Source organism: Moschus berezovskii, chromosome 7, assembly GCF_049115385.1.
Source record: "Moschus berezovskii isolate FMDL1 chromosome 7, NW_MosBer_1.0, whole genome shotgun sequence".
NCBI lineage: Eukaryota > Metazoa > Chordata > Mammalia > Artiodactyla > Moschidae > Moschus > Moschus berezovskii.
Window position 1 is genome coordinate 66,564,041 of NC_142466.1, and position 121,896 is coordinate 66,685,936.

At 43.8% G+C, this 121,896-nt stretch overlaps 3 protein-coding genes, 1 non-coding gene and 1 pseudogene across 5 annotated transcripts; 2 read left to right on the forward strand and 3 right to left on the reverse strand.

Moving 5' to 3' along the window:
* Nucleotides 1-15,173: 15,173 nt before the first annotated feature.
* On the reverse strand, nt 15,174-22,386 carry SPATA31F3 (SPATA31 subfamily F member 3). Its single transcript, XM_088837950.1, has 5 exons — nt 20,769-22,386; nt 20,229-20,274; nt 19,643-19,703; nt 18,211-18,722; nt 15,174-16,054 (listed from the first exon to the last, which is right to left on the reverse strand). Exons 1-5 carry the CDS (start codon nt 20,910-20,912, stop codon nt 15,594-15,596), a joined length of 1,224 nt encoding a protein of 407 aa, XP_088694076.1. The 5' UTR covers nt 20,913-22,386; the 3' UTR covers nt 15,174-15,593.
* A 54,207-nt stretch (nt 22,387-76,593) lies between these two features.
* On the reverse strand, nt 76,594-80,393 carry LOC148777343 (uncharacterized; annotated as a pseudogene).
* PHF24 (PHD finger protein 24) lies at nt 79,911-104,348 on the forward strand. 2 transcript variants are annotated; one of them, XM_055426948.2, is made up of 8 exons: nt 79,911-80,113; nt 93,250-93,631; nt 94,278-94,463; nt 97,924-98,002; nt 98,297-98,502; nt 98,850-99,010; nt 99,328-99,423; nt 99,726-104,348. In XM_055426948.2, exons 2-8 carry the CDS (start codon nt 93,254-93,256, stop codon nt 99,820-99,822), a joined length of 1,203 nt encoding a protein of 400 aa, XP_055282923.1. In that variant the 5' UTR covers nt 79,911-80,113; nt 93,250-93,253; the 3' UTR covers nt 99,823-104,348. The 2 variants fall into 2 exon arrangements, with proteins under 2 accessions (XP_055282923.1, XP_088694075.1); XM_088837949.1 differs by lacking the exon at nt 79,911-80,113 and having other exon boundaries at nt 93,377-93,631; nt 94,343-94,463.
* A 2,124-nt stretch (nt 104,349-106,472) lies between these two features.
* Nucleotides 106,473-106,579, reverse strand: LOC129557688 (U6 spliceosomal RNA). Its single transcript, XR_008686280.1, has one exon. It is a non-coding gene; the product is annotated as a U6 spliceosomal RNA (small nuclear RNA).
* A 6,728-nt stretch (nt 106,580-113,307) lies between these two features.
* On the forward strand, nt 113,308-121,569 carry DNAJB5 (DnaJ heat shock protein family (Hsp40) member B5). Its single transcript, XM_055426951.2, has 4 exons — nt 113,308-113,489; nt 115,814-116,058; nt 119,076-119,677; nt 119,813-121,569. The coding sequence occupies exons 1-4, from the start codon at nt 113,308-113,310 to the stop codon at nt 120,044-120,046; spliced, it is 1,263 nt and encodes a 420-aa protein (XP_055282926.1). The 3' UTR covers nt 120,047-121,569.
* Nucleotides 121,570-121,896: the final 327 nt, after the last annotated feature.

Below are 121,896 nucleotides of genomic sequence, written 5' to 3' on the forward strand. Positions count from 1 at the left end.
AACTGTGGTGCTGGAGAAGACTCTTGAGAGTCCCTTGGACTGCAAGGAAATCCAACCAGTCCATTCTAAAAGAGATCAATCCTGGGTGTTCGTTGGAAGGACTTATGCTAAAGCTGAAACTCCAATACTTTGGCCACCTCATGCGACGAGTTGACTCACTGGAAAAGAGGCTGATGCTAGGAGGGATTGGGGGTAGGAGGAGACGGGGACGGCAGAGAATGAGATGGTTGGATGGCATCACCGACTCGATGGACATGAGTTTGAGTAAACTCCAGGAGTTGGTGACGGACAGGGAGGCCTGGCGTGCTGTGGTTCATGGGGTCGCAAAGAGTCGGACACGACTAAACGACTGAACTGAACTGAACTGAAAAGTATGTTAAACTTTTAAAATATATTCTGAATGAAATTAGGAGAAAATTTGTGGGACACAGGGTGAGAGAAATATGTAGCACTAATCAGGTATATTTAAAAGAAGAAAACAAAAAAGCAAATAAAATTCAAAGTAAGGAGATAGAAAGAAATAACAAATATGAGAAGGGGAATCTATAAAATAGAAAACAGAAAAACAATAGAGAAAATTGAGAATTTCAAAGGCTGTTTCTTTGAGATTATCAATAAAATTGATAAATTCTAGCCAGACTGATCAGGAAAAGTGAAGTGAAAGTTGCTCAGTTGTGTCCAACTCTTTTTGACCAGTCCATGCAATTCTCTAGGCAAGAATACTGGAGTGGGTAGCCTTTCCCTTCTCCAGGGGATCTTCCCAACCCAGGGATTGAACCCAGGTCTCCTGCATTGCAGGCAGATTCTTTACCAGCTGAGCTACAAGGGAAGCCCAAGAATACTGGAGTGGGTAGCCTATCCCTTCTCCAGGGGATCTTCCCAATCCAGAAATTGAAGCAGAGTCTCCTGCATTGCAGGGATTCTTTACCTACTGAGCTATCAGGGAAATGATCAGGAAAAAGAGAGGATCAGAATTATCAATACAGAAAATGAGAGAGACGACATCACCAGCAACTCTGGAGATAATAAAAGAATAAGAGACTATGATGAGCAACTTTATGCCAATAAATCAACAACTTAGATGACAATGACAAATTCCTTGCAAAACACAAACTATCAAGGCTCACACAAAAAGAGACAACCTCAGTAGCCTTATATCTATAAAGGAAATTGAATTTTTAGTCAAAGACCTTCACACAAAGAAAAAACCAGGGTCAAGTGTCTTTACTGGTTATTTCTACCAAACATTTAAGGAAGAAACAATAACAATTCTCTACAAACTCTTTTATAAAATTGAAAAGGAGGGAATATTTCCCAACTTGTTCCATAAGGCCAGCAGTACCTTGATGCCAAAACCAGAAAAAGATATTATAAAAAAAAAAGTACAGTTAAGTATCACACATGTGCATAAATGCAAAACTTTTAAGAAAAGGTTTAGCAAATTGAAACAAAAATTTTATGAAAAGGATGATACATCATGATCAAGTGAGGTTATCACAGAAATACAAGGTTGATTTAACATCTGAAAAGCATCATATTGATGCAATTTATAACATTAACAAACTAAAAAAGAAAAATATCATTTCAACAGTGTAGAAAAAAAATATTTGACAAAATCTAACATGCATTCCTAATTTTTTAAAATCTCAGCAAACTAGGAAAGGAATTCCTTCACCTGAAAACTACGAAAACCCCATTGCTAAGGTCATACCTAATGGTGAGAGACTAGATGCCTCGCCTCTAAGATTAGTAACAATTCAAGGATATCTACTTTTGCAACTTCTATTAAACACTGCACTGAAGGTCCTAGCAAATGCTATGATATTAGAGGAAGAAATGAAAGGCAACCAGACTGGAAAGGAAAACTGACTTTATTCACAAATGATATAATTGTCTAAGCAGAAAATCTTATGGAATTTGGAAAAAAAAAAGTGCTCTTAGAGCTATAAGTGAATTTAGCAAGGTTATAAGATATAAAGCAGATATACAGATTCAGCTGTATTTTGGTATACTGGTAATGAACAAATGGAAATATAAATTTGAAAAAACCAATACCATTGAAAACAGTATAAAAACATGAAATAGGGATAAACTTAGCAAAAATGTAAAAATAATAATACACTGCATCTTTAAAACACTCCTAAGATAAATTTTTTAATTACTCAATAAACAGATATACTTTGGCCATGAATCAGAAGATTCAATATATCAACAAATGGTGCTGGAATAACTGGTTATCAGATACCCAAGAAAATGAATTTCAATCCCTACTTCACAGTACATACAAAAAAAGTATTTAAAATGGATCACAGATTGAATGCAAAGCCTAAATGTTAAAATTTATAGAAAATCCATAAACATGAGTAAGGCAAAGATTTCTTAGATATAACTCCAGAAGTATGATCCACATAAGACAAAACAAGTAAGCTATGCTTCATCAAACATTTAAGATATCTTACCTCTGAAAGACACTGTTAAGAAAATGAGAATGTAAATCATATAGTGGGTGAAAATATTTTCATATCATATATCTCAGAAAGGATTCATATCCAGAATATATAAAGAACTCTCAAGATTCAATAATAAGAAAGCAAACAGTGCAATTTTAAAAACAGGAAAGAATCTGAACACACACTTTACCACAAAACTGGTGAAGCACAGGAATGCTGTGCCCAAAGCCGCTATCATAACTGCAGTGAAGACATTGAGAGCCCCGGAATTTTCAGAGCTTCCCCACTTCCTGTCTCTACTGATATTGCTTAATAATGGACTGTGAAGAAAGCTGATCGCCGAAGAACTGATGCTTTTGAACTGTGGTGCTGGAGAAGACTCTTGAGAGTCCCTTGGACTGCAAGGAGATCCAACAAGTCCATTCTAAGGGAGATCAGTCCTGTGTGTTCATTGAAAGGACTTATGCTAAAGCTGAAACTGCAATACTTTGGCCACCTCATGCAACGAGTTGACTCACTGGAAAAGAGTCTGATGCTGGGAAAGGATGGGGGCGGGAGGAGAAGGGGACGACCGAGAATGAGATGGCTGGATGGCATCACCGACTCTGTGGACATGAGTTTGAGTGAACTCCGGGAGTTGGTGATGGACAGGGAGGCCTGGCGTGCTGTGATTCATGGGGTCGCAGAGAGTCGGACACGACTGAGCAACTAAACTGAACTGAACTCACCGCAATACTTAGCCAGCTACAATAGCACATATTTATTGTCTTATGGTATCTGTGGGTTAAGAATCCAGACATAGCTTACCTGGATCTTCTGCCTCATGGACAAAATCACGGTGTCAGCCCACCTTGATTTGGATGCAGTCTCATCCAAAGTTTCAACTGGAGATCTGCTTCCAAGTTCATTCAGTGGTTGTGGCATAGTTCAGTTCCTCAGGCTCTTCTGGAATGAGAGCTTCTTTTCCTCATTGCTTATGTGTCACAGGCCACCTTCAGTGCCTTGCCAGGTGGGTCTCTCCAACATGGCAGCTGATTTCATAAAAGTATACACACACCAAGAAGGCAATCGAGAGTTGGCTAACAAGACAGAAGTAACTGAATCATGGAAGGTGATATCCCTCAATGTTGCCATAATGTATTATCAAAAGCAAGCCACTGAAGAGGACGTGGTCATACAGTGCTATGAGTATCAGGAGGCAGGGCTCAATGGGAGTCATCTCAGAGACTGCCTACCACACTGGCCTCAGAAAATGCAATTCTCTGTGTCGACTTATTTTTAATTTCTGAAATCCAAGGACATTTCCTTCTAATCACTTTAAGCATACTATTTTCAGTCAATTCTTTGAGCTGATAATTCTATGTGAAACTAGATTTTCTTGCTTATTTCTACCAGCACCCAGTCTGGTTTCATCCTGAGTCACAGTAGGGTCCCTGTTGATCTATGTGCCCGCATTTGTGTGTGCTTCAACCTCCTTCTGGAATAACTATTGCTTTATCCCTTGTAGAAACTCTTGTCTTTTAAGATTTAGCCTATGCAAAAATACCTTAAAAAATTATCTAAAGAAGTTGTGGTATATATACACAAAGGAATATTACTCAGCCATAAAAAGGAAGGCATTTAAGTCAGTTCTAATGAGGTGGATGAATCTAGAAACTATTATACGGAGTGAAGTAAGCAGAAACAGAAAGATAAATATCATATTCCAACACATATACATGGAATCTAGAAAAATTCTAGATACAAGAATTTACAGGACAGCAATGAAAAAACAGACATAGAGAATAGGCTTATGGACATGGGGAGAGGGGAAGAGAGGGTGAGATGTATGGAAAAAGTAACATGGCAACTTACATTACCATAGGTAAAACAGACAGTCAATGGGAATTTGCTCTATAGCTCAGGAAACTCAAACAGGAGCTCTGTATCAGTCTAGAGGGGTGGGATGGGGTGAAAGATGGGAGGGAGGTTCAAAAGGCAGGGGCTGTATATGTATACCAATGGCTGGTTCATGTTGAAGTTTGACAGAAAAGAACACAATTCTGTAAAGCGATTAACCTTCAATAAAAAAATTTTTTTAATCTCCACCTCATGCGACAAGTTGACTCACTGGAAAAGAGTCTGATGCTGGGAAGGATTGGGGGTGGGAGGAGATGGGGACGACAGAGAATGAGATGGCTGGATGGCATCACTGACTCGATGGACGTGAGTTTGAGTGAACTCCGGGAGTTGGTGATGGACAGGGAGGCCTGGCGTGCTGTGATTCATGGGGTCGCAAAGAGTCGGACACGTCTGAGCGACTGAACTGAACTGAACTGAAAGCTCCCTACATACACATATTCATACTGCATTCTACAGGCTGGGTGAGGTTCCATTTACTCATTTGACCAACATTTATTGAGAGGCTAATCTGTGCTGTCACATACTACTCTGGACTCAACAATATCTGTAGAGCCAGCAAACTAATGAATGAATGGTGATAAAGATAAATGGAGTGCAGAGTGCATTAAATAGGGCTGAATCTGTGCTTCAGGGGACCAAAGCAGAGAACAAGGAGTGTCTCTCCATCTTGCTAAAAAGTCCTGCTTCCTAGGTACAATCATAGCCGTCAGTCACTGATAGTGTGATGTTCCTTAACTGCCGCTCTGCTTCTGTGGGAAGTCAGCACTCCTGCTTCTCAGGAAGACTCCTTCCAGGCCCCGAGGGGCTAAAGATCATGCCATAATTTTGTCCTCATGTTTATTGGTGCTTTGGGAAATTTCAGTTAGTATTAAACAACATCAGCACCTCCCTTGTACCTCATTCTCTTGAGCTGAGTCCAGGAAGACTCAGCTTCAATCCTTCAGTTCAGTTCAGTTGCTCAGCCGTGTCCGACTCTCCGTGACCCCATGAATCACAGCACACCAGGCCTCCCTGTCCATCACCAACTCCCGGAGTTCACTCAAACTCAAGTCCACACAGTCAGTGATGCCATCCAGCCATCTCATCCTCGGTCGTCCCCTTCTCCTCCCGCCCCCAACCTTTCCCAGCATCAGACTCTTTTCCAGTGAGTCAACTCGTCGCATGAGGTGGCCAAAGTATTGCAGTTTCAGCTTTAGCATCAGTCCTTCCAATGAACACCCAGGATCGATCTCCCTTAGAATGGACTGGTTGGATCTCCTTGCAGTACAAGGGACTCTCAAGAGTCTTCTCCAACACCACAGTTCAAAAGCATCAATTCTTCGGTGATCAGCTTTCTTCACAATCCAACCCTCACATCCATACATGACCACAGGAAAAACCATAGCCTTGACTAGACGGACCTTGGTTGGCAAAGTAATGTCTCTGCTTTTTAATATATTATCAAGGTTGGTCATAACTTTCCTTCCAAGGAGTAAGCGTCTTTTAATTTCATGGCTGCAATCAGCATCTGCAGTGATTTTGGAGCCCAAAAAAATAAAGTCTGACACTGTTTCCACTGTTTTTCCATCTATTTCCCATGAAGTGATGGGACCAGATGCCATGATCTTTGTTTTCTGAATGTTGAGCTTCAAGCCAACCTTTTCACTCTCCTCTTTCACTTTCATCAAGAGGCTTTTGAGTTCCTCTTCACTTTCTGCCATAAAGGTAGTGTCATCAGCATATCTGAGATATTGATATTTCTCCCAGCAATCTTGATTCCAGCTTGTGCTTCTTCCAGCCCAGCGTTCCTCATGATGTACTCTGCATATAAGTTAAATAAGCAAGGTGACAATATACGGCCTTGACGCACTCCTTTTCCTATTTGGAACCAGTCTGTTGTTCCATGTACAGTTCTGACTGTTGCTTCCTGTCCTGCATACAGGTTTCTCAAAAGGCAGGTCAGGTGGTCTGGTATTCCCATCTCTTTCAGAATTCGCCACAGTTTACTGTGATCCACACAGTCAAAGGCTTTGGCATAGTCAATGAAGCAGAAATAGCTTGGAAACCCCAAAATAATTTAGTTAATTTAGGATGGCCATGTTTTCCTAGGCTGGCGAAGCCAGTTTACTGTACTATACAAACAGGAGTGAACAGAGAGACACTGTATCTACAGAGGAGGAAACTAAAAGGCTAATGCTAGATGACTTTGGCTAGGAATAGGTTCTAAAAGCACTGCGGTAAGGCACTTGATTCCTAAAGCAACAGTCAGTCACTAGAAAAAAGGCAGATCACTTAGGGCTTGGATTTCCTCAAAGAGCCAGAGTCACAAGGAGGGGTTTATTAAAAAGACTTTTTCCTCTGGTTATGATTAGTCTCATCTGGGTCAACAACACCCATTTGTGTAGTAGTGGTGTTATGTGCATTCTGCATTTCTTATAGACCCTAAGTTCTGCTGGTTTTCCATTTTGTGTTAGGTATGTGGCTTTCCCTGAGGCTCTCACACCATCTTTCAGTCACATGCTTCCAAAAGCCAATTATCAATCAACTTGAAAATTTTCACCCTAATGTGCAGATGCTGCTCATGCTAAATTTCCATAGCTCAAACCCAGGACAGAGGAGATGCATTTTTAAGCTTCCTGCACTTGTCTACAGGGTAGCTACCATCTTGTAAGCCAGGCCACAGTGCCACAGAATTTAGGATAAATGCAGGAAGCTTTTGAATTTGGTCATTTTGGTCTTATCATTTTACTTTATGGAAACAGGCTAAACTCCAAAAGTCTGTAGCTCTCTCCTGTGGTCAGAGAAATCACCTGTAGTAAGTCTATATGTTGCCCTTTCTCCACTAGCCCTGACTCACAATTCAGGCTCCAACTCTGCAGAAGCCAAGTGGATGTGATGAGTTAGTGACTGTATTTTCTAGAAGTGAGTTATGAAGACTTTGTCTGATCAGTCTTTCTGGCCCATTTTTGAGGAAAGGAAAAGGTACTGTTACCATGATCTCAAACTTCACTGTTTCAGAGTCATTGACGCAGCATTCATTCAACGAAGACATACAGAACACGCACTCTGAGTAGGGCAGTGAGGGCCATCTAGCTTCATCTGCCTCCCTTCAAACCTCAATGAAAAGTTAGGGCTTCTTTTCCCTCCTCTGGAACCCTCTTTGGTTGTTCCACCTATCCTCACTTTCAGAGGTTTCAGTTCAGTTCAGTTGCTCAGTATTGTCCAACTCTTTGCAACCCCATGAACCACAGCATGCCAAGCCTCCCTGTCCATCACCAACTCCCGGAGTCCACCCAAACCCATGTCTATTGAGTCAGAGATGCCATCCATCCATCTCATCCTCTGTCATCACCGTCTCCTCCTGCCCCAATCTTTCCCAGCATCAGGGTCTTTTCAAATGAGTCAGCTCTTCGTATCAGGTGGCCAAAGTATTGGAGTTTCAGCTTCAACATCAGTCCTTCAAATGAACAACCAGGACTGATCTCCTTTAGGATGGACTGGTTGGATCTCCTTGAAGGCCAAGGGACTCTCAAGACTCTTCTCCAACACCATAGTTCAAAACCATCAATTCTTCGGCGCTCAGCTTTCTTTATAGTCCAATTCTCACATCCATACATGACTACTGGAAAAACCACAGCCTTGACTAGATGGACCTTTGTTGGCAAAGTAATGTCTCTGCTTTTTAATATGCTGTCTAGGTTGGTCAAAACTTTCCTTCCAAGGAGTGAGCATCTTTTAATTTCATGGCTGCAATCACCATCTGCAGAGATTTTGGAGATCAAAAAAATAACGTCAGCCATTGTTTCCCCATATATTTGCCCTAAAGTAATGGGACCGGATGCCATGATCTTAGTTTTCTGAATGTTGAGCTTTAAGCCAATTTTTTCACTCTCTTCTTTCCCTTTCATCAAGAGGCTCTTTAGTTCTTCACTTTCTGCCATAAGGGTGGTATCATTTACATATCTGAGGTTATTGATATTTCTCTGGCGATCTTGATTCCAGCTTGTGCTTCCTCCAGCCCAGCGTTTCTCATGATGTACTCTTCATATAAGTTAAATAAGCAGGGTAACAATATACAGCCTTGACGTACTCCTTTTCCTATTTGGAACCAGTCTGTTGTTCCATGTACAGTTCTGACTGTTGCTCCCTGGCCTGCATTCAGGTTTCTCAAGAGGCAGGTCAGGTGGTCTGGTATTCCCATCTCTTGAAGAATTTTCCAGTTTATTGTGATCCACACAGTCAAAGGCTTTGGCATAGTCAATGAAGCAGAAATAGATGTTTTTCTGGAACTCAGCAGATGTTGGCAACTTGATCTCTGGTTCCTCTGCCTTTTCTAAAACCAGTTTGAATATCTGGACGTCACGGTTCACGTATTGTTGAAGCCTGGTTTGGAGAATTTTGAGCATTATTCTACTAGCATGTGAGATGAGTGCAATGGTGCCGTAGTTTGAGCATTCTTTGGCATTGCCTTTCTTTGGGATTGGAATGAAAACTGAACTTTTCAAGTCCTGTGGCCACTGCTGAGTTTTCCAAATTTGCTGACATATTGGGTATAGCACTTTCATAGCATCACTTTTCAGGATTTGAAATAGTTCAATTGGAATTCCATCACCTCCACTAGCTTTGTTCGTAGTGATTCTTCCTAAGGCCCACTTGACTTCACATTCCAGGATGTCTGGCTCTAGGTGAGTGATCACACCATCATGATTATCTGGATTGTGAAGATCTTTTTTGTATAGTTCTTCTGTGTATTCCTGCCACCTCTTCTTAGTATCTTCTGCTTCTGTTAGATCCATACCATTTCTGTCCTTTACTGACCCCATCTTTGCATGAAATGTTCCCTTGGTATCTCTCATTTTCTTGAAGAGATCTCTGGTCTTTCCCATTCTATTGTTTTCCTCTATTTCTTTGCATTGATCGCTGAGGAAGGCTTTCTTATCTCTCCTTGCTATTCTTTGGAACTCTGCATTCAAATAGGTATTCTTTCCTTTTCTCTTTTGCTTTTCACTTCTCTTCTTTTCACAGCTATTTGTAAGACCTCTTCAGACAGCCATTTTGCTTTTTTGCATCTCTTTTTCTTAGGGATGGTCTTGATTCCTATCTCCTGTACAATGTCCCGAACCTCTATCCATAGTTCATCAGGCACTCTGTCCATCAGATCTAGTCCCTTAAATCTATTTCTCACTTCCACTGTATAGTCATAAGGGATTTGATTTAGGTCATACCTGAATGGTCTAGTGGTTTTCCCCACTTTCTTCATTTCAGTCTGAATTTGGCAATAAGGAGTTCATGATCTGAGCCACAGTCAGCTCCTGGTCTTGTTTTTGCTGACTGTATAGAGCTTCTCCATCTTTGACTGCAAAGAATATAATCAATCTGATTTCAGTGTTGACCACCTGGTGATGTCCATGTGTAGAGTCTTCTGTTGTGTTGTTGGAAGAGGGTGTTTGCTATGACCAGTGCGTTTTCTTGACAGAACTCTATATTTACTTTGCTTTGTTTTTGCCTAATGAAGTCTTCTCATTTTTCATGAGCTCAGTTACTTACTTTCGAGTCTTTTCCCCAACAGCTGTCATTCTCATGTCAAGAATCAAATGAAAGCAAAGGCTCATCTTTTATATTTGCATTTAACATAACATCCGGTTGCTACTGATTAGGAGGCTCCTCCTCAGACTTTCTCAGTAATTTTTCTTTACAGAGAGGTGTTCCTAAACCACATTCTGATTCTCTCTTTCCCTTCTCTTGTAACAGAGCAATACCCACCCCACAAACCTCGCCACTATAAATAAGCAAGTTCTCTGCAGAGAATATACATGTTTCTTTTAATATATACTGCCATACAACCCAAGTTGCCGTGTATATTTTACTACCTTTCAAACATACCTAGGCGGTTTTTTGGCTGAAACATTACCAAGGGAGGATTCATGTTGTCATCTTATTTCCTCTAGCTCATAACAGCCAGATAAGGTGGCCCTGCTATACCATTTTTCCCACTTTTTGCCTCTTTGGCTTTGTTCTTCTTCAAAATTGAGTTAGCTATTCTGGGTCTTCTGTTTCTCCATTTAAGCTTTAGAATCAGTTTGTTGATATTCACAAAACAACTTCCTGGAATTTTGACTGGGATTATATTGACTCTATAGAACAATTGACAAGAACTGATATCTTGATAACATTGAGTCTTCCTTTCCTTGAATATGGAATGTCTCTATATATTTGGCTTTCCTTGGTATTGTTCACCAGAGTTTTGTCATTTTCCTCATATATATCTTAGTATGTATTCTATTAGATTTATATCTAAGTAATTTTTGGAGGTGCTAATGGAATGAGTTTTTTATTTCAAATTCCATATGTATTTCGAATTTCCAATACTGGTATTTCCATATACCAGTATTCCATTACTGGTATACAGGAAAGCAATGAGCTTTTTATATTAACCTTATATCCTACAACCTTGCAACAATCACTTATTGGTTCCAGTTTGTCAGTTCTTTAGATCTTCTACATAGACAACCATGTCATCTATTGTCCCCTCACAATTTACTCTCAAAGTCTAAGCCACATCAATTTAAAATGACTTGAGATTATTTGGATTTGGATGTATTTGTTAAAGTTCTATTTTACATTTTCTGCCTTTAGAGGGAAAAAAATCGGCCAAGAAAATGGAGCCATCTCAGGTAAAAGGAACAGAAAGGTCCTTGGAGCCTGTGGTAAGGGCTGGGAAGTGTTGAGGGGTGTTGGGGTGTGTGTGTGTGTGTGTGAGGATAGTTTGCTTTATTGGTGGATGGTGGCTCTAGTTCACCAAAATTCCTCTAAAAACAGATTTCCTAAGCCACTGATTAACAACTGAGTATAGCTAAATAGTGATTCTTGTTATCCTTAGAGAATAATTGTTGCAGCAAGACTACAATGTATTAGGAAGTACCTGTGGTTAGTTTGCTGATACACTATTAATGAGTCAGTTTGCTTACACAATAACCCTCCTAATTGGTTGGCTGTTGTTCAATAACTCTTACTGTGTTGTATGAAAAAGTCAATAAGAACCAAATGCATATTTTATTGATTTTCTTCTAAGGAATCATTATCAAAAATTTTTTCAAGTATGTTTTCCCAGGTCTTTGAACAGTGTTTCTCAATGTGATGTGAGAGTTGGACTGTGAAGAAAGCTGATCGCCAAAGAATTGATGCTTTTGAACTGTGGTGCTGGAGAAGACTCTTGAGAGTCCCTTGGACTGCAAGGAAATTCAACCAGTCCATTCTAGAGCAGATCAATCCTGATGCTAAAGCTGAAACTCCAATACTTTGGCCACCTCATGCGACGAGTTGACTCACTGGCAAAGAGTCTGATGCTGGGAGGGATTGGGGGCGGGAGGAGAAGGGGACGACAGAGAATGAGATGGCTGGATGGCATCACCGACTCGATGGACATGAGTTTGAGTGTACTCCGGGAGTTGGCGATGGACAGGGAGGCCTGGCGTGCTGTGATTCATGGGGTCGCAGGGAGTCGGACACGACTGAGCGACTGAACTGAACTAAACTCATAGCATGGATATTTTTGTAACATGCTTTTTTCCACTACCATGTCCATACATTATTATCTTTGCAGGGATTAAGCCTGGATACAGTGGCGATGGGAAAGTTAGTCAAGGATAGAGATGAGGCCATGGAAGGAGGATGATTCAGAGGATGTAGGAATTTAGGGGCAGGGGATATTTACTCAAAGACTCACAGAGGAGAGGGACTAGAAATTGTGTGGATGAACAGACATAACCAAGCCCTTGAGTCTGAGCGTCCCCAACAGGCTGGGAATTTGAGCAGGGCAGGGAGTTTCAGTTCCTGTTCCGGGAGTCCTGATCCCCTGCTGGCAAGATGCTGGCATGACAGGATTGAGCAAGAACAAGATGAAGCCTCAAACATTCACTCTGGAGCTCAGCAATAACCTTCCTGCTAGGGTGAAGTGAGCAGGCACAAGAGACACTCAGGCATGATGGTCAGTTGTCCAAAACACCCATAACAGGAATCTGCTGAGGCACCTGGAAGCCTGCAGGGCACCAAGGGTAGGACCTGCTCCACCTCAGCCAGAATGTGTGCACATTAACCTCGGCTTCCCACCTGAACTTTCTGAGTTATATTCCTTCTCCTGGGCATCCTCCTACGTAACTCTCAGTTCAGCTCCCACCAAGAAGGGAGGATCTGTCTGTCACAAGACCTCCTATGACCTTTAGGGATGCTTTAGGAAAACTCTGGAAGATGTGGTTCAGCCGGCGTGGGCCTTGGGCCTCCTCACCCTGGGGGCCACAAGGGCTGGGCTGCTACCCCTTAGGCACAGAGTCACCATTCAGAGGAGAGACACATTCATGCTTCTCCCCATCCTGCCTTTTCTGCATCCAGCTGGCAGTGGACACATTGCTAAGTACTGGGTCCTATCAGAGGAGGAGACTCCCGCCCCCACTGCTGGTTGATGGTATGTGGAGCCATCCTGAATTTCCTTCAGAATCAGTGAGGCAGGGCACCCCACAGCCCCCATACCACACCATGAGGAGACCACAGCCCTTTCTGCCCTTACTCTTCCCTCTGGTGGGTCAGAAGGTGGGAATTGAGAGGTGCCACCTTCTGAGAGAAATGAAGTGTCCAGAACAGAGTCCCCTCCCATCCACTCAGGGCAGCCTTTGTCTTTCTGCTTCCTACTTCTCTCCTCCAGCCCCCCAAACTCCCTGGTCTCTGAACACTAGGATACCATACCTGCCCCCTTCCTGTGTCCCTAAGCCCATCCTTTTCCTCATGTTCTGGGCATCTAGAGTTTCTCTGTGATCTTTTCTTAGTGCTCGTGTTTCAAGAATATGTTCAACCACCACCACCTTTTCATACCCACCTGGCCCTCAGTTGACCACCAAATCCTTAGGCCCTGACAGAAACTTGCCATGGTAACTTCCAGAATCTCTCTCTACTCTACCTGCAGCTCTGGTTCTCCATACCACTCCTTCCACCCCCAGCCATGGTACCTTTCCAGCTCCTCACTTAGCCTGTTGAGTTGTTGCCCAAACTCCATTACATGTGACAGCAACCTTTCTTCTCTTAATACACAAAGTCTCACCTCAATGCTTCCTTCTCGCTACTAACCACCAGCAAAGTGTCTGTTTTCTCCAAGATCATCTCCTGGACTTGGACATCCGCTGCCATCTCCTCACCTCCACACCACCACACAGCTCCAGCAGTTCTCCCTGCATCATCAGTTTCTCTCTCCTTGATTTCACCCTTTTTCTCAACATCCAACATGTTATGTCTCTCATTTTAAAAAAATAAAAACACTCTCTAGGGTTTATCTACTGCTTTCTCCCCATTTGTCTGCACCTCCGTGGAACAAACCTCTTTGAAGGAACTCATTACACTTGCTATCACCAATTACTCTCGTTTCATTCGCTCTTGAATCCACTCCAGTCATGCCTTCACCTCCATCACAGGTATGTTTTTCTCAAGGCCATTCAGTTCAGTTCAGTTCAGTCCGACTCTTTGGGACCCCATGAATCACAGCACGCCAGGCCTCCCTGTTCATCACCAACTCCCGGAGTTCACTCAAACTCATGTCCATCAAGTCAGTGATGCCATCCAGCCATCTCATCCTCTGTCGTCCCCATCTCCTCCCGCCCCCAATCCCTCCCAGCATCAGAGTCTTTTCCAGTGAGTCAACTCGTCGCATGAGGTGGCCAAAGTTAGTGTTGCCAAATCTAATGGGAACTCTGCATCCTCATCTTACTTGGCCAATTCACAACTTTTATAGCTGTTGATCACTTTCTCCTTGTAATATGCCAGTATGCCACACTCTTCCAGATTTCCTCCTTCCTCCCTGGCTTCTGCTTTTCAGTTTCCTCTGCTTGCTTGTTCCTCTTTTTCTTCCCAATTGCCTGACACCGGAATATCCCAGAGCCCAGTCTTTAGACCTCTCCTTCATTTCTACTGTTCCTTTCATGACCTCATCTGGTCCCATCGTTACACATCGCTCTCCATCTCTCTCTTTCTCCAGCCAGGGCCCTCCATGTGCACTGCGTGCAGAATAGACTCTTGGAGGGACGGTTTCAGGAAGAAGCAGACGATTATGAAACTATTGTAGTATTGGCAGCAGCAGAGGAGACAAGAAGGAATCGTTTTTTGAATTTTGAAGGTAGAAACAACAGGATTTATTGATAGACCAGAAGCAGACTTTTTAGAAGCAAAAGTCAAGGATGACACCAATATTTTGGCCTGAACAACTGGCAAAAGAAAGGTGCCATTAACTGATGTGGGAGCAGGTCTGGTGTGTGTGATTGGGTGGTGGTTGTGGAACGAGGAAATCAGTTCATTTCTGAAATAAATACTGGATTTCCAAGTATATACAGTTCTGATTAGACAATTTGGGCATGTGAGACTGTCTACCACCTAAGACAATGATCTCCATGGAGGCGAGGCCTGTGTTTAGGTGACCGCTGTGTCTGACATAGTTTCTGGCACACAGTAAGTACTCAAATATTTTAATTGTTGAATGCAAGATGATTCTCGAAGTCATTTTTATTGTGACTCTTTGGGGACATTATCATCAACTGATTTTCATTCTAGGAGGCATTTATTCCATGCAACTGAAAGGCAATCATGGTCAAAGAGGCAACAGAGCTATAGCAAGTTCCCAGACAGGTTACCTCTTAAAATCCAATCGATAACAACAAGGTGCAGAGAGGGGAGATTCTATAATTTGCTTCTGACATCTGTCATATTAGCTATGTGCTTTTGATAAACACAAAGCACCTCCTCAAAGAAGAAGCACTGAAACACTCCTCTAGAAGTCTTCACTCCAGATTGTGGGAATATATAGTAGTTATCAATGAACTGTGCCAAAAATGCACTGGGTTCCTAGCTATCACTTCTTGTACTATCATTATGCACAATTTGCTCCTCTGGGGCCCAAAGACAGCAGGGAAGCCAGGACAGAAGTCAAGCATGATTTTTACCTTCAGTGTACCTTAAATAAGGGTCTTCCTTCTGTGCTCAGGTCCCTCTATCCACAGTCCAAGGTGGAGCTGAAACAGTCAGGTGGAATGCTTACCTACCTGTGAAATGGGTTTAAGCTCCTATACCATATGGGGTGTACAATCTAACTCCTCTACTCTCTCCACCACATACCACACTGAAAACAAGGAGGCACAAACAGGTGGTTTTTTGCTTAGAGGTATAGAGTTTATTTGGAGAGGGTCCTGCCTCACCAGAATATTAATGGAAATGATGATGACAGCCTTTTCAGGAGGATGCAGAAGTCTGGGAACCTCTGAGCTCCTTCTTCCTGGGCTGGGTACTCTCCTGGGGTAGACAAGTGCCTTCAGCTGAGGTGCAAATTGAGACATGGGATGGATTGTCTGGCTGAGTGGCACGAGTCAGTAGAGGACTGTGCTTGGAGCTGCCTCTGGAAAGGGGCAGGAAACAGGACTGGCCGGACTGCACGGACTGCATGGACTGTCGCTGGAATTCCCCGTCCAGGCACTGGAGCGCGTCATAGAAGCCCTCCTCCTTCTCCAACTTAGCTCCCTTCATGGGGCGTTTGGTGGGAGGTGAACTCTTCTCAGCCTTTTTTGTCTTGGTTTTGGCCACTTTCTCATCCTTACAGCGGAGAGTGCATTCCTTATGCCCTTGACCTTTCGTGTCAGGGTTAATCCAATGTGTAAAATGCTTCAGCTTATTTCCCAGGTCGGCTTCTACAGCTTCTGGAAGGATAGGGCTCTTGTGAGTATGAGCTGTCTTTACCAGACCCTGCAGCTCTTGCCCCTAGAAAGGGTGGCCCTATAAATTTTGGCCCTGCAAAGTTTGGATCTGAAAAATATGTGGGTCCTTTAAATGCAAACTGTGGAACAGCAAGTTGGTCCTGTAAAGTCTGGCCCTTTAAGCCCTGAACACTTCCAGACACGGCATTCACAGGAATCCTTGTTTGGGTAAGGTCATTCACCTTGCTCTAACAGCCTTACAGACCATTTTCATCTAGTCCTTTGGTCCCAAGGAATCTTGGAGGATGCTCTAGGAACTCAAGGTAAGGGAGATGCTGGTGAAGGTACGGACAGGGGGCACTAAGCTGAGAGTTTGAAGATGGTGGCTCTACAGATCCAGACAAAACCTTGCTAGTCCCTACTCACTCAAGGCAATCATCCTGGCCAAACTAAAATTTTACCTGAGAAAGATCCTGGAGATACATTTGAGAAGTCAGGGGCTCTTCAGGGTTCAACTTAAAAGTGTCCCTACTAGAACCCTGGCATAGCAAATGCTCCCTGGATGGATAGAGATTTGGCACTGCACCCCTTCTCTGTGGTTCTCTGAAGCTTTGAGTTTCCCTGTGTCCCTATTCTCCATCTAAACAAGGTGACTGGTAACAGCATCTGGTGAGGCTTACTAGTGCTGGTTCAGGGTATCACTTCCTGATCCATGTAGGGACTGACTGCTGCCTCTGTGTCTAGAGGCTTATTTTCTGGGGTGCAGGGAACTGAGCTGCTTCCAGAGCCCCTGGAATTCTGTGGACCCAGTGATTTAAGTTCCAACCGCTTCAGATGTTCCAACAGATGTGGGCAGGGACAATCCCCTAGCAGATTTTTTCACATCTTTAGTTAAGATGGCTCTACAGTATCACCGTGGCCTGGACAAGCAACTGTGGGCTGGCCCTGCTGGCCACAACAGATCAGAAGAGGTCACTATCCCCTCAGATCTCCAGGTCTTCAGGCTAGGGGACACACCCATACTGGTCAGTGTGCTGCCCTGGGACAGAGGCTGCTGGTCATCAGGGGAGAGTAGCAACTGGAGGGACTGCTGGATCTTCTGGGGCAGACCCCAGCAATGGTAAATTAAATTGCCAAATAAACCACTTCTAAAGGTGGAACTCCAGCAGCTCCGGGCATGCTCCATAAAAATACTACCTTGGCTCCTGAGGATTTTTAAATGGACTTCTCCAAACAGGTAGGCCCCTGAGTCTCAGGAGACGGGCTTCAACACATCTCAGGACTTAGGTTGTAGGGTTTGCTACATCTACAGAGATCTCTGGGCAACAGCTAGCAAGCCCCATGGAAGCTGGAGTTGCCACTGAAATGGAGGTGCCAATGCAAGGCTTCACAATTGACCAGAGTTAAAAATGGGACATTGATAGAGGCTCGCTGATAGAAAAATGAAGAAGCCCAAATTCAGGAGAGTGGGAAGAATGTGGGTCTAACTGAGGTAGAGGAAATTTTAGACAGTCTGGAAATAAATAAATCATTGCGGGAAAAAAAAGAGATCAGGATCGCCTTTTGAGGCAAGATGTTTAGGAGTAGACCAGGGACTCAATGTGCAGAAAGGAGGAACCAAGGAAAGACAGCTGTGTTCTGCTACAGCCAGCACACTGAGGCCTCGGTGCATCCCCAAGCAGTGGACAGAGACAACTTACAAACTGAAATGTGGAAGAGGGTAGAGCCAGGATCACAGGATTTGGGATTTGTTTGCAGTGATATTTGCACAGGGTCCATAGTGGAGCCTTCAAAAACAGAAAGTTTGGGTAGACTGGCTTACATCCCACGAACCCCAGGTCAGGGGAGATAAAAGCCCATCTTTTCAACAGAAGCCTTAGAGGTAGCATTCATGATGAAAGAAATGGTAGTGTTTCCACCCAGGATTGGAAAATTTGGGGGCGGTATGACATAAGCTGCCACAGGAATCTTCCAAAATCTTGGGAACCCTCAGGTATAGATAGAAATGCATGCATTTACACACAAATACGTAAAGATATATCAGCGACTGGGGGAGATGGGAACATTAGACAAAGGGAATCAAGGTAATAGGGTATTTTAGGTTTGTGAGCTTGGTATTCAGGTAAAGAAAGGGAATCAGATTTTCAAGGGCTACTGACCTTGTTTCTTCAGGATACCTTCAGAGTTGCTCCTCTTCTTCACATGCTGGTTCACAGGAATCCTAGGCTCTTCAAGGCTCGAAGAAGACAGAGCTCCTGCGTCCCAGGGCAACTCTGGCCCTTGACATTCCTGCCTTAGCTGCTGGTGACCAGCCCAGTATTGGCGGATACTGATTGCACTGGCAGACTTGGTGGCTGGCTTAGTGGCTGACTTGGCAACTGACTGGGTTATGGATTTCTGATTTGTTTGTGACACTGTGCGGGTTGCTGATGGAAGTGAAAGCTGTTTGAAAGGCAGGGAATCCTGACTCTGATCAAAAGAGAAACTAGACATGGACAAAACCTCTAGGCAAGAGGAGCCCTGCGATGGTCCTGATGAAGTAGGGGTGGTCAGCGTAGTCTCACCCGATATCAACTGCTGAATCTCCAGAGCCACAGAATTGCAGATTTGGCAGCAGGGGTCTGCACACAGGAGCCGCCGCACACTCCCTTCCTGAGGAAGCCAGCCCTGGCTGGGAAGGGAAGCATGTTAATCATTTGCTACTGACGCAGTAACATCTGCCTCTTTGCCAGTGTGTGGCCTGAGACAGACCTGTGAGCTCTTGCTTTCTACCCTCAGGCTGTTATAACCACTGCTTTTCCACAGAAACATTCAGCAGGTTCAGTTCAGTTCTAAACTGGACAAGGTCTCAGACAACTGGTGGGAACACAGGGCCTTGAGAAACTGGGAGGTGGGTAAGCTCTTTGCTGACCTGTGCTGAGAAGCTGAACTAGGAGAAGGGAACCAGGCAGGTGGGAGAGCCAATGGTTAGCTGATGGGGCAGCAGCAGAGACATCACCAGGTAGAACCTGGAGTCAGCCTCGCTTGGGGCCATGGAAGTCCTGTGGGAACGCTGCATTCTAGGGGTTAGGAGATGCACACAACATCTCTCGGGAGCCGATTCCTCATTCTGCAGAGCTCTTAAGAAGGGAATAATAAGACAAGCTCCTGCCTGAGGGTTGTCCCAGGAACTGGCCTCCCTGAAGACAGAACCAGAGGAGGTAATGTCAGCAGGGTCCAGGGGTCTACCCTTGAAAGGGTGTGGCTGTAAAGAGAATATGAAAATGAGGACTTATTTATGCACTTAACTATCCATTCTCCTGACTGGGTAACTTGTCTCGTGATTGGGAGAAAACCCACATGGTTAAATTCTGTCAAATCCTGACTTCCAACATCTTTGTGAGCCTAGCCCAGAGCACAGCTGAAGACCCCTCTCCACTGAGACGTCTGACCACCCCCTCTCTTCCAGCAACTCTCACCCAGGGCTCTAGGCTCCATGTGTCTGGCACCCTCTCAGCCATTCTCCTTCTTCCCAACCCTGCCCCAGGCCAAACACAGAAATCACCACAGGCCACGCTGGGAGGTGGGAGACTGCAAAAAGCAAGAGATCACCTTCGCATGATCGAAAGCAGCTCCCACGGCTTGTCAGCTTCTTTCCGGGAATGTCTCCTAGCTGAGAAACCAGGAGACAGTATTACACGGAACAGGAAGGAATTCAGGGACATCCTACAGGAATCTAAAAGCCTTGAATGACAGGAGACTGCAGACAACCCCCCTCCTCAGTCAGCACTCTGAGGGCACATCTGGGTACAACTTAACTAGGTATGATGTGCTCTCCTAGACCTACTCTCATTTATCTTCACAAGCACACTGAGTGAGAGCATCATCAGATGCACATTTTATGGATAACAAGACTGAGAGATGAAATGACCTTTACTGGACCATAAAACTAGTAAATGACACGTTTGAGGATGTCTCCCCTACTTCCACTTTACTCCCCAGGGTAAGGTGGAGAATTTGGGAACATTTCCAGGTTCTCACTTCCCACCCAAAAAGTCTTCTGGGAGGATCTGTCAACTTGGGGAATTGGAGCAATGGTTAGAGCACCCAGTGCCTGGCACCAGGGGTCACTGAGGGTCAGGGTCCATGGAAGTCTCACCCCAGGGGAGGGAAGTCAGAGCAGAGACTGGGACTTTACCTCTTGGTGTTTTCTCTTTAGCCCTTTGTTTGACTTTCTGGTGACGCTTAAAGACAAAAGAGAGTGTGAAGCTGGGGCTCTCTCTTCTTTTTATGTCTAAACTGAGAAAAAAAACCTGCAAATATTTCCCAAATTTCTTCTGCTTCAATTCTATACATTCTGCTACCTTCTTCCCTGTTCTACCTTTTTTACCCCATCATTTCCTTTCTCTTCTTATTTCTGAGTCATTTCAAAGCTCTTCACACTCCATACCTCCACCCCCATGCTCTGAACAAGTTCTGTGGGAAATCGGAATAAGACAAGAGATAGGGGGAAATGGAATACAGGACGGGTGGTCTAGTAGACAAAGGACTTTAGCCACCCAAGGCCCTAAAAGTCCACCAGCCGAAAGGATCACACAGATCTGAAGGTGTACTAGGATCCAGTCAGGAAACTTCCTCCATTTAAAACAAAGCAGGGGTAAGGGTAGTGAGAGACAGTGAAGGATAAAACCTTGTCTGAGGCGTAACTGGTTCAGTCACGGTAATAGTGTTTCCCTACCCGGCAGCAGTTCCTGTTAGGTCCCAACTTTGAATCTTGGTGGTTCTTTTTCACTTGCCAAATAATTAATGCAATGATAATGATGGAGCCATAAGTGTAAAAGGGATATCCAACATCCCACAAAATGAAAGTAGGGCTCAACATAATCTAAACCTTACTAGCCATCCCGCTTCCTAGGCTTCCTAGGCTTTAAGGGTCTTAGAACCTCACGCCTCCAAATTCTAGACCTATCGTCTCTGCCTCACAGAGCACAGAACCAAACCAGCAGACTGCATCACAAAGCCCTCCTGTTTCCTAAGTCATGCATGGCATCACAGACCTTTATTTGTCTAGGAGAAGCTCATGTGACACAGTGTTAAGGTGAGGGTGTCTGGTTGACTACATGGGTTGCAGAGCCTGAGCCTAAAGACGCCAAGTCACAGGAAGCAAATACTCCTTCATGCCCTCTCTGTTCTCTCTATCCTGATGGCTCAGCCTTCAACTCTCAGATAACAGTCTGGCATCTATCCCCAGATAACTGAGTCTTTATGTACACTGTGTGCCCTAAAAGAGAGATAGTGGACTGGTCAGACGAACTCTATGAACTATATATATTCACTGTTCCGAGAAGATAACTAGGAAACACACAAGAGGACAGTGTATACATTATCCTGTTAAGTCTTGGACAGTGAAGTTTGATGTCACAGGCAATAGGTGGGCAGTCATGAAAAGGACTGTGATTATTGTGGCAAGAAAAGGACATAGCTTCTGTTCTTTTAAATAACTTTCTGAGAGTTAAAGGAGTCCTCCCAGTCTGTGTGATCAAGATTTTGATGGACGAGAAGAAACTGTAAACAATGCCTTCCAAGGAGGAACATGAATGAGGCTCACTCTGGAGCCTGGTTTTCCAGAATGGCCTTTACAGATCTCAGTAGTATCCTGTGGAGTATCCACTCATGGAGGTGGGTTACAGCAAGACTAAGGACCACAAACTTGGGTTCTTGGGTTGAATCCACCATGGCTGAAGTGGTTGGCTGAAATGTTTATGAAAATCTGAATGTGAACACCTTTAGGCAGGTCAAGCTTTTTTCTGTTCAATCTTAGTACCCACAATTCCCATGTCCACTGATTTGCATATTAATGTTATCTTCATGATCCCTGTCAACATTGTGATATGCCTCCAAGACTCCAGGATTTCTGAATTTCCTAAGAAGTTCTTGCCCTGATGAGAATGGTCCAACAGCCCCCAAATTCTCAGGCTAAAAATCTCTGAAAAGGCTATTTGGTCCTTCCTCTAGCATTCAATCTACCAGTGAACAGGTGTGGTGAGCCAACAATCTGTGTTAATCCCTAAGCTGCCCAGTCTCAAACGTACAAAGACATTGAGTTACATTACCTGCCTGCTCTCAAGTCACTTAAAAATCTAGTTTCAAAGACAAAAACTAATTCACAATCAAAAATACACCTTATTAAGAGTTGAATCAGGACTTTCCTGGTGGTCCAGTGGTTGAGAATTTGCCTGCCAATGCAGGGACATGAGTTCAATCCCTGGTCCGGGAAGATTCCATATGTCAGGGGGCAACTAAGCCCATGTACCACAACTACTAAGCCCATGCTCTAGAGCCCAATAGCTGCAACTACTGAGTGCTCTAGAGCCCATGCTCCACAAGAGAAGCCACCACAGTGAGAAGCCTGCACACCACAACTGGAGAATAGCCCCTGCTCACCACAACTAGACAAAGACTGTGAACAGCAACGAGGACCCAACACAGCCAAAAACAAAAAAAGGGTTGAATCAAGAACCAGCATTACTAGGAGCTGGGAAAGAAGGGTGTAAGGTGTTATTTAATGGGTACGAAATTTCTGTATGAGATGATGAAAAGTTTCTGAAAATGGATAGTGGTGATGGCTACACAGCACTGTGAATGTACTTAATGTCACTGATGTACACTTAAAAGTGGTTAAAAGAGTAAAGTTCATGTTGCGTATATTTTACCACAATAAAAAAATCATTAGCATAAGGAATTTTTTTGCTTATCTGTAAGGAAGAATATTCTGAAAATAATTTGGCAAAGAAACAGATTACTGAATATTTTTCTTCAATATCCTTTTTTACAGAACAAAATTAAAACAAAATAGATCCTTAAATTTAAGATAATTTAAGAAGAGTTTCACCCTGAAAATGGGATGAATTTGAGCTATTTCAACATTTTTCCTAAACTTGTAAATTCCACAATACAGGAATGAGAAGACATTTTCAATTAAAGAGAATTGAATGACAGGTTGTGTATATGCGTTAGTCACTCAGTCGTGTCCAACTCTTTGCGACCCCATGGACTGTAGCCTGCCAGGCTCCTCTGCCCATGGAATTCTCCAGGAAAGAATACTGGAATGGGCTGCCATTCCCTCCTCCAGGGGAATCTTCCCCCCAGGGACTGAAAGCAGATCTCCTGCATTGCAGGTGGATTCTTTACCATCTGAGCCACCCAGGAAGCCCGAATGATAGGTTATTAATAATTAGTTAAAAAGCAGCTTGCACTGGCTTTTTAGCAGCAAGGCAAGATACTTAAAAAGTGACCTGAATTTTTTACAATTGCCATTATTCCTCCCAACCAAGCTCATGATTCCTGCTCCGTGCTGCTGCAAGCACGCTCAGTCTCCTGTTAACCTGACCCAGGGTAGCTCTGTGCAGTGCTCAGGGTCCTCCCCTGCCCCAGGCTATGAATGTAAGTAATTAATAAACTTCTGTCAGTCTTATAGGTCCAGTGTCAGGTGTCGTACTTTCAGACATCCCCAGAAGCCTAGGGTTACCAATGGGACAAAGAGGAGGTGCACACAACACTCCATCTCCTACCCAACCCACTCCTGCTTCCTGCAGATGCTGCTGCAACTTTGCTCAGGCTCCCATTACCCTCTTTGGCCCAGACAAAATCATCAAATTTGGCAAACCTGGTTCCAGCTCCAACCTGTATACTATTTACCTTAAAGATAATCCACGGCCACCGTCATCCCACTAGGCCATTAAAACCATCTGCTACAGACTCCTCTACTGCAACTTACCCAGGCCTTGCTGTTCCATCTCAGAGCTAAGGAGGTAGAGCCGAAGACAACATTTTACCTTTCTGCAGACCAGACCTTTAGTACAGGCTTATTTATTGATCTGGTACCTACTGGCAGAGGATGCTTGTGTGGATGGGACAGAGGAATCAGTGTCTTCCTAAACAAGGGCATATTTGCATAATGAACACACTGTCATTTTTGATGATGTGGACATGGATCGTCACATTTGCCCTTCCTGCCAAACAGTTTACCGTGAATGGCAAACAAGGGAGATGAAGTACATCAAAGGCCTCTGTGGACTCTACAGAGTCCTGTGTGGAGGGCTACACAACTGCAAAGGATTCAGATTTGTCTGTTTCGAGAAAATTTGCTAAAGCTGGACCCTGCTCTCATAATAACGCTATTGTGCCACAATTATAACAGTAGAATTTCTTCAGGAAACTGTTTGGGATTACTGATTCACATGCAACATGGGTCATATCATAGCCCAATAAAGAAAAATCCTCACAGGACACTAGTGTGATTTTGTCCCTCCACACAAGCCTTATGAAGGAGCTTTGCTGTGTCTCATTCTCAGAAAACACTAGTGAACATCTTTAGATGTCTCGGGTGATGGGGACAGAGATTCACAGTTGGTGTCATTCAGAAACAACATTTTTAGACACTTGCATTTTTATTAATGCCCAAGTGTTGGACAGGGAGTTAGACAGGAAGACTCAGCAGGCAGACCACCAGCGCTCCACAGCAGTCACCTTGCTGTGCAGAAGTGTAGTAAGCAGATAGAGGCACCAGAGGGCAGCACTTGCCTACCCAATGTGTCCCAAGGATTCTGTGACAGAAAATTTAAATGGCCATCTGTTGGTTCCACTGCCTCCCAATCCTGGCCTTACATCAGAATTACTGGGAGGCTTGTCAAAATATAGATTTCCTGGCCTCACCCCAGACTTAATGAATCAGAATCTCTACGAGCAGGGTCTTGCAACCTATGTATTCAATAAGTGTCAAAAATAATTCTCAAGCAACAGAACACCCGGCTTTGGGTGTGTATTTGGGAGCAACTGGACTCCAGAGAGCAACAGTTCTTCCTCCTACTCCAGTTTTATTGATATACAACTGCCACATAACATTGTATTAGTTTAAGGTGAGGTAAACAGTATAATAATTTGTTATATGCAGGCATTGTGAAATGGTTACCACAATAAGTTTAGTTAATGTTCATCACCTCTCTTAGATATTTTTTTCCTGTAATAAGAACTTTAAGATCTACTCTTTTGGCAACTTTCAAATATATAATATCATTAACTACAGTCACCACAGTATACATAACATCAGAACTTATTCTATACTTATCACTATACATACTCCATTCCGTTCCGTCGCTCAGTCATGTCCGACTCTTTGCGATCCCGTGGACTGTAGCCTACCAGGCTTCTCTGTCCATGGGATTCTCCAGGCAAGAATACCGGAGTGGGTTACCGTTTCCTTCTCCAGGGGATCTTCCCGACCCAGGGATTGAACCCAGGTCTCCCGCATTGGAGGCAGACGCTTTTACCTCTGAGCCACCAGGGAAGTACATACATACTCCAGAACTTATTAATCTTATAACGAATTCTGTACCTCTTTATCGTCTTCATCCATTTCCCCCACTCCCTCTCCCTGACCACCAATCTATTCTCTGAACAAGTTTGATCATTTATTTTTAGATTCCATACATAAGTAAGATCACATAGTATTTGTCATTCTTTGTCTTGAGATATAGTTCACTCAGCATAATGCTGTTAAGGGCCATCCATATTGCTGCAAATGGCAGGATTTCCTTCTTTTTTATGGCTGAGAAATACTCCATGATATCATATTCTATATCCATTCACCTGCCAACAGATGCTTACATCATTCCAAGTCTTGGTTATTAAAAATAATACTGCAATTGGCATGGGTGTTCAGATATCTCTGAGAGATAGTGATTTTGTTTCTTTCAGATATATAACCAAAAGTGGGATTGCTGGATCAAACTTAAAGCAACTCTTATTAAAAAATTCCTCCTATAATAGGTGAGTTTGACCATCTCTGGCCATGACCTAACTTAGACAGTGGTCTATAAACAGAAGTTAAGAATTCAGGAACACAAGGAAGAAAGGAGAATCGATCCTGACAGAGAAAAATTACTATGTGCCAGACCCTTTACACATCACCTCATTCAGTCATTATCATTTACCCAGACCCAGGTATTATTATCCCAAGTTATATATGAGGAAACTGAATCACCTATAAGTAAAGTAAAGCTACTGCAGATGGTGACCGCAGCCATGAAATTAAAAACACTTGCTCCTTGGAAGAAAAGCTATGACCAATTTAGACAGCATAATAAATGGCAGAGACATTACTTTGCCAACAAAGGTCCATCTAGTCAAAGCTATGGTTTTTCCAGTAGTCATGTATGCATGTGAGAATTGGACTATAAAGAAAGCTGAGCACCAAAGAATTGATGCTTTTGAACTGTGGTGTTGGAGAAGACTCTTGAGAGTCCCTTGGACTGCAAGAATATCAAACCAGTCCATTCTAAAGGAAATCAGTCCTGAATATTCATTGGAAGGACTGATGCTGAAGCTGAAACTCCAATACTTTGGACACCTGATGCAAAGAACTGACTCATTTGAAAAGACTCTGATGCTGGGAAAGATTGAAGGTGGGAGGAGAAGGCGATGACAGAGGATGAGATGGCTGGATGGCATCACCGACTCAAGGGACATGAGTTTGAGCAAGCTCCAGGAGTTGGCGATGGACAGGAAGGCCTGGTGTGCTGCAGACCATGGGGTCAGGACACGACTGAGCGACTGAACTGAAAGTAAAGTAACGTTTATCTGAGGTCATATAGCAACTTAGTAGTGGATAGTTCGTTTCTAAACTCCACTAAGCCTTGCAACCTGCAATCCAATCAAATTGAGAGAATCCAGACATACCATATGATTATAAGATGTTTGAAACTGCAATCTATTCACACATCCAGTCATTTTTTAAAAGAAGGGCAAGTCTTGGTCCAAAGGTGTCCAGTGTCATCCAGATCATAACTACTTCTTATTGGTTATGCCCCTCAGGCATCAGGCTGTCACAGCACAGTGACATTAGCATTTGAGTGCCCCATTCACACTCCTGGTTTGATTACAGCCTCATCAAGTACCTTCTGACTAGAATGTAACTTTCAAACAAACCTATACAAAGAGAAGAACCTGACCAGCAGGTGGGAGTATGCCAGGTCCTTTGCGATTATATTTCCCAGTGAAAACTAGTACAGTGGTGCTGCTCTCCCCTGTGAGAAAAACTAGTACATTAGCATGATGATTTATGCCTTAGACTCTTTTCACTCTAATTATAGTTGATAATTCAGTTTACATACAGTGGGTTTCCTGAAGAGACCAACTGGCTCAGAGAACCCTGTTAAGCTGTAGTCTTTCTACTTTACGGCTGAGGAACACTTGGCTCCTAGTTCTCCCTCCTTTCCATTTCTCCTGGTTACTCTCCATCCTGCTGACCACCTGCAGAGGTAGGGAGGGCCGTTCTAAACATCAGGCTCCTGCAATGACCACAATCCCCAGCCTTCTCACAGGGGAGAACTGCACCACTGCTTCTCAGCCTAAGCTGCCTTCCTCTTGTGTTTCTCCCACTAATAAAGAGTCAGTTCAGTCACTCAGTCGTGTCTGACTCTGCGACCCCATGAACCACAGCACACCAGGCCTCCCTGTCCATCACCAACTCCTGGAGTTTACTCAAACTCATGTCATTGAGTCGGTGATGCCATCAAACCATCTCATCCTCTGTCATCCCCTTCTCCTCCTGCCTTCAATCTTTCCCAGCATCAGGGTCTTTTCAAATGAGTCAGTTCTTTGCATCAGGTGTCCAAAGTATTGGAGTTTCAGAGTAGTACCTATTACAGACTGTTTATAGAATAAAGCATTGGGTGGGGGCAAAAAAGTTTATCCAGAAGTGAATCCCAATAACTTTTAAAGTAGGAAATAACAGTCAGAGAAGGAAATGGCAACCCACTTCAGTATTCTTGCCTGGAAAATTCCATGGACAGAGGAGCCTGGTGGGCTCCAGTCCATGGGGTCGCAAAGAGTTGGACATGACTGAGAACGCATGCACACACAAAAATACTCAAAATATCTCAGAATGTGTCTGGTACAGATAAACTGCTACGTGAGTCTCCTACAAAGAGGAGAGGGATTATTTTTGGCTGAAGTGATCTGGGAAAGCTTCATGATGTAGAAAACAGCATTTAACTTGCTGCTTGAAGCAGAGAGAGGATTTTAATTCGTGAAACTGGAAAGAGAGAGTCCACATGCAGGAGTCAGCATGCATAAAACTGCTGGAACCTCTGTGTAACGGTATGTGGAAATAACAGAGGGATTTCTGAAATATTTATTTTATCTGGGTACATCTTATTCAGTATATATTCGATCCTAATGAAGTGAGGTTTAGATTTCATGTTGTCTTTGTGTGGAAACCAAGGTTGTGGATATCTCTTTGTGGGTGTATTTTTCTGCATCACGTGGACATGAACTGTGGAGACGGGTCTCCTAAATCAGACCATATGTATCTCTAGGTATAAATGTCTGCGTGGGTGCATTTCTCTACAGATTTTCTGATCTTTGTGGGTGTGTGCACATGCAGTCCTGAGGGGATGGGAAGGAAAGAGTAGAGGTGAGGAGGAGAAGGAAGAGGGGAAAGAGAATGAGAAGCTGTTGAGGTGAACCTGTGTCTGAAGCCCAAATGTGACTCCCACCCATCATTAGTGTTTTAAATAGTTGGTAACTGATGGTCCCATCATCCTTGGAAGTTCTTTTCCTAATAATAAAACATTTATTGGTAAAGGACAGCATCTCAAAATGCTATCTTTTATCCATCACATTCAATATCTTTTCAAGTGTCTTTTCATTTGTCCTTCCCTTTATCCATTTTAATCCTATTTTTGGATTTTTTTTTTTCTTTTGGTGTCTTCTTGCCTTATGCTCCCAGTCCTAGTAATTTCTTTATTGGAATTTTGTCTTTCTGTAAGCTTTCCCCCTCTCCTCTAACTTAGAAAGCTAATACCATACCCTGGCTCATAGGTTAAAGCGTCTGCCTGCAATGCAGGAGACCCAGGGAGACCCGACCTGAGTCGGGAAGATACCCTGGAGAAGGAAATGGCAACCCACTCCGGTATTTTTGACTGGAGATTCTCATGGACAGAGGAGCCTGGTAGGCTACAGTCCACGGGGTCACAAAGAGTCAGATACGACTGAGCAGACTTCACTTTCACTTCACTTTTACCCACAACCCAGAAAACAAATGTTTTTAATTTGGGAAAGGGGTACTTCATGTTGTACCCCTAAAATATCTTTATATTTTAGATTTGATCTTAGGTTTTTATCTTCACTGTCACTGCCACAGTCAATTCAACAAATTTTAACTGTGTGCTTTGGTGTATGTCAACAGCACTGTTCTAGCTACTGAAGAAACAGGGGGAAAACGCCTAGAATAGTCAACTGATTATATTAATGATTATCTTTAAGTAACCAACTTCTTTTCTCCAGACATAGGGAGAAAACTAGAAGACAGAAAAGCAAGAATGATTTAGCTAGCTTTTCCAAGGGCATCTACTACATATCATCTTAAGAAAACTAAAGAAGCAAATAATCATCCAGTGAATTTGCATATTTTTTCACATTTGTTAATATAGTGCCATTCCAAGAAATGAGGGTAAATCAAAATTATGTTTAGTGAGCAGTATTTTTGCATCTGTTTCTTAGATATAATTCTGGTATCCAGAGATGCTTTATTAATTAACTTAGTCATTTGCTTAATTATTTGGCTCCTAAGGTTAGTCAAGGATCTGGAAATATAATTTTAGCTAAAATATCCTTATGAGCTCTAGAATTCATAAGGACTTCATAATAATTTCAGAAACAATGGCTTGAAAATCACTCAAATTTAACAAGTCATAAATTTACAAATTGAAAGCATTCAATGAGCCCCAAACAGGACAAATTAAAAGAAAATAATGTCCAGACACATCATAATCAAGCTTCTTAAAACCAAAGATAAAGAAATCTTGAAAACAATGAGAGAAAAATACTGTTATAGTTCGAGTGACTGAATTTCCCAACAAAAACCACACAGGCCATAAGACAGTGTAACAACATCTTTAAAGTGTTAAAAATCCACAATGTAATAGCCAGTTAAAACATCCTTCAAAAATGAAGATGAACTAATATGCACCCCAATGTTCATAGCAGCAATATCTGCAATTGCCAAGACATAGAAGCAACCTAAATGTCCATTGACAGATGAATGGATAAAGAAGATGTGGTGTACATATATATATATATACACAATGGAATACTAGTCAGCCATAAAAGAGAATGAAAGTTTGCCATTTACAACAACTAACCTTAAGATGACTAACTTGACCAACCTTAAAATGGATTTAGAGGGTATTTATGCTAAGTGAAATAAGACAGAGAAAGGTAAATACTGTATGGATCTAAACAAAACAAAACAAACTAGTAACTATAATAAAAAGGAAACAGACTCACATACAGAGAACAAACTAGTGACTGCCAGTCAGGAGAGGGAAGAGGGGAGGGGCAATAGGAATAGAGGATTAAGAGTGTAAACTACTATGTACAAAATAAAGCTATAGGATACATTATATAACACAGGAAACAGAGCCAATAGTTTACAGTAACTATAAATGGAGACTTAAAACATAAATCACTGTTGTACACCTATAATTTACTACATTGTACATCAACTATATCTTAATTTTTAAAGTATTAAAAAATGAAGATGAACTAGAAACATTCTCATAAGAAAGCTAAGATAATTTTAGTATTTCTTTCAGCTCTGAAGGAAATGCTAAAGGAAGCTCTTTTGGCTGAAGAAACGTGATCCCAGAAAGAAATGTGTAACTTAAGAAATCAAGGAAGAACAACAGAAAGGGTAAACGTCAGGATAAACAGACTATTTTTCTACTTTTAAGTACTTTAAAATACCTATGAATGTTGAAAGCAACAATTACAATACTGTATTTACCGATGTAATACATAAGATACTGATAAAGGGACATGATAAAGGAAAATTTGTTGTTGTAGCTCCTGTGTTTTACTTTAAGTGATAAAATATTAAATCTAAATAGACTATAAAAGCTAAGCGTGTAAATTATAATCACTGGGGCAACCATTAAAAAATGATGCAAAGCTACATGGTCAAAAACCAATAAATAAGTTAAAATAAAACAATTATATGCAAAAATTTCAAAAGAAGTCAGGTAAGAGGAAAAGAGGAACAACAGAGAAAACAGGAAAATTATATAATGCCCAACTAAATCCAACCTTGATAATATATTAAAAAGCAGAGACATTACTTTGCCAACAAAGGTCCGTCTAGTCAAGGCTATGGTTTTTCCCGTGGTCATGTATGGATGTGAGAGTTGGACTGTGAAGAAAGCTGATCGCCGAAGAACTGATGCTTTTGAACTGTGGTGCGGGAGAAGACTCTTGAGAGTCCCTTGTACCGCAAGGAGATCCAACCAGTCCATTCTAAGGGAGATCGATCCTGGGTGTTCATTGGAAGGACTGATGCTAAAGCTGAAACTGCAATACTTTGGCCACCTCATGCGACGAGTTGACTCACTGGAAAAGACTCTGATGCTGGGAAAGGTTGGGGGTGGGAGGAGAAGGGGACAACCGAGAATGAGATGGCTGGATGGCATCACCGACTCTGTGGACATGAGTTTGAGTGAACTCCGGGAGTTGGTGATGGACAGGGAGGCCTGGCGTGCTGTGATTCATGGGGTTGCGGAGAGTCGGACACAACTGAGCGACTGAACTGAACTGAAATCCAACCATTTTAATTATCATGGTAAATATCAATGGTCTATACATACCAATTAAAACATAGAAATTCTCACATTTAATTTTTAAAAGACCAAACTATATACAACATGATAGTTTCAAGAAATCTACTTGATAGATAATACAAACTCTAATCAGAAAAAAACTGGATTGGCTTTTACAGTGTCAGAATAAGCAGACTTCAGAATAAGGAAAATTACCAGCAGTAAAGAGGAAAATTATATAGTGAAGATTGGGGCAAATACCCAAGAAGACAACAATTTAAAATGCATATGCTCATAAGAATCCAGAGCTCCAGAGTATACGAAGCAAAAACTGATAGAAAAGAAGCAGAGACATTCCACAAACAGACCTGGACATTTAAACACTCCTCTCTCTATAACAGGTAGATGGAAAATTAGCAAAGATAGAGAAGACCTGAACAATACTATCAACCAACTTGACCAGATGACATTTATAAAGCACACCACCCAACAGGAGCAGAATACACATTCAAGTGCACATGGAATATTCATCAAGATAGGTCACATATTTTTTTTAAAATTAGCAATTTTTTAAAAAACTGAAGTTGTGGACTTCTCTGGTGGCTCAGCAGTAAAGGATTCACCTGCCAATACAGGAGATATGGGTTTGATACCTAGTCCAGTGGGTCCCGGGGACTTCCCTGATGGCTCAGACAGGAAAGAATCTGCCTGCAATGCAGGAGACCCTGGTTCAATCCCTGGGTCGGGAAGATCCCCTGGAGAAAGAAATGGCAACCCACACCAATATTCTTGCCTGGAAAATTCCATGGACAGAGGAACCTGGCAGGCTACAGTTCATAGGGTCCAAAGAGTCAGACACAACTGAGCGACTAACACCAGGGGATCCCACATGCTATGGAGAAACTAAGCCCATGCACCAAAACTACTGAGTCGGTGCTCTAGAGCCTGGGAGCCACAACTACTAACGCCTGCGTGCCCTAGATCCCGTACTCTGAAACAAGAGAAGTCACTGCAATGAAAAGCCCATGCACCTCAACTAGAAAGTACCCCCCACCCCACTCCCTGAAGCTAAAGAAAAGCCCATGCAGCAATGAAGACTCAGCACAGCAAAAAAATAATAATAATTTTTAAAAAATAAATAACACAGAGTATATTGTCTGTTCATAAAAGCCTTAAACTGCAAGTCATTATTTAATGACTAGAAAGATTTCTGGAAAATCCCCAAATATTTGGAAATTACAAAATGCTGATGGAAAAAACTGCTGATGACAGAAATCAGGGAAGACCCAAATAAAGAAAGAGTCATATTAAGTTCAAAGATGGGAAAAATTAATTTAGTTAATGTCTCAATTTTCTCCCTAATTGACATGTATATTCTCAGAAGGGTTTCTTACAGAATTATATGGAAAGGCAAAGAAAGTAGAATACCCCAAACAATTAAAGAAAAGAAGAGTAAAGGGAGGACTCATGTTACATGATTTAAAGACTTAACCTCAATAACCAACAGTGTGGTCCTGGAGAAAAGAGACACAAAAGTAAACGGAACAGGGATTGGCAAACTGAGGCCTGTGGGCCAAATCGGATTGCCTGTTTTTGTAAATTACCTTTTATGGAAGATAGTCATGTTCACAGTCATAGTCGTTTGTTTACATGTTGTCTATAGTTGCTTTCATGCTACCATAACTGAGCTGAGTGCTGCAACAGAAACCATTTGACCTGCAAAGCCTAAACTACTTACCATTTGGCCCTTCAAGGAAAAAATAATAATCAGTTCCTAAAATAGAGAGTCTAGAAATAAACTCAAAACATATATAGCCAAATGATTTTTGATCAAAGTGAAAAGCCAACTCAATGGAGAAATGACAGTCTTTTCAACAAATGGCGCCAGGATAATTGCACATCCATTTGCACACACCCCCAATAAAGGCCAACTGAATCTTGACTATACCTCACACTTCAAATTAACTCAAGATCGATCACAGACCCAAAGGTAAAGCAGAGTACTAAAACTCTTAGAAGAAAACACAAGAGACTTTGAGTGAGGAACAGTGTTAAAACATACTATCCAAGCAAAATTCATAAAAGAACACAATGATAAGTTGTACTTCATCAAAATTCTAAACTTCTGCTCTTTTAAAGATATTGTTAAGAGAATGAAAAGACAAGCCACAAATTGGAAGAAAATATTTGCAAATCAGATATTTGACAAAGGACTTTATCCAAAATATATGAAGAACTCTCAAAATTCCACAGTAATAAAACAGACAACCCAATTTTAAAATGGGCAAAAGAAGATATACAGATGGCAAATAAGCATATGAAAAGATGCCCCACATCATATGTCATCAGGGAAATACAAATTAAACCAATGAGATACCACTACATACCAATTAAAATGGCCAAAATCCAGAACACTGACAACACAAAATGCTGGCAAGGTTACAGAGGAACAGGAAATAATCTGTAATTTTTGTAATGGACAAAAGCCTTGGACAGCTAATTAAAGAGGTACACAGATGACAAATCAGCATGTAAAAAGATGTTTAATATTATTAGTCATGAGAAAAATGCAAATTAAAACCACAATGAGATACTAATATAAACCTAATAGAATGCCTAAAAACCAAACCAAAACAACAAAAAACTGATGTTATCAAGTGCCAATCAGGATGTAGAACAAACGCTCTTTCTCAAACACTACTGTTGGAAATGCAAAATGCTACAGTCACTTTGGAAAACATTTTAGTGATTTCTTATAAATTTAACAAACTTGCCAAACAGCCCAGTTCCCAGTCCCAGTTATTTACTTAAGTGAAATGAAAGCCTCTAGTCACACAAAAACCTGTATCTGCTTTTTCTCATTTCACTCTTGTTTTCCACCTTGATTTTGGCTTCTCAGCTTCACTCTGTTTTTCTTTCTTTATAATTCTCTCTAATCATCCTGTTCCTTGCTGCCTCAACAAGTTACACATCTTAGCAGCCCTTGGAACCTAACCCCTAGCACTGGCAAATGTTCCACCCAGGACTATCACTTTCGGTTATTAGCATGATGTCATGCAAGCCCATTGCTCTGTTTTATCCATAAGCATTTTAGAAAGTATAATCATTTACTGAACTCTAGCTTTCCTCATCTATATCATTTTCTGAGCTCTTAATATTTATCATATCCCTAATGTTATCTAAGGTTCCAGAAAATGGAGTCCTGCACGTGACTTAATGACCAACTGGAGTCTCTTATTAAAAAAAAGCAAAGTCCCTTATCAAATAAAGCAAACAGCAAAGTCTGAAATAAAATCTGAACTCCAGTTTAGCTTCTTAATTGTATATTATTGCTTTTCTTGTTCTAATCTAAATATTTGATGTCCTCAGGCACCATTTAAACTTTTCTGTGAGGTTGGTCAAACCATCCACTCTCTTAATATTTTAGTCTCTACTTTGAGTACACCATCATTTGAGAGAGCTTTTGAACACTGTCTCCAAGAAGCCAGCAATTAGTAGATCTGACAACTGTTTATTCTGCAATTAAGACAGCACCAGAAAAAAGCCTCTATGGGTGACCTCCTTGCATGGGTGGCATAAACCTCTTACCCCAAAATATTCTCTAAGAAAGAGTATTTACAGATAGACTTGGTTTCGCAGTCAGTAGGAATATCCTGCCTTGTGATTAGATTCTCTTTGCTAGTTGTATGATTTTGTATGCGCATGAATGAAAGCATTTATAACATGGGTGAGTGGGTGTGGGTCCAACCTGTCAATGACAACCTCAGCTAAGGGTTCCTGCTTCAGGGAGAAGGAAATGATCACTTATTCTACCAACTTGGAACTCATAGAGTTTTCTGGGGAAAAAAAATTTTTAAAGACACTATACCTACATGTTGAAATAATAGTTTTTTCCCCTAGTTTTTTCCTAGCTAAGATTATAGGGATTCTTTCAAATTAAAAAAGGTTACTTAACCCAAGTCCCTCTTCTGAACATGGTTCAGCCTCTATGACAACCAGGGATGGGATGGTAGGTGCAGGGAGATATCTCGGATCATACACAATTTAAGCTCTTATGATCTGAAGGTTTCCTTTTTCTGACATTTCATCTTCTTTGTCCACCACAGTGTCATGCAGTGCGAGCTCTTAAAATAAATGTGTCTGATGATGACTTTCACTGTCCTACAGGACTGCGCTCTGAACTCTTAAGTGTGAAAAATGAATGTAGGTATTGAGATCAAATGAACCCTCTCATTTTTCAGCTTGCCTTTAAAATGAGTATGTATCTTTTCAGTAAGTCATAGTATTTTATGATAGCTAATCAAATTATCTTTGACTGTGTGGATCACAACAAACTGAGGAAAATTCTTCAAGAGATGGGAATACCAGACCACCTTACTTGCCTCCTGAGAAATATGCACGCAGGTCAAGAAGCAGTAGTTAGAACTGGACATGGAACAACAAATTTTCCAAATTGGGAAAGGAGTACATCAAGGCTATATATTGTCACCCTGCTTATTATTTAACTTCTATGCAGAGTACATCCTGCGAAATGCCAGACTGGATGAAGCACAAGCTGAAATCAAGATTGCAGGGAGAAATATCAATAACCTCAGATATGCAGATGACACCACCCTTATGGCAGAAAATGAAGAAGAACTAAAGAGTCTCTTGATGAAAGTGAAAGAGGAGAGTGAAAAAGTTGGCTTAAAACTCAACATTCAGAAAACTAAGATCATGGCATCCGGTCCCATCACTTCATGGCAAATAGATGGGGAAACAATGGAAACAGTGACAGAATTTATTTGGGGGGCTCCAAATTCATTGCAGATGGTGACTGCAGCCATGAAACTAAAAGACGCTTGCTCCTTGGAAGAAAAGCTATGAACAACCTAGACAGCATATTAAAAATCAGAGACATTACTTTGCCAACGAAGGTCCATATAGTCAAAGCTACAGTTTTTACAGTAGTTATGTATAGATATGACAGCTGGACCATAAAGAAAGCTGAGTGATGAAGAATAGATGCTTTTGAACTGTGGTGTTGGAGAAGACTCCTGAGAGTCCCTTGAACTGCAAGATCAAACCAGTTAATCCTAAAGGAAATCAGTCCTGAATATTCATTGGAAGGACTGATGCTGAAGCTGAAACTCCAATACTTTGGCCACTTGATACAAAGAACTGACTCATTGGAAAAGACCCTGATGCTGGGAAAGACTGAAGGCAGGAGGAGAAGGGGACGATAGAGGATGAGATGTTTGGATGGCATCACCAACTCAATGAACATGAGTTTGAGCAAGCTCCAGGAGTTGGTAATGGACAGGGAAGCCTGTGGTGCTGCAGTCCATGGGGTTGCAAAGAGTCAGACATGACTGAGCGACTGAACTAAATTGAATCAATTTATAAAACAGTAACGGAGAAGGCAATGGCAAGACACTCCAGTCCTATTGCCTAGAAAATCCCATGGATAGAGCCTGGTAGGCTGCAGTCCGTGGGGTCGCTAAGGGTCGGACACGACTGAGCAACTTCACTTTCACTTTTCACTTTCACACATTGGAGAAGGAAATGGCAACCCACTCCAGTGTTATTGCCTGGAGAATCCCAGGGACGGGGGAGCCTGGTGGGCTTCCGTCTATGGGGTCACACAGAGTCGGACACGACTGAAGTTACTTAGCAGCAGCAGCAGCAGCATAAAACAGTAAAAGGATTAGGACTAATCTTTTAGACATACAGTTGTAGAGACAATCCTCACTTGGCACAATTTCAATATACACAAATTTCAGCTACCACAGTTCAGTTAAATAATACCAATATGCACACAAATTTCAATTACCTATAGGATATTCACTGTGAGTAACTGCATGAAACACAAACCTCACTTCTAAGTTTTAGTCCACAAATCACTACATAAATAACAGACGAGCACCACAGTGAGTGGCAAATGCATCACTTCTTTCAAACTGACTGGTCTCAGCACATGGGTTATTCCGTTCACACACAGACAACAAAGAATATTGCTTTATTGTCTCCATATCTCTGGATATGTAGCACTTTACCAAAGAAGATACACAAAAGAAGGAATTAGCCAACAAAGGTTGAGGTACAGTAAAGGATCAAAAAGTGATAATGCTGAAGATGAAAACTGAATCAAACATAAACGAAGTTATGGAAGAGATAATTGACCATGGATGACACTGCCACCATTCAAGAGACCCTAGAAATGCAGCAAGAGGAATGAGCAAAGCATAAATGAGGAAAGGATGATCATGTCCCAGAGCAAGTGATGCTGGAAAAATAGTTCACACTAAAGTAACCCTCAGAGATATTTTATAACATTGAAAAAAAAAAGGATAAAATGTTGGAACCTGATCTAGACTTGGAAAGGAATATGAGAATTTGGAAAGGCATAGAAAAGATGCTCACTCCATACCCTAAGTTTCATTATAAGAAGGCAAGCACTATTCAAACCATTCTTGATGAGTTTTTTTCTTTTGGTAGAAACTGTTCTAATCAATCTTAGCCAAACATTTCAGATGGTGTGTGACAGCATTATTTCCACTAATACAATATGCAACCTTCTTAAAAAAATAGTGTTTCAAAGAAGAACACAAACTTTCCATGTATATGGACTATAATATTGCAAAATGAAACCTCTTTTTTTTCTTATACAAATTATTCCATAATTTTGAAACTTGAAAGCATCAGTGAGTAGTTTGATTTTAATACTCAGAAGTTTTTGAATAGTAGTGAACAAAAATCATGGGGGATTTTTCATTTAACTTAATCAATGAAGTACTCAACCTACATAACTCTTCAGTGTTAAAAAACTTATTGAAAAAGATATAAAACACACCCTCCAAAATATCTCTTAAGTAGGAAAGACCACTCTGTAGTTAAGAATTTAGAGACAGAGGAAGGGAAAATCCTTAGCAGTAGTATCTTGGTAAGTTTTCTTTACAAAAAAAACCAAAACTTTACATCTCAATATTTCTAATTCAGTTCAGTTCAATTCAGTCGCTCAGTCGTGTCCGACTCTCCACGACCCCATGCATCACAGCATGCCAGGCCTCCCTGTCCATCCCAACTCCCGGAGTTCACTCAAACTCATGTCCATCGAGTCGGTGATGCCATCCAGCCATCTCATTCTCTGTCGTCCCCTTCTCCTCCCACCCCCAATCCCTCCCAGCATCAGAGTCTTTTCCAGTGAGTCAACTCGTCGCATGAGGTGGCCAAAGTATTGGAGTTTCAGCTTTAGCATCAGTCTTTCCAGTGAACACCTAGGACTGATCTCCTTTAGAATGGACTGGTTGGATCTCCTAATTAGAATGTACTAAATATTAGTTTCACTGCTTTTTTCATTTCCTTATTCACTACCACTGACCATAACGGACTTTTTAATGCTTTGACAAAAAAATTTTAAAGTCACTAAACAACTGTAATTTTTCCCATTGATTTTTAAGATCACAATTTCAGCCTATATAGTTCTTTTTATGGTCCCAGACAAGCGTGCAAAGAACTGCCTGTGCTAGAAAATGAATTACTTTAAGAATCATTTTATATTGATTAGACCAGGAGTTTTCATGCTGTGCTCAGCAAAATCCTAGGTTTCGCTAAAGTGTTTTAGGGCTTCCAAACATTTCAGAAGTGTTTGACGTTAACTTCATTTTTTAAATGTAGTTTATTTTTTAATTAATATACTATTTTCTAGAAGCTTTAGATTTATTGAAAAATGGACAGTGTTGAAAGTTCCCATTTACTTCCCTTTCCTCTCTCCCCTCAATTTTCTTTATTATTATTATATTAGTATGACACATTTGTTATCACTAATGAACTTATATTAATACATTATTACCATTAAAGTCCACATTGTATTCAGGTTTCCATTGTTTTTATCTAAAGTTCCTTTTCTTTTTCTGGATCCCACCCAGGACACCACATTACATTTAGTTGTCATGCATGTCTGCTGAGCCTCCTCTCAGCTGTGACAGGACTTCCCTTGTTTTTGAGGCTGAGGACCACTGGTCAGGTATACTGTAAGATGCCCCTCTATTGGCATTTGTCTATTGTTTTTTTAATTAGACTGGGATTGACTGTAAGGAGATCCAACCAGTCCATTCTAAAGGAGATCAGTCCTGGGTGTTCACTGGAAAGACTGATGCTAAAGCTGAAACTCCAATGCTTTGGCCACCTCATGTGAAGAGTTGACTCACTGGAAAAGAGTCTGATGCTGGAAAGGATTGGGGGCAGGAGGAGAAGGGGACGACAGAGAATGAGATGGCTGGATGGCATCACCGACTCGATGGACATGCGTTTGAGTGAACTCCGGGAGTTGGTGACGGACAGGGAGGCCTAGCATGCTGTGATTGATGGGGTCGCAAAGAGTCAGACACGACTGAGCGACTGACCTGAATTGAACTGAACGGGCTTGGGAAGGAAGATTACACAGATAAAGTGCCATTTTCATCTCACAGTAACTATTTTTTACAAATAAATACACAATATCATGCACTCTCTAATAGGCCCTCTAAAAATTTTTTATACACTGGAAGCTACCAAACTATGAACTCTTACAAAAATTACTATAAAATGTCTCCTCTAATGGCTCTGTTTGGGCTTCCCAGGTGGCTCAGATGGTAAAGTGTCTGCCTGCAATGCAGGGGACATGGGTTTGATCCCCGGGTCGGGAAGATCCCCTGGAGAAGGAAATGGCAACCCTCTCCAGTATTCTTGCCCAGAAAATTCCATGGACGGAAGAAAATCCTGAGATTGCAAGATAGTATATAAAAATAAACTGTCATATTTTACAACCACTCATCTATATGTATGGGCTTCCCTGGTGACTCAGTGGTAAAGAATTCATCTGCCAATGTAGGAGCTGCAGGTTCAGTCCCTGAGTCAGGAAGATCCCCTGGAGAAGGAAATGGCAACCCACTCTAGTGTTCTTACCTGGGAAATCCCATGAACAGAGGAGCCTGGCTGGCTACTGTCCATGGGATCGCAAAAGAGCAGGACACAACTCAGTAACTAAACAACAAATCTATATGTATAAAGACTTTTCTAATGCTGTTCAAAACAAGTCAGAGATTCAAACAAAGGCCATTTTCTTCTCCAGGGAATCTTCCCAACCTAGGGATCAAACCTGCATCTCTTAAGTCTCCTGCACTGGCAATCAGATTCTTTACCACTAATGCCACCTGGGATGCCCGGCAAACAAAAGGGCAGGGCTCAAAGGGAAGATTAGATCAGTTACTCAATAAATATTTGTCGAAAGAATGAAAAAAATATGAGCCAACCAATAAATAATGAGTGACTTGTGCTACTGGCACTAGGATCCATTTGAGGACTCTGAACAGAGGATTGAAGCAATCAGAATTGCAGGTTATCAAATGTCTTTGTATGGACTAAATGTTTCTGTCCTCCTACAAATTCACATATTGAAATCCTAACCTCAAAGTGATGGTATTCAGAAGTGGGGCCTTTGAGAGGTAATTTAGACTAGATGAGGTCATGATGAATGGGATTACCGTATATAAAAGGGTCACGATAGAGCTCACTTCCCCTCTGTTTTCCACGATCTTAGATTACAACAAAAAGATGGCCATCTATGAACCAGGAAGCAGGTCCTCACTGGACACTGAAGCTACTGACTGGCACCTTGATCTTGGACTTCAGTCTCTAGGACCATAAGAAATAAATTCTGTTATTTAAAAGCCACCCTGTCTACGGTATTGTTACAGAAGCCCAAACGTACCAAGACAGTCTTCAAGTTGTCACATAATCATAAGCAGCAGTCTGTATTATCCTCCTAAGTAACCATTATTAAGTCTCATATATTTCAGCGTATTCATTCCTGTAAATATTCAAATCTACGAACAACTCCCCCAGATGAGCTGAGGAGACGTCACAAACCTAAGACTGCCTCCTCCTCTCTCTACATCCTCTACTTTTACCCTCTCCAATCGCATCACACAGTAGTCCTTTTAGTCAGATGCACTAGTTAGACACTGTAACCCTTTCAGAGAATTTCAGCTGAGATCTGGATATCCAGCAAACTCTGATGTGGTATTTGCATTTCATGCTTAATTTGTCTATAACATTACAAATTCCACACTCCTACATTTCACTGTTAAAATCATAATACTATTTTGGTACTTCTCTTTTGCAATGAAATTAGCATTTCCATGTAAAGTAGAAAAACTGCTGGTCGTCTCCCTAACGTGTCTAGGGGTGTCATCCAAGCCTGAAGTTTAAATTCTCAGCACCTGGGATGAGCCATACATTTGTACAGGTTTCTCAGTGCACTGAAGTGCTGCCATGGACTCCTGCCTAGGTCTCTTCATGGCAGAGGATGACCTGGCTGACTTCTCCTTTGGTAAAACTGAAGGAACCTGAGATCAGAGACACTATATGGGAGTTTTCTACTGAAATGAATTTTCTCCTTACCTTATAGGATTTTCTGACAGAATGACAGAGCATGTAGGCTGCAGTGTTAAAGGAGGTTGCAGGAATCCAGTGAGCCTAGTGTCCAGAATAAGAAAGTTTAAGGGTTTTCCAACTAGTGCTCACACCAGAGCCTGCACCCAGACACTCAAGGGAGTGTCTCAGAAAGGGGCCTAGAAAAAGGCAGAAGAGCCTCCAGAACATTTCCATCAAGTTCGGGGACATTTACTCCTCATATTTATGAAGATTTCCAGGGGTTATGTGACTATTGGTCTTAGTTTACGGAATCTTGCCATCAGAGAACTGACAGTTTAAGCAGGAGAAACAAATAAACAAACACACTTTTCATACAGGGTCAGGGACATGGAGAGAAACTTCCTAGATGACCTTTTTGACATATTTTTCAATTTCATAACTCTAATTCTAACCATAAAAATCTACAAATTGTTCATACACTCATTTCAGTGTATGAAGAGTGAAGAATAAATTGGGAAACTGCATCCCAATTTAGATGTATCCAGGCAGAACCCAGACTGAGAAGACTTCAGTGGCAGCTGGAAAAGAGGGCAAGGGGCCAAACTCACAGCCTGTAGAACCCAAAATTAACTTGTTTCAGGGTTATCTTGGCAGGACTCTGGCTTCCATTTCAATCCATTGCCCTAAAACTCTAACAGAAAGAAAAGTGTTAAGTCTTTATGTTGTGGGGGTAGAGGCAGCTATTTCCCCAGAAATCACCTGAGGTTAAGAAGACAAGTGAGAACCTGGGGTTCTTCTCTACCTCCAGTACCTTCTCTCTGGTCCTCTGGCACCTGTCATGTCCCAGGGATTTAATCCTGACTCAGTCTACTCACCTTCACCTGTTCTTTTTCAGCATGGACAATATTCCTCTCCCTTTACTCCATCCCAACAAAACAGGACCTAAGGGAGTCACATGCCATTATGTAATATTCTTCCCTACTACTACCATCCCTCTGAGCTGTCTGCAACTCCAAGCCATGCCCAAATGTCAGGAAACTGAGCCTATTTTTCCTATGTTGAAGCAGGAAATTTAGAAGGAATAATAAAGAAATTATGGATGCTTTTTCTACCCTTAAAAATTTCAATATGGTGGCATTAGCATTGATATTATAATAAATGAAATAATGCTTTCTTTAAATATTTTATAAAATCATAAGCGTATCTATCTTAAAATATATGAATGTGTGTATATTAGGCACTCAGTCATGACCGACTCTTTGTGACCCCATGGACTGTAGCCCACCAGGCTCCTCTGTCCATGGGATTTTCCAGGCAAGAATACTGGAGTGGGTTGCCATTTCCTTCTCCAGGGGATCTTCCTGGCTCAAACCTAGGTCTCCCACATTGCAGACATATTCTTTACTTTCTGAGTCACCAGGAAATTTAAATACTTCTATAAAAATGAATAGCTTACAAATAAATACTTAACCTACTGCTATAACAAAATACTATTTCTATGTAAAAGTTCAGAAATTTTTTCCATACATATCCCAAATATACCCTAATCATGCTTCTGTCCTCTCCATTCCAGCCTAACTCCTACTAGAACATTTTCTAGTAGAAGTTAGATAATGTGAGTCCTTCCCCTCCTGCCATAACATTAGCTTTATGCAAGCAGGTACTCCTTTTTTGTTCACCACTGTATCCCTAGCTCTAAGAACAATGTCTGATAAACAGTAGTCACTCAATGAATATTGCTGAATAAGTGAATGTACACCTGCATGCATTTTTATACAAAGACAGGAACACTAAAGCAATCAAGTAGAAGCAATAAGAATGTATGTGTGGACTTCTCGGGTGGTCCAGTGGTTAAGAATCCTCCTGCCAATGCAGGGGACACAGGTTCAATCCCTGGTCCAGGAAGATCCCACATGCTTAGGGTCAACTAAGCCTGTGAGCCACAACTACTGAGCCTGAGAGCCCTAGAGCCCATGTCCTGCAACAAAAAAAGCCACCTCAATGAGAAGCCCACACACCACAACTAGAGAAGCTCCAGCTAGCTACAGCTAGAGAAAACCCCACATGCGGCAACAAAGATCCAAGGCAGCCAAAAAATAAATCTAAAAAAAATTTTAATGAATGCATATGTTACATGGGTCTTGTTGCAGTATTAATAATGGATAACACTTATTAAGTACTTATTAGGTACATATGTTAGGCCCTGTGCTAAGCACTTGATATGTAAAAATATGATACAGACACTTATTAATTTCAATTTTTAAAAACCTGGAGGAAACAATTTTTGAGAAGTTAGTATTGTTATTATATATCTACATATAATATCTCCTTTTAATTTAGCAAAGTACTAAACAATCTTCATGAGTTACTCTTCATAATAAGATTACAGAATAATTTTAACAGTGTTCACATTTGCACTCTCAAAGTCACACAGGAAGTTAAAAGAGCTGCAATAAGGATTTTGATTCCTTAATTCTAGTATGTGGCCAAAGGAACTCAAATTTCTTCCCGGAAAACAAATACAAACATCTGTGGTACTGTTGCCCCTGTCACAAGGTTCTGGTGTGGGAAAGTTAATTAGCGATTACAAAATGCTTTGTAAATACAAAGTGCCATAGAAATGCAAAACATCCACAACAACAGTAATTAGTTCTAATCATCATCTCTTTTCTGTTTGCAGCTGTCTCTCAAAATGCACTTTGGGAGTTTAATCACCCCATCTCAACAAATAAAGTAACCGCCCTTTTTCTCAGACCCTAATAAGAAGCTGTCCCTCATTCCTCCCCCCAGCCACACCCAAGCCACCCTCCATTCCCTACACACGTTCTTCTCCCACATGAGAAAATACTGAATGCTGACACTAATAAGAAAAACAAGTTCAAATTAAGCCTTGAGCCTTTTTCAGTTCAGTTTAGTTGCTCAGTATTGTCCAACTCTTTGCAACCCTGTGGACTGCAGCACGTCAGGCTTCCCTGTCCACCACCAACTCCCAGAGCTTGCTCAAACTCATGTCCATCGAGTCGGTAAAGCCATCCAACCATCTCATCCTCTGTTGTCCCCTTCTCCTCCTGCCTTCAATCTTTCCCAGCATCAGGGTCTTTTCAAATGAGTCAATTATTTGCATCAAGCGGCCAAAGTATTGGGGTTTCAGCTTCAGCATCAGTCCTTCCAATGAATGTTCAGAACTGATTTCCTTTAGGATTGACTGGTTTGATCTTCTTGCAGTCCAAGGGACTCTCAAGAGTCTTCTCCAACACCACAGTTCAAAAGTATCAATTCATCGGTACTCAGCTTTCTTTATGGTCCAACTCTCACATCCATACATGACTACTGGAAAAACCATAGCTTTGACTAGATGGACCTTTATTGGCAGAGTCTTCTAAAAACCCCTGAATTTTAAACAAAATTGGGCACAAGATCCTGGAGAAATATACACGTTTCAAAATATAAATCCTCCCATCCCCTACACAGGTAAGGACATTTTCCTCCATCTAAGCTCCAGTAATGCTCAGGTAACTATGCTAAAAACAAAAATCATGGCAGCCGGTTCTGTTCAGTTCAGTTGCTCAGTCGTGTCCGACTCTCCGCGACCCCATGAATCACAGCACGCCAGGCCTTCCTGTCCATCACCAACTCCTGGAGTACACTCAAACTCAAACTCATGTCCACAGAGTCGGTGATGCCATCCAGCCATCTCATTTTCTGTCGTCCCCTTCTCCTCCCGCCCCCAACCTTTCCCAGCATCAGTCTTTTCCAGTGAGTCAAGGCAAATAGATGGGGAAACAATGGAAACAATAAACAGACTTTAACAGACTCGGGCTCTAAAATCACTGCAGACGGTGACTGCAGCTATGAATTAAAAGACACTTACTCCTTGGAAGAAAAGCTATGACCAACCTAGACAGCATATCAAAAAGCAGAGACATCACTTTGGCAACAAAGGTCCATATAGTCAAAGCTGTGGTTTCTCCAGTGGTCATGTATGGATGTGAGAGTTGGATCATAAAGAAGGCTGAAAACCAAAGAATTGATGCTTTTGAACTGGAGTGTTCAAGAAGACTCTTGAGAGTCCCTTGGACTACAAGGCGATCCAACCAGTCAATCCTAAATGAAATCAATCCTGAATATGCATTAGAAGGACTGATGCTGAAGCTGCAACTCCAATATTTTGGCCACCTAATTAGAAGAGTCTACTCATTAGAAAAGACCCTGATGCTGGGAATGACAGAAGGCAGGAGGAGAAGGGGAAACAGAGGACAAGATGATTGGATGGTATCACTGACTCAATGGACATGGGTTTGAACAAGTTCTGGGAGATAGTGAAGGACAGGGAAGGCTGACATGCTGCAGTCCATGGGATTGTAACAGTTGGACATGACTGAGCAAACTGAACAACAACTATACTAAAATACCAGGTTGACAAATATTGTTTATTTCGCAGTGTAAGTCTCATAATATGCACTGAATACACATAACAATCATGACAATCATCAATTCAACATTCTTGTTTGTACTCTCTATGGCTTCTTGAGTAGTTGCAAGAGATCATATGGCCCACAAAACTAAAAATATTTACTATCTGGTCCTTTATAGAGGTAGTTTGCCAACCCTTAATAGGGTATGAATATAGGTAGAGAAAAGTGACTTCCCTGATGGCTCAGACAGTAAAGCATCTGCCTGCAATGCAGGAAGACCTGGGTTCGATCCGTGGGTCAGGAAGATCCCCTGGAGAAGGAAATGGCAACCTACTCCAGTACTCTTGCCTGGAAAATCCCATGGATTTTCCTCCTACCAGAGGAGCCTGGTAGGCTACAGTCCATGGGGCTGCAAAGAGTCAGATGTGACTTATTGACTTCACTTTCATTTTCATAGGTAGAGAAAAGGTCTGACGCCAGAGTCCTAGGGCACTTCAATATGATAAGGAATATGAGAAGGAAAGCTTCATGAATATAGGCAGGAAACCAAGGGAGTGTGGTATCTCCAAAGTCAAGTGAACATCCATTTGAAGGTCCAAGGAAGTAATCGACTATGTTAATATTGCCTAGTGGACAAATAAGATGGAGATTGAGAATTAAATGCTGGATTTCATAATCTGGAGGTCACTGAGGACCTTCACAAGAGTATTCTCAGTGGAATGGTAGGGATGAAGGTCTAATTGATGTGTGGGTGCAGTAAAAAATGGAGAAAGAGGCTGTTGAGACAGATAAGAGTTATGCTAGAAAGGAGAACAGAGAACAGAGTCATAAACTGAAAGTGGTTGCAGAACAGAGTACATATGTTCTATGGTTTGTTTTTGTTAAGGTGGTATTAATATATCACAGCATGCTTGTGTGCAGATGAGAATATGGGAATGATCCATTAGAGATGAAAATGATGATAATGAAGATGGGTGAGGAGAAGGGCTTGAATTATGATATTCTGTGGAAACTTCATCCCTACTGGAAAGAGACGAAGTTTCAGCAGTCAGATGAAACGATTCCCTGTGTTAAACACCTAGGGTGAGCGTGTGTGCGTGCATGCGTGCTAAGTTGCTTCAGTCATGTTTGACTCTTTGCAACCCTACAAACTACAGCCTGCCTGGCTTTCCTGTCCATGGGATTCTCCAGGCAAGAATACTGGAGTGAGTCAACATGCCCTCTCCAGGGGATCTTCCTGACCCAGGGATCAAACCCACGTCTCTTATAAGTCTCCTGCATTGGCAGGCAGGTTCTTTTACCACTAGGACCAGCTGGGAAGCCCCTAGGAAGAGCTCCGGTCCTCCACAAAGAAAGGTAACAATTTATCTGAAACAGAACAATTAAAGTGGGCCCCAAGGCAGACAGCTATCTGGTCTCACTCCTTTAAAAGGCAGCGGTTTGGGAGGCCCACTAAGGGCCAGGAAGGGAAGATCTCTGGTGACCTGCCCATAGATGGAATGCATCCTGCAGACTCTGAAAACAAAGCTGACTTGCAAGCCATTATCGCCTGCTACTGACAGATGGTACTCACTAGGCTGGTGTTCCTTTTGTTATCCTTTACTAACTGTCTCATTCAGATATTTCAGCTTTCCACATGGAATCTCCATAAAGCTGTATGTCCATGTGAGAATCAGCGTGGTAAAAGAGCATGGTCTCCTTGAGGCCAGGGCAGTGAGGGAAACTGTGACCAGGAATGGGTGAATGAATTCCACAGGTGGTGCCCAACCACAAAGTCCACACACCCTTGATTTTCATTCCTTAAAAATTCTGTGTCTTATTCAATTAAGAAGAGGAAACCCTGGACTTCCCTGGTGGTCCAATGGTTAAGAATCCCCCTTACAGGGAAGCAGATCTGGGTTAGATCCCTGGTCAGGAAACTAAGATCTCACACCCCTTGGGGCAACTAAGCCCAGAGGTAACAACTACAAAGCTCACGCAATGCCACAAAATATCCCGCATGCTGCAACTAAAGCCCCACAGAGCCAAAAATAAATTAATTTTTTTAAAAAGAGAAGAGGAAACCTTAAAAATTAATAGAAGATTTTGGGTAAAAAGGAGGACAAGTACTAGTAAGATCACGGTTTAAAGTCATACAGTTTTTCTGATAAAATAAAACTCTGAACTTCCAGTTTAACACTCCAGAAACACTCTGCAGGAGAGGAGGGGAAGTTCACCAACACTGTCCGGTGAGTTTCTCCTTCGCAGGGGCGCTCTTTAACCTCAAGAACGATAACTGATCCCAAGCATACAACGTTCTTTCTTTCACATTCTGCTACAAGTGTACCCAAAAGTCCTCCTGCCTTCACAGGGTAGGGACAGACTAGAATATTCAAAAAGCCTTTCCAGGAGGCTTGGCGAGAATGAAGGCAACAGAAACTGCAGAAGCAGGAAATAAGGAAATATGAAATCTAGGCACATGGGCTTTGAAGCCAGATGATCTTGGATTTAAATTATGGCTCTAATCGACAGTATAACCTTGAGTAAGTCACTCAACCTCACTGAAGCACAGTTTCTTCCTACCTGTGTTAGTTCAGAAGCAAGAAGCAGATACGAAGATCAGACTAGACTTGCAAGTAACTGGGGAAAGTGCCTGTGGGAAAAAAAAAAATGGGGAGAAAGCTGGAGAAGGCTGAGATGTGCCAGACAGTGACACACATCTGACCCAAAAGAAGGAGCGAGGGAAAGAAGGAAGACAGTACTGGAGGGGATCAGAATGCCACATTTTCAGAGTTTCCGCAAAGCTGATGCAGGATTCTCAGGCCAAAATCTTGTGTCAGAGGTGCCCTCTGTCTCACAGGAACAGGCCTGCTGCGCACCGTCACTGGCTGGAAACAGACCACAGGAAATGGGGACTTGGAGCAAATTGTGGTGCTGCTGCAGAACACAGCAGCTGAGGACATATGCTGCCCACAGTAGGAGCTCTGAGACACATTCCTATGGTCACACACATCTCCCTCTCCACAAGAGACTGGGGAGTAGCTCCTCCATGGTTCCATGGGAAGAAGGGCCTGCTGATGCTGAGTGAAACAGACTGTAGTCCTCAACACCACCACTGATCTCAGGCCTGCAACTGGTACTCACACCCTGCCTCCTCCTTTCTAAATTTCCCTCACTGTCATCTGTCACCTTGGCTGGTCTTGGTGACTCACCTGGTAGGGTGACCTTGAGACAGGCTGGGACCTGGGACCCTTTGCTGCAGTGCCAGCAATGTTTGTAACTAGACACACATCTCCTCCAGCAACAAAATACAAAGAAACTATATGGAACTAAAAATAACTGCATGCATGCCACAGCTAGGGCAAATTCTGGACAAAGGATACAAAGAGACCAAAAACCCCAGCTGCCACTTTTGAAGAGCCTGGAGCAAAAGGAGGAGAGTCAGGAGCAAAAGCAGTGTACTGTGCATGCTCCCTACACACAACATTACCTAAGGGGTGGGCAAACCACCTAAGCCACTCCTGGCCGGACCCCTGGACACACCCCTACCCTTATGCCATAGCACCTAGTAAAGCCTAAGGTCTAAATTTCTTGTCTGGCCTGTGGTCCATTGCTATTGATTAAGGAGGCCAAGAACCTGATTGGTAACATATTTGTCAAACTGAGCCTTCATTCCTGAAGGGTCTGGTAATCATGCTGTGAGTAGCCACACCCTTCTCAGACTAAATCTGCTGCATGTGTCCAATCAAAAGGGCAAGGAAATACCCCACTGCGTCACAGAAATTCCACACTTATTCCTTCCCTGTCCACGTTGAGTAAAAACTGCCTTACCGTCTCCTGCTGATCAGGGTCAATTAGTTCTGCCAATATGGTAGCTCTTCTCTCAGGCTAGTCCTTGGACTGCTGCTGCTGCTAAGTTGCTTCAGTCGTGTCCGACTCTGTGCAACCCCTTAGACAGCAGCCCACCAGCTCCCCCGTCCCTGGGATTCTCCAGGCAAGAACACTGGAGTGGGTTGCCATTTCCTTCTCCAGTGCATGAAAGTGAAAGTGAAGTTGCTCAGTCGTGTCCGACTCCTAGTGACTCCATGGACTGCAGCCTACCAGGCTCCTCCGTCCATGGGATTTTCCAGGCAAGAGTACTGGAGTGGGGTGCCATTGACTTCTCCAAGTCCCTGGACACAGAAGTCCAAAATGCACTGGCGGCAGCCAGTGCTTATAGTTCATTAAGATCCTTGTTGTGTCCCCTGGCAAGATTACACCTTCTTTAGATATCAGAACCTCCAACTCTACAAAGCTCAGAGGTGCAGAGGCAGGAAGTACAAAACCCCTCTCTGGGTCCTTGGGAGTAATGGTAAGTGGGGTTACTTCTGCTTGTACCCCGTTCTTCCCAGGCCCATGTATTCTTCCCAGGCCCATGTATTCTTCCCACTAGGGACCTAGCACACATAATGTTCTCTCCACATATACTACATGCTGAAGGATGGTGCCCCATCCTTTCAAAGTGTTGCCACCACACTGGCACTTTAGCTGCGCCTTTAAAAGGCTGTTCAACATTTTCTGAGGCCAGCTGCCCCTAGATGGTACCAGTATGTGATATGACCAGTGGACCTATGCTCATGGGCTCACTCCACACATCTTTCATTCTGACGAGGTTCCCATGTGGGGATGCTAAGTTGTGTGAGAATGCCTGCCTGAAGATCAGGCATTTCCTAAGCCCCTAAATAGTGATGATGACTGAGGCACTGCAGGTAGTGCACAAAAAAAGTCATATATCCCTGTGAGGATGAACCACTGGTCCCGCCATTGTGGGAGAGACCCAAAACAGCTGACTTGCCACCAAGTAGTGGTTGGTCTGCCCAAGGAAAAGTGCCCTATCAAGGGCTCAGCAATGGTCTCTATTGCTGACAGGTTGGATATTCAGAGGCAACAGAAGCCAGAATTCCAAGAGCTTATAGTGTGATTGTCCCACTGGAACTTAACATATGCTCCAAACTGTATCATTTCCTACCACTGACACTTCCAACAACATAGGATTCTCTAGATCCTATTGTCAGAGACTTTTCTTTTCTAGATCTCACTCAAAGTTGGCAGCCCTTCTGTTACTCTGTTCGTTGCCACAGCAATGAACCTAGCTATAGAAAATATTGCTTCCTGAACCCAAGGAGGGTGCTGTGCTTCCATCTTTGTGGTAGGGGATACAAGATGCAGCGATTTGTTTTATACTTTGGAGAGCTATCCCAATATAATCCAGACCACTGGACTTCTAAAAACGTCAATGAAATGACAGGTTCCTGAATCCCTAGTAGGGTTTTACTCCCACCCTCTAGTGCACACCAATAAAATGGATTAGTCTGATGATTTGTGGAATGCCCAGTCGCTCCAGATCTCAGCTATATTATGACTGGACAGGAAAGCTGACACAGCCCTGAGATCAAAATGTAAATGAGTTATTGTTGGCCATCCCTTCTTTTCCGATTTGAAAAGAATGTTTTTGTCAGATTAATGGCCATATACCATATACTTAAAGCCTTATTGATCGGCTCTAGCAATTAGACCATGTCTGGCACAGTAACTATGATGAAGGCTACTGCTAGTTTAAGCCAGCAACGGTCTTCAGTCATTCTCCAGGGATGTGATATTGTTTCCAATTTAATATCTTGGCTCGGAGAGGAAGGAAGGTGAAAGAACAATTTCAAAGGTTTCTACTTGACCATCTTTACTGTATCTTTAACCCAAAGTGAGGGTTACTCTAACATCCAAGTGAATGAATGCAATCAAAAATAGGAGAAATAACCACTGAGGGTATCCACAAACCCAGCAAGCTTACTTGGAGCCAGACGTTAACAATAACTTCATTTATTATTTGGTCTCTGTAGGCAAATCTGGAAAACTCAGCAGTGGCCACAGGAATGGAAAAGGTCAGTTTTCATCCCAATCCCAAAGAAAGGCAATGCCAAAAGATGCTCAAACTAAAATTCTCCAATCCAGGCTTCAGTAATATATGAACCGTGAACTTCCAGATGTTCAGGCTGGATTTAGAAAAGGCAGAGGAACCAGAGATCAAATTGCCAACATCCGCTGGATCATGGAGAAAGCAAGAGAGTTCCAGAAAAACATCTATTTCTGCTTTATTGACTATGCCAAAGCCTTTGACTGTGTGGATCACAATAAACTGTGGAAAATTCTGAAGGAGATAGGAATACCAGACCACCAGACCTGCCTCTTGAGAAACCTGTATGCAGCTCAGGAAGCCAACAGTTAGAACTGGACATGGAAAAAGCAGACTGGTTCCAAATAGGAAAAGGAGTACGTCAAGGTTGTATATTGTCACCCTGCTTATTTAACTTATATGCAGAGTACATCATGAGGAACACTGGGCTGAAAGAAGCACAAGATGGAATCAAGATTGCCGGGAGAAATATGAATAACCTCAGATATGCAGATGATACCACCTTTATGGCAGAAAGTGAAGAGGAACTCAAAAGCCTCTTGATGAAAATGAAAGAGGAGAGTGAAAAGTTTGGCTTGAAGCTCAACATTCAGAAAACAAAGATCATGGCATCTGGTCCCATCACTTCATGGGAAATAGATGGGGAAACAGTGGAAACAGTGTCAGATTTTATTTTTTTGGGCTCCAAAATCACTGCAGATGCTGATTGCAGCCATGAAATTAAAAGACGCTTACTCCTTGGAAGGAAAGTTATGACCAACCTAGACAGCATATTAAAAAGCAGAGACATTACTTTGCCAACCAAGGTCCGTCTAGTCAAGGCTATGGTTTTTCCCGTGGTCATGTATGGATGTGAGAGTTGGACTGTGAAGAAAGCTGATCGCTGAAGAATTGATGCTTTTGAACTGTGGTGCTGGAGAAGACTCTTGAGAGTCCCTTGGACTGCAAGGAGATCCAACCAGTCCATTCTAGAGGAGATCAATCCTGGGTGTTCAGAGGAAGGACTGATGCTAAAGCTCAAACTCCAATACTTTGGCCACTTCATGCGACGAGTTGACTCACTGGAAAAGAGTCTGATGCTAGGAGGGACTGGGGGTGGGAGGAGACAGGGACGACAGAGAATGAGATGGCTGGATGGCATCACCGACTCGATGGACATGAGTTTGAGTGAACTCCAGGAGTTGGTGATAGACAGGGAGGCCTGGCGTGCTGTGATTCATGGGGTCACAAAGAGTCAGACATGACTGAGAGACTGAACTGAAGTGAAAATCACTGCAGATGGTGACTGCAGCCATGAAATTAAAAAACGCTTACTCCTTGGAAGGAAAGTTATGACCAACCTAGACAGCATATTAAAAAGCAGAGACATTACTTTGTCCACAAAGGTCCATCTAGTCAAGGCTACGGTTTTTCCAGTAGTCATGTATGGATGTGAGAGTTGGACTATAAAGAAAGATGAGCGCTGAAGAATTGATGCTTTTGAACTGTAGTATTGGAGAAGACTCTTGAGAGTCCTTTGGACTGAAAGCAGATCCAGCCAGTCCATCCTAAAGGAGATCAGTCCTGGGTATTCACTGAAAGGACTGATGCTAAAGCTGAAACTCCAATACTCTGGCCACCTGATGCAAAGAGCTGACTCATTTGAAAAGACCCTGATGCTGGGAAAGATTGAGGGCAGGAGGAGAAGGGGATGACAGAGGATGAGATGGATGGATGGCATCACCGACTCAATGGACATGGGTTTGGGTAGACTCCGACAGTTGGTGATGGCCAGTTCTGGCATGCTGCAATTCATGGGATTGCAAAGAGTGGGACACGACTGAGCGACTGAACCGAACTATTAGAACTATGCTCATGCTTTGGGTGTCCAGGTATCAAAGTCAACTCAGACTGTGGGTCTAAAAATGTTTGAGTATTTTCCCCTTCCCAATATATAATCACCCAAGTAAGCTTCCATGGGTGCCTTTGGGAAAAGAACTAGGGGAATCATCATAGGATATACTTGCCATGCTGTGCTACCTATTTTTCTCCTAGAAACACCATGCTCTGCTGCTATTGCCACTACTCCATGCAGCTCAAGTCCCTTGGCTGTTCCCTTAGACCTTGAAGGTCATTACAATTATTGTGGCCCCTATGACCTTAAACATGCTTCCCAGGTGACACTATTTGTAAAGAACCTTCCTGCCAATGCAGGAGATGCAGGAGATTCGATTCGATCCCTGGAGAAAGGCATGGCAACCCACTCCAGTATTCTTGCCTGGCGGGCTACAGTCCCATAGGGTCACAGAGTTGGACACAATTTAGAACACACATACTATTACCTTAAAGCTCCTCATCCCCATGGATACTTATGAGCTCAGCTCTGTGACCACCTCTCCTACAATTGGCCCTGATCTGTAGAGAAGAGCAACCACTATGATGCTGGTGTTACTCTCACCAGTGCTTTCCTGATGGCCTTCATGAATGGGTTGTCTCCTGAACTCTCTCATGGAATATAATCAATGGGTATGTTTGGTGGCCTCACATAATACAGCCATTACTACTTGGCCACTTTCCTTAGCCTTCTAATATCTGACAAGATAGCTCAAGTATTTCTACTTTACTCAACATTGCTACCACTTTGCTAAAGACTCTAGTAACTACCCCAGGCCCTTAAGGTTTGTGCTAGGGTGTTAAATTCTATTATCCCAAAACTGTCCAGAAGTGTATACATTCTCATTTACCTAGTCTTATATTTCAGGTAACCTGACAAAGCACCATCAAAATACAATCCCATGTATATCACCTTGCTTCTGCCAGTACATGCTAGCTAATTCCTGCAGTTCCTCCATTGTATGACATCTTTTCTCCCTTATCAGCAAGGGAGATATTTGACTCTTAAGTTATTGGTCTGGCAGCCTGGAGAGGAGGTCAGGATTCTTATGGGTGTATTTTCTGCCTTATAGCAGGACGGATTCTACATCTTATCTGTCAATACAGAAGTGCTAGCTCTGTTACAGAGCAGTTCACTTCTGCAGATTCTTATGGTTGAGAGGGGTCTTCAGAGCCACATCCTTAGATGCATCCATCCACATGTCCCTACCTCACAAGTCAGGGTCCCAGGTTTTCCCAGCCAGGACCCTGAACTTAGCATAACAGACCTGCCTTTACTGTTTTTAAATGTCTCTGGAGCTCTGCCATCCTAATCAGATTATCTGTTTGCTATTCAATTACATCCTCTCTTCCACTGCAATAAGGGTTCTCATACTTTAGACTTTAACTATTTGTTAATAGCCTTCTGACTCTCATTGTCTCTCTGCCAAGTGAGCATCAGTTCAGCTTAGCAGTAGCCAGTCAATTCCACTGTCTTCATATACATTGTCCCCCTCATAACTTCTGCAGTTGGATCATCACATGAGCAAAGTCAATTCCCTCAACAAGGAAGATTTCTCAAGCCACCTCCAGTGAATCTTTAGCTACTGGAAAATCACTGTGTGCTAGGGACTATTTATGCTTCACAAACCACCCAGGAGGGAATAATCTTTGCCCATTGGGAAATGGGTGAACCATGTACAGAACCCCACCTTACCACCTGTTTTCTTGGACCATATGTATTGGTGTAAGAAGCAGATAATAAGATGAAAATAAATATACAAGAAATGTATGGTGGGGGCAGGGTGAGCTCCTGAGAGAGAAAATGGGAGAGCTATCAGCACATGATGCAGGTCTGACCCCTGTGAAGGAAAGAGGGAAAGAAGGAAAGTTAGGCAGGAAGAGAATTAGACTGTGATGCCATTCAAAGAAAACTTTGGCAAGGCCAATGGGAAATCCTCGAGCCTGTCAAAGGAGTCCTAATCTCCCAGGAATGGCCTGCCTTTGCAGCCCTGCTGTGCACAGTCATAGGCTGAGAACAGTCCATGGAAAGTGTGGCTTTTGTGCAAATACAGTGGTGGGTTCAGAGTGCAGCAGCTAGGGCTACCAGTTAATTAAAGTCTGCAGTAGGAAATATGAGAGGCACAATCTCATGGCCACCACAACACCTTACAGGATTATTTTGAGAACAAAATAAAATATATAAAGGCTTATTAATATAGCTAGTGTATAACAAATGCTTAACATGTGCATTTTGTTAGTTCTTATTATAATCATTATTATTGGTACCTGGTTCTTGGCCTATCTCATTAAGAGGTTTAAGAAGTTGCATTTAGCTACAGAATTAGGGGGACTCTTTTACAGAGAGAGAGCAGGGAAGTCAATTTGGAATTCATTAACACAAGCAGGTGTGAAGTCACAAAAATCTGAGCTAGGGAGATAGCATTTGTAACGGACAGGAAGAGAAACATGAGAAATATTTAGAAGGACAAATCATCAGAAATTAGTAATTAATTTGCTCTAATGAATGAGAGGGAAATTAAACAAAGAGAAATCAACAGCTCCAGGGTCCTAAGGAAAGAGGTGGTTCAGTTGACAGGGTGGAGTGGACATTTGTTTTCGTTTTTGATCTGCCTGATATTCCTTTCCCCCTTTTCTTCAGAGAACTTCCCTTCCTCCACTCCATGAGTTCTCAAGGGACTGCCAATTATAGTATTCTACTTCTTGGCCATAGGGTAGGCATAAGACTCAGACCTAGCCAATTGTAGAGTTTTATACTTTTGGCCACAGTGGTTGCCACAGGACTGGGAACATGACACAGGAATTTCAATCAGTTAACTCTGAAACAGGGCAAAGGCTAACAGAATTTTGCCAAAAGAACTCACTGGTCATAACAAACACCCTCTTCCAATAATACAAGAAACAACTCTACACATGGAATCACCAGATGGTCAATACCAAAATCAGATCTATTATATTCTTTCTGGCCGAAGATGGAGAAGCTCTATACAGTCAGCAAAAACAAGACCAGGAGCTGATAGTGGCTCAGATCATGAACTCCTTATTGCAAAATTCAGACTTAAACTGAAGAAAGTAGGGAAAACCACTATACCATTCATGTATGACCTAAATCAAATCCCTTAAGACAGCAATGGTCTTCAGTCATTCTCCAGGGATGTGATTTTGTTTCTAATTTACCATCTTGGCTCAGAGAGGAAGGAAGATGAAACAACAATTTCAAAGGTTTCTACTTGACCATCTTTGCTATATCTTTAATATAGTAATATACTTCCAATTTATAAAGTGGAAGTAACAAATAGATTCTAGGGATTAGGTTTGATAAATAGAGTTCCTGAAGAACTATGGACAGAGGTTCCTAACATTGTAGAGGAGGCGGTAATCAAAACCAACTCAAAGAAGAAATGCAAAAAGGCAAAATGGTTGACTGAGGAGGCCTTACAAATAGCTGAGAAATGGAGAGAAGTCAAAGGCAAAGGAGAAAACAAAAGATATATCCATCTGAATGTTGAGTTCCAAAGAATAGCAAGGAGAGATAAGAAAGCCTTCCTAAGTGATCAATGCAAAGAGATAGAGGAAAATAATAGAATGGGAAAGACCAGAGATCTCTTCAAGAAAATTAGAGATACCAAGAGAACATTTCATGCAAAGATGGGCACAATAAAGGACATAAACAGTATGGACCTAACAGAAGCAGAAGATATTAAGAAAAGGTGGCAAGAATACACAGAAGAACTGTACAAAAAAGATCTTAATGACCCAGATAACCACGATGGTGTGATCACTCACCTAGAGCCAGACATCCTGGAGTACAAGTCAAGTGGACCTTAGGAAGCATCACTATGAACAAAGATAGTAGAGGTGACAGAATTCCAGCTGAGTTATTACAAATCCTAAAAGATTATGCTGTGCAAGTGTTTCACTCAATATGCCAGCAAATTTGGAAAAGTCAACAAAGGCCACAGGACTGAAAAAGCTGTTTTCATTTAATCCCAAAGAAGGGCAATGCCAAAGAATGTTCAAACTACCACACAATTGCACTCATCTCACACACTAGCCGGAGAAGGCAATGGCAAGCCACTCCAGTACTCTTGCCTAGAAAATCCCATGGATGGAGCAGCCTGGTAGGCTGCAGTCCGTGGGGTCGCTACGAGTCAGACACGACTGAGCAACTTCACTTTCACTTTTCACTTTCACACATTGGAGAAGGAAATGGCAACCCACTCCAGTGTTCTTGCCTGGAGAATCCCAGGGACGGGGGAGCCTAGTGGGCTGCCGTCTATGGGGTCACACAGAGTCAGACACGACTGAAGTGACTTAGCAGCAGCAGCAGCACACACTAGCAAAGTAATGCTCAAAATTCTCCAAACTAGGCTTCAACAGTACGTGAACCAAGAACTTCCAGATGTTCAAGCTGGATTTAGAAAAGGCAGAGGAACCACATATCAAATTGACAACATCCATTGGATCATAGAAAAAGCAAGAAAGTTCCAGAAAAAATCTACTTCTGCTTCATTGGCTATGCTAAAGCCTTCAACTATGTGGATCACAAAAAACTGAGGAAAATTCTTCAAGAGATGGGAATACCAGACTGCCTAACCTGCCTCCTGAGAAAACTGTATGCAGGTCAAGAAGCAACAGTTAGAACTGGACATAGAACAACAAACTGGTTCCAAATTGGGAAAGACGTATGTCAAGGCTGTATACTGTCACCTTACTTATTTAACTTATATGCAGAGTACATCATGCAAATGCCAGACTGAATGAAGCACAAGCTGGAATCAACACTGCTGGGAGAAATATCAATAACGTTAGATATTCAGATGACACCACCCTTATAACAGAAAGTAAAGAGGAACTAAAGAGCCTCTTGATGAAAGTGAAAGAGAAGAGTGAAAAAGTTGGCTTAAAACTCAACATTCAGAAAACTAAGATCATGGCATCTGGTCCCATCACTTCATGGCAAATAGATGGGGAAACAATGGAAACAAAATAAAGTGAGAGACATTATTTTCGTGGGCTCAAAAATCACTGCAGATGGTGACCGCAGCCATGAAATTAAAAGACACTAGCTCCCTGGAAGAAAAGCTATGATCAACCTAGACAGCGTATCAAAAAGCAGAGACATTACTTCGCCGACAAAGGTCCATCTAGTCAAAGCTATGGTTTTTCCAGTAGTCATGCATAGATGTGAGAGTTGGACTATAAAGAAAGCTGAGCGCCAAATAATTGGTGCTTTTGAACTGTGGTGTTGAAGAAGATTCTTGAGAGTCCCTTGGACTACAAGGAGATCAAACCTGTCAACCCTAAAGGAAATCAGTCCTGAATATTCACTGGAAGGACTGATGCTAAAGTTAAAGCTCCAATACTTTGGCCACCTAACGTAAAGAACTGACTCTTTAGAAAAGACCCTGATGCTGGGAAAGATTGAAGGCAAGAGGAGAAGGGAGCAACAGAGGAAAAGTTGGCTGAATGCCATCACCAACTCCATGGACATGAGTTTGAGCAAGCTCTGGAGTTGGTGATGGACAGGGAAGCCTGGTGTGCTGCAGTCCATAGGGTCAGCAAAGAATCGGACACAACTGAGCGAATGACCTGAACTGAACTTACTCTAGATTTTATATACAGATGCTGGGAAAGAGATGTTTTCTTTCTTCTTTCTATCAGGGTGCTAAACTGGGACGACATAATCCTCAAAACATAATCCTGAAACCCTTCCCCAAGTTCCCACCATCTTCTTACTATATTCAGGAAGCCAAGCTGCAGTAGGATTGAAAGTGGAAGTGAAAGGGGCCACACAGAAAGAAAAAGCAGATCTAAGAGATGACATTTTTTACAAACAAGCTCCACTTCTGACATCCCAATTACAAAAACCTTGTTTTCCTTTGCTCAAATTTGTTAGAATTAGATTCCTGTCATTTGTGAGAGTTCAGGTGTATGAGGAGAGATCTCATTTGATAAATTTGAAGTAATGGGAGTAAGATTAAAAGGAGTGAGTACAGACTTAGAGAACGAACTTATGTCTGATGGGGCGGGGGGAAGGATGAGGGGACGAGATAGGTAGTTTGGGATGGACATGTACACACTGCTATATTTGAAGTGGATAACCAACAATGACTTACTGTATAGCACATGAAACTGTTCAATGTTATGTGGCAACCTGGATAGGAGGGAAGTTTGGGGGAGAATGGATGCATATACATGTATGGCTAAGTCCCTTCACTGTTCACCTATAACTATCACAACACTGTTCATTGGCTGTATACCAATACAAAAAAAAAAAAAACTAAAATAAAAGGAGTGAGTCAATGGCAGAACAAAAAAGACTATTTCCAAGGAATTCCCTTGGGGTCTAGTGGTTAGGATTCTGTGTTTCCATTGCAAGGATCACAAGTTCAATCCCTGATCAAAGAACTAAGATCCTGTTAGCTGTGTGATACAGTAAAATAAATAAATAAAGACTATATTCCAAATTAAAGATAACCACATACAGTCCATAAAAGTATATGCCATCCCTACTATGTCCATGTGGTTATGGGTTTAAGATAATATTTTATAAAGGGCAAAGCAATATTTGTGAAATCTGAATTACAGAACCAAACAATTTTACAATCTTGGGCGATATAATAACTGACATTTATTAAGTCCACACTTTATGCCAAGACCTTTATATGCATTATTTTATTTAACTGCCATTTCACATGTGAGAAGACTAAGACTCAGAGAGGTTAAAAGACCACCCCAAAGGCATGATCTACCAAATGCAGGTTTGGGATCCAAGTACAGATCTCCCTGACTCCAGAACCCATGCTCTTTTCCAACATAATATATGGCCTCTCTGGAGATCAGTATGTGTCTACTACATGAGGCTAAAATGCTTCAAAATTCACAGGTATCATTTTACTAACATTCATAATTCCTCTCCTCACTGGAATTCTTAAAAACTGATGAATAAATATGACTGACTTTTTCAGATAATTAAATTTATGACTATATTTAGTACCTTTGAGGACTAGAATATGGAGCTTCCACTCCTGCTTAAGTCTAATATTGACTTTACACAGGCAGTGCAAACCGTTTTTATACAAATGGTAAATCTTACGGAGAGATACCAGAAACACAAAAGTCTATAGTTATCTTCTGGAGAATTTATCCCCTGTTTTTCACCATAATTCCCACTCTTAAGCCTGGAAAATAGACAGTCCCTCTTTCTCTGCCCTTTCCAATCATGTTGTCCAAAGTATCTAAAGGAAATTTATGTAAAACAAATGAAGGTACTCAATAGGTAGAGTATGATACATAAAAGGTTCTTCATTTTCTTCTGTCTTCAAGACACTTAGTATAAATCTTCATTGTCATTTATAGTCTCAACAAGAGACATTTTCCATATGCGAATTCACTGGGCATATGGAAAACCTTGGCTGAGCATGATATGCTCACCAATTTCCTCTAATGTGGATACGTATCATGCTTCTAGGAACTGGCAGTAAACAGCTCAGAATTCCCCATTACCTCCTAGAACCAGTCCAGTCTGGTTCCTTCCACCAACGCCTCCACTGAAACTGCTCTTGCTAAAATCCCAGCAACTCCCACGTTGCCTAATTCAATGAGTACTTTTTAATGATTATCATTCTGGAACTCAGCAACAATTCCTAAGTTGGTCACTGCTTGCTCTGTTCTGCCTTCCTCTGTCTTTTTCTGGTTTCATTCTCTGCCAGTTCTTTCTTCTGTCTAGTCACTCCTTCAGTCTCTTTCTAAGACTTTCTTCTTTTTCTTAATTTGTCCCTGGTCTCCTTCTATGTTCTCTCTATTCACTCTCCCTGGATGGTCTCAACTATATTCATGGCTTCAGCAACTACCCCGATGATTCCCAAATCTACATCTCCAGTCCTTTCCTCTCTTGTGAACTCTCAACCCATATATCCCTCATCTCTCTCTGGATGTCCCACAAGTATCTCAAACCTAACTCCTCTTCTCAGCAGTACCTGGACCTTCACCTTCTGTCTCCATCCCCGTTAGTGTCTCCATGGTCCACAGTCATCTCACCCTGGCCTGAGGAGTCATTCCAGAGTCTTTCCTCTCCTTCCCCCATCTCACCCATATTCCTTCACTTGTCTAGCTTCTACTCATTCTTCTTGTTTCAGCTTAGACATCATTTCTATCAGGAACCTTTCACCAACCCCACAATTCTGTGTAAGATATTCCTTCTATGTGTTCCTATAATACCTTAAATTCCTCTCATAACACTTAACACAAAACAGGTTTGTAACTGCCAGGTTACTTGTCTGTGTCTTTCAGACTCTAAGCAGGAAATGTATGTAAACTGTTCACTGCTATTTAATATGCCTTCAGTGTCTAACCCAAACCCTGGCACACAGTAGGTGTTCATGATATATTTGTCAAATGAGTGAATATATGAATCACTGAATCTTAAGCTGGATCCAAGAGTTCAATAATGTTCACAGTTCAATATGTACTGTGCTTATCATGTGCCATCTTACTTCCTAAATTATATATTGAATATGTTCCCTTATATTACTTATAATCCCATTGTCTTGGCTCAGATTCCAATCATTTCCTGGCTGGGCTACTGCAGTTGTTTCCTAACTCAAACCTCAACCTCCTCAGCTACATTCTCCACACAGCTTCCAGAATGATGTTTCTAAAATCAAATTAGATCGTAATACTCTCAAGCTTAAGGACTTCAGTGGGTTCAATATAGCCTGCAGGATAGTCCCAATATTAGGCACAGTATAACAGAAACCTCAAGCTTTGGCTCTAGCCTGCCTATTCTCCAGCCACTTCACTCACCATTCCCCAGCAGGTACCTACACCTCACACACACTATCCCCAACCGTCTACCCCAACTCACTCTTATTCTTTCAACAAAATGTCTACTGACCACTTAATATGTGCCAAGCAATGTTCCAGGTAGTAGAGATTACGTGACGGATAAAAAGACAAAAATCCCTGTTCTCCTGGTACACAAATTCTCTTTCTACTCAAATGCCACCTTAAGCAAGATGCCTTTCTTTAGTGCTTCCACAGAACTATATGAATATCCTTATGGTGCTGGAGAAGACTCTTGACAGTCCCTTGGACTTCAGGGAGATCAAACCAATCAATCCTAAAAAAAAAAATCAATCCTGAATATTAATTGGAAGGACTGTTGCTGAAGCTGAAGCTCCAATACTATGGCCATCTGATGTGAAGATCTGACTCACTGGAAAAGATCCTGATACTGGGCAAGATTGAAGGCAGGAGGAGAAGGGGGCAGCAGAGGATAAGATGGTGAGATAGCATCACCAACTCAATGGATGTAAATTTGAGCAAACTCCGGGAGATAGTGGAGGACAGAGGAGCCTGGGGTGCTACAGTCCATGGGGCCACAAAGACACAGACACAACTTAGCAACTGAAACACAACAACAAATGATACATTAGCACAACATGCTGTAATTACTGATGTACTTGAATGCACGGGTAGATTAAGATTTTATGAGCCCTGTAGGTTATGCAATTTGGTTCTGTTTGTGAGAGGGCATCTTTAAGGAAAACAATTACTAATCTAATATTGCTGTATCCTTTCCAGGGCCTTTCATTTCTATACCTCCCACTCTACAGTCACACTCTATGCCAGCTCAGAGAGTCCTTTCTCCCAAGTCTATTATCTTTGTTTACTGCTTGCTCACGAAGGCCAGTACAGAACAAGAATCTTGCCTAGGAGCTCTATCTACCTGTTTTCTCTTAGGGATGACAATGCCCAGGAGCTTGCTCTTGAGCTAGTGGATCACTAATTATAACACTTCATTCCAATTCTTACATGCTTTACGGGAAATAGGAATCATCTCCAGGCACCACTCACTGGCTCTCCAGAGGCTTCCAGACACTTCAATTAGTTTTCAGTCTATTCCCATCAGGCACGGACCTCTTAAAGCAGATTAAGAACCTGTACAAGAGTGTTCCCAACAATCACCAAAGAACTTCAAAACTGTTTACAATAGGAGCTGTCACATGTACAAGGAGCAGACTCAAGAGTCCAGACTTAGAAAAATTCTTTCTGGCTTCCTCACTCAGTTTATATAAGACTATAAGTCTACCTAAATCTGCAAGCTTCTTGGTCAAAATCACTTTGTCTGCTTCCTCTGGAAGTATATATTCTATTGTGTGTGTGTGTATATATATATATATATATTTCTTGAGCTGCCCCAAATTAGAGAATCAAAAAATTTTAGAGTAATAAGGGACAAATATATATATATATATATATAAATGTTTATTTATTTTTGGTTGTGCTGGGTCTTCATTGCTATGTGCAGACTTTCTCTAGTTGGGACGAACAGGGGCTTCTCATTTTGGTGGCATCGCTTGTTGAGGAACATTGGCTCTACAGCGCTGGCTCAGTAGTTGTAGCACAAAGGCTTAGTTGCTCCGTGGCGTATGGAAATTTCCCGGACCAGGGATCAAATCTGTGTCCCCTGCATTGGCAGGCAGATTCTCAACCACTGAACCACCAGGGAAGCCCCTCAAAATATGTATTTTAGTATATATATTATGTGCAAGTTCTTGTGAGGACTACAAAGAGTAACATATGATACCAGTTCTCAAAGAACATATAAAAAAGTATTTCCACGGCCAGATTTTTCTTATGTATATTGTTATTTTTTTTCCCTCCTTTCTCCAGCTCTGAACTGTATTTTAAACTAGTTTCACTAATAGGTTCCATGTTTCTGGCACAAATTAGAAGTAAATGCAGGAAAAAAAAAAAGCATACTTATCAACTAATCAGGTCAGGAAGCAACAGTTAGAACTGGACATGGTACAACAGACTGGTTCCAAATAGGAAAAGGAGTACATCAAGGCTGTCACTTATTTAACTTAATATACAGAGTACATCATGAGAAATGCTGGGCTGGAGGAAGCACAAGCTGGAATCAAGATTGCCAGGAGAAATATCAAAACCAGATATGCAGATGACACCACCCTTATGGCAGAAAGTGAAGAAATAAAGAGCCTCTTGATGAAAGTGAATGAGGAGAGTGAAAAAGTTGGCTTAAAGCTCAACATTCAGAAAACTAAGATCATGGCATCTGGTCCCATCACTTCATGGCAAATAGATGGGGAAACAGTGGAAACAGTGGCTGACTTTATTTTGGGGGGCTAGAGGAGATCAACCCTGGGTGTTCATTGAAAGGACTGATGCTAAAACTGAAGCTCCAATATTTTGGCCACCTCATGCGATGAGTTGACTCACTGGAAAAGACTCTGATGCTGGGAGGGATTGGGGGCGGGAGGAGACGGGGACGACAGAGAATGAGATGGCTGGATGGCATCACCGACTCGATGGACATGAGTTTGAGTGAACTCCGGGAGTTGGTGATGGTCAGGGAGGCCTGGCGTGCTGTGATTCATGGGGTCGCAGAGTCGGACATGACTGAGCGACTGAACTGAACTGAACTGAAAATCACTGCAGATGATGACTGCAGCCATGAAATTAAAAGACGCTTACTCCTTGGAAGGAAAGTTATGACCAACCTGCTGCTTCTGCTGCTAAGTCGCTTCAGTCGTGTCCGACTCTGTGCAACCCCATAGACGGTAGCCCACCAGGCTCCTCCGTCCCTGGGATTCCCCAGGCAAGAACACTGGAGTGGGTTGCCATTTCCTTCTCCATGAACAACCTAGACAGCATATTAAAAAGCAGAGACGTTACTTTGTCAACAAAGGTCCATCTAGTCAAAGCTATGGTTTTTCCAGTGGTCATGTATGGATGTGAGAGTTGGACTATAAAGAAAGCTGAGCGCCAAAGAATTGATGCTTTTGAACTGTGGTGTTGAAGAAGATTCTTGAGAGTCCCTTGGACTGCAAGGAGATCCAACCAGCCCATCCTAAAGGAGATCAGTCCTGGCTGTTCATTGAAAGGACTGATGTTGAAGCTGAAATGCCAATACTTTGGCCACCTGATGCGAACAGCTAACGCATTTGAAAAGACCCTGATGCTGGGAAAGACTGAGGGCAGGAGGAGAAGGGAACAACAGAGGATGAGATGGTTGGATGGCATCACCGACTCGATGGACATGGGTTTGGGTGGACTCCAGGAGTTGGTGATGGACAGGGAGGCCTGGCGTGCTGCGGTTCATGGGGTTGCAAAGAGTTGGACATGACTGAGAGACTGAACTGAACTATCAACTAATCTAAATATTCAGACATACTCAAAGAGAGAAAACTGCCTTTTTAATATCTTAGAAACAGGTCACTTATCCTAGAAATTAGCTAAATTTCATTTGCTGGAAACTAAGCAATTGAGCTCTAAGGAATGACCAAGGGTTTCTGTGGGCTTCCATGGCCTTAGCAGATCTGCATAACTGATGAGTCCAACACGTCAAATAATTCGGTTTTGAGGCAAATAAAGAATTCCAGGGCATAAAAAATATCTACCAAATATTTATGTTTATGACTTTTGAGTACCCAATAATCTCAAACATTGAGAATAAAACATGGTCTGTGTCCTTAAGAAACTCATGGTCTAGTAAGAGAGGCAGAAATCCAGCAAAGAACGAGATTACAAAATAGCAGAAATGATGATAGGAATAAGCACAGGGTACTACATAAATCCAAAAGAAGAGTACTAACCTAACTGATATGAAGGAAATAATATCTGGCCTAACTTTTAAAAGAAGGTTAAGTTTTAGACAGCAAAACTGTGAGACAAGATAAGGCAGCATGCATACAGCAGTCAGTCTAACAATCAATCAACAGAAAACAACTTTGGCTGATTTAATTAGAAGAGGAGTCTGTTGAAAAAATACTGTGTAGTTCAGTAAATCGCTGGAAAGACTAATGATCCTAGATTTAAAAACAAATAGAGGTGAAGAAGGAAATGGCAGCCCACTCTAGTATTCTTGCCGGGAAATCCCATGGAGAGAGGAGCCTAGCAGGGGGATGTAAAAGAGTCAGACATGACTTAGTGACTAAACAACAACAGAAACAATAGTATTTAGCAGAATAAAGCTTTAATAACAACAACAACAAAAAAAAAACAGAGGGCTTCCCTGGTGACTCAGTGGTGAAGAATGCACCTGCCAAATGCAGGAGACACAGGTTCCCTGCCTGATCCAGGAAGATCCCACATGCCATGGAGCAACTAAGCCCGTATGCCACAACTTCTGAGCCTGTGCTTTAGAGCCCAGGAGCCACAACTACCAAGCCCATGTGCTGCAACTACTGAAGCCTGCAAGACCTAGAGTCTGTGCTCCGCAACAAGAGAAGTCGGTGCACTGCAACTGGAGAGTAGCCCCCGCTTGCCACAACTAAGAGAAAAGTCTGAGCAGAAACAAAGACCCAGCACAGCCAAAAATAAATAGATTTTTTTGATTAAAAAATAAATTCCAGCATTAACCCATTTAATAAGAAAACAGATGAAAACAAAAGGATACTTCACAGAGTAAACACAGCCAAAATCACACCATAACCAGTCCAATGAAGAGGCTGGTGTTGCTGTCATTGAACCCTAGATGCTTCAGCTAAAATTGCCAATGCTGATGTACTGAATACTATATACTGGAAATGGACAGTGGATGCTAATACTGGATACTGGATGTCCAGCTAAGCATTGGTTGCCCTATTGGCCAAGTTCAAGACTCATAAAAACAGGTGATTCCTAAACCATAGGAAGGAGGTTTCAATGCTGATTATTAAAAAAGAGTCACTATAGGACTTCCCTATAGTGGATAAGAATCCTACTGTCAGTGAAGGGGACATGGGTTTGATCTCTAGTCCACGAAGATTCCACATACCTTGAAGCAACTAAACCCCTCACCACAACTACTGATCCCTTGCTCTGGAGCATGTGCTCCACAAGAGAAGCCATCAAAATGAAAAGCCCATTCACCACAACCAAGAACTGCCCCAGCTCATCACAACTAGAGAAAGCCCATGCAAAGCAACACAGACCCAGTGCAGCCAAAAATAAAATACATAAATAAATAAAAATTTTTAAAAAGAGTCACTACAGCAGCATTCTAAGGAGATGAGAAGGCAAGAGAAAATGCACAGGTAAATGCTTGTACTGGAAAAGAACGAGCCTAAATCAACACCCTAAGTTTTAAACTCAAGAAAATAGGAAACAATGAGCAAACTAAATCCAAAGCTAGCACAAGAAAGCAAATAAGGAACATAATAGAAATTAATAAAATAAAAAACAATGAAGCAAATCAATAAAATCAAAAGAACAAAACTGACAAACTGTCAACTAGACTCACCAAAAAGAGGTGAGGAGAACAAATTTCTAAAGTAGAAATAAAAGAGACGTCACCAGCAACCTTAGATAAATTAAAAGAATTATAAAGGAATGTTATAAACAACTTTATGACAATAACTTGGACAATTTACACAAAAAAGACAAATTCCTAGTAAGATACATATTGTAAAAACTAACTCAAGAAGAAATGGAAAGTCCAAACAGATCCATAACAAGTACAGCAATTGAATAAATAATTTAAAATCTCTCAACAAATAAAAGCCAAGGCCCAGATAAACTTTCAAATGTGAAGTCTATCAAAATTTAAAGAATAAATAATATCAATCTTTCCCAAACTCTTCAGAAAATAGAGGAAGGATCACGTCTCAACTCATTCTGTTAACTCAGCATTGACATGACAGAAATACTGGACAAAGACATCAAAAGAAAAACAAATCATAAACCAACTTTCCTCATGAATATAAATATAAAATTTCTCAACAAAATAATAGGCAACTGAATTCAGCAAAATATAAAAAGGATTAAAAAACATGATCAAGTGGGATTTATCTCAGATATATGACATTTATTTAATACATAAAGTTGATTAATGTAATACCCATCACTGGGGCTTCCCTGCTGGCTCAGATGGTAAAGAATCTGCCTGCAATGCAGGAGACCCGGATTCGATCCCTGAGAATGGAAGATCTCCTGGAGAAGGGAATGACTACCCACTCCAGTGTTCTTGCCTGGAAAATTCCATGGACAGGCAGGCTACAGTCCATGGGATTACAAAGAGTTGAAGAGTTGGACATGACTGAGTGACTAACACACACACACATCATTAATTGAATAAAGGACAAAAAACTTCCTTAACAGACACATAAAGAACATTTAACAAACTCCAACCCCAATTCATGAAAAAAATTTTCAACAAACTAGGAAGAGATGAGAATTTCCAGCCATGAAATTAAAAGATGCTTGCTCCTTGGAAGGAAACAAACCTAGACAGTGTATTAAAAAGCAGAGACATCACTTTGCCAACAAAGGTCCATACAGTCAAAGCTATGGTTTTTCCAGTAGCCATGTACAGATGTGAGATTTGGACCATAAATACGGCTGAGCACTGATGCTTTCGAATTATGGTGTTAGAGAAGATTCTTCAGAGTCCCTTGGACTTCAAGAGCAAACCAGTCAATTCTAAAGGAAATCAATCCTGAATATTCATTGGAAGGACTGAGGCTGAAGCTGAAGCTCCAATATTTTGGCCTCCTGATGCAAAAATCTGACTTACTGGAAAAGATTCTGATGCTGGGAAAGATTGAAGGCAGGAGGAGAAGGGGGCAACAGAGGATGAGATGGTTGGACAGCATCATCAACTCAATGGACATGAGTTTGAGCAAAATCAGGGGACAGTGAGGGACAGGGAAGCCTGGCACACTGCAGGTCCATGGGGTCACAAAGAGTCGGACACTACTTAACTGAACACCAACAACAATAAATGGCAGTTTTCCCAAGTAGCAAAGTGGTAAAGAATCTGCCTGACAATACAGGAGATACAAGAGACACAGATTCAATCCCTGGGTCTGGAAATAGCAACCCACTCTAGTATTCTTGCTGGAAAACTCCATGGACAGAGAACTGACAGAAGAACCTGAAGGGTTTACAGTCCATGGGGTTGCAAAGAGTCAGACACGAATGAGCACACACAGCACACAGGATTAATGGCATCTATGAAAAACCCATAGATAACATCATCTTTATGGAGACTATGAAATATTGAATAATTTTCTCCTAAAATCAAAAGCAAGGCAATGTCTGCTCCCACCACTTCTGTTCAACATTGCACTGATGATTCTAGCCACTGCAACAAGGAACAAAGAAATAAAAGGCATTTATATCGGGAAGGAAGATGTAAAACTGTCTTCATTCCCTAATAACATGATATTGTATGTTAAAAAACCATGGAATAAGAAAAAAACCACACACACATACAAAAACTCATAGAACTAATTAGTTAAGAAGGTCACCAGATTCAAGATTATATAAAAATCAATTGTGTTTTTAAATACCAGCAATGAGTAATCCAAAAATTAAATTAAAAACACAATTCTTAGGATTAAACAAAATAAATACAAGAGCTATACAACTGAGCGACTGAACTGAACTCAACTGATACACAGGAAACTACAAAATACTTCTGAGATAAAAATCTAAATAAATGGAAAGACATTTCATGTTCAGAGATTAGAAGACTAAATATTATTATATATCAACTCTCTCTAAATCTACGGATTCAATGCAATTCCTATTAAAATACAAGCTTTCTTGTTTCAGAAACTGACAAATTGATACTAAATTTTATATGGAAATGCAAAGGACAGAGTAAACAAAACATGCTGAAAAAGAACAAACTTACATTTTCTAATTTCAAAACTTAACATAAAGCAACAGTAATTGAGATAGCATGATACTGGCATGACAGTGACATAGATCAATAAAACAGAACTGAGTCTAGAAATACATCCTTACACATATAGCCAACTTATTTTTGATAAAGGTACCAAAGCAAAGTAATGAAGAATAAACTGTCTTTTCAACAAATGGTGTTGGGACAATTGGATAGCTGGAAAATTGGAAAAGATTAATTAATATCCCTGCCTCACATACTACACAAAATTTCAACTTGGACCACATACCTAAATGCACAAGGTAAACCTATACAATTTATAAGAGAAAACCTTCATAACCATGGGTCAGGTAAAAAGTGCCTAAAACATAAGCATATCGTAACAACACCAAAAATATAATTCAGAACAGAAAACATTGCTAAAGTGGACTTAATCAAAATTTAAAAGTTATGCAATAAAAGTTAAGCAATAAAACAAGGAAGAGATAAGCCACAGTCTGACAGAAAATATCTGTAAATTAGATGTCTGATAAAGGACTTGTATCCAAAATATATAAAGAACTCAATAAGAAGACAACACAATTTTAAAATGTGCAGAAGATTTTGTTTTACATTTTAGAAGATGTATATATATGGCCAATAACTACATGAAAGAATTCTCAACATCTTTAGCAATTAGAAAAATTAAAGTTAAAACCACAATGAGACACTATTTACCATCTATTCAAATGTCTATAGTCGAAGAGATAACAAAAAGTGTTGGAGAATATGCAGAGAAACTGAAATCCTTAAACATTGCTGGGGAGAATGGTACAGCTACCTAAGAAAAGAGTATGCAGTTTCTTTAAGACTTAAATATAAATGTATCTTATGTCCCAGGAATACCACTCCTAGGTATCTATCTAGGAGAAATGAAAATATATATCCATACAAAGACTGTATATAAATGTTCATAGCAGCATTATATTCATAATAGCCAAAAACCTGAAATAAACCAACTTCCATTTGCTGGTGAATAGTTAAATAAAAAATAGGGTATATGCAATTTATTACTAGGAAATAAAAAGGAAAGAAGTGGTAGGTTACAACATGAATGAACCTCAAAAACAAGGTAAATTTAAAAAGCCAATTATAAAACATCACATATTGTATAATTACGTCAATTCCATTATATCAAATGTTCAGAAAAGGCAAATCTATACAGACAGAAAGCATATCTGTAGTTGACTGGGGGTAGTAAACCAGATTGATTATATTCTTTACAGTCAAAGATGGAGAAGCTCTACACAGTCAGCAAAAACAAGACCAGGAGCTGACTGTGGCTCAGATCATGAACTCCTTATTGCCAAATCCAGACTTAAATTGAAGAAAGTGGGGAAAACCACTAGACCATTCAGGTATGGCCTAAATCAACTCCCTTATGATTATACAATGGAAGTGAGAAATAGACTTAAGGGACTAGATCTGATAGACAGAGTACCTGATGAACTATGGACAGAGGTTCGTGACATTGTACAGGAGACAGGGATCAAGACCATCCCCAAGAAAAAGAAAACAAAAAAAGAAAAATGGCTGTCTGAAGAGGCCTTACAAATAGCTGTGAAAAGAAGAGAAGCAAAAAGCAAATAAGAAAAGGAAAGATATACCCATTTGAGTGCAGAGTTCCAAAGAATAGCAAGGAGAGATAAGAAAGCCTTCCTAAGTGATCAATGCAAAGAAATAGAGGAAAACAACAGAATGGGAAAGAACAGAGATCTCTTCAAGAAAATTAGAGATACCAAGGGAACATTTTATGCAAAGATGGACTCAATAAAGAACAGAAATGGTATGGATCTAACAGAAGCAGAAGATATTAAGAAGAGGTGGCAAGAATACACAGAAGAACTGTACAAAAAAGATCTCCACAACCCAGATAATCACGAAGGTGTGATCACTCACCTAAGGCAGACATCCTGGAATGTGAAGTCATGGGTTTTAGGAAGCATCACCATGAACAAAACTAGTGGAGGTGATGGAATTCCAGTTGGGCTATTTCAAATCCCTGAAAGATGATGCTGTGAAAGTGCTGCACCCAATATGTCAGCAAATTTGGAAAACTCAGCAGTAGCCACAGGACTGGAAAAGGTCAGCTTTCATTGCAATCCCAAAGAAAGGCAATGCCAAAGAATGCTCATACTACCACACAATTGCACTCATCTCACACACTAGTAAAGTAATGGTCAAAATTCTTTAAGCCAGGCTCCAGCAATATGTGAACTGTGAACTTTCAGATGTTCAAGCTGGTTTTAGAAAAGGAAGAGGAACCAGAGATCAAATTGTCAACATCCGCTGGATCATTGTAAAAAGCAAGAGAGTTCCAGAAAAACATCTATTTCTGCTTTACTGACTATGCCAAAGCCTTTGACTATGTGGACTACAATAAACTGTGGAAAATTCTGAAAGAGATAGGAATACCAGACCACCTGACCTGCCTCTTGAGAAACCTGAATGCAGGTCAGGAAGCAACAGTTAGAACTGGACATGGAACAACAGACTGGTTCCAAATAGGAAAATTAGCACGTCAAGGCTGTATATTGTCACCCTGCTTGCTGCTGCTAAGCCTGGTGGGCTTCCGTCTGTGGGGTCACACAGAGTCGGACACAACTGAAGTGACTTAGCAGCAGCAGCAGATATGCAAATGATACCACCCTTATGGCAGAAAGTGAAGAACTAAAGAGCCTCTTGATGAAAGTGAAAGAGGAGAGTGAAAAGTTGGCTTAAAGCTCAACATTCAGAAAACTAAGATCATGGCATCCAGTCCGGTCATTTCATGGCAAATAGATAGGGAAACAGTGGCTGACTTTATTTTTGAGGGGTCAAAAATCACGGCAGATGGTGATTGCAGCCATGAAATTAAGACGCTTACTCCTTGGAAGGAAAGTTATGACCAACCTAGAGAGCATATTAAAGAGCAGAGACGTTACTTTGTCCACAAAGGTCCGTCTAGTCAAAGATACGGTTTTTCCAGTAGTCATGTATGGATGTGAGAGTTGGACTATAAAAAAAGCTGAGTGCCGAAAAATTGATGCTTTTGAACTGTGGTGTTGGAGAAGACTCTTGAGAGTCCCTTGGACTGAAAGCAGATCCAACCAGTCCATCCTAAAGGAAATCAGTCCTGAGTATTCATTGGAAGGACTGATGTTGAAGCTGAAACTCCCATACTTTGGCCACCTGATATGAAGAACTGACTCATTGGAAAAGACCCTGATGCTGGGAAAGACTGAAGGTGGGAGGAGAAGGGGATGACAGAGGATGGCATCACCAACTTGATGGACATGAGTTTGCATAAGCTCCAGGAATTGGTGATGAACAGGGAAGCCTGGTGTGCTGCAGTCCACAGGGTCGCAAAGAGGTGGACAAGACTGAATGACTGAACTGAACAGGCAAAGCAGCTCTGCAGGTGTGATTAAATTAAGGGTCTTCAATGGAGATTATACTGGATTATGTGGGTTGGCCCAATGTAATCACAAAGTTCTATATAAGAGAAACAGGCATGCAGGTGAGTTAGAGAAGGAGCTGTGACAACGTAATAAGAAGTCAGAATAATGCAGTATGAGAAAGAATTGTCTAGCCATTGCTGCTTTTTTGGTGAATTGTTGCTTTGGGTATTTTTATTTATTTTTATTTATTTTATTCATTGCTGGTTTTGAAGACAAAGGAAGAAGCCAGAAGCCAAAGGATATACACGGCCTCCAGAAGCTGGAAAAGGCAAGGAATGGATTCTTCCCCATATCCTTCAGAAGGAATATAGCCCTGCTGACCTCGATGTTTAGCCCCACAAGATTCATTTTGGATTCATCCTCAGAATTATGAGATAATAAATTTGTATTGTTTCAAGCCACTAAGTTTGTAAAAATCTGATACAGCAATAGAAGACTAATACCATCGAGGAAAAGCATACTTCCTAAGTCAGACAAAGACAGATATCATATGATATCACTTATATGTAGAATCTTTAAAAAAATGGTATAAATTTACAAAACAGAAATATAGTCACAGACATAGAAAAAAAACTTATGGTCACCAAGAGGGCAATGAGGGGAGGATAAATTGAGAGACTGGGATTGACACATACATACTACTACACATAAGATAGATAACTAATAAGAACCAACCTTACAGCACAGGGAACTCTACTCAGTACTCTGTAGTGACCTATATGGGAGTAGAATCTAAAAAAAAGTGGATATATGTATACCTATAACTGATTCACTTTGCTGTACAGCAGAAACTAACACAACATTGTAAATCAACTATATCCCAATAAAAATTAGTTTAAAAAAAAAAGAATACACTTCCAAGCTCACATTGGTAAAATTTATTTCCTGTGGGTATAAAGCTGAAGGCCCTGAATTTGTGCTGGCTATTGGCTGAAGGCTATTCTTAACTCCTAGAGGCTTCCTTAAAATGATAAAGAACTTCTACACAAAACCTACAATTAAGATAATGGCATCTTGTCCCAACACTTCATGGGAAATACATGGGGAAACAGTGTCGGACTTTATTTTTTTGAGCTCCAAAATCACTGCAGATGCTGATTGCAGCCATGAAATTAAAAGACGCTTACTCCTTGGAAGGAAAGTTATGACCAACCTAGATAGCATATTAAAAAGCAGAGACATTACTTTGCCAACCAAGGTCCATCTAGTCAAGGCTATGGTTTTTCCAGTAGTCATGTATGGATGTGAGAGTTGGACTGTGAAGAAAGCTGATCGCCGAAGAATTGATGCTTTTGAACTGAGGTGTTGGAGAAGACTCAAGAGTCCCTTGGACTGCAAAAAGATCCAACCAGTCCGTTCTAAAGGAGATCAGTCCTGGGTGTTCACTGGAAGGACTGATGCTAAAGCTGAAGCTCCAATACTTTGGCCACCTCATGCAAAGAGTTGACTCATTGGAAAAGACTCTGATGCTGGGAGGGATTGGGGGCGGGAGGAGAAGGGGACAACAGAGAATGAGATGGCTGGATGGCAGCACCGACTCGATGGACATGAGTTTGAGTGAACTCCGGGAGTTGGTGATGGACAGGGAGGTCTGGCGTGCTGTGATTCATGGGGTCGCAAAGAGTCGGACATAACTGAGCGACTGAACTGAACTGAACTGAATGTTGAATAACAAATCACTGCAGATGGTGACCGCAGCCATGAATTAAAAGACGCTTTCTCCTTGGAAGAAAAGCTATGACAAACCTAGACAGCATAATAAAAAGCAGAGACATTACTTTGCCAACAAAGGCCCATCTAGTCAAAGCTATGGCTTTTAGAGTAGTCATGTATGGATGTGAGAGTTGGACCATGAAAAAGGCTGAGTGCTGAAGAATTGATACTTTTGAACTGTAATATTGGAGGAGATTCTTGAAGAGATCTTGGAGGGATTCTTGCAGTCCCCTTGGACTGCAGGGAGATCAAACCAATCAATCCTAAAGGAAATCAACCTTGAATATTCATTGGAAGGACTGATGCTGAAACTGAAGCTCCAGTACTTTGGCCACCTGATGCAAAGAGTCGACTCACTGGAAAAGACCCTGATGCTGAGAAAGACAGAAGGCAGGAGGAAAAGGGGGCGACAGAGGATGAGATGGTTGGATGGCATCACCAAGTCGATAACATGAGCTTGAGCAAGCTCCAAGAGATGGTGAAGGACTACGAAACCTGGCATGCTGCAGTCTGTGGGTTGCAAAGAGTCAGATACTACTGAGCAACTGAACAACAACCCTCTTCCACTGGAAGTCACCAACAGGATATAGAAAAGACAAAAATTGTTCAGTGGCATTCTCATCACTTCTTCCTCCCCCACCAGTCTCTTTAATATTCCAACAGGCGTGCTATGATTCATGGGGTCACAAAGAGTCGGACACGACTGAGCAACTGAACTGAAGGAGAAATTACCCTTATTCTCATGTTGATATTTCAAAATTTCATTTAAACTAGTGACAAAGGTCATATGCACTCTCACCCAGTCCTTTATCTAAAAGACAATACCTCTAAATGAATGGGGTGGTCTCTAACATGCTACTTCCTGCTCAAAAACTTGTAGGTGTTTCCTATTACCTAACACATTAAAGCATCTGAGTATTTTGAGTTCCTTCCTTATCAAATAGCTCCTTTCTGACTCTTGCAACTCCTTATTTATTAAACATTTGCTGAACATACAATGATCTCTACTTTCTAGATAATAACATGAATATGATGACCATATTTGTCAATCTCATAATGGAATCAAATATTTGAACTCATACCATCCCAGAATACTTGCGGCATAAGTTTGCCATAATTAAAGGATATCTCAAATACACACACACAAAGTTAAAACACCATCTCTATATTGCAAGAGTAGGTCTGTGTGGTACAGGCTACTCCACAGCAACCTCTGACCCTACTCAGACTCCTGGCTGCCTCTAGACCTACCTTGTTCAATCTCACCTTGCTTTCCTTTTGCTATTCCTTTGACCTTGAAAATCTTACCTTGTGTATTATCATTCTGTTCTGTGTCCCCCACTTCAGAGATAAGGTAAATATCTTCAAAATGTTTGTGCTCACCAACGTGCTCTCCTTTCTCCAAATAACTCTTGCAACATAACAAAAAGTTGTCTCTTCTGAGTATGAGAACTTTGAATGTAATTGTTCTTTTTCTTTCTACATGTAATTTTCTTTTAAAAATAAAGGAATTCTATATACTTTTATACTGTCTGTAATACTTTAACATCAACAGTAAGTTAAATGAAAATTATGAGTTTTCCAGGGGGCACTAGTGGTAAAGAACCCACCTGCCAACGCAGGAGACATAAGAAATGAGGGCTCCATCCCAGGGTTGGGAAGATCCCCTGGAGAAGGAAATGGCAACCCACTTCAGAATTCTTGCCTAAAGAATCCCATGGACAGAGGAGCCTGGCAGGCTACAGTCCGAAAGATCACAAAGAGTCGGACAGGACTGAACCGACTGAAGGAAATACACACGTATTTTCCTTAACTCAAGCACCTCCATTCACAAGGTAATCTGTCCCTCTAATCCTTGGAACTTTCACTGCATTTCATTCCTCTACGGACCACATCTCATTTTTCGTTTTGCATTATGGTTCTCTATCAATTGTTTCCTCTGTGGGATCACATCTCCTTGAAAGAAAGAACTGTGTCTTACTCTAATTTGCACCCCTTCTACTTCTCAGCAAGAGACACTTTTTTCCTTAAATGAAGGAAGGAATTAACCAACAAAGATTTATATAGTGATACTATTACAACCTCATCTTCTATTTAAGCCTGTCGAACTGCCTAGAAATGAAACACTGAAAACTGTTCATCAGAGAACCCTGTCTGTGAAATCACTATTACAATGTAATTCTAAAGGTTTGGGACCCCCAGATTATATGTAAAGCTCTCTTCTCTTTCATGCTACCAAGCAAAAAAAAAGAACAGTGGCTCTTGAGAAACAAGTACTAATTTTAGAATTCTGTATATTAATGACTGGCAGCCAGTTCTTTCTTAGTGGCAGTACAGTTAAATGGTTAGGAATTTGGGGTCTGATGTCAGAATACCTGGATTTCAATCTCACCTCTACCACATATTAGCTATGGGACCTTAAGAAAGTTGTTTAACATCTTTGTGCCTCATTTTCATCACCAGCAAAAGGCAGAAACAAATAATACAGAATCTCAAAGGGATGGTGTGAAAATTAATAATTTAATATATTTAAAGAGTTTAGAATAGTATCTGGCACTTTGCTGAAAAGTCATAGCAATATGTAGTACTTTTTTCTTTTTTTAACTTTTTATTCTATCCTGGAGTATGGTTGATTAACAATGATGTGTTACTTTCAGGTATACTGCGAAATGATCCATTTATATACATATACATGTATCCTTTTTCAAATTCTTTTCCCATTTAGGTTGTTACATAATATTGAGCAGAGTTGCCTGTGCTCTACAGTAGGTCCTTGCTGGTTACCCACTTTAAAGATTTATCTTATATTCCCTATTGGTAAGTTTCATGACATTAAGAACAAACTGAATTCTTTTTTGGAGGGTCTCCTACAGTACATAACAAAACGAAACAGTTCAAAAAATATGAATTGCAATTAGATGTAGGGAGTGAATGCACAAGAAAATTGAACGTAGGTAAAAATGTAAACACAATTTAAATAAAAAGTTTCGGCGTTTCATTTGCATATTTTCAGTTATTTCTTTACAATTAGTTGCTAGGGGTTTTATGACTCGGTCTTTTCCTTGCCTTCTTCAGAGCGCGGTGTTTGGTGAAGTACATGTCAGAACTGCTGGCCTCCTGACAAGCTGGCTATTCAAACAGTCTGAGGTATGAGGTTGCTGCAGCAAAAAGTGGGTTACATTAAGGTACATTACTTTGCTGCTGGAGATGAAAGGCCAATAATCTCAGGAAACAGCTCACAGAGTTGGGCCAGTCGAGCACTTTGTGAAGGCTCATTTGGACTCCTCGCCGTAGGGTACTTCGAAGGTGAGAGCCCTGATGCCAGGGGTCGAGGGCTTGGAGACCTGAATGGGCAGTTGGCCTCGGCAGGAAAGACAGAGCCCGGCGAGGCCGCTGGTTGAGTCATTCTCACCTCCCCAGGCAGGTGCGGGCGGCAGGACGCTTCCGCTTGGCCACTGCGCGGGCGGGACCGGGAGCGGCCGCATTCCCCGCGGAGCCCCCTCCCGGGCCGCCTTCTCCGACGGGCACTGACCTTGCCGCGGGCGTCCGGGCGCCACAGAGTCTGGCGCTGGTGGAGGGCGACCACTGGCACCCGGACCCGCGGCTCGTCGGGTCGGGCCGCGGAGCCCCGGCGAACCCGCCGCCCTCCCGCCGTCCCTCGGCGCCTCACTCCCGCGCGCCGTCGCCGGCTGAGGCGCGGGGGCCGCGCGTCTCAGCGCCGGAGGGCGGGGCGGGGCGCGCGCCCCGCAGCCCGCGGAGGTCGTCTCGCGCGGGCGCACGCGCCGCAGCCGCGCGAGGAGGGGACGGTGGGTGTGCTCGGGGCGCGCGCGCCGCCGCCGCCGCCTCAGCCTGCTGCTCCGCCCGCGCCGCCTGCTCCGGGCGCTCGGTCCCAGCACGCCGGCTTCCGAGCGGCCATGGGCGACGCGGGGCCCGCGGTGTAGAGTCCGCCAGCCCCGGACCCGTGTCCCGCACCCAGAAGGTCTCGGTAAGCGGGGGCGGGGGCGGCGGGGACCTTGCAGGCACCGTGAGGGGCGGGTCTGCGGGCAGCGAACAACCCTCCGCCGATTCAGGGGTGTTGTATGGGAGCCGTGTCCGAGGGGTCCCTGTGTAAGTGGCTGAACCCCGAGTGTTCCTGCCTCTACCTTTGGGCGAGCCCCGGAGGCGGTGTGAGGAACCGCCCCCACGGAAGACCCCTGCGCTAGTGGAGGCTCCCAGGGCTCTCTCTGCGTTTGCTGCACAGGGAGGCCCAATGTGGAGGACACCATCCCCAGAGAGACCGTGCTCTGAGTCCCTACGGGAGGGCAAAGGTGGTCTCTAGTATTGTCTCGGCGGAAGACCATTTGGGACCGTAGGGGAGCCTTAGGAGCCTGCACCTGGTACGGACCCCGCACCTGGTACGGACCCCACAGAGGAGCCAAGTATACAAGAGGACCCGAGACAGTACCCTAGAACTGCCTGGAAGGAGCCTCTGACTGGGAGGAGAGGATCCTGCCGTGGAATCCAGGCCAGGACTAACTTCCCATATGTTCAGAGGCCTTTGGCCTTGACCTCCGTCAGCGCTCAACGTGCCCTAACTTGTGTCCCTCCTTCACGGTCGAGAGTCAGGGGTCCTGTGGGGCTGCATCTTTGCCCATTCATCCCCCACCCCATTAGAATTCGTGTTCTCAGTGGGAGTCCAATTGGCTCCAAGTTGGAGGCAAGAACTTCTATAAGAGCACAGGGTGACAGAGAGGGGAGAGGACCAATGATGCCTCTGAAGCAGAGAAAGGAGATTTGAGGCCCTGGGCTTGACCCTCAAAATTAAAAAGCAGTAAAATCAGGTAGAACAACTGACTCAGCCAGGTCCTGTAAAGAAGATCCTTTGACAGAAGAAAAAAGGATATGTAAGGTTATTAAGCACCCATGTGCCAAGTACTATACCAGGGAAGTTTAACGTCTCATGTAATTCTTCCAACATTATGAAATTATCCCGTTTTAAACATTTGGCACTTTCGACTCAAGAGAGCTTTAGCAATTTGCCCAAGGTCACAAAGCATGGGATCTTGAAATCTGTTTTTCTTATTTGGGAAAAAGTATCAAGGAGAGGCAGAAGCAAGAATATTTTTATTTGTTAATAAGTTGCATTAAGATACCAAGCATAGGGCTTTGCAGTGGTATACACACTCAGTAAATGTGATGATTAATTAAGTGGATGAAGACTATTTAATTGGGGATGAGACTACTGCAGAAATTGATTTCCATTGAATCCCCAGATTTCAGGGTGTGGCTCCTTCACTGGCAGCCCCACTGTAATGATGCCTCTGGGTGGCTCTGTATTTAATTGGGTCTGGAAGAGGCCTCTGGGTGTGGTCTTTGATGGGATTTGCTCAGGGGGACTAATGGAACCTTTCAGAGGATGGAGTATTCTGAGACTACCCTCACAGCTTACTAAATCCTTGAGGGGTGATCACTGTTAGGAAGCATGACCCACAGTGTCTGTTGCCATCTGACTACATGCACTAGCAGACATTGGTCCACAGATACCACTCAGGACACCTGACCAATAGTGCCTCTGTGTGATGAGGAGGAGGCAGGAAAGGCTCAGAGCCAAGGAAAGCATACTGGGAGTCCATAGTCTGAGGAATGCAAAGGGTCTGTGCGGGACATAGTGATGAACCCTCATCTCACCGCCTGGGCTGTGGTAGTTTTCATCCCACCTGAATCCCAAGGGTGTGAATTTGAGACCAAGGATAGACTCTGGTTTCTTGTCCAAAAATGGAGTGGTGAGGGCGCTAAGCAATATAATCCACCACAGAACCATTCTGGAAGAGTTTTCCTATCCCCCTTCCTTTCTACTTCCACATAGCCAAACCTAGTGACATTCTCCTTTAATAGAAGAGAGTTCCCTGGGCTCCTGGGGTTACATAGTGAGAAGAGAAAACAGGCTTGTGAGAAAACAGAACAACCTGGGTGTGGCATCTCATGCACTGCTCAGTGAAGTAAACTGACAAAGGCTGATATTGATTAAGCACCTCCCCATTAGAGAGTTGTTTATAATCCCCTTTCAGTTTAAACCCCTCTCATCAGTTAAACACACCAAAATAAACAGTGATATATTTTTTTAAAAAAATCAGAGCAAGCCTGCAAATATGATCTTTGCTCTGATTCAGAGATTTGTCACTGGAGTTTTATTCCTAAACTGGTATCACACCCACTCATGACCCTGGAAAAATTGTTAGATGGCTCCAGGTGCTAATTAGCACTTCTTTTAATGTCCAGCAATGGGTAAACGTTAAGATTATAAAATTCTAAGAATACTCTAGTCACAATATGAGTCTGAAAATCAGATCATTCCACAGTTATGAAGGATGTCACCAGGTAACCTTAATCTTCTTTTCTTTTTTTTTTTAAAAAAAAAGCTCTCTAAAGAGAAATAAAAGAGGAGAACATGGCTCACACAATTTCACTTAAGTGCACACAAATGAGTCTGGATTTTTCAGTCTTTAATCTTCCTCATCTTCTCTGACCACATTCCTATGGTTTTCTCCCTCTACATTTGCCATCTCTAGACAGTGCTTCCTTTTTCTCAAACATATGAATAATAGGACCTTCCCTAACCCATTTCTCATACTCCTTGTATTTTTCCCAGTACACCTGTTCTAGAGTGGATCATATTTATGCAAATATTTCTTTTTAGCTACAGAATCTATTATCTTCTAGTCCTACATGCTTTTTTCCAGCAGTGCTCTTGGTTTCTGCTGTCTTCATTTCCCGAATTGCTTTATTCATTTCTAATGGGAATATCATTATCCACTCCAGCCCCTCAATCTTAATGACCACATTTTGACAGAAATGCTTACCAGCTTTGGACCAAGAAACCAAGACCATCATTGTCCAGCTGGAGACATGATTATTTTTTCCATTATAACATCTCCTTTCATTCTTCCTCCCCTTCCAGCAATCCACTCAGAGACCCATATACATTTACTAAGTGCTACCAACTGCCAGGCACTATGCTAGGTAAATATGAGAGTTTCTAGCCCTTGAGGAGTTCAAATAGGATCAGTCTGCATTTCTCTAATCATTTAATATAACGAAAAAAGAGAAGTAAAGCTTTACAGAGTATCTATAGGAATCATCATACAGTATGTCTTTTCCCAGGCATCACTGAAACACAACTGCTGTTATGTGCCTCCTCTGGCAACCACATTCTCAGTCCTTGTGCCATTGCCCTGCCAGAATTTTTTTGCCCATATGCTTTGAGTGAACTGGCCACACTCTCGGCTCTCTCTGTGATAATGATGACAGTACCTTAGAGTTGGATAATTTATAAAGCCCTGTTATATACATGATCTCTGTTTGGTTTTGAGAAATATTTCGTCTTACTGGGGTCTTCTTACTAAAACAACAGTGTGGTGGCTGGCTGGCTGGCTTTCTCTCCATTTTTTTTGTTTTGTTTTGTTTCATTTCATTTTATTTTTTGAGCCACTAATCAGACTTACAGGTCTCCCAGAGGGAAAGCCCCAAAGATTCACTCTAGTCACTACGTATCAGCTCTTAGGCCATGAAGAGAAGTTTCCTGTTGGGCCAAAGGCCAAGCAGTGTACTTTCTGGTCAACCCTGGGTCTTAAAAGGGCTATCCTACTACCTGGCCTCAGAAAACCCAGTTCTCTGGTTTGGGTTTCCCTGAAATCCAAATACATATTCCCTTCAAACAGTTTCAGCATACTACCTCAAACCAGTTCTTTGGGCTAATTCTTATGTGAAGGCAGGTTTCTTTGCCTATTTCCCCCCAGCACCTGGCTGGCTTCATACCATCTAATCCATGATGGAGTCCCCATGTAGCTCCATGCCTTGGCGTGTGCCTTTTTTTGTTTTGTTTTGTTTTTTAATTTGTCTTTTTGGCATGTGCTTTTATCTCTTCCTGGAATGCCGTTGTTGTTTTGTTTTTTTTTTTCTTTTCCACTGGGGTAACTCCCACTCGTATTTCAAAATTTAGCTCAAGCAACACTTTTTTTTTTTAATCCTAAACTTATGCCCCCTACACACACACATACTCACACTGCTTTCTCACAGGCTGAGTAAGGTTCCATTTATTCATTTTAGCAACAGCTACTAAGTGCCTAATTTGTTCCTGACACATAGTAGGCTGCACTCAGCAAATATATGTAGAATGAACAAATAAGTAAGTCGTGATAATTAAGGTGTATTGAGTGCATTAAATGGGGCTGAATCTGTGCTTCAGGGCCCTAGAGCAGAGAACAGGGAGTGTCGCCATCTTGCTGAAAAGCTGTGCTTGCTAAGTGCAATCACACCAGCTAATCACTGATGGTGTGCTATTCCTTAACTGTAGCTCTGCTTCTGTGGGAACCCAGCACTGTAGTTTTTCATGAAGACTCATCCCAGGCTCCCAGAGGCTAAAGAGCCTGCCATAATTTTGTCCTCATGTGTATTAAAGCTTTTGGACTTTTCAGAAAATATTAAACAACAGCACCTCCCTCATGTCTCATTCTCTTGAGCTGAGGCCTAGAAGACATTTTTACTCAGTCTTCAGCCCTTCTGCTCCTTGGAAACCCCAGAAGAGCCCTGTGCAGTTGAGGGTGACGGTATCTTCTTGGGCTAACAGAAGCCAATGCTGCTGCACTGGATAAATATTCAGAAGAAGAGAATGGAAAAAGACAGGGAGATAACAGTTAGACCCCTTCAGGATCTGTCAACATGAAAACTAAAAGTAGTCCGTAGACTGCTGCTGCCCCGCAACAGAATGGCCGACTAGAAATGGACCGCATGCGCACTGTGGTGAGGTGCTGGATTCCTAAAGCAGCACCCAGCCACTGAGTCAGCAGGCAGGGTCCCCTCTGGGAGAGCAGAGTAGATGTGATGAGATGAGCAGGTGACCATATAGCTTCTAGAACTGAACTTTGAAGATTTGGCCTGATCAGTCTCTGTGGCCAACATTGAGGATGTGAAAGGGTAGTGACACCATGATCTCAAATAAACTTTTTCTGTTGCCTAGTTAACATGCTCTGTGGAAGGCAGTGAGAACCACTTAGATTTTTCTCCCTCTCAATCTCAGTGAAAAACTGGGATTCCTTTTAATATCTGGTTGGTGATGGACAGGGAGGCCTGGCGTGCTGTGGTTCATGGGGTCGCGGAGAGTCGGACACGACTGAGCGACTGAACTGAACTGAACACCACTCTGCTGCTGCTAAGTCACTTCAGTCGTGTCCGACTCTGTGCGACCCCATAGACGGCAGCCCACCAGGCTCCCCTGTCCGTGGGATTCTCCAGGCATGAACACTGGAGTGGGTTGCCATTTCCTTCTCCAATGCATGAAAGTAAAAAGTGAAAGTGAAGTCGCTCTAGATAGCCTATTAAAAAGCAGAGACATTACTTTGCCAACCAAGGTCCGTCTAGTCAAGGCTATGGTTTTTTCAGTGGTCATGTATGGATGTGAGAGTTGGACTGTGAAGAAAGCTGATCACTGAAGAATTGATGCTTTTGAACTGTGGTGCTGGAGAAGACTCTTGAGAGTCCCTTGGACTGCAAGGAGATCCAACCAGTCCATTCTAAAGGAGATCAGTCCTGGATGTTCATTGGAAGGACTGATGCTAAAGCTGAAACGCCAATACTTTGGCCACCTCATGTGAAGAGTTGACTCAGTGGAAAAGACTCTGATGCTGGGAGGGATTGGGGGCGGGAGGAGAAGGGGACGACAGAGAATGAGATGGCTGGATGGCATCACCGACTCGATGGAGGTGGGTTTGAGTGAACTCTGGGAGTTAGTGATGGACAGGGAGGCCTGACGTGCTGTGATTCATGCAGTTGCAAAGAGTCGGACACGGCTGAGCGACTGAACTGAACAACCACTCTGGTTGTTTTCCCTTGTCCCCCAACTTAGAGGGGAGTTTACCTTGTTCCTGCTAGGGAAGTCCTCATAACCTCCAAACAATCACTTTTAATTACTTTTGAGCCTTTTTCAAATAGCTGCCATTCCCATACAAGAACCATATGAAGACAAGTAAATGTACTTGACATTTAGCATGCCTAGTAAAGAGACTCCTGCCTATGGAGAGAGCTGCTTCCCAGGCTCCTCAGAGCTACAAATCTTTATAGAGAACTTTGGAAGAGGTTCCCTCACCATCTTCCCTTTTTTTATTTCTCCACCAGCTCCTGCTATGGAGCAACCCCTCCTCCTCTTACTCCCACCACTTTGCCCTTATAAATAATCCCACTGTGTTGTAAGCATGTGCTCTGCAGAGAATGGGTGTGCCTTGCACGCACACATTTAAGGCTGCCCACGTATGTATTACTGCCTGACAAATGCATCTAAAGACTTTTCTTCCCTGAAGAAAGGTTTTGGTTGTCATCTGTTTTAGTCTTCTCCAGATCATAGACTCAGACAGCCCTGTTCTACCTTCTTGTACCTCTTACTCCCACCACCTGCTCCCATGAGGTTTTTTCCCAAGCCTTCTCTCAGTACACATCCTCTAACAGTCACATCATTCTTGGGACAATGTCTTTTTATCCCTCCTTCATCTTTGTTAGGAGGCAGAAAACCCCAGTTCCACCCATCAGCAAAAGGAATAATCATTAGATATAATTTATGGCATTTGTGCAACTTGATTTCCTTTTAACTTTTCTTCCTAGGACTCCTTCCAGCACAGGAGAGGCCAGGTTTTTCTCACCAGGCATTTGTTTTTACCCATCACTAATCACTGCCACTTGTTTCTCTAGAAATTAGGACTGATTTTGTTAATTTCTCAAACACCCCAGGTGCACATCATGGATATTTCAGAATACTTGCTTTTAATCAAGGTGTCTTTTATTTATAGTTTCAGTCCTTCTCTATTAAGCATTAAGGGTTTCAGCCTCACTCTTAAAGTGTAATTCTCTTGCATCCTCACAATTGACTCTCAAAATTAAAGCCATGTCAAGGCAAAATGACTTGGGCTCTTGTTTGGATTTTTGATGCTTTTTTTTAATGCCTCTGCTGTACATTTTCTGCCCCTGTGGGTATAAGGTGGCCTAGAAAACTGAAAGGAATAGCAGTCCTTGAAGATCCTGTGGTCAAGACTAGAAAGTGTTTTTTTTTTATTTTTATGTCTGTCTGTTTTGATGGTGGATGTCATCTTCAGTCTCCATTGAAATTCCTTTGAGGACAGACTTAAAAATCCACTGCAGCGACATCATTAACAGTTGAGTAGCTTAATAGTGATTCTTAGCATCCTTCCAGAGAATAAGGGTTGTGCAGGACTGCAATGTGTTGGGACATGCTTACGATTAGTTTGCCAATACACTATTAATGAGTTGGGTCACTTACAGACTATAACCCTCCTAATTGGCTGGACTTTGTTCAGAGTTCTTATTATCTAAAAAAGCCACTAAGAATCAAATGCACACCATTGATTTTTCCTCCAGTGAATCATTCTTGAAAAAATGAATTTGGTATGGCTATTCCAGGTCTCCAAATAAGTTTTTATCAACCTTTTTTTTAATTTGTGCCTTCTTGCTGATAAACACTAATGTCTTATGACTGCTTTCTGAATCTTCTACTACAACTTCTGGGAGGGCTTTACCCCCAGCTGTTTAGAGAGAGAGTACCTTCTTATATCTTCCCAGGAACCAGGGGAATACTGTCAAGCTCTGCTGTTTTGTGGTCTGTGTTCCGTTCCATTCAGTCGCTCAGTCGTGTCCGACTCTTTGCGACCCTGTGGACTGTAGCCTACCAGGCTTCTCCGTCCAGGCAAGAATACTGGAGTGGGTTACCATTTCCTTCTCCATAGTCTGTGTTACATACCCCCAAAAAAAGGTGATGGCTTTTAATATTTGTTTTCCAAATATAAATGTATTACAATTGATATGCTTTTTCAATCCACTATTTCTTCCCTTTTCCTAGAGTTCTGATATATATTCCTCTATATGCCCAGCCAGTGAAAGTCATTGCTCTGAAACTAGTGTTTGTATTGGATTAAACCAGTTTTTTTCCTCTTTATTTTTATAGCAGGAATATATCACAGGTTCTCTAATAATTCTCCCACTAAGGTAATTTTCACCTTTTTATGGCTGTTAAAATAAATCCTGTGATAAATATTCTTTGACGTATGCCCACAGGTCAGAGGATCAAACTCTTGTTATACAGTATGGTTTTCTTCAGTCAAAAGTATATTAGTATCTGGAGAAGGAAATAGCAACCCACTCCAGTATTCTTGCCTGAAAAATCCCATGAACAGAGGAGCCTGGCAGGCTACAGTCCATGAGATGGCAAAGAGACACAATTGAGCATGCATGCATGCATGAATCTAGAATTATTTAAAATTAAAGGTTTTTTTAAAAAAAAAAACTGTGTTAGTACTGTCCAGATTTTCTAGACCTTCCAACCACACAGACTCTTAAGACAGGCTTGAGAATTCAGTTCTTACATCATTCCAGTCAAGGGAAAAGCATACCTTATACCCCACAATGTTGTCCTTGTCTTTCAGAGGTGAAAAGTGAAAGTCACTCAGTCATGTCAGACTCTTTGCAACTCCATAGACTGTACAGTCCATGGAATTCTCCAGGCCAGAATACTGGAGTGGATAGCCTTTCCTTTCTCCAGGGGATCTTCCCAACCCAGGTAACCATCTTTAAATCAAAAAACAAAAGCATAGTTCTCTAATTAAAAATGTATAGTTATTCTACAGCTGTTTTTCAAATTGCAGGTCCAGACCTGTTATGAAATTATCAAATCATTTTAAAGAGTCACTATCAAGATTTCCCTTTGAACTAGAATAGAGAGGACAGAAAATACCTGGGAGCATGACATGTAGTAAAATTAGGATTCTTTCACAAAATTTTGGGTTCAGTTATAGGTCTATGAGCATGACTTTGTATGTACAGGGTTACATCGTAAACTATATTTCTTGCTGTGGGCCACAGTCAAAAAATGTGAAAAACATACCATGGAATGTTTCTGAGGAAAACACTGTGGGCTTGGAAATAGTAATTGATCATGAGGAAGGTTCTCAGTGAAGGGCTCAGTGTTAGTTTTGCATTCTCCTTGCCTGTTCCTCTCATTCTAAGTTGGAGACCTGCTTTTCCACCTAACTGTAGAGCACAGTAGTGTGCATAAGGCATGTGAGCAGTGTCTTCGGACTACAGACCGAGCCACTCAGGAAGCCCCTGGGGGCTTCCCTGGTGGTCCAGTGGTTCAGTTCAGTCGCTCAGTCATGTCCAACTCTGCAACCCCATGAATCACAGCACGCCAGGCCTCCCTGTCCATCACTAACTCCCAGAGTTCACTCAAACCCACCTCCATCGAGTTGGTGATGCCATCCAGCCATCTCATTCTCTGTCGTCCCCTTCTCCTCCTGTCCCCAATCCCTCCCAACATCAGAGTCTTTTCCAATGAGTCAACTCTTTGCATGAAGCGGCCAAAGTATTGGCGTTTCAGCTTTAGCATCAGTCCTTCCAATGAACATCCAGGACTGATCTTCTTTAGAATGTACTAGTTGGATCTTCTTGCAGGTCCAGTGGTTAAGACTCCTCAATTCCAATGCAGGGGGCATGGGTTTGATCCCTCGTTGGGGAACTAAGATCCCATGTGCCATGCTACACAGCCAAAAAAAAAGACAGATTCCCAGGGCCCACAAACTCAGCAAAGCTCTAACATACACACTTTCTCCTTCACCCATAGCCCCACCCAAGCTGTGTACCCTCATACGCTTAAGAGCTCACATGGACTTTTAAAAGAATGTAGAAAAGAACATGAGCATTCTAAGTGCTTAAGACTGCATATTCCGAACATATGCATTAACAGATAAAGAGGTGAAGCCCATAACGGTAGAATAACATGTCCTAGGTCACAGCAGGTTCAGAGCTAAAACAAGGCACCAAGTTGCCTCTGTGACTTTTTAAATTATATAATTAATGTACAAGATAGGAAAATTAGAAAAAACAGATTAACAAAAATGTGAAAAACATGCATCCTTTCTTAAGAAAGATTAGATAACGAGCATTTTTGTAACTTGCCTTTTTCATTAATGTTCATATATTTTTAACGTCTTTCCACATTAATAAATTTACTTTTGCCTCAATGGTTTTCATATTGTTCAGTCTTCCATTGTACCATAATTTAACCATTCTTCTGTGGTCTAATATTTGTTTGCAACTGAGGGAAAAAATGAGTTTTTAATCACCTTAAACAGTTTCCTGAATTTGATCAATAAATCTTGCCTCAATGAATCTCTGTTGCTATTATCCTGTAAATGACACTTATTCACAGCAAATATTCTTTAATCATATTTTAGTTTTAAAAACAAATTTTACAAAGGGGGAAATGGAATCTTTCCTTTCTTATCAGTAAATTTATAAATTTTTAAAAATGAGCTGGCTTCCTTTAATAACAAGTGATCGGGCAAGCAGCTAGGCAGAGTAGGAATTTGCACCATTGTGGCACATAAAATAGTTGTTTCTAGAAAGAAGACGTTGCTGTCATCAGATTTTATGTGTATTAAAACATCTCTGAAAATTTTTAAAAAAAAAGACTTCTCCACAATTAATTAACTGGGAAATGTTATTAAATGCCTTTTCTCTTTCAGGCACTTTGCTAGTCAGTAGAGGTAGATACTTCACAGGGTAAAAACAATCTAACAGAGGAAACTGACATTGATTAAATAATCATCCTATTGACTATGTAATGACAAAGCTAAGTGTTCTCAAGCAGAAGAGCGCAGTGCTGTCAGCACTCCTGCATGGTTGGGGAGCTGACAGTGACTTCCATGAGGAAACAGTAGTTGAACTGAGCTCTGACAGATGAAGAAGCACTAGCCAGAAGGAGGGAATCTTCAAAGGTCCACAACGGAGAGAGCATGGCAAAAAAAGACTAAGAGAAGACCAGTGTGGTTAGAACAGAGTAAAGAAGGAAGACCAGACTGAGGAGGGCCTTACAGACCATGGTCAAGAAACTGATTTGGGGGTCTTTCGTGATGGTCCAGTGGCTAAGACTCCAGCTCAGTCCCCGGTCAAGGAACTAGATCTCACATCCCACACCGAAGAGTTCACATGCCTCAACTAAAGATCCCATGTGCTGCAACTAAAGAATGAAGGTCCTGAGGGCTACAACTTGGACCTGGTGCCACCAAATAAGTATTTTGGAAAAGAAAGAACTGATTTGGGGCACTTTATCCTGAAAGCTTTGGAAGGCCATTGAAAAGTTTTAAGCTGTGGATAGCATAACACCTGAATGTCCCAGAGATATCTTTAATTCCACATGTTTAAAATCCAACTTCATCATCCCTCTTTCTTATTTCCCAATTTCCATAAATGACACTACCCTTCTTGTTAGTTTTAAATTTAAAACTGCCATCTCAATAAGTCAGGTGGGAAAATCCTGAATAAAATACTGTATGACTTCACATGTGTGTGGAATTTAAAAACACTGAACTCATAGAAACAGAAGAATGATGGTTTCCAGAGGCTGAGGGGTGAGGGAAATGGGGGGATATTGGTCAAAGGGTACAACATTCACTTATAAGATGAAAAGATTCTGGGAATCTAAGGTACAGTGTGTGACCATAGTTAACAATTCTATATTGTGTACTTGAAAGATGCTGAGTGTAGACTTTAACATTGTCATCATAAGCACAACAAAATGGTAATTATGTGAGATAAAGAATGTACCAACCTCTTCACAATATGATTATAAAGCCATCACATTGTACAGTTTAAACTTAAGCAGCGTTATATGTCAGTAGCATCTCAATAAAGCTGGGAAATAAATATAACTAGCCCTCTTGCCCTTTCCGTTGATCCAGTCAAGTTATCAATTATTCCTAAATTTCTCTGTCTCCACAGTATCAAATCAACTCAGTATCGTTCCTGCTGCTACCATTTTAGTTTAAACCCTCTGCCTCTGGCCTAGACTATTATAGTAGCCTTCTAATCAGCCTGAATCTCTCCTCCTTCCCTCTGTCACCTTTTTCCCCAAACTGAAGATAACTTCCTACCCGTCTTTCAAGGTCCACTCTGACTCCCAGTTGTATGGTCTCACCTTCCTTTAGGCATTTCCAGCACTCTGTCTTATTTTTCTTTGAGTTCTGGTATTAAGTATCTTGAGGGGTGAGACTGTTCCCCCGCCTTCTATTTCCAATGATAAGCTGTCAGTGTCTTGCACACATTACTGTTCAATAGGCCTTGATTATGATGGATTGAGAGCAAGTGGACTCTCTGTTCCACTTGGAACAGACGTTTCCCAACTGAATTTCACTAAGACCCTTCAGACTATGAAATAGCAGACCAGCTCTGCAGTGTGCCATGTTGTGCCCTCACTTTCCAATGCCCTGGTACTACAGAGGAAGAGCAAGAATAATGTACCTTTTTAACCTGTAAAGAATAAAGACCTTTGTTCAACAGTTCAGAGAATCAAAGCAGCAAAGGTAGGCATGACATTAGTGAAGGCTTACAAGTGTGAGAAGCACTGTAAAGTTTGTAATGGGCTGGTTGTGATCAACAAACAGACTCATAAACAGGCATAGCTACTAATTATAGAGGGCAAAGGAAGTGTTTGAGACCTTGACCACATGTATGAGGTGGCAGAGTTTCCTGAATGAGGCATTCAGTCCTCCAAAAATAGGCATTTGATATGGACTCTTGTGTATAGCACTTGTCAGAGGAGCATTCCTTCAGTCCCAAGTCTGAAAGGTGTAGCTGCAGTCTTGCTTTATGCCTTAGATCATCTTTGGCAGACTTGGGTTCTTTGGTCTCCAACTATCTCAAAGTAGCAGAGGCCTGGGGCCCCTAGACCTAATTGGCTTCGGGACAGGAAGGGAGACAGAGATGCCATCTCACATTTGTAGAGTGCTTTCTAGTCTACATAAGCCCCTTTTCTAGTGTTAATATCATAATATCTCTGTGAAGTGTGCTGAGTAGGCCACCCTCGTTTTACCAACAGGAAAACCAAAGTCATAGGGCCAGTCAGAAATAGAATCAAGGTCTTCTGACTCCTTAACAAGTGCTCTGTCCACCCCCGCCCCATGCTGCTGAGTTCCAGAAAAGGGAGAAGCTGTTTAATAGCATTTGCCACTTAGATGAATGGTTGAAACGCATTGGCCTAACATGACAAGCCATCGGCTGAGCCTGGGCCCCTCTGCTTTCTGTCCACAGAGCCATGGGGGTGTTGATGTCCAAGCGGCAGACAGTGGAACAGGTGCAGAAGGTGAGCCTGGCTGTGTCTGCCTTCAAGGATGGGCTGCGGGACAGGCCTTCCATCCGACGCACAGGTGAGCTTCCAGGGTCTCGCCGTGGCACAGTAGAGGGCTCTGTCCAAGAGGTGCAGGAAGAGAAAGAAGCAGAGGCAAGTGCCCCAGCACTCCAAGAAGAGAGCAGTGTCAACCGTGCCTCCTGGGAGAGGCTCCGGGATGGGCGTGGAGTGGAGCCTGAGGAGTTTGACAGGACCAGTCGTTTTACACCCCCTGCCTTCATCCGCCCCACCCGGAAGCTGGATGATGACAAGCCTCCAGATATCCGCTTGGAGCCCAGAGAGCCTGTGAGTGTCCAAAAAGGGCAGAATCCTCCAGTTTTAGACCTTCTGAGGATCAGGGAGCAGGACAGGGAGGCCTGGGTATGGTTAAAGTCAGACTCAAAACCAGAAAGATGGAGCCGAGTCAGAGTAATCTTTGAATTTTTTCCCCAAGAATAAAAATGTTATATCCTGGATAGACTTAGTGATAAAACTTGAGGAAATAGGTGATAAGGAATGATACCATGGGGGAAGGTGGTCTTTTGCCAGCCCTCGCACCTAAGAGATAATATTGCTCTCTATAATAGGAGGCATTTGGAAATTTGGGTGGGATAGGGAGAGGGTCACAAAACTAGAAGTTGCTCTTGTATTTGGTGCCGAGAAACACAGGGATGCTGAGGGTCCTGCAATGCCTGGGACAGTCTTTCACAAGAGATTATTCTTTCCAAAAATGCTAATAGCATCCCTGCTCAGAAACATGGTCACAGAGGCCTGAGCAGCTGGAAAAACCTGCTGGTTCTTATCTTCCAGGAGAAAGCTCTATTGCCTTAACAGTGGCTTCAGTTGGAGTTGCTCCTCTAGGCTACTCCAGGGACAGTCAGCCCCATTCGGGTAGCTCTGTGCTTGGTGGCCTAGGATCTTGCTGCTGTTCACTGCTGCCATCTTTCCCCAGGTTGTTAATGATGAGATGTGTGATGTCTGTGAAGTCTGGACGGCCGAGAGTCTCTTCCCGTGCAGGGTCTGCACCAGGGTTTTCCATGATGGCTGCCTACGCCGCATGGGCTACATCCAGGGAGACAGTGCCGCAGAGGTGACCGAAACGGCCCACACGGAAACAGGCTGGAGCTGCCACTACTGTGTGAGCCTTGGCTGCAGGGACAGTGGGCTTCTGCACTGCTAAGGACTGGGCACTTTCCCTGGAGGCCCAGTCTTACAGCAGTGTTCCAGTAGTACATACAAGGGCTAGAACAGGCTTTCCCTAGCTCAGTACTGTTGACACTTGGGGCACAATAATTCTTTGTTGTGGGGGCTGTGTGCATTGTAGGATATTTAGCAGCATCCCTAGCCTCTACCCACTAGATACCAGTAACACCCACCCGCAGTGGCAACAACCAAAAACGTGTCCTGGGGGAACAGGACATTCCAGTTGAGAACCACTGAGCTGGAGAACAGAATGGATAGGATGAGACCTAGTTATTCAAAACTGAGTCTGCTTGGAGCAGTGGTGGCTTAGTTGCTAAGGCATGTCCAACTTTTCCAGACACAGGGACTATAGCCTGCTAGGCTCCTTTGTCCATGGGATTCTCCAGGCAAGCATTCTGGAGTGGATTGCCATTTCCTTCTCCAGGAGATCTTCCCAACCCAGGAATCAAACCCAGGTCTCCTGCATTGCAGGCAGATTCTTTACTGACAGAGCTATGAGGGAAGTCTTGCTTGGAACAGTACTTGGAATTAGTACAACTATCTAATAGTTGATGGAATTAGTACAACTATCTAATAGTTGATAGTTGTCATTCATTGTATTCATCTAGAAAACCAACCTGAAATCCTAACTGGCTTACCTCCAGTAAGGATAGATTCTATCTCAGGAAAAGTTCTTAGTCCTGAGATCCTCATTTGGCCTTCTACATAACTCTTTGGAGCCTTTTTCTTCATCTCTGAAGTAATCATTTTGTAAATTAAGTAACAAAGACATGTTGATTCAGAACTTTGCAAATTATACATAAATGCCCTCTAACTTTTGAGAAGATAAAAAGACACATTCATGTCTGTTTCTCAGTAAACCTGAGTAGAGTTCAAGTCTTGCTTTATTGATCTGTTGCCCTGCAGATCTTCATTATTCACTGATTTCAGAGTAAAGATTATAAGCTGATCCCCTCTTCTTCCTACCACAGAGGAGAAAGTAAAGATGTTCTGCTTCCTAACAAATAACACATTCTGCATGGCTTGTCCATAAAGTGAAGTATAGAACAGTTACTTCTAGTCACATAAATACCTTCTCCCCAGCTGGAATATGACACAGCAGAGCCTCCTCTACGGGCAGTCTCTTCTAGTCACCACTCCTCCAAATGCTAACTTTTTCACTCACAGCAACTCTGTTTGGCAGTGTATCTCCTGTGATTCCCCAGCCACCTGTAATTTGGCTGGTGTATCCATCATTGTGCTGAACTGGCTCTTCTGAGGTCACCAGTGACCTAACTGTCAAGTTCAGTGACCTTTCCTCAAAAATCTTTTACTTGACCTCTCTGATGTATTTAGCACTTCTTATCGCTCCATCTTTTTTTAGGGTATGAATATTTTTGTGAGAATCTTTACACAAAATATGGAAATCAGAAAAAATAGAAAATCAGTAAAATGCCATCTGACTAGTATAACCACTGTTAACATTACATTGTACAACTCTCTTTTCTTGGCTTCCAGTACCCTCTACTGATTCTCTTCCCAACTTCCTCCTCTGACCATTCTTCCTAAGTGCCCTTAGTTTCTTATCCCAGACCTAAATGCTGTTGTCTCTCAGGGTTCTTATCCCACTATATTCTCTGTCTCTGGATCTTCATCTACTTCGGTGGCTAGTCCACCACCTGCTGCTGCTAAGTCACTTCAGTCATGTCCGACTCTGTGCGACCCCATAGACAGAAGCCCACCAGGCTCCCCCGTCCCTGGGATTCTCCCTGCAAGAACACTGGAGTGGGTTGCCATTTCCTTCTCCAATGTGTGAAAGTGAAAAGTGGAAGTGAACTCGCTCAGTCGTGTCCGACCCTTCGCGACCCCACGGACTGCAGCCTACCAGGCTCCTCCATCCATGGGATTTTCTAGGCAAGAGTACTGGAGTGGCTTGCCAGTGCCTTCTCCGACTCCACCACCTAAATACTAATAATTCCCAAATCTGTGGGTCCAGACCTAAATTTCCTGTCTCTTAGACTTATATCCATCTTAATGTCTCACAAGTACATCACACTCAACATGCCCCAAAATGAATTCATCCTTTTCCCCACACCCATTATTCCCTCCATTCCTTGCCTCTGTAAATAGTAACATCACCCCGCCCCCGCTAGTTACCAACCCCTACTCATTTCTCTCCCTCACCCCTCACATCCAGCAGGTCAGCAAGTCCTATGAACTCTACCTCCCAGTCTCTCTCAAAGCTTTCCCCTTTTCTTCATTCTCATGTCTTAGTTTAGCCACTCATCTTTTCTTTATTGAATCAACCACCTAACTGCCGTCCATGCCACCAGGCTTTGCCCATGGAACCCATTCTCTACACAGCAGACAAAGAGCTGACCATAGCACTCCACACTTAAAAACCTTTCTGTGACTCCCCTTTGCTCTCAGGAAAAAAGGCCCAGTTTGAAGGACTCAATAAAGAGTATCTGAAGCACGTCACAATCAGCCTTCTGCTGACCTCACCTCCCTTATCATTTATCATTCCTCCCTACCTTCTGCCAAGACAGACACACACACACAGTCACACTCTCTACACTCCAGCTGTACTGAATGTCTCACAATGTTATACACCATTATGCCAAGTATATACTAGGTGCTTAAAAAGTATTTATTGAAAGAATGTTTTAGGCTCTTCATGAAATCCACAAATGAGTAGTCATGAAATGTCTGCTCCTATTCTTTGCTGGTATTTTAGAGAGGAAATGATCTACTGTAAAGACCGTAAGACTATAAAGTAATGCTAACAAAATAACATATTAGTGCTCTTTTGGAATTAAAACTTCCACGGCACCACTAAAAAGAAAAATTCATTTGGTTTTAGGAAATTTTTCATGATGGCATCTCTTTCAAAACCATTCTGGAGTGACAGTGATACAACTTTAGGATTAAACAGTTTTACCAAATATGGAAACTGGAGTTAGAATTAAACTTGTTAAACTAAAATACTCTTTGAACACAGTCTAACACAGAGGCCAGATACATAAAATAAAAATGGAGCTACTCTGGTTGATGGAGCTAAGGATTCACAACCCTAGCCACTTTCCCCCTTTTTGCTTGCAGCAGCTTCCTAAGGCACCACCAAGGAGCCCCTAAGCTATCTCAGAGAATAATCCAAAAGCCACTACTTTAGTAAAAGGGACTTGGAGGTGGAGCCAGGATAACTGGGTTCTGGGGATGATCCCGGCCAGAGCTGGACAGCTCTGAGCAAGTCCTTTCCCCTTTCTGGGGCCTCAGTCTCCCTGATTGTGAGTGAGATGCTGGGATTAGATGATCCCATAGTTGCCTTCCATCTGAAATACAGTTTCACCCTTCCTAATCCTTGGCCTTTCTTTCTGGCCTATCTGGCCATTGATTTAGCTCTTCTTCTTTTTCAGGACAATCTCAACTTGCTGCTAACTGAAGAGGAAATGTACAGCCTCACAGAGACCTTTCAGCAGTGTAAAGTTATCCCTGGTAAGGCTGGGTGGTACTGCCAATGGAGAGGGCCAGGCAGGTTTCTCCTTCATACTTTCTAGGATGAACCATGAAAGGAGTAATCTGGAATTTGGAGGGCAAGAGTGTAAATGGAACCCTGTTTGCAAGCTGTTGGCCCACCCCTGGTCACAGCCTGTGTTATCCTGGCTGTGGAGACAGACTGGACAAGAGCTGTGGGTTTAGGGGCTCTAGAGGGTACACTCGAAGTGAGGCGAGGTACTCCGGACCCTGAGAGAAGGGTGGGCATGGCTAGCATGCGGTGCCTCCCCACAGACTGCTCCCTGACGCTGGAGGACTTCCTACGCTACCGCCACCAAACAGCAAAGAGAGGGAACAGTGACAGGGCTCTAAGTGAGGAACAAGAGGAGCAGGCAGCCCGCCAGTTTGCAGCCCTGGACCCTGAACACCGAGGACACGTAGAGTGGCCTGATTTTTTGTCCCACGAGTCCCTCCTGCTTCTACAGCAGTTGCGTCCCCAGGTAAGGGCCAGCTGGGGTGAATGTCTGTGGGATATTGGGTGACAGAGCCCTGGGAAGCATGCAAGGCAGGTTGGGGGAACACCGGGTACTCTCTGAGCAGGAACCAGTACCAGGAAAGGGCTCAGGTTCCAGCCAGTGACAGGTGATCCAGTGCCTGGGCTGGGGAAACTGCCCACGGAAGACTGATTTGCGCTGGACCTCACTGCAAATGTTGGTGCTACCAGAAGGGCTCCAGGCAGCTTCAGAGGGAGGTTGCAGAGATGATAATGGAGGTAGGATTCTCTATGGCTTGACAGTTTACAAAATATTTTCATCTCCAAGGTCTTAATTTGTCTCTTCTTTCACAGAACTCTCTGTTAAGGCTCCTAACAGTCAAGGAGCGGGAGCGAGCCCGAGCCACCTTCCTGGCCCGGGGCAGCGGGAGCACTCTCAGCGAGGCCGAATGCCGCCGTGCCCAGCACTCTTGGTTCTGCAAACGCCCCACCGAGGCTCCTTCCTGCAGTGTCAGGTCCACTCCCTACCAATCCCTGCCCCCACTCACCTACCCTCTTCCTTTGTCCCTTGGTATGAAAGGTACCTGCCTCCCTGTTTCTTCTGCCCTTTCATCCAATAGCCAGGAGAGGATCCTTCTGTGAATTAGATAGTGGCCAGTGACTCCTACTGGCCAAGACATAGATCAGCCTTGACTCCAAATTCTGTCACCCATGTCAGAAAAGCCTGGACGTGCATATCCAGGGGTTCACCAGAGCTTTGGATTCACCAAAATATGGGAGGGGAAGACCTTTCACGTTCCCACTTCTAACTACATGTCTTTGTATCCAACAGTGTCAGCCATGTGGGTCCCATAGCAGACAGCAGCCCAGCCAGCAGCAGCAGCAAGAGTCAGGACAAGGCCCCACTGCCCACAGAGCCTGAGTCCAGGTGAGTGACACCTCCTTACCCTGACCCCCACACACACAAGTAAGATTGGGCATTACCCACCATCACCCCAAAACAACAAATGCCCACCCCAGAAACCAGACTTTAAGAGTGCACATTTGACCTCAGATCCATAGGGCTAGAGGGCTGTCAGCCTGGAAGCACAGTCTGCCAGCACCACGTCAGGCACAAGCCAGGACTTCCCTGAGTTTTGCCCAGCTCAAGCCGTGCTACTGGGATCAGGTCTTCTGAGCCTCCAGACTCAGCAACCAGCCTCACAAATCTGTTCTTTGCTTCCACTCCAGATTTGTGGATTGGCCTACCTTCCTGCAGGAGAGTGTCATCTACATCTTGGCTGCTCGCCCCAACAGTTCGGCCATTCACCTGAAACCCCCAGGATAGCATGAAGCAGAAAAGCTCAGTTTGGGGACAGTGGCATTCTCTCCCTCCTTTCATTTTTCCCTTTCCCCACTAACCTCTGGTACTGAGACTTCTGGGGGTGGAGCACTGTCCACATCTCAGTTTATCACTAAGCTTTACGGCACTGAAGTCACCATTTCCCTCACAACAGAGGTGGTAAATGCATTGCCACATGGAGAAGCCCTGGGAGCTGTGGCAGCATCTGCTCCAGGACCAGCCCCTGCCCTCACACTACAGACTGGACCTGCCACTGCACACGTGTATGTGTGTACACACATGCGCGCACACACACACACACACACACGCCTAGCTGTCCATGCCATCAGAGACCTGAGACTTCTTTTTTTTTTAAGAAAGACCAAAGTTCTTTTTTGAAGCCCCGGTATAGATGCTGGGGGCGTCTCTTTATTGGCCAGTTTTCATTTACAATAGATCAGTCTCTGGCCAAGTGATTCTTAATAAGGGGGAATATCAGACTCACATACTCTGCTAGAGATGCTGACAGACTCCCTCTTCCCACACTGAAAATTCCTTCTGTGATGAACCGCTGTTCTAGTAGATGTGTACTATGTCCCTCAGGTGTGTTGGGGTGGGGAAAATGGTTGAAGACCACCACTGCACTTATTATTTATTTATTTATTATTTATTTAAATTCCAACTCTTGGTGACAGAGAAGGCAGCTAGTCTGTGGAGTGCCAATTAGAAAAGGGGGAGGCAGCCCCTCCCAGGGACCCAGAAATCTAGTAACCTCTCATCCAGGTCATTTAAGTCCGAAAGTCTTCATTTAGCAGACCAGTCCAAACCCAAGGTGAGCCATCCTGACCCCTGTTTTTTAGGTGGGTGCTCATGGCCCAGAGCCCAAGGGCCAAATGGAACAGGTATGATGGCAGTAGTCACAGCCTCCTGGGTTAGGTGCTTCACCCAAGTCAGCTACCACAGAGACCCAAAGCCTGAGCTCCAGTGAGGGCAGGCCTTGATGAAAGAGGAGAGAAGGCTCGTTTTTTTCCATTTTTTAGCTTAACTCAACTGCAGATGTAGAAAAGTATGCCATGGTATGGCGTACAGAGCCCTAAACAGGGACTCCTTTCAAACCACTGACAATGAGAATAAGAGGCTGGAGCTAAGAAGATGATTTGAAGATCTCGGCTCTCTTGAAAAGAGAAAGTTTCAGCAAAGCCTCACAGAATGAGGAGGTGTTCCCTTCTTCCTGTACTAAGATATGGCCTGAGTTGCTGCTTTTCCCCATTGCTCACTATGTTCTTCCCCACAAGCTTAGGGCCTGGACCTGGCAAGGGAGGACTTCAGGGGCAAAAAGATGCTGCCACAAGGCCACCAGCCTGGGCTCTCAGCCCCAGCTGTTCTTCCTAAGTTCTTCTCAGGTTCTCCAGTCAGCATATGCTATGGGTAAGCATAGGCCCTGAAGTTCAAGCTTCTGTTTCCAACCTCATGACTTAGGTTTAGCAAGGTCTGACTTGGTACCAGGAGTTATTCAAGAGGGGCTTAGCCCAGTCACAAAGAAACTGACACATCCCCATTCCTTTAGGCACTTATACAGAAGACAACATACAGCTCAGTGTTGCTTAGAGGATAGGGGGAAGCTGTAACTTGGGGCATGGCAAGAGCACTGTATGGTCTCCTCCTGTAGAGACAGTGTGACCTGAAAGTCAAGTAAGAAGCTTCTGGGGTTGGATTATTTAGGACTTAAAAGAAGCAGACAGAAGATGAACTGGGTTCATGTGTATGGCTCTATTCTTTGTAAATACTCCATAGCCACACTCCCAAGACTAATCAGTAGGAGGGGCCATTATTCAGTCCAGACAAAAAAAGAGAAAGCACATGACTCTTGGGCCCAAGGACTGCATCTGAAGCAGCCCGGCCTGGGGTTCTGCACTGAGAAGATTAAACCACACTAAGCACAAGGGCTCTTGCTTACTCTCCTGGCAAATCACCTTTTATGTCAATGGCCTTGGGCTGCTTGATCTCAGGATAAGGCATTTTGAGTAAAAACAAGCTCTAGGCTTTGAGAGCTGAACAGCTTTTTTCTCCTGCCTCATCATCAGTCACAAGGATTGGAAGTCCATCTTCTTGTTTCCTGATCCTTCACAGACCAAGGTGATGCTTACCTCTCTGGAGCAGCAGCTTCTAGCTTTCTGTGGGTGAGTGGTAAAGACTGGAGGCCACTAGAGCAAACCAACTGTATCTCAGGGCCTGGCAAAACAGGCCCCAGGGTTCTTCCACAGTAGGATCTGACCCATTTGGTACCACCCCTCCCTATTTGGGAACAGCAAGCTTCCTTGATGGGGCATGCTGCAAAGGGCCCAGGGGAGACACTGTCCTCATGAAACGATGGAGTGCCAAGTCACAGGAGTCTTAGGAAAAAGAAGGGATGGAAAAGCAAGCAGTCTCTTCTCCATAGGCATCTAACTTTTTACCAAAGGAGAGAGGAGAGGTTCCATTGCTTCCTCAGTTAAGAATTATAGAAGCTCTGTCCCAACCCACCTTTCTGAGGTTTCCCCTTGCGGTGTCCTAATCCACAGGGCCTGTCTCCAGGATGTATGGAGACATTCAAACTTCTATAAACCTCAGCTGAGGTCAGTTCAGTCGCTCAGTCACGCCTGACTCTTTGCAACCCCATGAACCACAGCACGCCAGGCCTCCCTGTCCATCACCAACTCACGGAGTTCCACCCAAACCCAAACTTATTGAAGCTCATTTCCTTTCCTTTCCAAGCTCTTTCATCATTGTGACTGTCTGAAATTCTGCCAAGTACAGAAATTAGTGTTTGACTGTAATAGGAGTATGAGAAAATGTTTCCATCTTAGCTACCCAAAATTGCAGTGATCAGTTCTTTTCCGAGTCACCTCCAACTGCACCACCACCCCTAGTCAAGGGAGGCTGAGGTTACACAGATGCTCCTCTGAAGACTACTTGCCCTCAGTCTGTTTTTAACCCACAGTCCTCTTCTCCATGCTCAGATGTAAAGGCAGGGACGTCTGGATGATACAGTGGAGCTTTGGGACTGAGAGTGAGCTGAGGCAATAGCTGTGGCCACATAGCCTCCTCAGATTTGCTCCATGGCTTCCTCTCTTGAAATCAGGCTTTCCCAGTAGATGGAGGCTCTACACTTTTGAGCAACAGACCCCTGTGATCCCAGGGATGGAGCAGTTTCCTCGCTAATAGATACTGATCCGTTTCAAGAGCTCTTCCTTAGAGGATAGCCATGGCTGAAGCCATGAGTACATTGCCTCTTTTTGTCCTCAGCCTAAGTAACTGTGACTGCAGGCCAGACACTGGCCTTTCTGGCCCTGGTGCTCCCTATGGGATGTCACCATGGCCTTGTTAGAGTGACCAAATATGGGGGTCTCCCATTCCGATCAACAATATGGGAAGCACAGAATCAAACCACCTGGGAAGAGAGAACCTCCCTAGGTGTTGGGTTCAGGATTGTGCCTAGGCTGCTGAGCCTCAACCTCAGCCATTGCAGGTTTCATGGCTTCAGTAAAAGTGGTGTCAAGAAGCCTAAAGGCAAGAGAGAAGCTCAAAAGAAGCTGGTAGGGCCCCAGGCCAGCCATGAATACCACAAAGCCAAGGGGAACCTCAAGGCAGAACTGGTAGTAGGCTCTGGCGATCCTGCAGTTCCCATGAAACCAACAGAGTAAAGACAGATACATATTTGGCATTTAAAAGGCAAAACACTACTGATGCCAGAATTTCAGGACATCCTGGCAGCACCTGTAACCAACCCCTTTTTACCCCTCTGTTTATAGTGAAATAAAGTAGTTGCTTTCTCCATACCACCAGATTTCAACTTGCCCAGAATCTCCCTTAGCTTACAGCCCAGAAAACAGAGGCCTCCTTGAGTGGGGGGTATTAATGCATCATGCCTATTCTCCATGGTTCACCCTGGAGTGAGGTAGGACTAGGATTTTCCCTGCTGTTGCCTTCTTGCTGCCACTGCTTAGGCAAACTTGAAAGAAGATGAACAGGTTACGGAATATCCAACAGACCACACTAGCACTAAGGAAAAACTTTCTTCCCTCTGGGCCGCATGCCCCAATGCCTCAGATCAGAGAGGATGTCAGGTCTGCTCAGGTCAGTGACTAAGAAGCCCAATAACATTCCAGTTTGTGTAGCATGGGTTGGGATGACCACAGATAAGAACATCAGGGTATAAGTAGCAAGGCCTTTCCATATCCATGGTGAAATAAAGGCCAAAAAGCGTAGCCGCCTGTGAGGGATGGCCTCTGATTTGTCCTCTGGCCAAACACAAACTTGTGAGAATGGCTCTGAGAGCACTCAAGTAATAATGGAGGATCCAATGCTGTTCTTCGGAAGGTAACTTGACAGTAAGCTGAGGGGAACATCCCCAAGCCCTGTCTTCCCATCACTATAGCTGCATGCTCCTCCGCATGGCTCAGCCTTCACTCCAGAAGGAGCTAATGTTCCCAGAGGCTGGGCACAATGGAAATCATAATAAAAAGATTATTGTGATGTTATTTTGGCTTCTGTTTTCTGTTGTTCAGGGTACCTGCTGAGTTTCGGTTTGGTTTCCTATCATATGCCAATTACTGAATCTAAAACAGGAGCAGCTATAGCCTCCAGGAAGCCCACAGCTAGGTTGCCAGGTGGAGGGGCGGGTAGGGAGGAGGCAGGGGCTCCACCATGGACACAGAGGAGATGGGGGCACAGAAGAGAAAAGTCAAAGTTTTTGAAGAAATTGAGGAAGAGGTAAGCCCTCTGAGCCTCCCTGCTGTGTGTTGCCCCCAAACACAAACCACAGGCCAGTATTAGACATTCCCTTCCCAGTTTCTGCTGAACTACAAAGTGGGGAGTACTAATTGGCTGTTTTCTCCTGGTCTGGGCTCTCCTTGGTCTGAGAGTTTCCTCACCATCTTTGCTAACTGTTTTAATGTGATATGATAGGTTGGATAAACTAAGATCTGGAAAAACTTTCAAAGGACTATGAAATTCCCAATTATCCCTTTTGCCTGGTAAGAACAGAGCCAGTACCTGTAGATGTGAAAGCATCTCTAGACTTTGGATCAGAGGCAGATATTCTACTCTGAAACCATAGGAGCCCCAAACACAAATACGGCTCTCAAGGGACCAGAGGCCATTAAGTTGCATGGTCCAACTATATGCATATTTTTTTTTTCAATAAATAGGTACAACAGTACCACACAATCCTCAGTTGAATCTGCAGATGTGGAACCAGGGATATGGAGGCCCAATTATAAAGTTACATGAGGATTTTTGTGGCAGGGGCATCAGCTCCCCTAATTCCCACATTGTTCAGGAATCAACTGTAATTGCTAACATTTTAGCACTTACTATGCACTGGGCTTCCCTGGTGGCTGAGAGGTTAAAGCGTCGGCCTGGAATGCAGGAGACCCGGGTTTGATCCCTGGGTTGGGAAGATCCCCTGGAGAAGGAAATGGCAACCCACTCCAGTACTCTTGCCTGGAGAATCCCATGGAGAGAGCAGCCTGGTGGGCTACAGTTCATGGGGTCGCAAAGAGTCGGACACAACTGAGCGACTTCATGCCGACGATGCACTGGGCAGTGCTTTGCATAAGCTAATCTTCAACACAATCCTATGTGATTTGTATTACGGATGAGAAAGTGAAAGTGAGGTTCCACAGTCACGAATCTAGGAAGGAGGGGAGTCAGGCAGTCTGATTTCAGTGCCCATGCTCTTAATTTATTGTGCTGCCTGTCAAAGTACACCCCAAAGAAAGTTGCTGTATGGTCCAGCACCTTCTGCTTCCATCCCCAGGGAACAGGCATACATAGGTAGCCAGGCATGTAGCCCAGATCAGAGGATTTCTTACCACCTGCACAACTCACCCCCTTCACTCACCGCTCCTTCCTGGAATTTTCCCACAGAAGTCCATCACGCTGAGACACAATAACATCCTGCACATCCTTTCTCTTGTTTCCAAGCTCAGTGAAGTCAAGCATTGGGACAGAGAAAAAAGGCATGAAAGCTGGACCTCTGTGAGCCCTCATAACAAGAAAGTTTTCCCCACTCTCATTCAGACAGCCTTGACTGGAACTTCAGACCCTCCCAGCTCTGTTCCTCGACCGCCACTTGTTCCCAGGGTTGGCTGGAGCTTTGGTTCCACAAAAACTTCCACCCACTCTGACTTTCCCTAGAAATAAAGAGGAGTGCACTTGAGCCAGAGTAGAGCCGTGATCGCTAAACTTGCTAAATATGGAGTAATTAGTGTTCTCTCTCCCACCCCACTCGTAGGGTTGTTTAGAGTTTGGCCTTGCTAAACTTCAGTTTCCTCATCTGTAAAAATCTGGAGAACACTTCATTTTGTCTGCCTCCTAGGCTGATAGTTTAGTGAAGACAGGATAAAATTGGTAACTGAAAAGAGCTTGGTACACTCTAAGGCACTGAGTGAACAGCAAGAATTTCTGGCCCCTGAAGGCTGTGTGTGTGTCATTCCATGCACCACCCCCTTCCCAGGCATAGCTGGGGATACTTCCATTGGCCTCTGTCCACAGTGCTGAAGTCACAGCCAAGCCCGTTAGGGATTTTTAGTCCCTCTTTTTTTAAAAAATATACTCATTTATTCATATACACACTCACTTTACATTATTACATTTTAATACTCATCAAAAACAAAAATACAGAATGCTCCATGAATTTGCATGTCATCCTTGTGCAGAAGCCATGCTAATCATCTCTGTAATGTTCCAATTTTAGCATATGTGCTGCTAAAGTGAGCACTTAAGTCCCTCCTTGTCCCATCTAAGGAAGCATCAAATACAGAGACTACCAAGCCCAAGGATTGCCCTAAAACTCAGAAGGTATTGCCAAAATGTTTTTTATTTCATTACTTTCAAGTATCTTTGTTTGTTTTTTAATAAGCAATAACATTCCTTTAAAATTATAATAGGTACAAAACAGACAGGATGTGATTTAGCAGATCAGGGAAAGCAAAGGATGCAGTCTTCACTTGGTGAAGATGTAACCTGAGGCTACATGGAAAGAAAGGGTCAGAGGAGGGACGTGGGCTGGCTAGTATGCTGACTGGCACCACTGGAAAAAGCTAATCAGAGCCAGGAATCATGAACTGAACCACAGCCAGGGGAACATGGTCTTAGTAGCTGGAACTGAACAAGGCAGAGGAGGAACCCATGAAGGCCTGAGAGGAACAGATTTGAGGGATGCAGATGGCTGATGTTTGGTAGATGGGACCAGTGAGGTTGATGTGACCTCAAAAACAGCGCTAAGATCAAAGGTGGAGGAGGGGCAGATTTCTGCTCAATAGGACCAAAAGACAATTGAATACCAGGGAAGGTAGTGAAGCTGTACATGCATATGACAGAAATATGACATTGAGGGTAAAATGCCTTCCCAGGTCTCCAGGTCTCTTGAGGCCTTCAATGCAAGTAAGTGATTAGGCACCTTCCACTGTAACCCCAGCCCTGAGGCCTGCTGAACTATAGGGAGATCCATGCTTGTACAGACCCACATGATCCCAAAGCATCAGCATTGCTGGGCTGGAAGCCTTAATTTCTTTAGTTCAACCTCTTAGACCAACTGCTGTGCCTCCAGCTCTGAGCCCTGACCTGAGAGAAGAGATCCAATATCACAATTCGCCTATTATCCCCTTTCCAGGTGGCTCTGAGAAGATGCGTTCAGAACCTGATGTTGCACGCCCTCTGATGGTCATTCCCAGTACTGTTCTCTCACCCCAAAGCAAAAAAAAAAAAAACCCTTTGCACTTTTATGGTACTAGTCAGGGCTTCCCAGGTAAAGAATTCACCTGCTAAGCAGGAGATATGGATTCAATCCTGGGTCAGGAAGATTCCCTTGAGAAGGAAATAGCAACCCACTCTCGTATTCTTGCTGGAGAATCCCAGGGACAGCAGAGCCTGGCGGGCTACACTCCATGGGGTCACAAAGAGCCGGACACAACTTAGCGACTAAAACAAGATGACAACAACTAGTCAGTGTAGGTTCAGCACAGGCAGGGAGACACTAGACAAGGACAAGTACCTGGGAGTTAGATGACTGGTCAGTGTTCAAGTATCAGTGTCAAAATTAGGGCTCATCTGAAAAGATCTAGGAGGAGGCTTAGACTGAGGCTGGATGGAGGAACTACCTGATCCAAGACTCAGACCAATATCACTGTTTCAGGCTGAGACCAAAGTTGGGGCTCATTGCGGGACTGAATTCTGGCTAAAGTTTCAGCATGAAGTATGTATCCAGGTGATATGCAAACAGTCTGACTACAGGAAGGAGTCAGTGGATAATGGGGTCAGCATGGTATTCCTATACGAGGTGAAACATCATATAAGTATGAGCTGTTGGAGAACTTAAGAAGAGATATTGCCAGGGGAGAAGAACAAGTGATGGTGGAAAGAATAAGGAAGTCACTAATTTCTAAGAGCCTCCCAACCTTAAAGATAGGAATAGCCAGGCTAGAGCCCCTTTTCTCCTCAGAATGTGAATTTCAGTATTCTAGTTCCAGCTTCCTGTTAAAGCCCCCACCAACCCTAGTACTGCCACATACAAATTATAGGAACAATTTTGGGACACAGGAGAGGTCCAAGAAACAGTCCTGTCACTGCATAAAGCCGGCAGCGTGGGGGTAGTCTTCCTTTCCCCCAGGATTCTCTGTTTCTACTGGCAACAGTGCTGGCAGCCTCCCACACCCAGATCTTAGCAACCCTGGGAGCCCCTGGCAACTGCTGCCATGGTGACAAGACAGGGAACTGAGAACAGGCTGGGGGGAGCACTTCCTCTAGAGCCTTCAGGATATACGTGAGAGAGGTCTCCCCCTCCCATACACAGTCTGGGAGGGAACATGTGCTCCTGTCTAAACACCTCCTCACTGGCACCCACCCCCGCCCCTGCCCCCGGTTCCGGTTCCCTCAGGGTGAGGAAATGAGGGACATCTACGGTCGTGACGTCTCCAGAGGGAGAGAGGGTGAGTTGGGGGTGTGTGGAACTGACAAGATCACAGATGCCTGCATACAAAGGCAGACAGTGTCAGTGTATCAACAGCCATGAAGCCTTATTTCATCCACTTTTTGCCATGTAGACAGACACAGGCCTACACTTAATCATATATGTACAGTAACACAAAATCACATACCTACAATAAATAACACAGAATCAAGCACAGTACCATGCAAAAATCATTAAACAGATACACTTTCACTCATAAATCGCATGATAAACAACACTACAAATAATTTCCAGACTCCAACGTTTATAGATGCACTCACATATCCAGATATCTGTGAACATATAGAATAAGTTAACTTCCTTTAGCATTAACTGCAGGCCAAGCTGTCAGCACTACATGTGTCACCTTAATTAACCCTCACTACAATCCTATGCGGTATGGCTGTTTTCTATCTCCATTTTACAAACGAGGAAATTAGGCGCTGATATGGTAAGCAACCTCACAAGGTCAACAGTCTGCCTTCAGAGCCTACTTCTTCACACCCTTTGCCACACCCTGAGGCACCCCTGGTTCCTCTCACACACACCTGATACCCAGGACAATGGGACACAGGACAGCAACTGCAAACTCGGCAAACAACAGAATCTGTGCCACCAATAACTGAAGGCACAGCTCTGCCCCCTTGAAGGTCTAAGCCTACACTTTAGCATTAGCTGGGACCAGGTAAAGGCCGGTGACTAAACTCTGCCTCCGTGTTGGCACAGGCAAGGCTGGAGGAGGCAAAACAGACAGAACTGGAATAGGAAGAAGCAGAGCCTCCCACAGTCCAGGCCCCCATGAATCTGGAGGTGGAAGATTGAGAGCCCTTGGATACAAGGAGCCAGTACCAGTCCTGAGCCCCCTCACCCTCCCTTTCCCACCTCCATGTCACACTGTTTCATTCACTCACCACCCAGCCTCCCCTCCCCTTCTCATGCCTTCTCACCTCATCGCTCTATCCCATCACTTTGCTACTCAACCCATCTCCCCTCCCACCTCTCCCCTTCCCTCACCCATCTCCCCTCCCTCCTCTCCCCTTCCCTCACCCATCTCCCCTCCCTCCACCCCCTCACCCTTCTTACCCCCTCCTCTCCCCTTCCCTCACCCATCTCCCCTCCCTCCTCTCCCCTTCCCTCACCCATCTCCCCTCCCTCCACCCCCTCACCCTTCTTACCCCCTCCTCTCCCCTTCCCTCACCCATCTCCCCTCCCTCCTCTCCCCTTCCCTCACCCATCTCCCCTCCCTCCACCCCCTCACCCATCTCCCCTCCCTCCTCTCCCCTTCCCTCACCCATCTTCCCCCTCCTGTCCCCACCCCCGACACCTGTTCTCCCCTGCCTCTACTCCTCTGCTCCCTTACCCCATCTTCCCTCCATCCTCTCCTTATTCCCCCTCACCCTGCCTCCTCTTACCACACTTCCTTTCCTTCCTTCACACCCCTTTATTCCTGGGATCCCCATCATGATAACCAGAAAGCCAGATAGTAGAGAACAGGCAGACCTGACCTTAGGACCCCTAGACTTCCCTCCTGTTCTGTTCTGTTCTGTGTCCTAGATATTGATGCTCTCCAAGCTTCAGTTTCAAGCTCCATCTAGATTGCATGGCTTCATGGGTGTCCACACTCTGCCTCTGGGAAACCACAAGGGAAGAGAGGTGACAGCTTCTGCTCTGGCCCTTCCTTTGTCCTCAGAGCCCCCAAGAACTCCTTCCCCCTCTTCACCCCTGGATTACCCCCTCTCCACCCCCGCTCGCTCTAGCACAGATGGGCCTGGGAGACAGTGACGTGGGCGCCAGGCACCGTGTCTGCTCAAGCGTCGGCTTCCGCTGGCAACCGCCTCCGCAGCCCTGCCTGCTCTGAATATCGGGGACACTGGGGCTGAGAATTAATGGGGGTGGGGGTACTGAAATGGGAGATTATGAGGGTGTTAAGAAAGAAGATCATGTGGAGCTGAGATGAAGGATTAAAAGGGGGACTAGGATAGGGGAGCTCATGAGAATAGATAAGGATTAAGAATAGAGTCGGAGAAGGCAATGGCAAGCCACTCCAGTACTATTGCCTAGAAAATCCCATGGATGGAGGAGCCTGGTAGGCTGCAGTCCGTGGGGTCGCTAAGGGTCGGACACGACTGAGCGACTTCACTTTCACTTTTCACTTTCCACTTTCACACATTGGAGAAGGAAATGGCAACCCACTCCAGTGTTCTTGCCTGGAGAATCCCAGGGACGGGGGAGCCTGGTGGGCTTCCGTCTATGGGGTCACACAGAGTCGCACACGACTGAAGTGACTTAGCAGCAGCAAGAATAGAGTAAGGCAAAAGATCATGGGCGAAAGACAGGAGATTCTATGTGGCCACTGCTACTGCAGGGAGGAAAGTCAAATGGGTCTAAAACATGTGTTACCTTAATGGGAACTCAAAAGGGAAGTAAGATGAAAGATTATAGGAAGTACTTTAATGGGTATCATGGGGGTTGCTGAGAAGGGGCTACTCATGAGGGAACGAATGAGGGAAACATACAGAGGATAAAAAGAGGACTCAGAAAGGGAATTATGGAAGTGCTAAAATTGTGGGGAACTACCAGGTTACACGGAGAAGGAAATGGCACCCCACTCCAGTACTCTTGCCTGGAAAATCCCATGGATGGAGGAGCCTGGTGGGCTGCAGTCCATGGGGTCGCTAAGAGTCGGACACGACAGAGCGACTTCACTTTCCCTTTTCACTTTCACACATTGGAGAAGGAAATGGCAACCCACTCCAGTGTTCTTGCCTGGAAAATCCCAGGGACGGGGGAGCCTGGTGGGCTTCTGTCTATGGGGTCGCACAGAGTCGGACACGACTGAAGCGACTTAGCAGCACCAGGTTACAAAGGAAAGAGCAGAAGAGTACTATGCACATCTACCGGGCCTATTCTGAGATTCAGTTAGGTCACATCAGGTCAACTCCGGGTCACGGTAAGGTAAAGCTAAATCAGGTCAGGGCTAGGTAAGTTCACGGTTCAATGGAAGACAGGTAAGAAGGAATGACCTTTTGACCCTGGTCCAGGGACTACACCTCCCAGGGTGCACTATTCTCTCCCCTACTCTCCTAAATGAAGAAAGGAAAGAATGCCCAGAGTCACCGCCAACTGGTGGGCGCAGTTTTCCTTTAAGGCTGCCTTTGACGTTGCAGGGGTTCCAGAAGGTTCTCCCGAGATTCGAGCAGCGGCCAGTACGTCCCTCCTTCTCAAACCGGAGATTGGACTAAAATAGTTGTCCCCCGACTCGGGTCTAAGCCCCACTGACCAACCAATAAAATCAAAGGGCGCGAAGAGTTGCCGCCCTCTGTCCCCTTCACCAATGACATGACGAGATAGCGAAGAGGTGTGGTTGATTGATTTCAGAGTGCACCAATCAGACTCATACCAATCACTGCCTGGAATGTGTGCGCGTGTGGCCGGGTGACAGGGGCGGAGGAAGGGACGGCTACCACAGAGCCACTCGTTGAAAGCTGTCCAATTACAACAGAGGCTGAGCTGAGTGACGGGCAGACGGCGCAATGGGCAGTACGGAGGCGGAGCTGTGGGGGCGGGTTCCCGGGCCGGCTGTCTGCCGCCGGCGGGCGGGCGACTCCTGTCCCTAGTGGAGGCGGCGGAGCCAGAGCCGGGGGAGGGGGCAGCGGCTGTCTGACGGACCGCGGCGGCGCCCGCAGCTCCTCACCGGTGAGGGCGCCGAGCTAGGACTCGAGGGTCCCGGGGGTGGGGATGGGGGCGACGCGAAGCCAGGGGTCCTAAAGTCGGGGGGAGCGGGGAGCGGGACACTGAGGGCCCAGCGACTCTTCCGCCGCGGGGGTGTGGGGACTTGGAGTCTACAAGGTGCTTGATGTCCACGACCCTCTTAGAGGGGGCAGCAGGCGTCTGAGCCGGGGGAGGGTCGAGCCGGGTCGCGTTGGGTTTTGCGGAGGCGTTTCCGAGCCAGCCCAGTCAGCCAGCGCCGGTGACATCACCGACCACCCTCCTCCGCAGGAGCCCCCTCCCCTCTCCTCCGCTCCTCTCCCCGCCGCGCCTTTTGTCCCAGCCGAGCTCTGTCCCGCCCCACCCCGCCCATCTGCGAGGGAGGAGACTCCCCTTCAGTGACTTCATTGAGTAGATTCTTGGGGATTGGGGTCTGCTCCTCCCCAGGAGAGGAGAGAAGAACACACTGCCTCTAAGGCCCTCACAGACAATCACACCTGTCACAGGTGCACACGCTGCCACTCACAAGCACACGCTCTTCGCACTGCCAGCCTTACTGTCACACTGCCATACAGCCATTCACAATCAGCCAGACCTCGCCGCACCTGAGAGCAGGTGATCGCTGGACCCTACCCCTTCACTCTCCACACCTGGGGATCAGGTCCAGCTCCTGCTGCACCGGACAAGGCTTGCTGGGCAAGTGCCCAAGACCCTGAGGAGGTGGCTTCCAGAGCTTCAGCTTTCCAAGCGGGCTCCGGTGGAGCGATCCGAGGTGAGGGGCTGGGCTGGGCATGTTTAAGCGCACAGTGCTCTCCTGCCCATCCCCAGCAGCACCCCCACTACAGGCCCGAGGAGCTTTCCGGAGCTTCCCACACTTCTGGGGAGAAGACTTCTTAGCCAGCTTGATGTTTAAAATTCAGCTGGAGCCCTTAAAACTTCGAGCGTGGACGCTGAATGGGTTTGTAAAGTTTCGGTAAGTCCTTCTGGAGAAGGGCACTCATACCCATACCAAGTCAAATTCTTCATGTCATATCCCCCTCCATTGCCTATCTGCTTCCTCCATCTCATCTCATCCCCAATTACATATAATAACCCCCCTCTGTCCCACCCTTACATTTGAATGAACTGCACCCCTTGTCATTCATCTCCTATACCAAACCATTCAGGCATCCATCTTCCACAAATACCTCCTCTAGTATTTCAACTCTTTACAGCCCATTGGTAAGCCATTTGCAATAAAAGATATTTCCATTTGTCATCCTTCATCCCCCTCCCTCAGTACTTCATTTTCTGTATCAACCATTCCCCTTTCCTGGTCCGGTCCCCCTTGCTATTTCTCAGTTTCCATTCCTGCCTCTACATTAACAGCCTCCTCATTCTCTCCATCCAAGGCAGTGCCACGCCATGGGGTTCCTTTGTCATTCCAACATGTGGCTCATGGGTATGGGAGGGAGGGAAGAAGGGAGGAAAGAAAAAAGGCAATTCCTGAAAGAGCTTGCCCTATGTCTGTGGAGGCAAGAGAATGATAGGTCTAGAACAGCAAGCAGGTGGTTACCAGGAAGGAAACTGGCTGTATGAAGAGGTAATGCAGGGACAGCGAGGGGAGGGTGAGAGCAGTGCCAAGCCATTCCACTCACCCTCAGCCTAAAAGCTGCTATAATTCTCTGGGGGCACCCTCTTGGTGTGATAGGACTCCTTTCCAGTTTCAGGGGAAAGAAAGTGTGGGCTGAGGCAGAGATGGTGGCAGACCACCCCCAGCTCCCTCTCAGACGGCTTTTACTGCTGCTTCCGAAAATGGCTGCCCTCCCCCAGATGCTCTTTATTTTCTGCCTCCCCCAACTGCAGCCTCCCCCCACCAGGCATGACATGCTGGTAGGGAGAAGGGGGAGTACCCGCCTTAATGGAGCCTTCTCTTCATCAGAGTGAGATGACTCCCAGAACAATGAGTCAACCCAGCCACCTGTAACAGGCCCTGTGAGGGCAGGAGTTAGGGCTCTTGACCTTGTCTACCTGAGCCCTTGAGGCCTCCCCTTACCCGTTATAACCCTTACTCCTGCCAGGAAACTCTGTATACCTCTCTGAAGCAGTCAGAGGCAGAAAAGCAGGCCTCAGCTGTGGCTGCCAGCCCAGGACATTGCTAGAAAGACTCTGGGCTTTGACAGGGGTTGGCCAAGTCTTGGGTCGGAGAATGGCTTCTGGTCATTCACCCAAATAGCTCTAGCTACAGGAAAATGCCCTTCCTTCATATCCACCACAGAGACATTGATGGAGGGAGATTAGAGTGAAAGAATTAGAGTCCTGTGTTTCTCCCTCATGTAAATAGCAAATACCCTTGCAAACAGCATGCAAAGGACTATCAAAGGAGTGTGGAACTGGCACTGGGCCAGATTCTAAACCATTGGGCAGGTGAGAGAGAAGAACTGGTAGAAAAGGTATTGAGGAAATGTTGGTTAGTGCCCAACTGTCTCCTAAAAACTAAGGTTAAAAAGACCCTACCCTAGGATGCTTTTGTTCACTAACACTGATGCTTAGGCAGCACAAACATGTCTTCAAACACAGTTTTGTGTGTAGACACTGGGAAACGAGTAAAGCAAACTGTTGCCCTGGTTAGAAGGGCAGTGTCACCCTCCTGCTAATGAGGGAGTTAGAAACAGCAGTTTCCAAGGCTGTTAGTCATCCTCTGATCTGAATCACACATGAGGCTTAGCATAGTTTGGGGAGTGGGAGTAGGAAGACCTGGGGTCTCCAATGGCAGAGAGGAATTCAGGCACCCACACCTGACTCAGCCTGGTTCGCCAAGGCATCTGGCTGAAGACCCAGGCCCGTCCCCTGGGCCACTGCCCCAGCTGCCCTTAGCCTGGGCACCATGCCTAAGGCATGGCGTAGGAGACCACGATGCTCAGGTGACCTCACCCAGTACGCTGATCTTGGCCAGCTCCTGTGTGTGGATCTGTCAGTGCATGGTACCGCCTCACTCAGCTGGGCTCATGGGGGTCCTCAGTCTGGCCCAAGGACCTAGGCCTTAGAATAGCCCCAAGACTTGGGCCACAGCCCCCAGCTTCCTGTTGGGAAAACCCAGGAGCTAAAGAAAGAATCATAGAATCCTAGAATGTCAGAGCTGGAAGAGATCTTCTAGTCCAAACCTTTCATCATACTGATGGAGAGACAGAGGCCCACAGAACAGGCATGACCTGCTGAAAGTTACACAGTGAGTCATTTAGGAACTTCAGGATCATCAGGATAGGACCGGGGTAGAAGGGAACAGTGGTATCAAGGATCAGCTCTGGTTTCTTTCAGAAACAAGGAGACCAGTGCCGGTCCAGTGGCTGTGATGGGAAAGGATTACTACAAGATTCTTGGGATCCCGTCTGGAGCCAACGAGGATGAGATCAAGAAAGCCTATCGAAAGATGGCCTTGAAGTACCATCCAGATAAGAACAAAGAACCCAATGCTGAGGAGAAGTTTAAGGAGATTGCAGAGGCCTATGATGTGCTGAGTGACCCTAAGAAACGGGGCCTGTATGACCAGTATGGGGAGGAAGGTAAGAGGGCAGTGCCCCAGCCTGATACTGGATATCTGTCCTTGTTGGGGGTCCAGAGTGACCTAGTTCTCAAAGCAGGGAACTGGAGACTGAGAAAGGGTGAGAGGCATGAGTGTTCCCAGTACTGACATCCAGAGGAAAGAAGAGACCACCCACTCCCCAGTCTCAGCTCCCCATCCCTCTCCCTGCCTTTCTGCCCCTCTCCCTCCTCAAGTTCAGGCCTTAGAGAAGCTAGAGCCAGAGGCCTTCCCCGCCCTTCTTTCCCTCCCAGCCTTATTAGTCCTGCCTGAAGTCTCTGCTGCTTCATTGGCTGAAGCGGAAGGTTAGGAAAGGGAGTGTGTGGCTCTCTGAGGACAGAGCATTTACAATCATCAGCATAAAAGTTTGGCCCTTAAGCAGCCAGGGAATTAACCACTGGAGCTCTGAGCTAGAGATGGTGGTCCCCTTCCCTGCCCAATTCCTGCCCACTTCAGGCCAGCAGAACAGAGTTAGAGTTTCGACTCCCTGAGGAAGTGGCAGGGATCCAAGAGTGGAACGGGAACTGCTGCTGGCAACTTGCCCTCTCCCTGGGGTAGCTGGTGGCCACGCACAGGGTGGCAGGAAAGGTCCAAATAAAGCCTCTGAGAGGGCGGCTCCTCCCAGCACATCCCACGGGCATGATGTAGCTGCTAATTCTGGGCCTGCCCCTCAGGGCCGCCTGCCACCCGCCAGCCACAAGCACCTGTCAGGCTATATTAAGAGACATTGTCACAGCTGAGGACTCTCCTTTCCGGGAGGAACTGCCCTTCCTCCCCAGTGGCATCCACCTTTCTTCCACTTTCTCCTCCTCAGTCTCCCCATTCTAGTCTCAAAATTAATTAATTGATTTAATTATCATTAAATTAATGATAGGTACTGTACCTGACACAGAGTAGGTACTCAAAAGAATGTTCTTTTCCTCTCCCCAGCCCTTGCTTTGTGTTGCATGACCCAATCGTCTGTACACCCGAGTCCTCCCAACCCTCTCTTCTTATTCTCCATGCCAAAGTTCCTTCCATTATTCCCTCCTCACCTATTAGACTTGTCAATTCCCAGATTCACCAGGCAGTTGCTGGAATCCTCAGTATTCTTTCAGCTAAGAAATGTTTCTCTCTGGGGTAGAGAGATGGGAGGGGTAGTGGTGGGGAAAAGGAAAGCAGTGCAGACACCATGCCACCATGTGACCTGTCTAGGAATTGCATTCATTCCTCTGCTTGGCCTCATCTTGATTAGGAAAAGGTAGGAACTGGGTTATTTAATTGCCAAATTGTGTCCAAGTTTTTTGTGACCCCATGGATTATAGCCAGTCGGGCTCCTCTGTCCACGGGACTCGGCAGGCAAGAATACTGGAGTGGGTTGCCATTTCCTTCTCCAGGGCACCTTCACAACCCAGGGATTGCACTCCTGCACTTCAGGCAGATTCTTTATCATTGAGTCACCAGAGAAGCTGGTAGACTTCTTTCTGCAAAACCAAACCTAAGTGAAGGGCAAAGCTTGGGCCCTAGGTCCAGACACTGGTTCTAACACATATCTACACCCCAGGAGGGTTCCTGGGGATACAGAACAACCTTAAGGAGACATCCAGGGCCTGGGAAGGGAGAAGCAGCTTTGGAAATGCGGGTTGTATTTCTGTCTGCCCTGCCCCCTCCCCAGTAGCCAGCCAGAACAGTTGTGAATATAGACTCTGTGTGCACCCTGGCTGGGGACAAGTTGTTCCCAGCTTGAAAAGGGGGTAGTAGTGGTACAGCAGGAATCCTTGCAGAGAAATTACCCCCTCCTGTCATCATCAGACCAATTTCTCTCACTGAGCTCTGCCAAGCTTCTTGAGTTCACCTGACACTCAGACCCCCAGTAGAAGGAAAGAACAGACTTTGAGTCTTAGGAAGGATGAAGAGGCAGCTGTTACAAGTCACTGAATTGCTTGCCTTTTGGCCTCTTCAATGAAACCCAAATCTCCTCTTGTGGGCCCAGGAAATAAGAGGCTAATTCAGGCTCAGGCTTCCACAGCCAATAAATATCGAGATAAAGGCCCCAAAGAGAAGAGTCCCTTCCCCTAGCCAGGGCCCCAGCCCTGAGTCTATATACCCTAGATCATTTCTCAGTGTTAACCTCCTTCTTCACTCCTCCCCACACATGCCCCACCCCCCCGCTACTCCCATCACCATCACTACCATGCCCCATGAAGACTGCCTCCAGGAATCTGAGCCCCGAGATAGAACCTGACTCCAGAGAGAGTCACTGGGGTCGCCACTGCAATGTTCCAGTTCATTCATGCACTTTGGTTGCTCTGACATAAGGTATGGGGAGAAAGCTTGGTGTTGTGCACTCCAGGGTGTTGCACAGTCTACACTTGTCCCTTGTGTGAATGGTACCCCTTGGAGCTGTGCAACACCGTGAGCCCTGAGTGTGGGAACGAACCATTTTAAAACTTTTTGTAGAGAAATAACTCTTCTCCAGGCTAATGATCTTTCCTACTTTTAAGGGCCCTCCTGATTTCCCATTTGGGTGGGAGTCAGAGAAAGAGGAAACTGTGCTTGAAGTAGACTGAGAGGGGACTTCCTCCTTGATGATACCCCTACCTTATTTAGGACAAGTCACTTACTAGCCCCCTGGATGATCAGATTCTTTGCGACTGCCTCTTGCTCTGTCTTTGGAGATAAGTAAATCTGGGACCCAGGTATGACTTGTAATATGACCCCAGGCCAGCCATTCAAGGCTTAGTGAGAGATTACAGCACTGGAGGCTGCATCCTACAAGTCTTCTAGTCTTAGCTGTTCAGCCTCTTTGAACCTCAAGATGTGCCTTATTAAGCATATAGAAAAATAGAAATTAATCTTGCCAGAGATTTTTCTTACTCTATTAGGCCAGCCCTCTCTGTGTGGGAGTTAAAGGTTGGTTCTTTCTCTAGGCTGATGAACTGGGAGCTAGAGAGCAAGGGGAGGAGACTGGGGTGGGGCAGAGAGACCAGCCACACTGCCCCTAACTTCTTCTTCCTCCAGGCCTGAAGACTGGCGGCGGTTCCTCAGGTGGCTCCAGTGGCTCCTTTCACTACACCTTCCATGGAGACCCCCATGCCACCTTTGCCTCCTTCTTTGGAGGCTCCAACCCCTTCGATATCTTCTTTGCCAGCAGTCGCTCGGCTCGTCCCTTCAGTGGCTTTGACCCAGATGATATGGATGTGGATGAAGATGATGACCCATTTGGCGCCTTTGGCCGCTTTGGCTTCAATGGGCTGAGTAGGGGTCCAAGGCGAGCCCCAGAACCACTGTACCCTCGGCGCAAGGTTCAGGACCCACCTGTGGTGCATGAGTTGAGGGTGTCCCTGGAGGAAATCTACCACGGCTCCACCAAACGCATGAAGATCACAAGGCGGCGCCTCAACCCTGACGGGCGAACTGTGCGCACCGAAGACAAGATCCTGCATATTGTCATCAAGCGTGGCTGGAAGGAAGGCACCAAGATCACCTTCCCCAAAGAGGGCGATGCCACGCCTGACAACATCCCTGCCGACATCGTCTTTGTGCTCAAAGACAAGCCCCATGCACACTTCCGCCGAGATGGTACCAACGTGCTCTACAGTGCCCTGATCAGCCTCAAGGAGGTAGGGCCTGGATCAGATCATGTTTTTACTGGGAAGGGGGTGGGAGTGATGGAAATTTTTTTCTTCCCCACTTTTACTTTTCCTCCCTTCCAATCACTCTACCCTACATTTTCCTCATTCTCTAATTTTCCCTAGGCGCTGTGCGGCTGCACCGTGAACATTCCCACCATTGATGGCCGAGTGATCCCTTTGCCCTGCAATGATGTCATCAAGCCAGGCACCGTGAAGAGACTCCGTGGGGAAGGCCTTCCCTTCCCCAAGGTGCCCACCCAGCGGGGAGATCTCATTGTCGAGTTCAAAGTTCGGTTCCCAGATAGATTAACACCACAGACACGGCAGATCCTTAAGCAGCACCTACCTTGTTCCTAGGCTCTGCCCTAGCCAACCCAGAGTCTACCACAGCAATACCCCCTACACTCACCCCATCCATTGTGCACCCAGCTTGATGTCCACTGGACACTGGCAAACGTTTTCTAAAGTGCAAAAAAACAAAAAACAAAAAAAAGCCACTGGTTTTCAGGGGAAATGTTCCTATCCCTGATCCCTTTCAAAGCTGGGCTGCCCTGGGGGAGTGGGAGGGAGGTGGGGAGAGCTAGCCCAGGCCAGGGGTCAATTTTCATGTCACAACCTTTGAATCCAGTTCCCACTCCAGTGGCTGGAGAATGACCTGAGTGCTACTTGAAGATATAGAGATTCCTTGTCCACGCCTGTAAATAGCATGTCCTCCTTCCCCTTTCAGCTTTGCTAATACCTCTCCCTTCCCTTCCCTTCAGCTTCCTCCCTCAATAGGAGGATAAAATGGGCACTGCTTTCCCACCCCACTCCCACCCTCAAATCCACAGTGTCCAAGGTTATCACACACACATTCATGCACACAGAACACACACCTAGAGCTGTGTGTGCCTCTCCAGGGTTGAGATGGGAAGGGAAGGTCCGTAACCCATGAACCGGGCCATTGAGCACGAGACACTTTTCATTTGGGGCAGGGAAGTGAATGGGACCCTCAGCAGCCTTCTTGACAGCTACCCTGCCCAGACCCTGCAGAGCTGGAAGTTCTGTCCTCCCTGCTGCTCCCAGGAATGTGCAAGGGTAGAGGAAGGGGAGGGGACCTGCTATATTAAGGCTAAGAAGTGGAGGGCACGGTCTGTCTTCCAACCTTCATCAGGAAGGGAAAGGGCTTTGGGGTCAGGTGGCAGCTATTCCCCACCAAGAGATTCAGGGTCACAGGTTTCTCCCCACACCTCTGAACTCAGGGCTTAGCCACCCCTAAACTTCCAAATCCCATTTTTGTGATATATGAAGCTACTTATTTCTTACCCTTCATGGAGGCTGCGTGGGGAATTTCTAGCCCTTTGATGCCTGTGTGACCCCACCCCAATCCCACAATTGTATAAAGGTCAAATAGTGAAGGAGCTAGGGTAAGACTGCTTCAGCCAGGTTCTGGGATGGGGTTTTTAGGTTTTCTCACTTTGACAAGCCCTTGAATGTTTTTATAGTAGTTTTTTTGTATTTTTTTGTAATGACAGTATTATGAAAAAAAATAAAGTATTTTAAAAATATGGCATCTGAGCAAGAACAATGAAGCTGTGATGGGGGTGGATGTTCACTGTCAGCCTCCCTCCTGAGCCTTGCTCACCTCTGTGAAGCCCAAGTAGGCCCTCAATATAAGGTAAAGCTGACTCCTTCCTTCCTTCCTCTAAGCCCAGATTTCCAGAATTTCCAAAATATGGACCCAAAATTCAGCAAAGACAGAAGATATCACTCAGCTATCAGAAGAAACAAAGATTTGAAAAGAATAAATATCCTGCATTATAAGAAATAGAGACTATCCTCCACAAAGGATGTGCCAACCAGAGAACAAGGATCAGGCCCACGATGACCATGCCCTCCTGAACTTCAGTATCCCAATGCCACGAAGACAACTCTGTCTTCACCTGAGCCTGGGCTCCATACAGAGGCTGACAAAGTGTAGGCTTTTAATAGGGATCTTCCTGCCCTTGCTTTTTATCCTGGGACAACACCTATGAGAAAAGTTCATTCTTTTATTCAAGGTACTTTTGGTGAAGACTATTCCTTCCAGTGCAGAAACCGAGGGGCTTCTGTTTACAAAATGTCTGCTAATATCCCATCCTGGGCAGGGAGATCCTTAATCCTGCATCCCGTACTCAGTGCTTTCCTACTCAGGTCTCCTAGGGTTGTCCGTCTCTTCACCAAGGACT

Bases quoted from the DNA above. Each gene is read 5' to 3' on its own strand.
- SPATA31F3 (XM_088837950.1), bottom strand. From the start codon at position 20,912: ATGTTGAGCCCTACTTTCATTTTGTGGGATGTTGGATATCCCTTTTAC. The intron at 20,275-20,768 runs GTAGGGAAACAC...TTTGTCTTTAAG, and splicing joins CTAACAGGAACTGCTGCCGG to CGTCACCAGAAAGTCAAACA. The intron at 19,704-20,228 runs GTAAAGTCCCAG...CTGGTTTCTCAG, and splicing joins TAAAGAGAAAACACCAAGAG to CTAGGAGACATTCCCGGAAA.
- PHF24 (XM_055426948.2), top strand. From the start codon at position 93,254: ATGGGGGTGTTGATGTCCAAGCGGCAGACAGTGGAACAGGTGCAGAAG. The intron at 94,464-97,923 runs GTGAGCCTTGGC...CTTCTTTTTCAG, and splicing joins GCTGGAGCTGCCACTACTGT to GACAATCTCAACTTGCTGCT. The intron at 99,011-99,327 runs GTCCACTCCCTA...TGTATCCAACAG, and splicing joins GCTCCTTCCTGCAGTGTCAG to TGTCAGCCATGTGGGTCCCA.
- DNAJB5 (XM_055426951.2), top strand. From the start codon at position 113,308: ATGTTTAAGCGCACAGTGCTCTCCTGCCCATCCCCAGCAGCACCCCCA. The intron at 113,490-115,813 runs GTAAGTCCTTCT...GGTTTCTTTCAG, and splicing joins AATGGGTTTGTAAAGTTTCG to AAACAAGGAGACCAGTGCCG. The intron at 116,059-119,075 runs GTAAGAGGGCAG...TTCTTCCTCCAG, and splicing joins TGACCAGTATGGGGAGGAAG to GCCTGAAGACTGGCGGCGGT.